The 121,152-nt window shown below is 42.5% G+C and overlaps 3 protein-coding genes and 1 long non-coding RNA gene across 12 annotated transcripts; 2 read left to right on the top strand and 2 right to left on the bottom strand.

Annotated features, from left to right (window-relative positions):
• The first annotated feature begins 21,429 nt into the window (after positions 1-21,429).
• On the top strand, positions 21,430-62,087 carry LOC120034926 (phospholipid-transporting ATPase ABCA1-like). 6 transcript variants are annotated; one of them, XM_038981621.1, is made up of 48 exons: positions 21,430-21,552; positions 23,769-23,938; positions 25,240-25,333; positions 28,069-28,210; positions 28,448-28,566; positions 32,975-33,096; positions 34,054-34,245; positions 35,795-35,884; positions 39,183-39,429; positions 39,750-39,889; positions 40,240-40,356; positions 41,772-41,966; positions 42,800-43,008; positions 43,261-43,437; positions 43,710-43,932; positions 44,058-44,279; positions 44,489-44,693; positions 44,916-45,023; positions 45,160-45,334; positions 45,717-45,848; positions 46,081-46,220; positions 46,351-46,488; positions 47,178-47,449; positions 47,753-47,825; positions 48,057-48,259; positions 48,416-48,473; positions 48,593-48,709; positions 49,110-49,258; positions 49,546-49,670; positions 50,039-50,125; positions 50,279-50,468; positions 50,592-50,686; positions 50,803-50,835; positions 50,973-51,078; positions 51,401-51,475; positions 52,044-52,213; positions 52,647-52,824; positions 53,592-53,707; positions 54,391-54,535; positions 54,808-54,931; positions 55,099-55,228; positions 55,408-55,591; positions 55,973-56,079; positions 57,788-57,929; positions 58,314-58,448; positions 58,796-58,992; positions 59,129-59,372; positions 59,626-62,087. In XM_038981621.1, exons 2-48 carry the CDS (start codon positions 23,873-23,875, stop codon positions 59,767-59,769), a joined length of 6,852 nt encoding a protein of 2,283 aa, XP_038837549.1. In that variant the 5' UTR covers positions 21,430-21,552; positions 23,769-23,872; the 3' UTR covers positions 59,770-62,087. The 6 variants fall into 6 exon arrangements, with proteins under 6 accessions (XP_038837549.1, XP_038837550.1, XP_038837555.1 ...); XM_038981622.1 differs by having other exon boundaries at positions 21,433-21,552; positions 23,833-23,938; XM_038981623.1 differs by lacking the exon at positions 21,430-21,552 and having other exon boundaries at positions 23,753-23,794; positions 23,859-23,938.
• Positions 62,088-63,551: 1,464 nt separating this feature from the next.
• LOC120034976 (beta-1,4-galactosyltransferase 1-like) lies at positions 63,552-73,441 on the bottom strand. The gene is made up of 6 exons (XM_038981701.1): positions 72,887-73,441; positions 70,899-71,134; positions 66,578-66,765; positions 66,249-66,371; positions 65,772-65,876; positions 63,552-65,525 (listed from the first exon to the last, which is right to left on the bottom strand). Exons 1-6 carry the CDS (start codon positions 73,239-73,241, stop codon positions 65,396-65,398), a joined length of 1,137 nt encoding a protein of 378 aa, XP_038837629.1. The 5' UTR covers positions 73,242-73,441; the 3' UTR covers positions 63,552-65,395.
• Positions 73,442-86,938: 13,497 nt separating this feature from the next.
• LOC120034680 lies at positions 86,939-97,860 on the bottom strand. 4 transcript variants are annotated; one of them, XR_005474074.1, is made up of 7 exons: positions 97,777-97,860; positions 89,589-89,669; positions 89,193-89,454; positions 88,640-88,801; positions 87,814-87,937; positions 87,396-87,500; positions 86,939-87,283 (listed from the first exon to the last, which is right to left on the bottom strand). It is a non-coding gene; the product is annotated as an uncharacterized LOC120034680 (long non-coding RNA). The 4 variants fall into 4 exon arrangements; XR_005474073.1 differs by having other exon boundaries at positions 97,612-97,855; XR_005474075.1 differs by lacking the exon at positions 97,777-97,860 and adding an exon at positions 97,061-97,263.
• A 73-nt stretch (positions 97,861-97,933) lies between these two features.
• On the top strand, positions 97,934-118,625 carry stra6l (STRA6-like). Its single transcript, XM_038981283.1, has 18 exons — positions 97,934-98,070; positions 98,234-98,306; positions 100,487-100,587; positions 103,152-103,282; positions 104,058-104,178; positions 105,503-105,548; positions 107,892-108,017; positions 109,819-109,892; positions 110,282-110,393; positions 110,521-110,674; positions 111,155-111,230; positions 111,373-111,454; positions 111,561-111,609; positions 112,937-113,054; positions 113,360-113,479; positions 116,283-116,446; positions 117,245-117,403; positions 117,973-118,625. Exons 1-18 carry the CDS (start codon positions 98,054-98,056, stop codon positions 118,221-118,223), a joined length of 1,974 nt encoding a protein of 657 aa, XP_038837211.1. The 5' UTR covers positions 97,934-98,053; the 3' UTR covers positions 118,224-118,625.
• Positions 118,626-121,152: the final 2,527 nt, after the last annotated feature.

Below are 121,152 nucleotides of genomic sequence, written 5' to 3'. Positions count from 1 at the left end.
ATGGAATAAACAAACATACAGTCAATAATACCGTAGAAAAAGTCTATATACAGTATGTGCAAATGAGGTAGGATAAGGGAGGTAAGGCAATAAATAGGCCATGGTGGCGAAGTAATTACAATATAGCAATTATACACTGGAATGGTAGATGTGCAGAAGATGAATGTGTAAGTAGAGATACTGGGGTGCAAAGGAGAAAGATAAATAAATAAATACAGTATGGGGATGAGGTAGTTGGATGGGCTATTTCCAGGTGGGCTATGCACAGGTGCAGTGATCTGTGAGTTGCTCTGACAGCTGGTGCTTAAAGCTAGTGAGGGAGATATGAGTCTCCAGCTTCAGTGATTTTTGCAGTTCGTTCCAGTCATTGGCAGCAGAGAACTGGAAGGAAAGGTGGCCAAAGGAAGAATTGGCTTTGGGGCTGACCAGTGAGATATACCTGCTGGAGCACGTGCTACGGGTGGGTGCTGCTATGGTGACCAGTGAGCTGAGATAAGGTGGGGCTTTACCTAGCAGAGACTTGTAGATGACCTGGAGCCAGTGGGTTTGTTGACGAATATGAAGCGAAGGCCAGCCAACGAGAGCATACAGGTCGCAGTGGTGGGTAGTATATGGGGCTTTGGTGACAAAACAGATGGCACTGTGATAGACTGCATCCAATTTGTTGAGTAGAGTGTTGGAGGCTATTTTGTAAATGACATCGCCGAAGTCGAGGATCAGTAGGATGGTCAGTTTTACGAGGGTATGTTTGGCAGCATGAGTGAAGGATGCTTTGTTGTGAAATAGGAAGCCGATTCTAGATTTAATTTTGGAATGGAGATGCTTAATGTGAGTCTGGAAGGAGAGTTTACAGTCTAACCAGACACCTAGGTATTTATAGTTGTCCACATATTCTAAGTCAGAACCGTCCAGAGTAGTGATGCTGGGCGGGCGGGCGGGCAGGCAGGTGCGGGCAGCGATCGGTTGAAGAGCATGCATTTAGTTTAACTTGCATTTAAGAGCAGTTGGAGGCCACGGAAGGAGAGTTGTATGGCATTGAAGCTCGTCTGGAGGTTAGTTAACACAGTGTCCAAAGAAGGGCCAGAGGTATACAGAATGGTGTCATCTGCGTAGAGGTGGATCAGAGAATCACCAGCAACAAGTGCGACATCATTGATGTATACAGAGAAGAGAGTCGGCCCAAAAATTGAACCCTGTGGCCCTCCGATTTGACACACTGAACTCTATCAGAGAAGTAGTTGGTGGGCGAGGCAATCATTTGAGAAACCAAGGCTTTTGAGTCTGCCGATAAGAATATGGTGATTGACAGAGTCAAAAGCCTTGACCAGGTCGATGAATACGGCTGCACAGTAATGTCTCTTATCGAAGGCGGTTATGATATCGTTTAGGACCTTGAGCGTGGATGAGGTGCACCCATGACCAGCTCTGAAACCAGATTGCATAGTGGAGAAGGTACGGTGGGATTCGAAATGGTCGGTAATCTGTTTCGAAGACCTTAGAAAGGCAAGGTAGATTTAGGTCTGTAGCAGTTTGGGTCTAGAGTGTCTCCCTCTTTGAAGAGGGGGATGACCGCGGCAGCTTTCCAATCTTTGGGAATCTCAGACGATATAAAAGAGAGGTTGAACAGGCTAGTAATATGGGTTGCAACAATTTCGGCAGATAATTTTATAAAGAGAGGGTCCAGATTGTCTAGCCCGGCTGATTTGTAGGGGTCCAGATTTTGCAGCTCTTTCAGAACATCAGCTATTTGGGTGAAGGAGAAGCTGGGGAGGCTTGGGCGAGTTGCTGTGGGGGGTGGAGGGCTGTTGATCAGGGTAGGGGTAGCCAGGTGGAAAGCATGGCCAGCCGTAGAAAAATGCTTATTGAAATTCTTAATTATAGTGGATTTATCGGTGGTGACAGTGTTTCCTAGCCTCAGTGCAGTGGGCAGCTGGGAGGAGGTGCTCTAATTCTTCATGGACTTTATAGTGTCCCAGAACTTTTTTGATTTTGTGCTACAGGATGGAAGAGCAGAATTAGGCATATACCCGCTAATGATCAAAATCCAGAAAGGAGCCGTTAAATTCTACAACCACCTGAAAGGAAGCGATTCCCAAACGTTCTATAACAAAGCCATCACCTACAGAGAAATTAACCTGGAGAAGAGCCCTCTAAGCAAGCTGGTCCTGGGGCTCTGTTCACAAACAGAGCCCCAGGACAGCAACACAATTAGACACAACCAAATCATGAGAAAACAAAAAAGTATTACTTGACACATTGGAAAGAATTTACAAAACAACAGAGCAAACTAGAATGCTATTTGGCCCTAAATAGAGAGTACACAGTGGCAGAATACCTGACCACTGTGACTGATATTGAGAAAGGTTGCCAAAGGCAGACCTGGCTCTTAAGAGAAGACCGGCTATGTGCACACTGCACAACAAAATGAGCTGCACTTCCTAATAACCTGCCAAATGTGTGACCATATTAGAGAAACATATTTCCCTCAGATTACACAGACCTACAAAGAATTGGAAAACAAATCCAATTTTGACAAACTCCCATATCTATTGGGTGAAATACCACAGTTTGCAATCACAGCAGCAAGATTTGTGACCTGTTGCCACGAGAGAGAGAGCACTCTCAAGCTCAGAGCAGGCTTGTTTGGAAAGAACCGTAATATAATTACTTTATTCCATCTACATCACCTTAGTAAGGAAAATATGAATCTGTCCTTTTATCTTGCCTAGGTTTACTGTCTCTCTAAAAACAAGTACTTACAAGCCTGTTTCAAATGACAAGTTAATAAGGGGTATGTGGTTAATTACCCCCCCCCCCCCCCTCACTAAACAGAAGTAAACAGGTTGTACACTCTGACCCAGTTTGTAGAGACCAAGTTGATAGAGGGGAGGATGGAACAATAGCTGATTAAGGACAACCCCCAACTACTACCCAGTGCCATGGGAGGGCTATAGGGGGAAGGGACACAGTAGGGGTTGTTTTTGGACCTCTTCCCCAATGAAAGCATGACCTCAAGGCCATGTTATCTCAGCAGAACTGGCTTTCCTCCAATGGTTGGTTTAGTTAACCCTTGTTTTAAATGTAGTCACAAACAATTCAGAGCAGAGGTCAAAGGCTTCCTTTCTGGGAATTCCATGTTTTCTGTTTTCCAGCCCACGTTCACAAGATGGGAGGAACACACACAGAGAAAAAACAAGACCCTAGTCACCTTTAGAGCCCCAGGCTACTTACGGTACGTTCTAGGATACGTGGCATCCTAAAATGGTCACTTCAACTTCAAATTTGTTGGGTTAAGTGAATCACTTGGCTTTTCTTATTTTCGGCCTAAGTCAATTTGTCTAATCATTGTTTGAAAATGTAAATTTTTTCCCTCAACATTATTTTACACTTTTTCTCCCCAATTGGTAGTTAGTCTTGTCCCATTACTATTACGGTCTTGTCCCATTGTTGTCCCAACTCACCTATGGACTCGGGAGAGGCGAAGGTCGAGAGCCATGCGTCCTCCGAAACACGACCCTGCCAAGTCACACTGCTTCTTGATACACTGCTCGCTTAACCCGGAAGCCAGCCGCACCAATACGTCGGAGGAAACACGGTCCAGCTGACGACCGAAGTCAGCTTGCAGGTGCCCAGCCCGCCACAAGGAGTCGCTAGACTGCAATGGGACAAGGAAATCCCGGCAGGCCAAACCCTCCCCTAACCCGGACGACGCTGGGCCAATTGTGCGCCGCCTCATGGGTCTCCCGGTCATGGCTGCCTGTGACACAGCCTGGGATCAAACCCAGGTCTGTAGTGATGCCTCAAGCACTGCGATGCAGCGCCACTCGGGAAGCCCTTTTCTCAATATTATAAAGTAATCCATCTGTACAGTGTATATTTATGTGAAAGTCGCATAAATAAAGATGTCTGTTTTTTTTATCTGTTTTATCTGATGTTTTAAATATCATATCATTATGCTAGTGCAAGCAAGCAACCTCTACTGTTGTGCACCATTTATCCCTATACTCCACTAGATGGTGCAATGGTCCAGGATTTTTATTTGTGTTCCTGTTGGGAAGCTAAATGAGTCACCGAAGATTCTAGAACATTACAACGTCTCGGAACGCTTACGCAATTCCATCCATAGACCAATGTCTTCTCAGGAGAGATGAAACGGACACGAGAGACCAAGACATTCAAATAAGGACAATGAATAAGAAAATCTTTTATCCAAACGTTCTCTTCCCACGAAGGTGACAGGGTCCAAATGAGAATCCTTTCCCCTCACAAGAGTATGGGCTAGGTGGCTACATGTAAACATACTCGTGCAGTGAAAAATATGTTGTAAAATGACGTGAAGAATCAAATTGATGATGAATGTTTCAGTTTAAGATCCCATACCACAGATGGTAGAAGGATCAGCTTGTGAGCTCTGGGGTTTTTCATAACAGAAACAGTTAAGAGGGACTTGACTTGAGCATGTTTTGGTCGTTGTTGCGTTGATGAACGGCCTGTCATTTGGCTGGTTGACAGTCAGTTATAGACACACTATGTACAGATATCGCTTCCTGTTTTGTGAGCCACACATCCTTCTTCCACATCCTTCTCTTTGTTTTCTTTAATTTGTTTTCATAATGACAACCTTTTCACATGCACCCACTGAAGCAGCTGACAAGGGCATGTGTTTCGTTGCTCTATTGAGGGGCCCAGCCAGAAGTGACACTAAGATTTTTACATTTATTAGGCACATTTGTTTTTGACAGATTTCGTTTTTACAGTATTGTATGTTAAGTACACTAGGCTACTATTATTAGGATCGTTTATATACCTACAGAATGCTTAATAATTGGTGTGCTGGATAACATTTAGTAAGAGTGATGTAAAAAGTTATCTTTTAGTTGAATGTCATCAACTACTTTATCTATGTATGTGTGTTGTGTTGACTTGCAAATGACTCTAGGTACATATGTTTATTTCAAATAAACAGCCTTATTTATTATTTTGGGATTAACAAATCCCAGATAAGCACCAGGGGGTGTTTGCCTAATTACCCACATTTCTCAACATTGTAATGAAACCAATAAATAGGCTTTTACTCTTTGTTTGAGATGGTACGATCCCTATATATATATATATATATATATATGTATATGTGTATATATATGTATATGTATATGTATATATATAGATGAGGGGGAGTATTAGCACACTGGCTCCCCCCTTCCTCTCCCTCGCGTGTCTGCAGTGAGCTGCGCGTGCTGCTACTGCTCTCCAGTGGGATTGATCCGGCAGCTGTGGGTTTTAATCGGTGCCTCGTCTCCTTCAAGTCATCATCGCCAAGGTCGAGGGGCTGAGCAATGCTATTCAGTAGTGTCACAGTCAGACACACACGCACAGTCTGTCACACTTACGCAAGCGGTGGAATTCAAGTTATCATTGAAGAATGAGATCACTCAAGTACGTGTCCTTGCCTGCCTGCCTGCCTGCCTGCCTGACATTGTTAGGTTGAATTGTCTCTTATGCCCATTTCTGACAGAAGATTTGGTATGTTCCCGGTAAAAAATACAAGGCAATATTTATATGAGCCCCTTTTCAAACAGCCCCCTATTTACCACTAATTTGCAGGTATAACCCTTTTATACATACAGTTGGATTATGAAGTTTACATACACTTAGGTTGGAGTCATTAAAACTTGTTTTTCATCCACTCCACAAATTTCTTGTTAACAAACTATAGTTTTGGCAAGTCGGTTAGGACATCTACTTTGTGCATGACACAAGTCATTTTTTCAACAATTGTTTACAGACAGATTATTTCACTTATACACAAGTTTACATACACTAAATTGACCGTGCCTTTAAACAGCTTGGAAAATTCCAGCAAATGATATCATGGCTTTAAAAGCTTCTGATTGACATCATTTGAGTCAATTGGATGTGTACCTGTGGATGTATTTCAAGGCCTACCTTCAAACTCAGTGTTTCTTTGCTTGACATCATAGGAAAATCAAAAGAAGTCAGCCAAGACTTCAGAAAAAAATTGTAGACTTCCACAAGGGAGGTCATAACGCTCAGGAAGGAGACTCATTCTGTCTCCTAGAGATAAACGTACTTTGGTGTGAAAAGTGCAAATCAATCCCAGAACAACAGCAAACGACCTTGTGAAGATGCTGGAGGCAACCAGTACAAAAGTATCTATATCCACAGGAAAACTAATCCTATATCGACATAACCTGAAAGGTCACTCAACAAGGAAGAAGCCACTGCTCCAAAACCACTATAAAAAAGCCAGACTACGGTTTGCAACTGCACTTGGGGACAAAGATCGTACTTTGTCCTCTGGTCTGATGAAACAAAAATACAACTGTTTGGCCATAATGACCATTGTTATGTTTGGGGGAGACCTACAAACCTGACTCTGTTACACCAGCTCTGTCAGGAGGAATGGGCCAAAATTCACCCAGCTTATTGTGGGAAGCTTGTGGCAGGCTACCCGAAACGTTTGACCCAAGTTAAACAATTTCCAGGCAATGCTACCAAATACTAATTGAGTGTATGTAAACTTCTGACCCACTGGGAATGTGATGAAAGAAATTAAAGCTGAAATAAATAATTCGCTCTACTATTATTCTGACATTTCACATTCTTAAAATAAAGTGGTGATCCTAACTGACCTAAAACAGGGAATTTTTACTAGGATTAAATGTCAGGAATTGTGAAAAACTGAGTTAAAATTTATTTGGCTGAGGTGTATGTAAACTTCCGACTTCAACTGTATCAGTGGGTAACTGGCAAATTGAAAGGTGTGGTGGGGGCTGTTTGCTGTTCAAATTGGGGTCGTGTTTAACAATGGGATTGTTAATGATTTACCCTGCAAAAAAAAGCTGAGAACCATTCACGCAGATGCGATACCTGTATTTTGGCTACAAGGTCTGTGAAAATGAAGACATCATGACTAGTTGTATAGGTGGCATTTATTTTGCCATGTTTTTTTTTTACCCCCTACAACTTTCAGATGTACAGTGCCTTCAGAAAGTATTTAGACCCTTTGACTTTTTCTACATTTTGTTACATTACAGCCTTATTCTAAAATGGATTAAATAAATACAAATCCTCAGCAATCTACACACAATACCCCACAATGACAAAGCGAAAACAGGTTTTTAGATTCTTTTGCAGATTTATAAAAATAAGAAAACAGAAATACCTTATTTACATAAGTATTCAGACCCTTCACTGTGAGACTCGAAATTGAGCTCAGGTGCATCGAAGGAATTGTCCGTAGAGGTCCGAGACAGGATTGTGTCGAGGCACAGATCTGGGGAAGGGTACGGACAATTCCTTCGACCTCGTGACTTGGTTTTTGCTCTGATATGCACTGTCAACTGTGGGATCTTTATGTAGACAGGTGTGTGCCTTTCCAAATCATGTCCAGTCAATTGAATTTACCACAGGTAGACTCCAGTCAAGTTGTATAAACATCTGAAGGATGATCAATGGAAGCAAGATGTACCTGAGCTCAATTTGGAGTCTCATAGCAAAGGGTCTGAATACTTATGTAAATAAGGTATTTGTTTTTGGCAAAAAAACAGATTTTGCTTTGTCATTATCAGTGGTGTAAAGTACTTAAGTAAAAATACTTTAAAGTACTACTTAAGTTGTTTTTTGGGGTATCTGTACTTCACTATTTATATTTTTGACAACTTTTACTGTATTTTCACTACATTCCTAAATACAATGAAGTACTTTTTACTCCGTACATTTTTCCCTGACACCCAAAAGTACTCGTTACATTTTGAATGCTTAGCAGGACCAAAAATAGTCCAGTTCGCACACTTATCAAGAGAACATCCCTGGTCATCCCTACTGCCTCCGATCTGGCAGACTCACTAAACACAAATGCATTGTTTTTAAATTATGTCTGAGTGTTGGAGTGTGACCCTGGCTATCCGTAAGTACAAATAATATTGTGCCATCTGTTTTGCTTAATATAAGGACTTTTAAATGATGTGTACTTTTACTTTTGATACTTAAGTACATTTTAGCAACTACATTTACTTTTGATACTTAAGTATATTTAAAACCAAATACTTTAAAACTTTTACTCAAGTAGTATTTTACTGGGTGACTTTTAATTGAGTCATTTTCTATTAAGGTATCTTTACTTTTACTCAAGTATGAACATTTAGTATTTTTCCACCACCAGTCATTATGGGGTATTGTATGTAGATTGATATTTTTTATTTAGAATAAAGCTGTATCGTAACAAAATGTGAAAAAGTTAAGGGGTCAGAATACTTTCCGAATGCACCTGAGATTTATATTCAACCTATATTGAGGCTTGGTTCATTGTCAGACTAATTTCATACTAGGGATTGAATTACATACATACATATTACATACATACGTAGCTTGGTGCTCTAAAAATAGGGCATAGTTTTTCAAGCATCTATAGGGATGCCCGTGTTAATATTACAGTGGGTGAAGAGGTGTCCATGGTGCCAACCAAGATACCCCCAGCAATCTTGTAATTGAAACCCTGTTTGTTACTAAAATAGGTCTTTCATACATCCATCGTCAGCCTCTGAATCTGACTACTTCAAAGGGCCTGCTTGACATAGACTGGGTGATCCCTTTGGGAACCGAATGAACGCTCAGTCTTTCAGTATAATTTTTACAGTGCATTTCATACCATCTTTTTATGCAATAAAATGTTAAACACATCTGCAAGGGACCAGGAGTTTTTCCTGAGCATGTGACCCAACCAGCAAAACTCTAGCCCCTATAGTACAGCCTTTAACTATGGCCTAGAGCTTTTCCTGATCAGGTCACGTAGTCAGAAAACCCCCTGGCCCTAACTATGGGAGAAGTGAGTACATTCCGACCAGAGACCTCAGTGGTTCATAACCGGTACTTTTTCATGTTCTCAGCACAAAGTTAGTGAAGTGAAACATGCAGTTATGCGCAGTCAGCAGAGCGGCGGCAGTGTTGGTCAGGGGCCCATGTTGGGACAGCGGTAACCTACCCTCCAACACACTGGGGCAGAAGAAACAACAACTGTCTGTTAGACAAAACATCAACTGAAAGAGAAACGTATTCAAGGCCAAGCAGATATAGAGTCATGAAAAACAGAAGGGGCAACCACCACTCTGACTATGAAAGAGATAAAGAGAGAGGGAACAGTGTTGTAGCCAGCTGTTGGGGTTGAATGGGCCTTTATGTGACAATGGGCTACAGATGGTTGGTTGGTCAGCAGGCACGAGACACAGACAGGCAGGCAGAACACACCGTTGAAGTCGGAAGTTTACATACACTTAGGTTGGAGTCATTAAAACTAGTTTTTCAACCACTCCACAAATTTCTTGTTAACAAACTATAGTTTTGGCAAGTCGGTTAGGACATCTATTTTGTGCATGACACAAGTAATTTTCCCAACAATTGTATAGAGACAGATTATTTCACTTATAATTCACTGTATCACAATTCCAGTGGGTCAGAAGTTTACATACACTAAGTTGACTGTGCCTTTAAACAACTTGGAAAATTCCAGAAAATGATGTCATGGCTTTAGAAGCTTTTGATAGGCTAATTGAAATAATTTGAGTCAATTGGAGGTGTACCTTTGGATGTATTTCAAGGCCTACCTTCAAACTCAGTGCCTCTTTGCTTGACATCATGGGAAAATCAAAAGAAATCAGCCAAGACCTCAGAAAAAAAAATTGTAGACAAGTCTGGTTCATCCTTGGGATACATTTCCAAACGCCTGAAGGTACCACGTTCATCTGTACAAACAATAGTACGCAAGTATAAACACCATGGGACCACACAGCCGTCATACCGCTCAGGAAGGCGATGCGTTCTGTCTCCTAGAGATGAATGTACTTTGGTGCAGAAAGTGCAAATCAATCCCAGAACAACAGCAAAGGACCTTGTGAAGATGCTGGAGGAAACAGGTACAAAAGTTTCTATATCCACAGGAAAACGAGTCCTGTATCGACATAACCTGAAAGTCCGCTCAGCAAGGAAGAAGCCACTGCTCCAAAACCTCCATAAAAAAGCCAGACTACGGTTTGCAACTGCACATGGGGACAAATATCGTACTTTTTGGAAAAATGCCTCTGGTCTGATGAAACAAAAATAGAACTGCTTGGCCATAATGACCATCGTTATGTTTGGAGGAAAAAGTGGGAGACTTGCAACCCGAAGAACACTATCCAAACCGTGAAGCACGGGGAGGCAGCATCATGTTGTAGGGCTGCTTTGCTGCAGGAGGGACTGGTGCACTTCACAAAATAGATGGCATCATGAGGCAGGAAAATTATGTGGATATATTGAAGCAACATCTCAAGACATCAATCAGGAAGTTAAAGCTTGGTCGCAAATGGGTCTTCCAAATGAACAATGACCCCAAGTATACTTCCAAAGTTGTGGCAAAATGGCTTATTGACAGCAATGTCAAGGTATTGGAGTGGCCATCACAAAGCCCTGACCTCAATCCCATAGATAATTTGTGCGCAGATCTGAAAAAGCGTATGCGAGCAAGGAGGTCTACAAACCTGACTCGGTTACACCAGCTCTGTCAGGAGGAATGGGCCAAAATTCACCCAACTTATTGTGGGAAGCTTGTGGAAGGCTACCTGAAACATTTGACCCAAGTTAAACAATTTAAAGGCAATGCTACCAAATGCTAATTGAGTGTATATAAACTTCTGACCCACTGGGAATGTGATGAAAGAAATGAAAGCTGAAATAAATCATTCTCTCTACTATTATTCTGACATTTCACATTCTAGGATTAAATGTCAGGAATTGTGGAAAAACTGAGTTTAAATGTATTTGTCTAAGGTGTATGTAAACTTCCGACTTCAACTGTATGTGGTAGGGTATCACATTCCAATGGGGAGGATAATGACATGTATGTTGCTGTCAATTGTTTTTGGCCTATTTGTGAAAATCCACATTCTCATACAAAATGCTCTTTTACTTTTACCGTTCTGTTTTCCAGAATTAAAGTAACTAATATAGTATCCTTCCATAAGCTTATATTTGATAAGGTATATTAATTTAAATTTAATTTAATTAATTTCTATTTCCTCTAATACCCCCTTGTAAATCATTGAATTCTACTGAGCGTTTAACCAAGAAGGATAAAAAAAAAAACATTTTTACACAGTAAGTATTAAACAGCTTCAATAAGAGATTTAAATGCAGCTCATAGCTCCTAATCTTTTTTTAGAATTGTCAACCACATCAATAGGAGGCTTGTAATGCCCTTTGTAAATAAGTCTTCTAGTGCAATGTAATGTACTACTTGGCGTAAACTATCAACATGTTGGACAACATAATAAATATAGGTTTCCAATTCCCAAACTGTACTAATGACAAACACCCCCTTAACAACTTTATCAACTTACAGCTTTCAACTTATCAACCTATCCTACCTACTTATCAACTTACAGTTAGTGCTAGGTGAGACAAACACATATCAGTCCTAGGAAGTACATTTTCACCCAATAAAGTAGCTATCAGTATGAATGTTGGTGCAAGAAGGTTGGGCAAGGGTTGTCACGTTCCTGACCTGTTTTCTGTTGTTTTGTATGTGTTTAGTTTGTTCAGGGCGTGAGTTGGGGTGGGCATTCTATGTGTTGTGTTTCTATGTTGGGGTTAATGTGTTGCCTGATATGGTTCTCAATTAGAGGCAGGTGTTTGACGTTTCCTCTGATTGAGAACCATATTAAGGTAGGCTGTTCTCACTGTTTGTTTGTGGGTGATTGTCTTCCGTGTCTGTGTATGTTGCACCACACGGGACTGTTTCGGTTTGTCGTTCGTGTATGTAGTCTGTTCCTGTTCGTGCGTTCTTCGTCATTTGTAAGTTCTCAAGTCCAGGTCTGTCTACATCGTTTATTTGTTTTGTAGTTTGTTGAAGTGTTTTCGTGTTTCGTCGTTAAGTTAATAAATATTCATTATGTATTCACAACCCGCTGCGCCTTGGTCCACTCATTCACCACAAGACGAGCGTTACAAGGGTACACGTTTTTTTTCCGGTGTGTGTGTGGGGGGGGGGGTGATGTGGGATTAATCAACAGATTCCTAACGAGTTTGAAAGTCTAACATTTTAACGCACCACCAACCAAATAACTTAGTGCTGATGGGACATAGTGAAGGTGCTTAGTAAATACTGAGTCATTGGTTCTATAGACGTCAGCTCTCATGACACAGACCACATAGCATGTGATGCTTCAGTCTACAGATGATTCATGTTCTTCTGCTGAGGTAGAGGTTTTCCCTAGTAGATCCGGTTTTCCCTAGTTGATCCGGTTTTCCCTAGTGGATCGATTTATTTTATTTACATATTTTTTTCTCCCTAGTAGACCTTATTTTTTCTCCCTTGAAGACCCTAGTTTTTCCCTAGGAGATCCAGTTAATTTTTCCATATAGAGTTTTTCTCTAGTACAGGAAGCTCACCTTCTAAAAAAAATGCTGGGTTGTTTGGTTGACCCAACTGCTGGGTTGCAGGTGTTGGGTCACTTAGTTGGGTTGTTTTCTTCAAAACCTTTGGGGTTATTGATGCTGGGTGATTTGAGATACCACCCAGCAGGTCAGCATAGAAGGCTAGATCCGTGGCTTAGTTGGGGCATGGCTTTCACATCGCTTTTTTGGGCCACCCATGAGAGGAAATGTCATTCCGATGAATCTGTTCTGTTGTATTGTTTTCACATGTTAGGGTCAAACACGGACACTTTTTGGGCTTTAAAGAGGCATACACACGTGTATGAGTTCCACAAGAGCCTATGTGTATCGCAGTGTTGGTATATGTAGATAATACACATCTCAACATTGTCTCTGGCTGGGTCTACTGGCTGGGTCTACTAGCTGGGTCAACTGGCTGGGTCTACTGGCTGGGTCTACTAGCTGGGTCAACTGGCTGGGTCCAAATAACCCAGTGTGTGTTCTGTCCAATATTTAGCCAGTGTTGTGTCACCAAAAAATCCAAATTGGGTTGTTTTTAACCCAGCATGTTTTAGTGTCTCTACATACCAGTGCCATATATCTTCATATAGATCCATATACTGTAGCTATCTATATATATTGCTCTGGCCTCAGTGATTTGACTAGCTCGGCATCTTCCAGATAATCTACTTCTACACGTACACCACCCTGTCCTGAAATATGAATGGTAATAGCTTAGTCATAAGGGCATCCATTTAATACCCTCAACCCTAAAATGCAATCTTCACTAGAAGGAAATGTTTTTCTTTCTTTTAACAAAAATATGTATTGGGAGGAACGTGGTTTATGTTATAGATCATCTGTATAATAATGTTATATTTTTTACCCCATTTTGATCCCCAATTTCGTGGTATCCAATTGGTAGTTACAGTCTTGTCCCATCGCTGCAACTCCCGTACAGGTGGTTGGTGCGGCTGGCTTCCGGGTTAAGCAGGCGTTGTGTCAAGAAGCAGTGCGGCTTGGCTGTGATGTGTTCCGTAAGGACGCACGGCTCTCGACCTTCGCCTCTCCCGAGTCCGTACGGGAGTTGCACGAAATTGTCTGAGGAAACACCGTACACCTGGCGACCGTGTCAGCGTGCACTGTGCCTGGCCCGCCACAGGAGTCGCTAGTGCGCGATGGGACAAGAACCTCCCTGCCGGCCAAACCCTCTCCTAACCCAGACGACGCTGGGCCAATTGTGTGCCACCACATGGGTCGCCCGGCTGCGACAGAGCACGGACTCGAACCAGGATCTCTAGTGGCACAGCTAGCACTGAGATGCAGTGCTTTAGACTACTGCGCCACTCGGGAGGCCAATAATATTATGTTTAAAGGTGCAATATGCACCTGGTCCGGTCCTCCAAAAAGTGACATTGCAGCATTAAGTGCAGTAAATCACATATGACCATGTTCTTAAAAATATTACCCTAAAACCAAGTAGCCATCATGGTATTCTGCTGTTTCGAGCCATAATATTCTCCTCCACAGCCCAATGACATCATTCCCCTTTCACCTAGTTTCACCTAGTTCCTGCCGGCTGCGAAGCGAGGTTACTATCGGTCAAAGCTGATTTTCATGCGGAGCGGAGAGAGCAGGGCGGATGTTTCTCTTCTGTAGCGTTTCTTTTCGATAAGATGCAATGATTTCGAACATTTTGTGTTTAGCTTCATTATGTTTTCGTCAACATTCTTACATTAATAGATTATATTTCTATGGTTATATTTATCTGATAAACGATGTGTGATGAAAAGGAATTGTTCTGATCATCGATGGCTGGTTTTGAATGAAAAATGTCAGACAGAGAGAAAGGAATGAGTGATGCATATTTTGAGACAAGAATGGACACTTTTACAGGTCCAGGAGGGCAATTAGTTTATTTCATAATTACAGGGCACGGTACACATATAAAAATGTACCATTATCAGTTCTATATATAGCCAACTATTTATTACCTTGTAACCCCCCCTTCTTTTCTCGCTCACTCCGAGGTTACTATCGGACAAACCATCCTCCTCCGCGAATCAACTGTGCTGCCTACATTGCATACTGGCAGGCAGGCAGGCGTGCCTTTGTTTTCAACACAGCTGTGTTTCTGTATTCTTTAACACGTACTTTTCGGATAATGGGGACGTGCAGGCAGTCTCTGTTCCCATTGTATCGTGGTCTTCTTGACGCACCGTTATTGAGGTTAGCTTGCTATAGGTAATGGCTTTTGAGAAGTTGCCTAGGCATTTAGGAAATTGAGGAAGCGCAATCTTGAGTTGAGCGGTGTTGCCAAATTATTAAACTCATTTCAGATTGAGGCAATGTCAATTGTGCAAAACACAAGTAGACGACCCAAGTTATTAATTTCAATGGTCAACATTTTCTGGGGCAAATTTAATTTGATGAGTGAATTTTCATCATTCAACATGATGGTCATTATGCTCTTGTTCATCATGTGTTTGATATTTTGAATAAGTCATTATCATATTCATAAGATCCTTTTGACTGCAGCTTTCTCTGAATCTGGTTCTCTGCTCTAGACCAAGTATCCCCCTCTATTGACCACCACATAACTGTTCGCTCTTAAAAGGGCAACGCCACTGTGTGCTCCCCCAATGAAATATGGACTTTAATTCAATCAACCCCACATTGCGGTAAATAGGCAGCATCTCTTCCTCCTACGACTAAATATGTTTTGGGCTTCTGTAATAATAGACTACTGTCGTGATGTAGTGGTAAAAAAAAACATTTGCTGGGTAAACTCTGATCACCGGTTGCGAAAAAAAACGAGTTAAACTCCAAATACATTCAATGCGTTTTTTCGCAAAATGAAGGTAAACTGTCGTGCAAAAAAACGTGTGTTAACTCCGTGTACTTGTTAACTACACCACTGGCTATTATAGCTTATATAAGAGTGTATGTGTGCACGCACACAAGCCATATTTTGTAAACAAATGGCCTACACTTTGCATAAGCATGCCCTTACAAAAATAACTGCAGTCAGAGTGCAGTATAACTGCAGTTAGAGTGCAGTATGCTGCAAATAATGCATCCAAAACAGCACCGTTTTTACTGCAGTAAGTTTACAGTGTAACTGCAGTTATAGTGCACTACAACTGCATTTCAACTACAGTTATTCAATTACTGTGTCCAAAATACCACAGTCAACTGCTGTTTCAATTGAATTCCAGCCTATGCCTAATTTTAAACAATGGAACAAACAATTAAGTCTATGGATCACTTGTATGAGCCAGAACTAAATAGTCAATGCTTTAACCTTGACAATGAAGTTTCACTGTCAGAAAACCTTATAGCATACTTCCTCTGTTTTGCTAATGCTTTGCATTCAAGTTGTTGCAGGTGTAGGTTTCTATAAGTAGCCTACTGCTGTTTAACAGAAAGACTAATCTCTCATGGACAGATGTATTGAGTCGCTGACGTAGTTACACGAGATTGTGGTTCTTGGTTGCAGAAATGTACAGAAAGACAACCAGATCTCACAGCAAGGTTCTGCTTTGAGACAGTTGAATGATCAGGCACTCGCAGATAGGCTTTTTACATCAAAAGAGGGTTAGCTAGCTATCCCAACTCATTCACTCATTCTCTTCCACCACTAGTCTAGCACCACACTGTGCTAGCCACAACAGCTATTGTGTCCCATGCACTGGAAAATTAAAAGCACTTGACAACTACTCACACTTTTTGCATCCCAAATGGCACCCTATTTACTTTATAGTAAATGTACAGTTTATGGTACACTACTTTTGTGTACCAGGGCCCATAGGAGGGGAAAGGATGCCATTGGGATGCACACACTCTCAACCGGTCAACCAGGACATGCTTTTCTCAACAGACTGTTTTAGGCCCATTCCACAATTTTAAAGTTATGAGGTTAGACAGTTGAACTAAAACCATGAGGCATTTATACGCAGAAAATTCTCCAGTGTTGAATCAACATCGACAGTGTTACATTTAGCAATCGGCCAGTGTGTATATGGGTCCACACTTTAAGTGTTAAATTAACACTGTGCTTAGTGCTGACGCCGTTACACTTTGTCAATGTGAGGGAATTAACACTTTTAGTTGTTATGCAATAACACCTCATATAGTATTTTTGACATGAGGAAGGGATCATCAACTAGAGTCAGCCGGGGGCCGATTATTATTACACTGTGCGGCAGATAGCCTAGTGGTTAGAGCGTTGGACTAGTTACCGAAAGGTTGCGAGATCGAATCCCCGAGCTGACAAGGTAAAAATCTCTCGTTCTGCCCCTGAACAAGGCAGTTAACCCACTGTTCCTAGGCCAACATTGAAAATAAGAATTTACCTTACCTTAAAGGAGACTACATAAACCATTTAAACTGGAACAACCATTTCAGTAACGGGTGCAATACATCTAACTGATTTGATTAGTTTAGAAAAATTATGTTGTGCATCTTTGTGTTGCATGTGATTAATCAATCAATAAATGTACATGCAAAAACAATCCCCCAAAAAACTACCTGCAGTAGAGCATGCTGGGAAATATGATAATGATGGGTGTGGTTTTGATGGAGATCTTTTACTCTCCACAGAGTAAAACTGACACAATAACATTCTCAAACACAACTCTGGTTATTAACACCAACACTGGGGTTATTTTACACTATTTGAGAGTTACATTAACTCTGTATGGGTTAAATGAACACCTGAATCAACACTAGAAATGTTACACTGGAAAATCAACACGAGATAACACTGGCCGATTTGCTGTGTAAGTGATATTCATCAAGAATCAATGGGTAGCATCAGTCATTTAAATGCATTTTTTTGTTTTTTTACAAATAACACAGAGTGGGCCTTTAATGTCATCAACTTGAACATCATCAAGTCAATTGAGCTTTGTGAGGATAAATATTGAGCCGTTTTCAATACAGTTGTCTCTCTTAATCAGGATCCTCCTTTATCCTTATTGTTTGAGCTAAATGAATCCTATTTCTTGATGGATTATGTGTCTAATCTCTCCTAACTGCTGTCTAATTGAAACGCACCCCCTACTGTGTGATAGTGTCCTACTACCCCTTTAGGAAAAAAGGAAGACTTTTTGTAAACTGTCTTCAAGGTACAGTAGATCAGTGGAGGCTGATGAGGGGAGTACGGCTTATAATAATGGCCGGAACGGAGCGAATGGAATGGCATGTGCTTGATGTATTTGATACCATTCCACTCCAGCCATTACCACAAGCCCGTCCTCCTCAATGAAGGTGCCACCAACCTCCTGTGCAGTAAATGAGTATAGAAACAGTAATCTACACTTAAAAATATATTTAGATATACATAAAGATACAGTAACGATTCACCCTCTTACAGTAAAGATTCACCAACATACAGTAAAAATTCACCATCTTACAGTAAAGTTACAGTATAGATTCACCATCTTACAGTAAAGATTCACCATATTACAGTAAAGATTCACCATATTACAGTAAAGGTACAGTAAAGCTACAAAGATAGGCTACTGTAAGGAACAGCCTTTGTGTTCCCCTCAAAAGGACTTAAGTCAACAAATGAAGACCTTAAGGGTTCATGAACTCTATGGTCCATATTGTATATTGGATGTGAATACGAGAGTATAAACTCAGCAAAAAAAGAAACGACCTCTCACTGTCAACTGCGTTTATTTTCAGCAAACTTCTTAACGTGTAAATATTTGTTTGAACGTAACAAGATTCAACAACTGAGCCATAAACTGAACAAGTTCCACAGACAGGTGACTAACAGAAATGGAATAATGTGTCTCTGAACAAAGGGGTGGGGTCAAAATCAAAAGTAACAGTCAGTTGCTGTGGCACCTGCAAGTTCTTGGACATTTCTGGGGGGAATGGCCCAAGCCCTCACCCTCCGATCCAACAGGCCTCAGACGTTCTCAATGGGATTGAGATCCGGGCTCTTCGCTGGCCATGGCAGAACACTGACATTCCTGTCTTGCAGGAAATCACACACAGAATGAGCAGTATGGCTGGTGGCATTGTCATGCTGCAGGGTCATGTCAGGATGAGCCTGCAGGAAGGGTACCACATGAGGGAGGAGGATGTCTTCCTTGTAACGCACAGCTTTGAGATTGCCTGCAATGACAACAAGCTCAGTCCGATGATGCTGTGACACACCGCCCCAGACTATGACGGACCCTTCACCTCCAAATCAATCCCGTTCCAGAGTACAGGCCTCGGTGTAACGCTCATTCCTTCGACGATAAACGCGAATCGGACCATCACCCCTGGTGAGACAAAACCGCGACACGTCAGTGAAGAGCACTTTTTGCCAGTCCTGTCTGGTCCAGCGACGGTGGGTTTGTGCCCAAAGGCGACGTTGTTGCCGGTGATGTCTGGTGAGGACCTGCCTTACAACAGGCCTACAAGCCCTCAGTCCAACATCTCAGTCTGAGCACTGATGGAGGGATTGTGCGTTCCTGGTGTAACCCGAGCAGTTGTTGTTGCCATCCTGTACCTGTCCCACAGGTGTGATGTTCGAGGGTGTACCAATCCTGTGCAGGTGTTGTTACACGTGATCTGCCACTGCGAGGACGATCAGCTGTCCGTCCTGTCTCCCTGAAGCGCTGTCTTAGGCATCTCACAGTACGGACATTGCAATTTATTGCCCTGAAAAACATCTGCAGTCCTCATGCCTCCTTGCAGCATGCCTAAGGCACGTTCATGCAGATGAGCAGGGACCATGGACATCTTTCTTTTGGTGTTTTTCAGAGTCAGTAGAAAGGCCTCTTTAGTGTCCTAAGTTTTCATAACTGTGAACTTAATTTCCTACTGTCTGTAAGCTGTTAGTGTCTTAACGACCGTTCCACAGGTGCATGTTCATTAATTGTTTATGGTTCATTGAACAAGCAGTGTTTAAACCCTTTACAATGAAAATCTGTGAAGTTATTTGTATTTTTTACGAATGATCTTTGAAAGACAGGGTCCTGAAAAAGGGCTGTTTCTTTTTTTGCTGAGTTTGTGTATGTAAGACTGTATTACAGTAAGACTAAACCTAAGAGACTAGACAAGCTATATAAAGATTGAACACCAGATGGTCGATCCCTTTGCAGAGAGATGCAACCATGTCCTTGCACCCATCCTCTAAAGACAAAGACACAAACCAATTAGGATTACTCTACTCAACAATCTGTGATACGTCTTCAACATTCAACTTGTGCCTAGCCTCCGAGTGTATTTTCTCCTGTAGCCTAGTTGATTTACATTTGATATTGGCCCTAGTCATCAAATCAAATGTGATTTGTCACATATACGTGATTAGCAGATGTTATTTGCGGTTGTAGCGAAATGCTTGTGCTTCTAGCTCCGACAGTGCAATGATATCGAACAAGTAATATCTATCAAATTACACAACATATACACACAAATCTAAGTAGGAATTGATTAAGACTATATACATATGGATGAGCGATGTCAGAGCGGAACGGACTAAGATACAGTAGAATGGTATAGAATACAGTATATACATATGAGATGAGTAATTCAAGATATGTAAACATTATTAAGTGAATGAGATACTGTAGAATAGTATAGAAAACAGTATATACATATGAGATGAGTAATGCCAGACATGTAAACATTAAGTGACTAAGATACAGTATATACATATGAGATGAGTAATGCAAGATATGTAAAATATTATTAAGTGACGAAGATACCGTAGAATAGTATAGAATACAGTATAGACATATGAGATGGGTAATGCCAGATATGTAAACATTAAAGTGACTAGTGTTACATTCCTTAAAGTGGCCAGTGATTTCTAGTCTATGCCTATAGGCAGCAGCCTCTAATGTGCTAGTGATGGCTGTTTAACAGTCTGATGGCCTTGAAATAGAAGCTGTTTTTCAGTCTCTCGGTCCCAGCTTTGATGCACCTGTACTGACCTCGCCTTCTGGATGATAGCGGGGTGAACAGGCAGTGGCTCGGGTGATGTCCTTGATGATCTTTTTGGCCTTCCTGTGACATCGGGTGCTGTAGGTGTCCTGGAGGGTGGGTAGTTTGCCCCCGGTAATGCGTTGGGCAGACCGCACCACACTCTGGAGAGCCTTGCGGTTGTGGGCGGTGCAGTTGCCATACCAGGCGGTGATACAGCCCGACAGGATGCTTTCAATTGTGCATCTGTAAAAGTTTGTGAGGGTTTTAGTTGACAAGCCAAATTTCTTTAGCCTCCTGTCTGCGTGGGTGGTCCATTTCAGTTTGTCTGTGATGTGTACGCCAAGGAACTTGAAGCTTTCCACCTTCTCCACTGCAGTCCCATCAATGTAGATATGGGGGTGCACCCTCTGCTGTTTCCTGAAGCCCTGAATGCAGCTCGTTGGACAGTATTCTGTAGTTAGTTAACCACTGAACCTGGTCATCACGCTTGTGTGTCTAGTTATTGTTTAGTCAAAGTCACTGAGGTGGAATGGTCTTTGGGCCAATAAATATCAATATGCTCTGACAGACTCTAAATGTACGTTAAATCTGAAGTTCAAACACTTATAGAATTCTATTTCAAAAGGATAAAACAGAATTCTATTTTTATAAAGTGTGTGAACTGATATGCCTTCAGATCGAACCTACATTTAGAGTCTGTCATAGAATGCTGGCATTTATTGGACTCGGTTATGTCCCCAATGGCCACTGACAAGTCTGAGCACTTGTTTTCAACCAAAAATGAGGCTATTATACAGATATGACAATTACACAATCATAAAATGATTGTATACATTGCATGGACGGATTCAATACCGAAATAAATATGTATAGGGCGCCGTAGCCCTCTTAAGAGCTGTTTTTTAACTCTACACGTGCGTCCCGTTTAAGGCGACAGCAACACAACCAGCCTTGGATCCTTTTGACCGCGAGTTACCTTTCCTCTTCTGAAAGCGGCTGCATTGGCTGCCCCTATAAAAGCTTGGAGGAGAAAAAAAGCAGTTCTGTTAGAACCAGATACAGAGCGGCGAAGACAATAACGGTCGTGAAAAGGCGAATACAAAAGCGTCCATTTGACCTTTTTCCAATTCAAGGAATTACATTTGATGAACATTGAAGAATTGGAATTTCGCAGCATTAGGGGAAAAGGTCGGTTGTTTTTCTTTATTCGTTTTTGTTGTTTCTTTGTTAAGTTGCTCTGTGGGTGATATGCATTGTGTCATGCAACATCCTAAAGGAACTTTATTATTTGATATGTACAGAACGGATGTATATGGTTGCGCATGTTTGATTCAGTCTGTAAATCTTTTCAAAACAAAAGCGCATCTTTGCCTCGGCGCCTGTATAGTACGCGGCATTGTTCACAACAATCAACACATGATTTACAGTGTTCATCCTTAATCAAATGTATTGAATAACGTGTGCATTTATGAGGTTTTGGTAGGATGGGTAAGATGACAAACTGTGGGTAGTGTATTTGATGTCCTTTATCGCAAATTACCGTATTGTGCTTGATGAACACAGTGTATGGGCTACAGCATCTGCTGCTGTTCATTGTATGGAATAGTCTGCGCTGCGCTGAATGACCGAAAGTAACCCCTTCCTCTTGAAACAATGAAACATCCAGCATGAAGTTCTGAAAGGATTTCGATAATTATATTGCACTGATACGGTTGACATTCCATTACAATGAAAGAATGTAACGTCTTAGATTGTGAAATTATGTTTTTATTGTGAAATTATGTTTGTATTGTTTTAATAAATGTTTGTTTCTGATTCATTGATGCAGGCATGAGGTTGTAGTTAAGGAAGGAGATGTTTACCAAGCTGATTTTGCAATTGTGTTTTTTTGTCGATCCATCGTTGACCATAGCGGTTGTCATATTGTTATTCATTCGTTGTTGGGGTTTTTTCATAGCCTGTTTCATCAAAGCATTGCTTAATTTTGTTCTTAGCCTTTGTAAGATGTTCATATTCTGAATGATTTTTGCTATGTTTTGAGGTAGTTGAAAAGATAACAGGCTAAGCTTCCATTGGATAAAGAAATATGATCATCATATGGATATGGCACGAGCGAATTTTTTTTGTAAACAAGTTAAAAAAAAAAAAAAAAGTTAATCACCACATTAAAACACTAGAGGCGCGCGCAGCAATTCTGCACCAGGCAACCGCATTGATTATTTTGCAGAGAGGCTGTTTACAACTTCTAGGACAAGTGTAGTGGTTTGTTATGGTATGCGTTGAAGCTGATGGAAAAACAACCTACAATGTAACCGATATGTTCATTTGAAAATCTGTTTTTATTATGCCGGGACCTGAGGTAGACTATCATACAAATACAGCCAAATTACATATTTTGAATGTGTTTCGTCCACCCAGGCTACTGGTGAAATGTTACCTGCGTAGCCTGCTTGTCCTTCATTCGTCTCGGCTTGAGAATAGACATTCCAATTGTTTGAGAGCTTGTTTGCATCGCCATCATTTTTTCATTTAACTAGGCAAGTCAGTTAAGAACAAATTCTTATTTTCAATGACGGCCTAGAACGACTGATTTTTTTACCTTGTCAGCTCGGGGATTCGATCTTGCAACCTTTTGGTTACTATTCCAACGCTCTAGCCACTAGGCTACCAGCCTCCCCAAAATTGTTTGAATGGCAAGTGCATTTATCAGACGAAAAGGACTACATTTCAGTAGACACTCTCATCCTGAGCGACTTACAGTAGTGAGTGCAAACTTTTTCCATTGCATTCTGGTCCCCCATGGGAATCAAACCCACAACCTTGGCGTTGTATGCACCACACTCTACCAACAGAGCCTCACAGGGACCCATTCATGTCATAAAAACTCTGTTGCATCTGAAAGTATTTAATAATACAGCTGGCTATATAATTAGATAAATAGTAACTGCAATCGCCTCGTGCAATTTTAGTGATTGTTCATTTCTGTATTGCAATTGCTGGATTGAATTGAAATGTCATGTTATGAGGACATCTGGTAGTTTAGATATTAGTCTTTTTTTGTGCAATTGTGTGGGTGGCACACCTTCATTTGCCAAGTACCCAGTGACTGTTTGTAGATCCAAAAGTCCTTGTGTGTTTTTTTTTGTAACAGACACTGAATCTCTCAATCCTGGAAATGCCACCAGTGCACTAGTAAAACTGCCCCGATTGGTTAATACAGTCTAGTATCAATTGGAGATCTGATGGTTATATTTGGTTGGACTTTGACCTATGAGTGGCGAGGTGTCCAGTGGACTCAAACAGCCTGCTTCTCTGGTCTCACTGTGCTGTGTGTCTGCAGTTGGGAGCTCAAAAGCAGTAGGAAAGGTCCCCGAGTCTCACTGTGTTGTCACTGTGCTCTGCAGTTGGGAGCTGGACGGCTGTAGGATAGGTCCCCGAGTCTCACTGTGTTGTCACTGTGCTCTGCAGTTGGGAGCTGGACGGCTGTAGGATAGGTCCCTGAGGCGAGATGGCCATCTCTACTCAACTGGGCTTACTGCTGTGGAAGAACTTCACCTACAGAAGGAGACAGACAGTAAGTAGCTACTATATTTAAAAAAAAAAGTCTATCAACCCCACATAGATTCTGTGAGATAAGGGGAGCATGTCAATGAAAGTTGCTGGGGAAAAGTGGAATAATAAGCTTTAGTGGTTACAAGGTTTAGTAGAAATACAATGTGTTACTATTGTCGTTTGTGTGGTCAATTCACACAAAGAATAGCATTTTCTATTTATTGGTAAAAGGAATGAGATTGTGAAACACCACTTGAATGGACTTTATTTATCCTTTGACTCATTGAGGATGTTTAGACCATCGATGACATCAACGTAGCAGGGCGTCAATGTGGAGATGGTGACGCGTAGCATGGGGGAGTTTTTTAAGTGCTCTCTCAAGTACACATTTCCGCAAAAAGGGTTTGGATTGTGGAACATTTTAAATAACACCATCGTCTTATCATGCCATCAAACGGTTAATCCTCAAAATCTCTCAAGAGATTCTTAGAACCAGATACATTTATAGAACAGATCCCCAGCCTCCATTTGACCAATGCTCTGTGAGGATGGTGCTGGGAGGACAGCAGCTGTTGTGGACATATGTCCACCCAACCAACCCTTCTCCCTTCCCACTCCTAGTCTTAGCTAGGATAAAGATTATAATATATTTGCCAACAGCTGATAAACCCCTTAATGGCTGCCTGACACCCCCATAATGGTTTGTGGAATGACCCACTTCCATTGTAGAGCTGGATCAGTCCATTTTAAAGGGGATCCTAGATTTGAATTGTAATTGAGGAAATGTCTCATTTAGAATCAAAATGACCCATCCAACATAGTCAAGAAATTGGTAACCTGGATTGTAGACTAAAGTACACAAAGAAAGCTTAGAGGTGGGTTGTCTACTCTAGGACAGTGGTTCCCAACCTTTTTCGGTTATTGTATCACCAAGTGCATTTTGCTCTACCCTGAGTACCCCTGAACTACCCCCTCATGTGAATTTTACCAGTAAGCCTATGGTTTCATGAGTCTTCTTAAGTACCCCTGGTTGGGGAACCACTGCTCCAGGACACTGAAACATTAAATGCATTTTTTTTTTGTCAAATTTTTGTTACGTCCATGGCCACCCTACTTTGCAAACAATTTCAGGTTCAAAGATTCCTCCTTATCTGTCGTTTTGCCCCAAATAAACAACACATGATTGTATGATAGAAATCTCCAAATGGGTTGTTCTGTAGGGAGACCAGACATCCTGACTATTGCATTGGTTTCACTGTTTGAATGCTGTTTGTCCTGATGAGTTTATCAGTCGCTCATCGACCTTCTGAACTTCCCTTTCAGCTCCAGCTAATTATCGAGATAATATGGCCGCTCTTCATCTTCTTCATCCTCATATCTGTGAGGATGCATTATCCGCCCTACGAGCAACATGAGTGTAAGTAGCCCACACATACACAGAGTGCCTGAAATCACAATGTATTAGCCTGTGAAAGACGATTTTCTGTCTTATGTAAATTTGAAGGACAATAAAGCTTTTAGAAATTGAATTGAGTTGAAATGGACTCAAATCTAGCCTTGTTTATGGTGATTTATTCACTCAGTTATAATGAGGCAATTCAAGAAAAATGTTAGTGTCTCGACTGGGTAAGTAGTGACGTACTAGAGGCCTCGTGACATTTGGTCCAAATGCTGTTTCCTGTCATCATTTGTTCCCGTTTCTCATTCTTTGTAGTTAGATGAGTCAGATCACAAGATGGAGGACAACAGGATGCCAGACAGTTGTCCTTTACATCATCGGCCACTAGTGTTTATTGAGTCCAAGACTCTTTGGAAAGCAAAGCAATACAGACAAAAGATACTTCAGGGAAAGAGAGAGCTCATCATTTTTAATGGACATTACTGTTAGTATCAAAGACAGATAGTCATAACAGAACAGTGGAAGGCAGGAGATTCCCACAAGAAATGTGTCCCAATGGATTTAGTTGTTCTAGAACAATGGATAAGGGAAAACAAATAGTGGGCTGTGTGAACATATGTGGAAATGTTCCATAGACCTACTGGAAAGGAAGAAAAAATGTTTTATTGTCCAAGAAATGTCAATGCAGAGAAGAGTACATTAATGTCCTTACCTGCCATTACTCATCCCAAGCCAAGGTCTTCCTTCTATACAGTTTTCTTAAAAACATCCCACTCAGTAGGTCAATATTTGATATATTGACCCGCTGGCCTTTAAAATTCCTGTAGTACACAATAACAGCTCTGGGAACAGTTTGTTACTTACACAGATAATATATTCTCAACTTTGAGTTAGAAGCTAGAGTTAGAAGCTAAAATGGAATTGTTTATCTCGGTAAAATCAGAGAGCGAAATGAAATTGAATTGTTGCAAAATTCACCCGAAAACAATAATAAATGAATCTCCATTAAATTAACTTCCTGAATTTAAATGTATACCAGTAAGACTCAAACAACACTGGACTGTGTTGTATGTTTGTTCACATCAATACAGTAGAAGGATAGCTACTATACTTTCTATTGCCCTCCTTATCTCTATCTTGTCAATACAGGTCTCCAGTAAAGATCTTGGTTTCATCCCAATTGGCATCCTATTCCCTTTATGGTGCAGTACTTTTGACTAGGGCCCATAGGGAATAGGGTGCTGTTTGGGACGTACATACTGTATTTCACCAGGTCAGAAGGCTATACCTTTGCCCTCCTGTATAATACAGATATACACTGAGTGTACAAAACATTAGGAACAGCTGCCTAATATTGAGTTGCACCCCCTTTAAATGAATTGGGCATGGACCCTGCAAGGTGTCGAAAGCGTTCCACAGGGATCCTGGCCCAAGTCGACTCCAATGCTTCCCACAGTTGTGTCAAGTTGGCTGGATATCCTTTTGGTGGTGGACCATTCTTGATACACGTTCTTGTTGAACATGGAAATCCCAGCAGCGTTGCAGTTCTTGACACACTCAAACCAGTGCGCCTGGTACCTACCATACCCCGTTCAAAGGCACTTACATATTTTGTCTTTCCCATTCACCCTCTAAATGGCACACACACAATCCATGTCTTAATTGTCTCAAGGCTTAAAAATCATTCTATGACCTGTCTCCTCCCCTTCATATACACAGTGATTTTTAAATGAATTTAACAAGTGATATCAATAAGGGATCATAGCTTTCACCTGGATTCACCTGGGCAGTCTATGTCATGGACAAAGCAGGTGTTCAAAATGTTTTGCACACCCAGTGTAGGTTGGATAGCAGGCCAGTAGGCTAGGCTATTAAACTCAGTGTATGATACCGTAACTGTGGAATGTGAAAGAACTATTCAAGTGTTACTACAAAGGCTTGTCAGATACACACACACATTGACAAAAAGGAAAATGGGAATACTTCTGTAACATCTTGTTTAGCAGAATGGGCACGTCACCATTTTGTTGACGGTCAAACCTGTCAACTCTAGTCAACTCGGCCGTAGATAGTAATACTTGATTTCACCCATTGAACTCAACAGTTTTGACCTCAGGACTGGGTCACGCTATATACTCCTACTCTATTTGATTGCTTCACAATCTGCTGGGCTTAATAACTAACTACTGTACAGTAGCAGATAACGGTTTGCTTATAACCTCTTATGGCTCGTCACTGAAAGTGAATGTTGATCCAAAGGTTATATGAGTCATGTGGTTCACTGAGGCAATTATTCACCAAATACCCCCCCCCCCCCCCCCCCCCCCATCTCTCTTGGTCTCCGACCCAGATGCCACCCTGTTTCCCTAAATAGTGCAGTACTTTTGGCCAGAGCACTTGCGGAATAGGGTGCCATTTGGGACGCAACCTTGGCCTCTCTGTTAGACAACACAGTTCCTCAAGAGTACACAAGGAATCCGTGCCCACGCGGTGTCCCCCGTTGTACTGTGCTCTTGCTAAACCAAGATGTCCGCCTGGCTGTTATTTCGATCTTCTGAATTGAGCCAAGCTGAAATGGAGTTTCACTCAGTTCTCCTTGCTCTGCCATTGTGAAATGTTGGGTGACTGACTAAAGTACCACAATTACCCAACATAATCATTTGACTCCAGTGGCCATCTGGGCAGCTACATAGGGAGATATTGTGACATAGAGCGGTGTCGATCATTGACCTTCCCTATTTGTCCCCCTCCAGGCCATTTCCCTAACAAGGCCATGCCCTCGGCGGGCACCTTGCCCTGGGTACAAGGGATCATCTGTAACGCCAACAACCCCTGCTTCCGCCACCCCACACCAGGAGAGACCCCAGGGCTGGTGGGCAACTTCAACGATTCTATGTGAGTTCATCCCGGGAAAATTGTCCATTTAACATTTGATAGAATGATTTGATTAGTCATGTCTATGACAAACAACCAAGTAAACAATGTAAGCTAAGACATTAAAACATTGAAATAAGGGACCATGCCACAAGGAGCATTGTTCCTCTTTTCAGACCCTCAACCCCAGAGGATCAGCATGTGTGTTTTACCACCGTTGTTCCTCACATCGTCTAATCGTCTCTCTATGAAACACAGAATCTCCCGTCTGTTCATCGATGCCAAGAAGATCCTCCTCTACAGCCAGAATGACAAGAGCTTCGAGGGCTACAAAGTTCTGGTGCGGGCTCTGGGCAAACTACAGAGCAACACGGCAGGTAGGACAGGTCACAGTACATAGACCCTGAGCTACAGACTTCAAGATGCATCCCACTGGGCAACCAACTGGTTGAATCAATGTTGTTTCCACGTCATTTCAACAAAGAAATGCAATGTGAGGATGTTGAATCCACGTGGGAAACTGATTGGATTTGCAAAAAGTCATCAACGTACGGGAATTTTGTCTTTTGTCACGCAACTTTTAACTTAAATTCAACGACATGGTGACATTTTTTGTTGTTGATTTCATGTTGAGTTCACGTTAGTTGACAACTCAACCAAATGAAAACTAGGTGTTGAAATTCCATCTGTGCCCAGTGGGATGTACATGGATAACCCTTTTATTGATGCACTGTCCATAAATTTACACTGATTTATATATTTGTACGTATTGTTTAAAGTACTGTATGACATCACATTTTATGTATGTTTCTGCATGTGATGTTACTGAATCTGATCCTAAGCCTGTGCCCACCTGCGTACATAGGCCCTGAGCCATAGACGCATAGCACGCATACTGATCTGAGTTTGATTAGCCTAGTTTTTCAGTAGGTAGGTATGATCACCTATCTGTACATGCCTTATCGCTATAGATGTAGGGCACACGCTGTCGACTTGAAGCACATAGTACTGAACTTGAGACTTGTTTGATGGGGAAGTCCTCGTTTTCCTGGGGCCGTACGGTGCAGAGAGTTCAGAGCAAATGGCATGCTTAGATTTTAATGGCCTCCATGAAACCCCAAATTCCTAATGCGAAGAAAAGCAGATTACTGGCGACCGTACAGCTCCTAATCAAAGTGGGGCCGTTTGGCTCGTAATGGAGGGCAATGGGTGCAGGTTGGCAGCATAGAAATAGAGTTACTAGAATGGACGTTCTCATTCCAGTGATTGTTCTACGATTCATGAGTGAGCCAATCAAAAACGCGGTGGTCTGAGGGGCTTTGTTAGCCTGGTCCCAGATCTGCTGGGAGTTGGCTAGACGGCAAAAACAAATATGGGACCAGGCTTTGTCCCTTCTAGTAATTCGATTTCTATGGGTGGCATAGCATTGGTGTAATCAGTCCATGCCAGTCCTGGGGTGGGGAGGTTGCTGCTGGGCCAAGCAGGGGGCAGTGCCCCTGTCCTGTTCTAACTCTTTTTAAGTAGCAGGAAGACCTCCCTGGGCCCACCCATCACAACAGGATACAGATTTAAACTAACTGGCCCATCAATGTTCTGACTGCTATCTCTGTGTCTGAACTGGACCAACCCCGGGCTTGGAATGTGTCTGCATCCTGTTTGAGGATCATTATGTGCTCCGGTCTCGCCTCACGTGACTGTCCATCTCATTTTAGATGGTGAATAAGTAATCGTATTTCCAGCAGGAAAAAACAGAATACCATTGAAAATAAACTTCTGCACACTGCTCCACAGATTTAATGGATACTGTAATGTTAGATTTTGGCTCTTGCTGAGCGGCCATTTTCAGAGTGGAAAGTACATGGGGCTGTCATGACTTTGGACCAGGAAGAGGGGGAAAGATCTTTGAGGAAATCAGGTTGATGATAGTATCTTTCCCTTGCATGAGTCCTGAGGTGTCCCAGTCCCCACACCCCTACGTACATATCTGCCATACATATTACCTACCCACTGGGCAAAACGCGTTGAATTAACATTATACCAATGTCATATTTCAACGTACAACTGACATTGACCATTAATTGACTTTTTTTGGTTGAATTTCCTAACAAGGTAACATCAGCTGCTGGATGAGCCTCATGGCGCCTCATCAAGGCTAACGCTAACACCACTGTTAAACCATCAAGGCTAACGCTAACACCACTGTTAAACCATCAAGGCTAACGCTAACACCACTGTTAAACCATCAAGCTGACACATTTTAAAGATAGCAAATGAAGTCATTCATTATTACATAAAGGAGCATAAATGAACTGTGTCTGTGGTAACCATACTATCACGATTCTATATCTAACCAAAGAGTAGTTCAGAGACTAACATAGGCCTACCACTAAAAGATGAATCGCTTCAAAACAGTAGTCTTTCACATTCCCCCTCCAACTTGCATTTATCGTCTATCTACTCCTGCAGCATAACCTCTCACCTATGCTTCCTTCCAGAGGACTAGAGCCTAGTTAAAATATTACCTGAGATATTCAGGTCATGGAGACTGTGTCAAAAGCTATTGCGTAATAGCTCATTCCAGCATAATTATGTTGTATGCAAATAAAACGAGTCACGTGAACAATCTGGGCAAACGTGGAGAAATGTATCCGTGTTATAAATACCAGTTTGAATATCAGGACTTAAAAGCAACCAGTGTTAAAATTGGTTACTTCAGTGTTTAAAAGGAGTCTAGGAGCAGATCACAGCTCTGTATCGACCCGCTCTAAAATCCTTCCGCTATATAAAGCCTTACAGTGAAGTGCCGTTATGTCAAAAGGGAGAAAGTTCATGTTGGTGCTAGAATTAGTGCCTCATGTCACGAGAGAAGCACTTTAATCTTATTCATGAAATATATCCAATTTTCTCTTCTCTCACTTGGCTGTATGTTTTATATGCTAGACATCGATATGCTGCTGCTTGCATTTGTCTTTTCGGGTTTGTAACCCAGACTAGTTTTAATGTAGTGGGTTGATGTGTCAGCCAGACTGACTGACTGAAAGGTTTCCTAGGTGGGTCGTTTGTTCTTTCGAAGGTCTCTAAACTCCTCTCGGTTCTCTTCCCACTGACGCACGGGTGCACGCACGCACAATTCTCCTTCTCAAAGAGTTCTGGCTTGCCTAGTGTCCCACATTCTTTGTCCTTTTCCCCCCTGTCGGTTGGTCAAGTTCCAAATCAGTCCGACTCTCATTTCCCATTTTTGTTCTGTTGAATAACACCACAGGCAGCTTCCTTCTCTCAGGTTATTAGACTCAGTCAGTCAGGACAATCATCTTCTGTGTCCCTATATAGTGCACTACTTTTGATCAGATCCCTATGGGAAACAGGGTGGGTCGTTCGGGCCTTAGGTGACCACGACCCTCTCAGTCAGTACGTTTGTTCCACTTCTTCTATCAACCTGAAATGATCTGTAGCTAACTGTCATTTGTCACGCTTGGCAAAGGCGGCCATTTTGTTTGTCTGATTGTAGGTTGTTTGTTGAGTCAGAGAAGTTTGGGAACACGTTAAACATATGTCTCCTCATGTCTATAAAGTATTTTTCACCAGAAGGCAGAGCAAGTAGTGACAAGCCTGGATGGCAGTCTGATTCATATTGTTGTAGCCTACTTGTTATTGTTTTGGTAGGTCAAAGACACAGCATAGTAACCACCTAAGCCAAGTGCAGATAGACGGTACCTTTTGGGGCTATCCCTCTTTCTTGTATGGCTGTACTCTCACTCAGTGCTGTTGTTTGGGCACATCAGTCTCTTGTTTCCTGAAGTCAGGATGATTAGAGTTCATTACCACTCCCTGGTTATTTGCTCTGGGGTCGTCTCTATGCTCTGGGATCGTCTCTATGCTCTGGGGATGTCTCTGCAACACACACCACGTCCCCCTTGACCTGCTCCCAGGAGCCTCTGGGGCAGATGTGTTTCCTGTCTAGATCGTGTAACCAGTTGAGTTTTACCTGGAACCCAAAAGGGTTCTCCTACAGGGACAGACAGAGTTCTAGGTATAACTTGTTTCTAAGAGTATAGGGTTAGGGTTCTGATCAGGAAAAACTCCTTGGCCCTAGTTATGGGTAACACTCCCTTCTAGTAGTCCCCCCCCACCCCCCAAGGGGTAATGTGGTAATCTTAATGATTAATGAGATTAATGGTAAGATTAATGGTAATCTTTACCATGTATCCGGCAGCTACTCTTGTCACTGTGCTATCTAACGTTTAAGTAACGATATTTCCAATTCAAGCTGGGCAGGAAGGGACGGGACAGAGTGAAAAGGGGAGGAGCCCAGTACTCTAGCCCAGTATTTGGGCCAAAGTGGAACGCCCTAGAGTAACCCCAGCTGCGGAGTGCCAAGCAGCAGAGTGCTGAGCTGACTTCAACTGTTTTTTAAGCGGAGATGACTTCTCTGGAATGTTCTGACCCAGTGAACACAATAGTCCCCTGAGCAGGGTAGACTGTGTCCATGATATGTCTCCCCCTCACTGTATCACTCCATTCTGTCCATGCCAGTATATTAGTATAATATGTCTATTATACCATATTATTGAGGACTTTACAGTTTTCACCCAAGTAACCAAGTATTTGGAGTTTCCCCAGATAATAGACTATAATTTCTCTATTCAAGATGATGAGTTTCGACGCTAAATCACAATTCTATCCATTAAAACATATTTCTGTCTTTTTAAATAGATCTGTTTCTAATCATGCAGCACAGTGTTCCTAGGCAGTCTGTTGAATGTGCATTGCATCATCCCATACCAGGTTTCAAGCTGAAGGACTTTCTCCGTGATAAGGAGACCTTATCGTCGTTCCTGCATCGCAACGCCTCCCTATCCCATCATGCCGTCCAGCAGATTGTAGAGGCTGACCTCAACCTAGAGAAGGTAAACATATTGACTGTGTGTGAAGAGGAAAGAGAAGGCCTATCTTTCTGTTTGTCACCACATCGAGTACCTTTTAAAAGGCAGTCATACATGCCATGACCTTGGTTTGCTGGTATCTGACGCACCGTAACTATATATACCGCGAGACGGCTAAACTCGTAACACCGTGTAATGAAAGGGGGATGGTGTTGGGGAGAGAACCAAGTCTGTGGCGCATGTCATCCTCTTTCTCAGGGAAAATAATTAAGCTCAGTTTCATCACTGTCTGTATTTGGAGGGCAGTATTCACATGATTTTGCTCACCCCTCCATCTCTCCTCCATCTTCTGTCTGCCTCACAGTGAGCATGTGCGGAGAGGGGCTCTAACGCATGCGGTGGATCTATTAACCGTATCCCACCCCCACTGTAGCTGTTTTATTACCCATCAGCCCCCTCTCTCTCTGCCCTTTTTCCACAGACAGTCTCCCCATGCATGACTGAAAAGCTGCACAGTGCAAATTTTTCATATGTTTTGTTGTTGACCATGTTGTGCGATAGCTATGGCCATGTGGACATGTAGAATAATGAAATTTGATTTTATTTATGGGTCATTCCGCAAGCAAATATCTTCCTGGAATAGAATTTAAAAATATTGGGTTTCCAGAGTGTTTCTGATAGGTTAGAAATAACGTTCCCCAAACATCTTTGTTTGAGTCATAGGAACATTCTAGAACAGTTTGGTAATGCCTCTAGAGGCAGTAAAACTACGAGCAGTGACATGACAACAGCTTTCCTGTGATGATATAGGATTCAAAACATATTTGCAAAATCATTCCTGACTTGGCATTCATTGTGAAAGTTGTTACAGTTAAAACATGAAATCACAATTCTCCCCGACATCCTCGCAACACATTTTTGTTGTTGTTTCTCGACTGCGAGAACTTGATCCCTGAAATATAATTGCATGTTATCTACCAGGTCCTGATTGGAGGTTTCGGCGTCCATCTTAGAGATATGTGTAACACCACTTCCCTGGAGGAGTTTGTGACCATCTCCGACAAGAATGTGTCACGGCTCACTCAAGACATCATCTGCAAGGCCTCCCCTGATTGGCTGAACAAGGCCCAGGACCACTTCCTGTCCAACCTGGACTTCCTGAAACCCATACGGGTAAGAAACACTTAAAATACTAACACTTTTTAAAACTTAATACTGAACACTTTAACACCGGGGGCTTTAACACTGAACACTTTAACACTGGGGGCTTTAACAGTGTACGCCTAATAACACAATGCTATAGACCTAGCTAATCTTAGTTTGTTCAATGAATGTATTATTAAATGATTGATCAGTCAGACAAACTGAATAGGCTATTCCCTTTGCACTCACTTTCACACACACTTTATGACGGGGTGATGTAGCCTGCTGACACCAAACCTTCTTTCTTCTGATAAAGAGAACATCATGTTCCCTGATATGATTACCGTTTAGTGGCAGGACTTATCAATCCCTATTTCTGTACAAGATTTCTGTTCTTATCTCATAAGAACAGAAATCCCGTTCCTGTCACAAAACATTAGCTTGACAATGAATGCGTCCCTTGTCTCTTTGTCGTAATGGGGGTTGGAGAGGCTGTGAACCCTGTTGTGGCAGGTGTCTGAATATAGACTTTTGGCACTGACACACACACACACACTTACACACACACTTACACACACACTTACACACACACACACACACACACACACACACACACACACACACACACACACACACACACACACACACACACACACACACACACACACACACACACACACACACACACACACACACACACACACAGAGAGAGAGAGAGAAAATACAGTTAGTTCATTTTCAACAATACAGTGAATAGAATCACTCTACACTTCAGATGACCGTCACACTTGGAAACAGATGAAAGAGTGATCCATTTTAGCTGACCCAGTTTTGTTAGCTTAGTCAGAACTCTCAGTCCGGTGTTGGGACAAGCTTCTGGAAGGTGCCCAAGTGTACAGAACAGTCTGCCAATGCAAACGCTGTCGCAATGGTCAACTAACATGGGAGGAAATGTCATAAATAGTTGTTGAAATATTGTACAGCTGAATCAGCTGTAATTTCAAACGGGTGTAAAAGCAATACTATTTGTTCTGAAAAAGACCAATAGGTTTCCCTCCGTAACAAAACAGATCAGGGATATTAGACTATGTTTTGAATAAATAACCCCTGTTCTGAATACAGTATAAAGTAACCGACTGCTCTTGCGTACTGATATAGGCCCTGATCCAATATCCACATCATACCACTATACATCAAATTAAGCCTTGCATTAGGCTTGCATTCTAAGTGGTACACTAATATGGACAATGGAACACAGCAATATTGAACCTATAAGGAAAGCTGACCCCAGATTTGTACTTAGTGGCTAAGGTGCGCTGAAATGGTACACTTTTCCCTATGTAATGCACTGTATAAGGAATCAGGTTCCATTTCAGAACCACCTTAGCAACTAAGTACAAGTCTTGGGTCAGCTGTGTGTGCAGCAGCTCACATTTCAGCAGCCCTCTTGTGACAGTCAATAACAGATGAGGTTGAACAGGGACTCCTCTCTGAAGTGTCCCTAGAGAGTGTTTGTTCTCATGTCTTTTATCCCCCCTGCCCCCTCCCTTTTCTCCCTCATCCTCCTCCCCCACAACAGAAGGACGTGAAGTCCGACCCTGAGGTCGTCCAGAAGGTATCCGCGGCAACCGACGGTCTGCTAGAGAGCTTGGGAGCGCTGGCTGTAGAGGTAGGTGCTGTCTGTCAGGCACACACACACACACACACACACACACACACACACACACACACACACACACACACACACACACACACACACACACACACACACACACACACACACACACAAACTTACATGTATGTTTCGACGTACATTTCACAAAATGACCGCCTCAAATGGCTATAACCTTGTCATTTTGTACACAAGGGAAGTCTTTCACAACAAATAGACTGTTTAGTGTCAGCAGTCCAGTTGGTACCAGTCCAGGTCAGGACATGGCCGGGCGCATGCACGCTGACACGGTCGCCAGTTGTACGGCGTTTCCTCCGACACATTGGTGCGGCTGGCTTCCGGGTTAAGCGAGCAGTGTGTCAAGAGGCAGTGCGGCTTGGCAGGGTCGTGTTTTGGAGGACGCATGGCTCTTGAATCTCGCCTCTCCCGAATCCGTACGGGAGTTGCAGCGGTGGTACAAGACTGTAACTACCAATTGGATATCACGAAATTGGGGAGAAAAGGGGGTAAAATTACCCCCAAAGAATCAAAGGGGAAAAAATCAAAGGAATGTCCACAAAAGTACATGGCTGGGAAACGCTAAGAGACTTAGCGGGATGTGCTAGGGGAACAAACAACAATAGATCACCTAGTCATGAGACTCTCTGCCCCCCTGCCCCCTCTTCTCAATCTCTCTCCCTTCCACCTCCCCTCTCTCCAGCCACAGTACTGCTGAGTTGGCGGAACATAAGGAAGCCGTCAGCTGTGGGAAAGAGAGGTCGTTCCCACTGATGTGATTAGCACACACACTCTGGCAGAACTGTATGTCGCTGTATATCCATCTGGCATACTGTATGTCAGAGGAAATCCATGGACAGAGACAAAGAAATGTCCCTTAAACTAATGATTGAATGATCTCCCTACTCAACAAGTCAAACAAGCAGCAATGTTACAAGACAAGAGAAGCTATCGGTATGAATGTCTCAAAAACTGAAAAATACACCTTTTCCCACCCTTATTTTACCTCAACCACAGCTTTTTGCCGTTAGCTGCTTATGTTCCCTGGTGTGAGAGGGAAGACGCGTAGTTAGCCTTGTAGCGGGCTAGCGGTGAGCTGCCTCGGCTCTGAGACATAACCTCTAGTAACCTCTCTTCAGGCTGGAGGTGCGGGGGGGTTGCAACAGAACGCTGCCTTCCTCAAATGACTCGGCCTGTTTGCATGCTATATGTCTGGCCCGCGGGCGTGAGGCAGAGAGACAGGCACAGACAGAAAGAGAAAGAGCGAGGCCTTTCCTCTGCCAAGGTTCTCACTGTATACGGAGAGCTCTACTTGAGGTGGAGAGGAGAGAAATCATCCCTCCCTCCCATCTCCTCCCACTGGCTGCACTGTTCTTTCTTTCTTTGTGTGTTTTTGGACGGCGCTGAGGAAGCATGTGACTTGCTGAGGTGGCTCCCGGATCTCAGAGTTCGCTGAAATGTCTTTGTTATGAGAAACTTGACTGTCAATGATCACGACATTCTAAGTGATTACACCGTTCTAAACAATTACAAACATTCTAAGTGATTACACCGTTCTAAACGATTACAAACATTCTACGTGATTACACCGTTCTAAACAATTACAAACATTCTAAGTGATTACACCGTTCTAAACGATTACACCATTCTACGTGATTACACCGTTCTAAATGATTACACCATTCTAAGTGATTACACCGTTCTAAACGATTACACCATTCTAAGTGATTACACCGTTCTATACGATTACACCATTCTACGTGATTACACCGTTCTAAACGATTACACCATTCTAAGTGATTACACCATTCTAAACGATTACACCGTTTTAAACTATTACAAACATTCTAAGTGATTACACCGTTCTAAACGATTACAAACATTCTAAATGATAAGAATGTATTGTCATCTTTGTCAAAAAGGACATCTCTAGAAAACTAGAGTTGTTAATTAAAGGATCAGTGTCAATAAAGATATGTTAAGTGTCGGAGGGTCTCAAGTCGTCTCCTTGTGGCAGGAAACTACTAGAACTGTGCAACAATATCCAGTCTGTTTCATTTCATCACGTATCACATGATATTATCGAACAGGGTTGGATAATAAAACCAATATATATTTATAGTTCCAGAAAGATGCCGAGTTATAATTACTGACCTACCTATTCTCAGTCTCAAATGACAAAAGACCTTGTCATGCATAGGTGCGTTAGTTTTAGCTCCGTCCACCGTCCTCAACGTGTTTTTCTAAGATAACCAGCCGCTTGTGCGGTGAGTCCACTGTGGCTCCTTTTATTAGAAAAATGACAGAGTAACCTTTCTCGCCATTGTGCAAACACTGATACACGCACCCATGCACAGAGCCGGTCTCACTCTCAAGCACACAGGTCAGCCTGGTTTTCCCAACATCACTTTCACACCTAAAGACCCAGATTAGCTAAATACTCAATCACAAGGGGACCATGGCGCTCTCCCGGAAGTTTGGTTAGTGCGCATAACCTGGGAATTCAGATAAGCAAAAAGGTCCGCACTGAAAAAAAGTTGAACTCTCATAGAAGTTGTTAAGTTTTTTTTTAGAGGCTTAAATGTTTGTGGATTGTCAGCATTTCTGACCTAGAGTGCACAGTGAACCCATTGTTATTCTAATTTATTACCGGACACAGAATTCTCACAAGTAGTGTTGACTTGAGGAGAATAAGGATTTGAGTATTTAAAATGTTTTTAAAAAATCCTTTATTGAAAATATGGGAGGGGGATTGCACAATAGACCACACAAGCCACATGTTTTCAACGTTTTCAGGCTACCATGAGTGTATTGAGTGTATGTGACAAGAACAGTTGCTATATATGTCCCAGGCTGTTAGGCAGGCAGTTAGGACAAGTGTTTTTAACCTTATGTCTAACAAAGTCTGTTTCCCAAATGGCACCCTATTTCCTAATAGTGCACTACTTTTGACCAGGGCCCGTTGCAGCCAAAGGCTCCTATCTGGAATAGCTTTCATTAACTCTCTGTACTCACACCAACTGAGTGTTGTTGTAAACATGTCTCAACATGTCTTCGGCACATGTTGTAATCATGTGTTGACATGACACATATTACTGTACTCTGAAAATACTTTAATTTACGCGTACACAAAACACAGTAGAACACAATACACAAATACAAGAGTAAACATTCTAATAAATAGGTACTAGACAAATGCATCAAATAACAAAATCCTGAATAATATGATTCAGAAGATTCAATAGATTCAATATTCAATAGTTTCTTAAACGTACATATTCCTCTCCTCTTCCCCTAGCTGGCCAGTATGAAGAGTTGGAAGGAGATGCGTAACGAGATCCTTTACCTGACAGCCAACGCCACAGGCTCCCCCAGCCACATGTACCAGGCCGTGTCCCGTATCGTCTGTGGCCACCCCGAGGGCGGCGGACTGAAGATCAAGTCGCTCAACTGGTACGAGGACAACAACTACAAGGCCCTGTTCGGTAACCATGGCGGCAACGGCAGCGACGACGAACCCGTGTCCGCCTACGACAACACCTCAAGTCAGTCCTTGGTCAACTCCTTGCTCTAAAATTCATTAATAGTTTTTACTTATATCAAATGTGGATCAATTTGTTTATAATTTTATAGTAAAAAAGGAATCTCCACACACTTCAATGATGCAATTTCAGTTTGTAATTTTTGGTAAAGCTTTTAACAGTTTTGGGGGGGGGGATACAGGCTGTATGGACACCAGTGTATTCCTCCCTGGTGTTATAACAGAGATAGCTACCATAACCCTCTTCAAAGTGTATAGGCTACTGAATACTCTGCCTACGGTGGTGTGATACTAACCTGTGTCCATCTGTCCTCCACCCCTCAGCTCCGTACTGTAACAGCATGATGAGGAGTCTGGAAGCTAGCCCCATCTCCAGGATGATCTGGAGGGCCCTGAAGCCTCTCCTCATGGGAAAGATCCTGTACACCCCCGACACTCCCGCCACACAGAGGATCATACACGAGGTGAGAGACTCTAACTGAAGGAACACCAAAGAAGCCTGCGTGAAAAGGAACCTACACAAGTGTTTCTCCACTAACTCGGCATTCAAGTTTATTTTATTTTATTTTTTATTTTTATTTTTATCAAGTTTTGATGCCAGGCAGCCATTCTAACCATCTCCCTCCCTTCTATCTCTCTCTTTCTCTCTCTCTCTCTCTCTCTCTCTCTCTCTCTCTCTCTCTCTCTCTCTCTCTCTCTCTCTCTCTCTCTCTCTCTCTCTCTCTCTCTCTCTCTCTCTCTCTCTCTCTCTCTCTCTCTCTCCGATAACGCTCTCTCCTATCTCTCTCTCTCTTTCTCCCCACCCCCCGCCCAGATGAACAAGACGTTCCAGGAGCTGGGTATCCTGAGGGACCTGGGTGGGATGTGGGAGGAGATGAGGCCTAAAGTCTGGACCTTCATGGAGAGCAGTGAGGAGATGAACCTGGTTCGGGTGAGTTTCTACTCTCTCACCTGATCTCATGGTATTTACAGTTGTACCTACAGTATACAGTAGCTACAGATCGGTTGTCATGATACCAACAGCATCGGGCACTGTAGAAGAACACGTCAAACTGAAAATAAGGTTCCGCGTATAGGTTTAGTGTCGATAGGGTTTGAGTCTGCTAAGGTTATCATGGTTCCTATTAGCCTAAAAGAATGCTAAGATCTTTTAGATTTACCCAGAGCGACTTAGTTAGTGCGTTGATCTTAAGATGGCTAGGTGGGACGACCACATATCACAGTCATGGTAGTAGCTATCAGCAAAGTAGCTATCAGCAAAGTCAGAGCTATGAAGGGGGGGAAATATTTGAAGTGAAAGCACTTTGAAGCGAAAGAATCCCCAGACAGTCCAAGCAATACATCATTTGCTGTGTGGTTTAGTATTATTTATTGACAAGATGTTGTTAAAGATTTCCATCATCGTAACTAACGTGGTCTACGGTGTCCCTTACGGAAAAAAATATTACAGTCAGAGTGCAGTATAACTGCAGTATGCTGCAAATACTACGTCCAAAATAAACTGCAGTAATTTTGCTGTGTAACTGCAGTTAGAGTGCAGTATATTCTACAATTGCTGTGTTCAAAATACCACAGCAACTGCAGTTACTGCACTTTTACTGCAGTTTCAGAACTTTCCTATTTTTAAGCAACAGGTTAGAAAAGAGGGGACAGTGTTTTCGGTGTACACACATTAGGTTGATCGTTTTGAGAATCAGACATGCAGTTGGAAGGGAAAAACAACGACGATATTACATTATCTGAGTCATGTTAATTTAAGGTAACTGTAGGAGACAGGATCTTTCCGTTTCTTACGAGGTAGCTACCTAACATGGCTCCTCCTCATGCTGTTAGAAAAGCCATGTTCCTACCGGCAATGTATATCACCGGTCCCATAGTGCCTCACAGTGGTCGAAAATATATGACAAAAATGAACTCCCAGAGGCGTTTTCTCCATAGCAATTCATCTTGTGGTATTTTTAGTGGCTTCCAGTTAATGTGGCCATTAACCACAAAGGCTTGAAATTGACTTATCATTACATAGTACTTTGTGGTGGGAGTGGTATTGATGGGAGACCTCTGATAATAGATACAGGCTAATGGATAGGATGGATGAAGGACATGAAGGGAACAGAAAACAAACAGTCTAAATTTACAGTTTAGACCATACATTGTCTTTGTATTATTCTCTTTATATGTATTTCCATATATATATATATCTATATATATATATATTATTAGTCTTTAAAAAAAATTAACTGGTGGAAATGCTTATGAGAGAGCTCCACACTACACAAATAATTATAGGCAACCAATACGGCATCTATATCGGAATCTATATCTATCTGTTACCTCATTCCTGTTTAGACACTGCTTCAGAACAACGCCAGCGCCCGCTTCTTTAACGACCGTCTGGCTGGCACAGAGTGGAAGGTGGAGGACGTGTCCCGCTTCCTGACCAAGGCCGCGGAGGACAAACGTCCCGCCGGCTCGGCCTACACCTGGAGAGAGGTGTTCAACGAGACCGACGACGCTATCAAGACCATCTCCCGCTTTATGGAGGTGCGTGTGTTGAGCTGTTCTCAAAGACCGTTATACACTTAGATGACACGAATAAGAAAATTGCATACCGTAGGTGGAATTGGCCAACATTCTATAGTCTACACTCCTATCTAATTCTGTCAGCTCAGTTCAAGGTAAAGGGACATAAGATGATAAATAAGCCCCTGGTTAGTTTCTGTTAACGCTGAACTCCCAATAGATTGCGTGGTCATTCTAAGCCTTCGGTTCCCTGGGAACATCACAGTTACCATGCCTTTGTAAATCGGATCAATTTAACACAGTTTAGACTTTGGGCCAGTTTGTCAGTGTCTTACGTAACCCTGCTTTCTGTAGCTAAATGCTGATCGATTTTATTGGCTTCAATGAAAGGGTAAATGTTGTTGCCATGCCAGGTTAAACGCAATTAGACAAGCTAATTATTTTCCATTCCAGATAATTATAGTTGACACATACTGGCTGAAAATAGTTACGGGGGTCCAAATAGGTCTTGGCTGGGTGACGCTGGTCCCTTCAAAGTATGGGAGTCTTGAAAAGCTGGAGGCCTTCAACAGTCATGCTGGCTTATGCGTTTTGCATGGTATTTGTGTCTCCTATAACACAATCATTATGCGGTATTAGTGCTGCTTCTCACTTAAACACATTTCTACCTTGCCAATGGCCATTTAAATAAGCTTTTCAATGTGCATTTGTCAAAATGAGAAACAAATTCAAAATTGTCATTTATTTGTACAAGTCAATGGAAATCAAGCGAGTAGTTATTAGCCTGACAACCCTTCTTGTATCCCTCCGCAGTGTGTCAAAAGCCTGACAACCCTTCTTGTATCCCTCCGCAGTGTGTGAACCTGGATAAACTAGAGCCAGTGGCCAATGAGGAAAGACTGGTCAACAAATCCATGGGTCTCCTAGACAACCAGAAGTTCTGGGCTGGGATAGTGTTTCCGGACATCGCCCGTAGCAACAGTTCTGACCTGCCGGGTAACGTCAACTACAAGATCCGCATGGACATCGACAACGTGGAGCGCACCAACAAGATCAAGGACGGGTAAGATACATGACATAACAAAAATGTTCCTACGAAAACTCTGGCTGGCCAAATCAAATTGGCTTGCAGGTTGTATTTGGCCCGTGGGCCGCCGGTTACCAACCCCTGCTGTGGGCTGTAATATATGTTATCCTTTTACTTATTCTAGTTATTGAAAGAGTCCAGTATGTTGTAATAATGTATTAGACGCGAATCCTGAATATAGAGTATATGAACATGTCTTCCTTACTTTCTACCCTTGTCTCTCTGTAGTTACTGGGACCCTGGTCCCCGGGCGGATCCCTTTGAGGACCTGCGCTACATCTGGGGTGGTTTCTCCTACCTGCAGGACGTTATTGAACAGGGCATCATCAGGGCAGTGACGGGCAGTAAAGAGAAGACTGGAGTTTACATCCAACAGATGCCTTACCCCTGCTACGTAGACGATATGTAAGTAGCGTTGTGGAGACTTGGAGAGGCACTGTTTTGTTTCGCCAGGATGAAATATTGTAGTGTATATGTGTATAACACAATATAAAATCATGCCGTAGCACAGCATTGCACAGCACAGCAGAGCAGAGCACAGGATAAGACAGCAGAGCATAGGACGGCAGAGCAGAGGCAACAAGCTCCGATTAGTTGTTAACACTGCCTGCAAAAGTACGGTGTATCTTTAATCATTTTCATGATTTCCTGACTTCTCCGTGCTCCCTCCTCTCCAGGTTCCTGCGGGTGATGAGTCGCTCCATGCCTCTCTTCATGACCCTGGCTTGGATGTACTCTGTGGCCCTCATCATCAAGGGCGTGGTCTATGAGAAGGAGGCACGGCTCAAAGAGACCATGAGGATCATGGGATTGGACAACGGCATTCTGTGGCTCAGCTGGTTCATCAGCAGCCTCATCCCCCTGCTCATCTCCGCCTCGCTGCTGGTGGTCATACTCAAGGTGTGTGTGGAAGCGGACACACACACACACACGCATGCACAGAACGCACAGAACCCTTACGCAATCACATACACACACAATTCACCGTGTTTCATAATCTCATCCGTCTCCTCTCGTCCAATCAGATGGGGAACCTGCTTCCCTACAGCGACCCTTGCGTGGTCTTCCTGTTCCTGGCTTCCTTTGCTGTGGTAACCATCATGCAGTGCTTCCTCATCAGTACCATCTTCTCCCGTGCCAACCTGGCGGCGGCCTGCGGGGGAATCATCTACTTCACCCTCTATCTGCCCTACGTCCTCTGTGTGGCCTGGCAGGACTACGTGGGTTTCGGGGCTAAAGTCATTGTGGTGAGTTCAGATCGCTAATACACTCTTTTGTTGTCGTGGTAATGTTGGAATGGGGATTGTAATGGAGGTGGGTTTGTGAAACCCTCTCACGTGATGACGAGCTACCTTGCCCGAGACCTGAAGACTGTTCAAATCAATTTTTGTTTGTTCTTTGTCATGAACATAGTCCTCTTTTCTAACTTGTGTTCTATTCTCCCGTCTTTCTCCAGAGCCTGTTGTCCCCGGTGGCGTTTGGGTTCGGCTGTGAGTACTTTGCCCTGTTTGAGGAGCAGGGAGTGGGTATCCAGTGGTCCAACCTGTTGTCCAGCCCCTTGGAAGAGGACAGCTACTCCCTCACCACCTCCATCTGTCTCATGCTGTTTGACTCCTTCCTCTACGGGGTCATGACCTGGTACATCGAGGCTGTCTTCCCTGGTAAGCAGCAGCCAGAGGAAGTCATGTCATTTGATGAACCTGTATTGTTTTTGAATGTGTTCCCAAGCATACCTACACACATTTTCTTATGTCTACCAACAGTATTAGGCAAATAAAATAGACCAGACAATAAATGTCATATTATGAAACGTCATATTATATTGTACATAAAGGAGTGTGTATTTGTACTCATCGTGTATGATGCCTGGTATGCCCCTCTAGGCCAGTATGGGATCCCCAGACCCTGGTACTTTCCCTTCACCAAGTCCTACTGGTGTGGAGAGAAACAAGGGAAGAATATACAAGAAAGAAAGGAAGGAAATTCAGAAGGTAGATTTAAAAAAGAAAACGGCTTACCGCTTTATTGATGGATTTAACACTTAAAAAATAAAACAAATTTCTAAATGATTGGGTGATTTTGATTTGAGATATTTCAGATGCTAATTTTGCCTTGTTTCGTCCTCAGCTGTGTGCATCGAAGAGGAGCCGTCTCACATCGAGCCTGGTGTTTACATCAAGAACCTAGTGAAGGTGTATAGCCATGGCAACAAGCTGGCTGTAGACGGGTTGACCCTGGGTTTCTACGAGGGGCAGATCACCTCTTTCCTGGGGCACAACGGAGCCGGCAAGACCACCACCATGTAAGGCCTAGGATCAAAGACCTTAATCTTGAGGGGCGTTTCTTTAAAACCCGCATCCAATCCCCTCGATCCCTTACATAACTAGACCAATCATATGCTTCGATCCCGACAGCTCCTGTCACATAGCTGTGGCAGGACAGCTTATGGGGTTTATACACCTTTTATCAATCTAGAAATTTTAAACAACTTAAATGAATTTGTGTGTAAGGGCAATCTTTTGTTTGGATCGTAATTAGTGTTGGGACAGATACAATTAAAACACGTTGAAAATACAGCAGTCCGATGCAATATGAGTACATGGGAAATGTGTGAAACTAAACCGTGTTGAGTTAAATTGTGTTAATTGACAGGTATGGTTGTGTGTTCTCCCTGGCTCTGATAGGTCCATCCTGACGGGTCTGTTCCCGCCCACCTCTGGCACCGCCTACATCCTGGGCAAGGACATCCGCTCGGAGCTCAGCGCCATCCGACAGAACCTGGGTGTCTGCCCGCAACACAACGTTCTCTTCAGCATGTAAGTCATTACTACTGTACTATGACTGTAATATATACTCACTGGGGTTGCCAGTTTTAGTACTTTACTAGTTCAAGTAAAACAAAATGACTAGTAGTTCTAACTCAAGTTTTCAAGTTAATTCGCATAATACGATTGCAGCTGTTTGTTTATGACTGGCTGTATCTGTTTTTTTCTTCCCTCGTATCTTCCTCCTTTTCCTCCTCTTCCTCCTCCTCCTCCTCTGTCCCAGGCTGACGGTGGAGGAGCACATCTGGTTCTATGCCCGTCTGAAGGGTCTGTCTGAGGAGAAGGTGAAGGCTGAGATGGAGCAGATCATCAACGACATCGGCCTGCCTCACAAACGCCAGTGTCGTAGCAACACGCTGTCCGGTAAGTGGCTCTCCTTCCTGTCGATATAACAACTATATCAGCTATTGTTAAAAATAGTAGTATTGCTGAGAATAATTTACATTTTGACCCTGATTTCTTGAGTTGACCTTGACGTTTGTTTTTGTCTCAGGGGGCATGCAGAGGAAACTGTCAGTGGCGCTGGCTTTCGTTGGAGGGTCAAAGGTCGTGATCCTGGATGAACCCACTGCTGGAGTCGACCCCTACGCACGCCGGGGAATTTGGGACCTGCTTCTGAAGTATCGTGCCGGTAACGAACTCTACATATAATTTTTACTATTTCTCCTATGCTGGAGGAGTGAGACTGTCATTATGCAAACAATTGCTCTGAAATTGTTTGCATAATGGAAACCAGGCAAATGATTGTGTAAATAGGCTAACGGCTAGCTTTATATCCAATCTAATGTCCTCTTGGTTCTAACACCCTCTCCTCTCTCTCTCCCTCTCCCTCTCCCTCACCCCCTCTCGCTCTCCCTCTCTCTCTCTCTCTCTCTCTCTATCTCTCTCTCTCCCTCTCTCCCTCACCCCCTCTCGCTCTCCCTCTCCCTCCCTCTCTATCTCTCTCTCTCTCGCTCTCCCTCTCGCTCTCGCTCTCCCTCTCTCTCTCGCTCTCCCTCTCTCTCTCTCTCTCTCTCTCTCTCTCTCTCTCTCTCTCTCTCTCTCTATCTCTCTCTCTCCCTCTCTCCCTCACCCCCTCTCGCTCTCCCTCTCCCTCTCTCCCTCTCTCTCTCTCTCTATCTCTCTCTCTCCCTCTCTCCCTCTCTCCCTCTCTCTCTCTCTCTCTCTATCTCTCGCTCTCTCTATCTCGCTCTCGCTCTCGCTCTCGCTCTCCCTCTATCTCTATCTCTATCTCTCTCTCCCTCTCCCTCTCTCCCTCACCCCCTCTCGCTCTCGCTCTCCCTCTCCCTCCCTCTCTATCTCTCTCTCGCTCCCCCTCAGGCCGCACCATCATCCTCTCAACTCACCACATGGACGAGGCGGACATCTTGGGCGACCGCATCGCCATCATCTCCCACGGCAAGCTGTGCTGCGTGGGCTCCTCCCTGTTCCTGAAGACCCAGCTGGGGACGGGCTACTACCTGACCCTGGTGAAGAGAGACTTCGACCTGACCCTCAGCTCCTGTAGGAACTCCTCCAGCAGCAGCTCTGTCTCCTACAGCAAGAAGGTGGGCCTCCCTCAGCCGCAACCTCAGGCCCTCACAGTCCTAAAGGTAGATTGAAATGCATCCGGGATGAAGGGACGAAAATCCCCCAGATCCCGACACCTCCCGACACATATAAACTACGGTACTCACTTTTAAAGGTAGATTTAAAGACATCACAGTTGTGAGAAATGGCAGAAATTGAAATCTACTCACAGCTAGACTGTGCTCTGATCTTTTATTCACATAATAACCAAGTTAATCGCCCTGTGCCAGACCAATATATAAATGCACCTTTTGGGCCTTAACCGGTATCTTTTGCTAAAGATATTTAGTCTGTTAGACTAACGTGTGTTGCTTTTCTCTCTGCAGGAGGACAGTGTTTCTGAGAGCAGCTCTGACGCTGGACTGGGTAGTGAACCTGAGAGTGAAGCCACCACTATTGGTAAGTCAGAAAAAGGCCTTATGAGCACACCTTCGCCCCTATAAGAGGGTCGTTTTATTTGACCCTTTTCAAGTTGATCCCAAACAATGAATGATGAATTAAACCCTTTGGTACTTACCTTTTTGAAGAACAATATAATGATGGTGACGATAGTGATGCTGACGATAATGATGCTGACGATAATGATGCTGACGATAATCCTTTTGATCCTTATCCTCCTCTCCCTCGTAGACGTAACCATGATCTCCAATGTGATCTTCAAGCACGTCCCCGCTGCCAGGCTGGTTGAGGACCTGGGCCATGAACTCACCTACGTTCTGCCCTACAAGGCGGCCAAAGGCGGAGCCTTCGTGGAACTCTTCCACGAGATCGACGACCGCCTGTCTGACCTCGGCATTTCCAGCTACGGCATCTCAGACACCACCCTGGAAGAGGTACGGCAAATAAACCAAGCAGTTGGATTTGACTAGTTTTTCAGATATTTATATTCTATATTCTTATAAGTGAGTTATTGTGGCAGTTGATTATTTGATGAATGTACGTTGACTATGGTTCTTTTATTTTAAAAAATGTATTCTATTTTTTTGTAGATTTTCCTGAAAGTAGCAGAGGACAGTGGAGTGGACGTTGCTGAACTTCCCAAATCTGGTGAGACATTATCATACTACCCCATTGAAACCCCTTTATAGCAAATACTTAATTGATTAGTGTTCCATTGCTCATTATTATCCCGTGACTCAACCTCCTCTATGTCGTCTTTCATTCAGATGGCACCATCCCGGCTCGTAGGCACCGCAGACATGCGTTCGGAGACCACCAGAGCTGTCTGAAACCCTTCAACGAGGACGACGCTTTCGACTTCAACGACTCAGAAGGTGACCCAGGTACCATTTATTACCCATGAACCATCACTGCTCTCCTCTCACGTTCCATTGGAACGATGCACTCTTCGTTCCGACCGTTCATTCGCAAAAAAGGATCTCATCTCATTTTAAAGCATCATATTTGTGTATTTTGCCCTTGAACACTGTCGTCACTAGTTACCACAGCCACAAAGTCTTAAACCCTGACTATTTCTACAATTTCTCTTCTTAAAATGTGAATTTAAACCTAACCCTAACCTTAATCACACAAACAAGCCTTATGCCTAACCCTAAACTTAAATGAAAAATTCTTTTTTTACGATATAGCGGCTTTTACCATATTTTGACTTTGTGGCTGTGGTAACTAGTGGAAACCCTCGAACACATGAGGCTCATTCCGTTTCTCCTCTTCCTGCCCCAGAATCTCGTGAGACGGACTGGCTGGGAGGCTCGGATGGTAAAGGCTCGTACCAGGTCAAAGGCTGGCGTCTGATTAGACAGCAGTTTGTGGCTTTGATATGGAAACGCTTCCTGTATGCCCGGCGCTCCAGGAAAGGCTTCTTCGCTCAGGTAAACTGGACCTCAGAATTATTTCTTTAGGGCATTACAAATAAAATCAAAGTTGATCAAAGTTGTTAAGTGTTACATTGTAATTCATCATCATTACATGATCTAGCAATAGCGCAGCAGGTACATTTTTACCTCTGCATCTATTGTACTGCGCAAGTTTACGGCGTATTTTTACTGGCATTGTGGGTAATTGCCGTGTTGACCTTGGAACCTCTTCGTTTGGTAGTGAGGTAGATCTTGGATCTTGTTCCGGTTGTAAACGGAGACTTGTCCTGTGTTGGTTTCAGATCGTGCTTCCTGCTGTGTTTGTGTGCATCGCCCTCGTCTTCAGTCTCATCGTCCCTCCGTTTGGAAAGTATCCCAGCCTGGAGCTGGAGCCTGGCATGTATGAAGAACAGTTCACCTTCATCAGGTACGACCAACACTAACTGCATGGAGCGATATTTGTGGCAGCCAAATTTTTATTTGTATTCATACGTCTTTGAATTTGTAGATGCTTCTCGTGTTCACTCAGTTACTTGAACCGGGTCAGAAAGCCTGGAAATCAAAGTTCCATGTTCTGTATAGTGTTTTTTACATAGAGGAATGATAGCGACACTAACCTCAAACCTTTCATGAAGTAAACGTAGCTTTTGAGAAACACGAATGTGAATAGAATATTGTGGTTGTTACACAAGATGTTATATAAACATTTACAATGAAGGTCGGTCAGTCATTGGGTTGTAAGAAGTAGTGACGTGTCCGTTTCCTTGACCATGGTACGATATTATCTCCTCGCAGCAACGACGCCCCTGAGGATGCAGACACTAACAAGCTGTTGGGTGCCCTGACAAGCTACGATGGCTTTGGTTCACGCTGTGACTCACTGTAAGTGTGACCCCCCCCGTACTAACCAAATACAACGAGGCTTAAACTACAGTATCGATATTCACTGGTTGTAAAAGAGTTGATAGTTAAGTACTTGTTGCTTTGAAGAATGATTATAACTCTCTCTCTATCTCGGTCTCTCTCGCTTAACAGTCATGCTCCTTGCAACACGTTGGATGATGAGTGGGTTGTTCCTGAGGTACTGGAGAGTGTGAGGGACATCTTCATGAATGGCAACTGGAGTATGGAAAACCCCTCTCCTCTGTGTGAGTGCAGCTGTGAAGGACGCAAGAAGATGCTACCTGAATGCCCAGCGGGAGCTGGTGGTCTTCCTCCTCCACAGGTACACACCCATGAGAAAACACACACACACACACACACACACACACACACACACACACGCACACAGAAATGCAGATAATGTAGTATCCACAAAAGTTGAACCTCGTTCTTTCTTTCTCTTCAGGTGAAAATCAGTGACCAAGGTACCCTGCAAAATCTGACTGGCAGAAATATCTCAGATTACCTGGTCAAAACCTATGCTCAGATTATCGGGAAAAGGTATAATTTATTGTTTTGTTTTATTTAAAATGTTAATATTTTTTTATGCTCCATTTTATATAAATGAAAGGAGGTGGAACATTTATTTTAATTCTGTACATGTTGTCTTTTCACAGTTTGAAGAACAAAATCTCGGTCAATGAATTCAGGTAAACTGGCAGGTGTCAATCTCTCAATGCTAAATACACTGTAGGTCTTTAGAACGCGCCATAGGCATCAGTAGTGGTCTGAGAACGTTCTGTACCACGTTATTCAATAATATGACAATTTATATATTTTTATGCAGATATGGTGGATTCTCATTGGGCGCTAGGAACACACAGCTCCTCCCACCAGGTGATGATATTGATCAGGCCATCTCTGAGATCAGACGACGCTTCCACCTGGAAAGAGTAAGCCTTACCATTTACATACTCAACATCCCATATACTTACCCTGGAACAATGCCACTGTAACGTACTGTACAGTATTACCAACATAGAAATAGAATGGCTAGAATGGAAGTCCAGGTTCTGTTATGCAGGGACCGGAGGCCATATGGAGTGTACTCATGAGTGTTCCACTCAAATGATCATGGTCTGCGGGGCTTTGTCCCTTCTAACAATTATATTTCAATGATTACCAATGCTTGCTATTTGTTTAAATGTTGGCATTTAATGTTGTTAGGGTTTAGCTTGCGTGCTAAACTGGGTTTTGTGGTCTTTCTCTGTATAGGGGACTGCTGCTGACCGTTTCCTCGCCAGCTTATCCAGTTTTATCCAGGGACTGGACACTAAGAACAACGTCAAGGTTAGTTTACTGCTTTGGTGCACATTTTCCACACTCGTATAAATGTACGTTTGGGACAGTAAATGTCACAATACACTTTTCACCTCATTCCACTTTTGTTGCACAATTTTGTTGCACAATTCATTTAATCACAAGTTGAGCGTCGTGCCCCTGTGGGAACATTGTTTCAGACACAGTAGATTTCCATGCTTACACAGCAGAAAGGGTTTTAAAATATCTACGACAGCACGTTGACCTTAATAAGCAGGTTCAGACCAACGGAAATGCCATGACTAGGAAATGAGACTTGGGGAACAAAGGGGAAATGCTCACATTGTTTTTCAGGGAACTTGAACGGTGTTGATTATATTCAGACCAAAGACCTTTTGTTCTAGAACCTAAAGTCACTTATCCTCACTTCCGTTATTCTACCAAGAACCGGAAGATGAGGCCTTTAGGTGTGTGCTTAGTCAGTTTTCGCATTTATTGCTTCCGCCATTTTAAGACCTTACAAACACACTTCATTCTTCCTCTGTTTTAATAGCTCCTCCCTCCTAACCTCTGTCCTGTAACCTTTGACCCCATCCAGATCTGGTTCAACAACAAGGGGTGGCACAGCATCGGGTCTTTCCTGAACGTGATGAACAACGGAATCCTCCGTGCCAGCCTGCCCGCCGGCCAGGACCCCAGCAAGTATGGCATCCATGCCTTCAACCACCCACTCAACCTCACCAAGGAGCAACTGTCCCAGGTCGCACTGTAAGTACCTAGCCGACAACTCAAATTCTTCCATGAAATAATTTTCTCATCTATCAATGACATGGATTGGAAGAAATATACAGTATTACAATGCACCTCCTTATAGTAGTTGAAAGGTCGCTAGTTCGAATCCCCGAGCCGACAAGGTGAAACATCTGTTGAGCAAGGCACGTAAATCCTAATTGCTCAATGGGGGGTGAATCAGAGGGAGTTGGGATACGCAAAAAAAAAACATTTCCAAATCACACATGCATCTAATACACACTTGTACATGTGTATGAAATAGAACAAGTGTAAGTACCAACGTAATGACTATTTATTTCTTATAAAAAAAGCATGGCAACACTTTACTTAAAGCATCCAGGCATAATGCTTTCCAACTTGTTCTATGTATGACTCAGAACCATCTTTTCCCTCTGCATGCTCCCTCCAGGATGACCACCTCTGTGGACGTGCTGGTGTCCATCTGCGTGATCTTCGCCATGTCTTTCGTCCCGGCCAGCTTCGTAGTCTTCCTCATCCAGGAGAGAGTCAACAAGGCCAAACACATGCAGTTCATCAGTGGGGTGCAGCCCTTCCTCTATTGGGTGTCCAACTTCATCTGGGACATGGTAAGGCTTCTCATCTCATCCTGCACTCTTAGGAGAAAAAAAATCTAGAACCTTTAAGGGTTCTTCGGCTGTCGCCATAGGAAAACCATTTGAAGAACCCTTTTTGGTTCCATGTAGAACCCTTTTTGGGTTCCATGTAGAACCCTTTCCACAGAGGGTTGTACATGGAACCCAAAATGTTTCTACCTAGAACAGTGGAGTCTGCTGTGTGGATTACGGCTCATAATTAATGGCTGGAAGGGAGTCAATGGAATGGTATCAAACACATCAAAGACGTTGTTTCCATGTGTTTGATACCTTTCCAGACATTATTATGAGCCATCCTCCTCTCAGAAGCCTCCACTGACCTAGAACCAAAAAGGGTTCTACCTGGAACCAAAAAGGCTTCTCCTATGGGGACAGCCGGAGAACCTTTTTTTCTACGAGTGTAGAGAGGTCAGTGTGGATATACAGTATACCATATATATTAGTCTTACAGTGACCAGTGAACACACACACCTTTTTAGATGTAATTTGAAGGCAGCATAATGTGAAGACCGTACAAGTGACGTGTAGACTTTCACTAACTGTATATTAGAATTTTATAAAAATACAAATGCCTTGAGACACCATGGAAACGTCACAAACACAAAATGTTCTGTTGTTTTAAGTCGACCCATTGGAGTAGCTCTGTATCTGGACTGTACGCAGCAGGTTCTTCACCTTGAAATGGTATGTGACTGTATGAGAAAGTCCTGAATGTCCTGGCCTCTTCCTGTCTGTTCCAGTGTAACTACATCGTCCCTGCTACTCTGGTCATTATCATCTTCATCTGTTTCCAACAAGACGCCTACGTCTCCTCCACCAACCTGCCTGTACTGGCCCTGCTGCTGCTGTTCTATGGGTGAGGGGACACACACAGAGACACACACACACACAGAAAACACGTTGTGGCAGACCAGGGTGGTGGGTCAAAACGTTCACACAGATCAGACACGGACAGAGTAGGATTAGCTCAGTTTCAAAGGTGTTTATTTAAATAATAGTTCAAAAGAAAAGAATAAGTCTCCCCCAAGAGACCCTCTCCGGGATACCGTCTTCTGGGCTTCGGGTCTTGCTGTATCCTGTGGGGATCAAAAACTGACCTCACTCCTGTTAACTCTGCAACTGTCCACAACCATATAGGAATCCTTTCTTCCCCCCACTCTCCCTGTGTGCTGCCCTTCTGGCAGCTTTATGGGACTTGTACAACTGGTGAGCAATCAGCCCTTGATTACTCACCAACTCCCAATCAGCCCCAATTAGTCCTGGCCAGAGAGCCCGTCGAGACCGGGCACGTCCAGCAGATAGAGCCATCGCCTCGTGATGTATACTCCGTCTGTCACCAGGCCTCGACGAGTCTCCCCCTGGTGGCTGACCTGCTGTACGCCACAACGTGCATGCATACACACACTGCCTTCGACGCACACAATATGTCGCACACAAACTACCTCACTCACACACCATATGTCCTAGCGTTGCAAGGCTACGTCTATATAAGATTGGGAGTTGTACATGTTCTAACTTCCTGTTGACGTCTGTTCCTAGGTGGTCCATCACGCCCCTGATGTACCCCGCGTCCTTCTTCTTTAAGATCCCCAGCACGGCCTACGTGGTGCTCACCTCCGTCAACATCCTCATCGGCATCAACGGCAGCGTCTCCACCTTTGTCCTCGAGCTCTTCGGCAGCAACGTGCGTACAACAAGACTTCGTAGGGCTTCATTAGACTTCATAGGGACTTAATAGGGCTTAATGAGACTTCATAGAACTTGTGAAAGTCATTAGGTGGACGAATACTGCAGAAATGAAAGATCCCTGTAGAAATGCTTTTTTTATCAGTGTGACATACTGTTACAATTCAGCCCTTATTTTATTACAACATTTAAAGTGAATTGAATTAAATTGGGACTTTAATAAATGTAATAGTTTGACTGATTGTGTGTTGTTCTACTATGTGACAACAGGAGATCGGAGGGATCAACGACATCCTGAAGAACGTGTTCCTGATCTTCCCTCACTTCTGTCTGGGCCGAGGCCTCATCGACATGGTGAAGAACCAGGCCATGTCCGACGCTCTGGAGAGGTTTGGTAAGTAGGCTCAGGTCATAGGTCATAGGTCGTTATTACTTTAGGACAAAATAAGTCATGTCAATGAATGAAGTTTGTGATTTAATATATATTTTTTTATTATTGTAAATTTGTCAGTGCTGTGCTTCTGTTTCTTGACAATCATCTGTTCCTTGCATTGGTTCTAGGTGAGAACCGGTTCCGTTCCCCTCTGGCGTGGGACATGGTGGGCAAGAACCTGTTCGCCATGGCTGTGCAGGGTGTGGTCTTCTTCACTATCACCGTGCTCATCCAATACCGCTTCTGTATCAAGGCCAGGTAGGCGTGGCCTCACATTTCATTGGACAGATTCATCAGATTAGACTCTTTTGTTGTGTCCTTTATCCACTTTCTATTTAAAAATGTATACATATCAAAATAGTCAAGTCAGTAAAATATTTTGTATTCATAACGATCTGCTGTAAATATTCTCCTTGATCTCTAATTGGTTGTCTCAGATCTATGAGCACCGACCAGAAACCTATTGGTGAAGAGGATGAAGACGTGGCCAGAGAGAGGCAAAGGATTCTCGGAGGAGGGGGACAGTCTGACATTCTGGAACTCAAGCAGCTGACCAAGGTGTACAATAGAAAACAGAAACCAGCAGTGGATCGTCTTTGTGTGGGAATTCCTCCAGGAGAGGTGAGCTGGCTCTGCTACCACTGTACAGCATAGATAGGGACGGTTGTTTTTCCCGGCCACATGACCTCACCTGCTCATTAGCCTCCATTAGATTAGTTTTCCTGGTCACATGACCAATAGACTCCACTAGATTAGTTTTCCTGGTCACATGACCATTAGACTCCACTAGATTAGTTTTCCTGGTCACATGACCATTAGACTTCACGAGACTAGTTTTCCTGGTCACATGACCTCACCTGATCATTAGTCTACAATAGACTTGCTTTACTGGTCAGGTCAGATGGTCAGGAGAAGTTGCTGGCCCTACCCATAGATTCTCCCCTTTCCATATCCTGTTGGTGGTTCAGTCCAGTGAAACTCTTCTCTCCTCTCTCTCTCCAGTGTTTTGGTCTTCTTGGAGTCAATGGAGCAGGAAAGACGAGCACCTTCAAGATGCTGACTGGAGACTCCATAGTCACGAGTGGTGAAGCTTACCTGGCAGGAAAGAGGTGAGAGGGATAGTAAATATCATTAACCTGTCTAGGACGGAACCCCTCGCCAACAGCCAATGAAATTGCAGGGCGCCAAATTCAATCAACAGAAATCTCATAATTCAAATTTCTCAAACATACAAGTATTAGACAGCAATTTATAGATAAAATTCTCGTTAATCCAACCACAGTGTCCGATTTCCAAAAAGCTTTTCGGTGAAAGCAGAACATATCATTATGTTAGGTCAGCAACTAGTCACAGAAAGCATACAGCGATTTTCCAACCAAAGAGGAGTCACAAAAAGCAGAAATAGAGATAAAATGAATCACTAACCTTTGATATTCTTCATCAGATGACACTCCCGGGACAACATGTTACACAATACATGTATGTTTTGTTCGATCAAGTTAATATTTATATCCAAAAACCTCAGTTTACATTTGGCTTTGCCTCCAAAACATCCCGTGAATTTGTACAGAGCCACATCAATTTACAGAAATACTCATAATAAACATTGATAAAAGATATAAGTGTTATTCACAGATTTAAAGATATACTTCTCCTTAATGCAACCACTGTGTCAGATTTCAAAAAAACTTTACGGAAAAAGCTAACCATGCAATAATCTGAGTACGGCGCTCAGAGACCAACAGAACCCAAAAAGATATCCACCATGTTGGAGTCAACATAAGTCAGAAATAGCATTATAAATATTCACTTACCTTTGATCTTCATCAGAATGCACTCCCAGGAATCCCAGTTCCACAATAAATGTTTGATTTGTTCCATAAAGTCCATCATTTATGTCCAAATAACTCCTTTTGGTTCGCGCATTCAGTACACAATCTAAACTCACGACGCGCGGGCAGGTCCAGGCAAAAGTTCAGACGAAAAGTCATATTACAGTTCGTAGAAACATGTTAAACGAAGTATAGAATCAATCTTTAGGATGTTTTTAAACATAAATCTTCAATAATGTTCCAACCAGAGAATTCCTTTGTCTTCAGAAATGCAATGGAAAGCAGGTCGCTCTCACGTGAGCGCGCATGGTCAGCTCATGGCTCTCTGGGAGAGACCTTACTCAATCCCCTCTCATTCCCCCCTCCTTCACAGTAGAAGCATCAACCAAGGTTATAAAGACTGTTGACATCTAGTGGAAGCCCTAGGAAGTGCAAAATTACCCCATAGACACTGTGTATTCGATAGGCCAAGAGTTGAAAAACTACAAACCTCAGATTTCCCACTTCCTGGTTGGATTTTTCTCAGGTTTTCGCCTGCCATATGAGTTATGTTATACTCACAGACATCATTCAAACAGTTTTAGAAACTTCAGAGTGTTTTCTATCAAAATCTACTAATAATATGCATATATTAGCAACTGGGCCTGAGTAGCAGGCAGTTTACTCTGGGCACGCTTTTCATCCAAACGTGAAAATGCTGCCCCCTAGCTCAAACAGGTTAAACAAGCTGAACAAATTGTTATTCCGGGATTTATACAGTATACATGTACCGTATTTTACAGTATATCTTAATGGTTAAATGCATTATTGATTACAGCCTCTAAGACCTCATTCACACTGAAGCTTCCATAACCGCTGTATATCGCAATAGTCTTGAAATAGCCTTACAACGGTCTTGAAATGCGTACTGTGAACGGAGTCTTAAATAGCTTGGAGGTGTGTGCTGTTGTGACTGACAGTGTGCGTTCTCTGTGTGGTCTGTCAGTGTGTTGACGGAGATAAACGAGGTGCACCAGAACATGGGCTACTGCCCTCAGTTTGATGCCATCAACGACCTGCTGACTGGCAGGGAGCACCTTGAGTTCTACGCCATCCTGAGGGGGGTTCCCGAGAAGGAAGTGTGTGAGGTGAGTGTGTGTCCATGTGTTATCCTCTTGACAAAAAAAGAAGAAGACATTCTTACAACCGTGACATTTTGTGCCCTGTTATAGGACAGGCAACTATGTCATGCTCCTTATTTGGAGACTTTGTCTCTGCCTTTTTGTTGGTCCATTTTAAGGGCAGGTAATTGTTTTAAGGACATGTTTTTGTTTTATGGACAATTTGTTGTTTTAAGGACGGGTTGTTGTTTTAAGAACGGGTTGTTGTTTTAAGGACAGGTTGTTTCGGTTTACTTCCTGAATTGACTGAAGTGAGATGGAATTGACCCCAGCCCTGGTGGGCTATAGCATGTGATCTTGTTATCTTGCTTGTCTAATCATGTCTTTGGCACCTATCTCTCTCTGGTCCAGGTGGCAGAGTGGGGCATCCGTAAACTAGGCCTGATCAAGTATGTGGACAAGGCAGCAGGGAGCTACAGTGGAGGGAACATGAGGAAACTCTCCACGGCCATGGCACTGATCGGTGGTCCACCAGTGGTCTTCCTGGTGAGTAGGCCTACTTTATGAGCCTTTTATCTAACTAATCATTTGTTCATATACCCAAACGTTATGTTATTCAGTCATGCTACATTACAGTATATCAATGTGTGTGAACGGGACCAACCTTTCATTCAAGTTCAATACCTATTACAGTATCTAGGACCCAGAGTTTTTCCTGATCACATCATGGTCAGGGGGAAAAACTCCCAGCACAACCTATAACCTAGAAACCAGTCTCCCCATTGAGGATGTCAACAATAGACTAGGCACTAGAGGGTGTTGTTTCCTACACCAACTTGTTCCTGGGCCTAGTCTGACCAGGCTCTGGTGGTGTTCTTCTTTGTGGCTGACAGGACGAGCCCACCACTGGTATGGACCCCAAGGCCAGACGGGCTCTGTGGAACTGCATTCTCAGTATCGTCAAGGAGGGACGATCGGTGGTTCTCACCTCGCACAGTATGGAGGAGTGTGAGGCCCTGTGTACGCGGATGGCCATCATGGTCAATGGGAGGTTCCGCTGCCTGGGCAGCGTACAGCACCTAAAGAACAGGTAAGAACAGAGAGAGGGAGAGATGGGAGTTACCTACTGTACAGTAGTGAATCACTACATTGGTGAAAAAGCACGGTGGCCATTTTGGATCAACATTGAGCTAACGCTAATCATCGCTATGCGTTTCTTCATTCAGATTTGGGGATGGCTACACCATCATCCTCCGGGTGGCAGGACCTGACCCGGACCTGAGGCCGGTGATGGAGTTCATTGAGAAGGAGCTTCCAGGCAGCACTCTGAAGGAGAAGCACAGGAACATGCTGCAGTATCAGCTGTCCTCCTCCAAAACCTCCCTGGCACGCATCTTCAGCATCCTGGCCAAGAACAAGGAGTGGCTGCACATTGAGGACTACTCCGTTTCCCAGACAACACTAGACCAAGTAAGAGCTGGGCTGGTTGAAAATGTTGTTGTCGGCCATTTTGATTATCATAGCAATTCTTCTTCTTTTTTTTTTTAATAATGTTGTTTTAACGAGGGGGTCTTGTATAGGTTTATATGAAATGAGTGTTTCGTTTGCCAGTACAAAATAGAACGATAAAAAGAAAAACGCTTAAACCAAAATGCAAATTAAACAAACGTTGCTTGCATAGCACACTGATTCATCTGGTCTGTGTGTGTTCTCTTAACTTCAGGTATTTGTCAATTTCGCCAAGGACCAAAGTGACGAGGACCACTTAAAAGACATTTCGATGCACAAGAGAGACGCGGTGGCAGTGGACATTACTCAGCTCAAGTCTTTCCTCACAGACGAGAAGGCCAGGGAGAGCTGTGTGTGAATCCAAGGCTGCACATGAAATGGAACTCTGTTCCCTACATAGTGCTCTACTTTCGACCAGTGCCCTGGTCAAAAAAATGCCCTATGTAATGTATAGGGTGCCATTTTGGACGAACCCTGTGTCTGTTCCTCTCCCAGATTAACTGCTGAGGCCCCTGTAGACGGGTCATTCCGGAGAGGAGGGTTTTCTACTTTATTGTAGCGTTTTTTAATTTTTATTCTTTCTCGGTGGACTGCCCAGCGTTAGCGTTCTTTGTAGGGTGACGCGAGAACGAGCGGCAGAAGTTCAACACTGAAAGTCAATGCAAATCAATGCAAAGAAATAAAGATGATAAAATCCCATGAAGTGTTCTACGAGGAACAGCCTTGTGCCCCTCGCTAGCTAGATTGAAAAGACTGAAAGACTTGAATATATTTCAAAGTTGTACCCCAGGCAGAGCATGAAGAGTACACAGTTTCTGTGTGCTCACTCGACCAGGATCAGCGACACGCTCGACAATGTATAAAGAAGAAGTTCCAAACAACTCGCTCATTGCCAACCGACAGTCATTTTGATTCAGGGTCTATTTTATCTCCCGCTCTTTGTTACCATTTTTTTTATGAACTGGAAGAATAAGAATTCATTTCAACGATAGTCCAATCTCAAATGAAAGACATTTTAAATACAGTATATTGATCCATTTAGTTTTGCATCTTAAAAAATGGAACCTAATGGAGTTTGTTGTATTTTTAAAAAATATTAATGTTTTGTTGTTGTCATGACGTCCAGCACAGTGCCTGCCAATCATGTTGGAGATAATGTTAACACTCCAAAAGAGAGGCCATGGAATGTTCTGGAATGACAAAGCACAAAGACCGAAGCTTCTTTAGAACCCTGAAGGGATTTCAGAGAGACCTTATTGTCAGATTACTGCTTTAAATGTACTGTACTTTGCCATAGGTAATGTGGGGTCAACTTCTGTACTTCTGTACGTGAATGTGCAGTCTAATAACGACAAAGGTCATTTATTAGCTAACAATCATCCTTTTGACATTTGTGACAGGTTTTCTGAAGTGTGAGGATGGAACTAAATGTCATGCTTTTTAATGGACCACATAGTGTAGATATACCGTACAGGTCCTGTGTGCCAAAGCATGAACCCTCTAAGACAGGTATAATGGACTAAAGAGATGGGCTGTTGCTGTTGGATAACCTACTGGGGTTTTCCCCCGGCAGGCCTCAAGATTCTGGGGTAAAAAACACGGTATTACTAACGTGACCACGAGAGAAATGTGACTGGGTATACCATTTTATTCATTTATTTATGTATTGTGAAGTCACAGGTAGCAGTGACAGGAGAGCAGACGATGATGATATATATATATATTCTACATTGAAGATATATCTGGATATGTGTCGTTCAGTAAACAGTCACCAGTGCCAAAACATTGAGTCAACGTTGTGTTGAGGTTGAGTCAGGGGGCGGGGCGGCTTATTTGTACACTTTTACTTGTCTTTTTCCTTGAACAGCTGACTTCCTGTAGTTCAGCCGCCATCTTTGGAGTTTTCCGCTTGAGAAGTAAAGGACACGTGCTGAAAGTGAAGGATGCAACGGCTAGAATGTATAGAACACGTGGCTACACATGGAGGCTGGGTCTCACATGGTGCTCACAAACAATCCAACCATCATTGTACTTTCTGGGCCGTTGCCAAGGTCCTTTTTGTGCGTGTCTATTGTGCGTTATTATTACTGACCATAACCCCAAATGTACACCCCCCCTCTTCTCTAACTCGTGGTATTGTATTTACTGACACACAACACGTCCGCCATTGTTACACCAGCAGTCTGCCATATTAACATGCAAACTTAGGGCCAAACAAACACGATAAAAGGCAACAGTCGAATTGAGAGGGACCAGACCAATAAAATGCCACTGTTTTGGTTACATTACGATGAGTGTTACGATGAGTACTACGTTCATTCGTACAGAATTGCTGATCATACAAAGAACCCTATCTGCTCATTGGTCATGATGGGGAGGGATGTGGACACCTAGCACTTTATTGAAGTTTTCTATGTAATCGACACAGTACAGGACTTACATTGGAATAGCCCCAGATTTCAGAAGATACACCTGAAACTACAATGCATTTAGTTTGTTCCATGACAAAAAAAGAAGAAACAATTTGGAAGGAAAAGTGTCCTGCAGTACCATGGTAGTTATTTTCTTGTGTTGAATATTATTTGTTTACATTTGAAGTATTAAAAAGGCTGGTTGTGTCTGTTATTTGTTGTGTACAGTACTTATTTACAGGAATAAAAATTGATACATTTTCAAGACAGTGGTTTGTCTGCTTTCTTCAAATCTAGCACTATTATCTTGCCTTCATCATTATCAATTCCAGATAACTTTAAGGTAAACTGTTTTCCAAACCCTTTCTAAAATACATCACTTATAGTTGCCCTTATTTCTACAATAATTCAAGTCAAACAACTTCATGTCAACCTTTACCTGAGATTACCGGAAAATTACTGCTACCAAAGATTATGGATATACTGACAAGATACATGTCTCACCCTAAAGGCACAACAGCAGGCTGTCAAGCTGCCGCCTATCCTTTCTTTGTATTGGTGGATACATCTCATTATTGTAATATTTTCTGAACCTTGTTTGAAGTCAGTAGGTCACATGACCAAGGAACTATCGAAATGTTAAATTTGGAAAATTTCATGTAAAAACGTGAGAGATGAAAATGGACAAACTAAAGGGTATGCAATGTGTAGGCCCACTGAGTGGACATTCTGAACCTTGTTTGGTGACATGTTCAGTATATGTATTGACCAGCAAACCCACTGCAGCCTACCTTACTAGCTCACTCTCCATCCCTGCTTTGGACAATTCATAACATGTGTGGTAAACCGTGGGGTGTTGGGTTGAGCGTGCAGAGATTGACACAGAGACAGGGAGGTTTTAGTGCGCAAAAACAACTTTACTAAGACAGAAAATTACTTAGGTTTGGCTCGGTCCTACTTCTCTACTGTGGCTTGGTGTCGGTCTCTCCCCGTTCCCTCTCGCCGTGTGCCACCGTGCTCCTTTTATTTGGCCTCCACGGCTGGTTGGCACTTTCCTCTAATTACCTCTACTTAGAGCTGTCCGTGTCGGGGTGCCCAGCTCCCGTATTCCCAGCAGAGGGAGCCAACGTCGCCTACCTCCCCTCTATTACCATCCCCCGGGGTAAACCTCCTGGGATACAACACTTGACTCTCGTACTTTGCCCTTTTCCTTTATGGTTGATATTAACCATGAAAGGAGATATTATCTGTCTCTCTCCTCTTGTGTACCTATGTTAAATACTGTGGAAAATAAAATAAAAACTGGGAAAATAAGTCCTTAGAACTACCAATTATTATAGATCAATATTAAAGAAAAGGGTAAACACAACACTGGACTGAACCCCCTAATTGTCAAACTAATATTAAGTACAACAATATAGAAGATACATGACTGGAGGTTATGCAATATGGGTGTATATCCACTGCACGCTTCTTAGGTGTGTAATTGACATGACAAACAAGAGTGTGCAATATAGAAGGGTAGTCAGTGTACATTCTGCACCTTGTTTGAAGTCAGTAGGTCACATGACCAAGGAGCTGTTGACATTTTACATTTTGAAAAATGTATGTAAAAACATGTGAGATGAAAATGGACAAACGAAAGGTTGTGCAATATAGAAGGGTAGTCAGTGGACATTCTGAACCTTGTTGAAGTCAGTAGGTCATATGACCAATGAGCTATTGAAATTCAAAAATGTAAATAAATAATTGAAAATAGTGCGAAATGTAAATCAACAAAAAAAAATTGTGTGCAATGTGTCTATGCCATCGGGTTAGCTACAACCCGTTTTGAAAGTTTTAGGAGTTATGGTTAAAGAGCTATTGAAATGTGAAAAATTTGATTTGTCACTATGTTGACGGTCCCTAACTGCTGTTGGTGGACGTAATGAAAAGTACAGGCGAATATTCGTGGAATATCCAACCTGAAACTGTCTTTACCTCGGTGAGAGGTCTATCTGTGATAACGCACTGCTCTGCTTTCTTGACAACACAATCAACTTAACAAGTCTTACAAGACCTACTTTTATCACACCTGAACTATTGCCCAGTTATATGGTCAAGTTCCAATTTGTGAGGTGACGGGGGAAAAGGAAATGATTAACTTCTAAATTAATAATACTCTAGTCTCCCTTGGCACACGGGTTGCCTCCCACAATGTGAACAATGTTGCCCTAGGTCTGGGATTTCCCAAGACTGATTCACTAGTATTTCTTCAAATTATTTGACTAACCACAAATTAATCCGTTACTGATTTCCTTGTAACAGGACGGAAATCAAAAACAGAGCTAGGTCTGTAGTCACTTTTTGGAGTCCCCAATTGGAGACTTGAAATTAAATAAATTCAATTAAACATGTATTCCAATAATTTTAACTATTATAAATGAATATATTCAATAGCCCAACAGGACAAATAAAGTAAAATGTATTCAATAAAAATAGATTTTGAATATTTCAAATGTAAACATTTGATTTATTCAATAACTTCTCCCTGTTCTATTCCTATGACTGAAAACCAGGCAGTAGGCTTTTGCTTCCAGTCACATGAAATAAAGTGACAGGTTGGGTCCACAGTGTTCTGCTCACCAAACCAGTATTTCTACACATTAAAGATAAGCCAAATGGGCGGGGACTGAGACTGACCATACAGACATATTGTGATGGTCAGTCGTATGTTTGTTCCCGACTGATTTGTACGCTGCAGAAACAAGGAATTGATCATTCATGTAACAGGTACTGAATAGGTTTTGAATGTAAAGAAGCATGGAAGTGATCATTCATACAGGTACTGAATAGGTTTTGAATGTAAAGAAGCATGGAAGTGATCATTCATACAGGTACTGAATAGGGTTTGAATGTAAAGAAGCATGGAAGTGATCATTCATACAGGTACTGAATAGGGTTTGAATGTAAAGAAGCATGGAAGTGATCATGTCACAGGTAGTGAATGTACAGAATCACAGCAAACAAGTGGGTATCGACTGATGTTTTTAGAAACATATATAAGTAACCAAACCAATCGTTGCTTTTAGATTGTGATTAAGACCTTTCACACAGTTTCAAATATGGGAAACATTTCCGCAAAAAATATATTAAACCGCAATCATCTCAAATATCTTAGCCGAAAATGAAAGAAGAAACAATATATAAAATATGTATTAACTATATGCATATTTATACAACTTATATACACATTTAAACCAAGTAGTTCTCCCTTACAGAATTACACAAAGACAACTCATTACAAATGATATATAAAATAACTTCTTTGTCCCACGCACCTTCCCTTTTGTACTGCCATTAAAAGTCAAACATGTTGATCAAACATTTTGATCCACTCTGATATTTATGAGGTCTTGCTGTGCCATCCTATTTATCCAAGTGCTCTCCATTTGTTTCCACAATAAATACACGTGTTCCCGGAGAATTCAGAGCATTCTCAGTACTGCATTCCATGGTTCCGCTGTGCTTTCTCTGCCCACCACCTTGTGATAAGTGATGTGCAAAATAACTACTAACATTCATCCACTTTCACTAAGGTTTCCCCACATCTACTGTGATATTCGTGAACAGAGCATCCTTTTCCACTTTGATGACTTCGTACTTGAGAGAGCTGATCCCATCGGTATTTATCGTCAGTCTCGTGCGTTGTATTCTGTCAAACCTGCGATGCAAAGGAAACGACTTATCAGTCTACTATCCTCCTATGAAGATATTCGGGATGCACTGATATGTCAATCCTGTGGCCATACAATAGCCAATATTTTCTTGGCTGCGATGGCTGAGTGACAATGCTGATGCTATCATGAAGAAATAAAAAACTTTCCCCTTAAAATCTAAATGTTATTTTTTAAAGACACAACATTGTGGGGAACCTGTTGAATGTGGTTGTTCTAATCTAAAGCTTTACCTCTGAGGATTTGGGTCGTTCAGTTTGTCTCTCTCGTGGCGGATCATCCGGCATTTTCCGACCTCGCCATCTGGACGAGAGATGGACATTCCTCTGGAGCTCAACCTGTGGAAATCAGAGTTGATTATTATAATGGACTTTGCAGACAAGTTGGAAATACTGTGGAATTCAGGGTTGGGGTCAATTGTAGTTCAATTCAGGAAGTGATTTAAGTAAAAAATGTGACAACTTTTTAAGTAAATAGCTTCTTCTTTTCAGTTTATTAAAAAAAATATTGAAAAAGAAACTGCCATTTCAGTTTAGTTCCTGAATTGACTGACCCTAACACCCTGGTGAATATATTGTGTTTTGCATGAACATTATACAATGCATCGGTAACATTAGAAAGTGATGATGTCCCCTTGCCAAGTCTGACTTTAGTATACGCTCGTCTGTAATGCTTTAGAAGTCTGTTTGGATTGGAATGCACTGTCTTGCCTGTTGAAAATGTCGTCATCTTCACCACCCCAGCCCCAGTAGTTGTTGGGAAAGCCGTTGATTTTCAGGAACTGCTCCTTACTTAACGCTGAGACACCGCCAAAGTACTGGTTATAGGGCAACCTATGGATGAGACAAAGACAAAATATTTCTCATCTGGCCCATACAAAGAGCCAAGTAATGAAAAGTGTAGGCTAAGCGTAAGTAGATATACTTGTTTACTACTCTTCTAGCTATGTACTCATTGTATGAATTGAGGAAGAGTCCCAATTAATCAAAATGATGATGATGCATTAGAAAGAAGTTGTCGGTTGAGTTTTGTGCCGTACTTGAAGCCAAACTTGTCCATGGAGACAGACAGGTGTCTGGGCTGGCTGAAGCATTTGTAGGGGTTGCGGTCATCCATGGGGATGATGTCCACGTCACTGAACACAAAGCAGTCGTAGTCATACTCTTTCAGGGCCTCAGCATAGCCAATGTTCATCAGCTTGGCCCTGTTGAATGTGTTGTCTCCATCCTAATGAAGAAATGACAGTAATTTTCAAAACATGGGTACGCAAAATTATTTGCCAAATATTCACTTATAATTGAATAAAGTTTGTCCCTAGAAAAGGTTTAATTCATCAAAAAGTGTATTTAAAAAAAGTTCCGGTATATGCAAATTGATTTCAAGTTGGTGTACTCTTACATTTTACATTTGAGTCATTTAGCAGACGCTCTTATCCAGAGCGACTTACTGTTAGCTAGGTGGGACAACCACATCACAGGCATAGAAAGTATTTTTTTTCTTCTTAGCTCTCACAGATCTTCCATTGTTGGGTAAACTATTTAAAGATTTACTGAGAAGGGGCTCCCGAGTGGCGCAGTCATTACAGACCCTGGTTTGATTCCAGGCTGTATCACAACTGGCTGTGATTGGGAGTCCCATAGGGCGGTGCGCAATTGTCCCAGCGTTGTCTGGTTTAGGATTTGGCCAGGTTAGGCCGCCGTTGTAAATAAGACTGTGTTCTTAACTGACTTCCCTAGTTAAATAAATAAATAAAAGCAAGCAGACCAGTTTTCTAAGTCACTGACAACCTGAAGATCTACTGAGCTGCAACATTACATTCCAGCCAGTTCTCTTTCCCAACACCCAGCTAACTTCACATTAGCATATGAGCAAAGCACTAGAAAAAAAGGAAGGTCCGCACTCACTACTTTTTTCTTTTACAGATTACTTCAGGTCAACGCACCACCTTCTAAAAGACAGTCACTAGGGGCCCGCTTCTTGGACACAGATTAAGCCTAGTCCTGGTCTAAAAATTTAGTCCTTTGACTATGCTTAATGTGTGTCTGCGAAACCGCCCCTAGGAGCCCCCCAGACAGGTTTAGTCCTTATCTCATATGAGGAAAGTAAACAATATTTGCAAAACCATCATGCAATACACTAACTAGAAAAACCAAGGGACTTCCCCTTAAGGAATGTCAGAAAATAAGCAGCAGCGTGTTAGAGAACCGCGGAGTATACATACAGTAGCTCTTAGTTACCTCAGAAGAAAGCAGAAGGAGAAAAAAAAGCCACCGAGCATTGGAAGAACCCAACCATACTTTAGCTGAGATGTGATTGGTTGCAGACATGCAGTGCTAGGAGAGTGGAAAACAGAGTTAGTAGTAGTTATTAGTATGTCAGAGTGAGAAACAGAGAGAGGGAAAGAGAAAGAGAGAGAGAGAGAGACATACAGAGAGAGAGAGTGAGAAGAGGAGGGGAGAAAGAGAGAGAAAGAGAGATATGTAGAGAGAAAAGTTATCTGCGATTTTGGTTTCAAGAACAGGAAGCACCTGTAGAAGTCATGTAAGGACACAGTTCTTTCCTCTACACTGTCAATGTCATCTTCATAGGAGTAGGCTACTGTTCACTATCAATGTGTGGTAGTCATCAGCTGACAGTTAGGGCCGAAGTGGTGATTTTGTCATCCAAATACACCACAAAAATGAAATAATGAATTTGATTATTTAAACAAAAAAATATATAAAGTCACAATTCTACAACAGGTTGGTCAAAACAAGCTCTGTGATTGGTTGAGACGCGGTCTCAGCCATACTAAATAACCAGTTTAGTACGGGTAAGCCTATAATACAAAAATTGCCATCTTGCTTTCTGTTCCATCAGAGAAATCACTGCGCATCCACTGTCCCATCAGCCCAGACAGGCCATTCATTAACTTGATTTCCACTATAAAAAGCGTCTAGACATGATCTCCCGTGCTTCTAGCCTAACGCCTCAATCAGACCGACAGCGTCATTACATCAATGCTGTGTAATAAATTCTGCAGTCAAACTTTTCCCATTATGTAATCCAAAATTGTTACTCTTTTGTGTGCAATAAAAGTTCAACATTCACCTTTTGCTACTATTTCTGTCAGGTCTGTGCATACAAGTTGATGCATACGTTGGAAATCCAACGTATGCACCACACAGAACACAGGGCGCAAGGCAAACGCAGCGTTCCATTGGAAATGAATGTACTTCTGGTGTGCCAAAACGCAATGACGATGTCGGTCTGATCGAGGCATTACATTTGGATTGCAACGACGGGGGTTTGTACAAACGTTGCTGTCTTTCTCTCTGACATTTGTTGAAATTCTATCTCTCACTGTCCCAATGAGGATTATCGTGTCAGGACGAGACAAACATCTTTTCTCAGCCCGTCCAAATCATGAATCAAACAAAATTAAATGCAGCTAGTTTGCGGTCTTTCCTGCTTCCGTTTGAAGTGACTGTGTTGCTGTGTAGTTGGCTAGCACCTCTGAACAGTGTCCTGACGGGAGAGCAAATATTCTATGTCAGGGAAAATCGTGCATCATCAGCTCATTGTTATCCAAATAAATGTCAATAGAAAACAGCTTAAACAAACGCAAATACAGCTACTTTGCTGTTATTCTGGCTACACTGTTTGACGTGACAGAGTTAGCCGTAGATGGCTAGCTAGCAAGTAAGGGATAAGAGCGTTGCCATAAACATTTAGGCCGAACGACTGGGTCGCGTCCATTGATATGGAACAAAAAGACTTCACGACTGGGTCACGGCTCTGGCAACCTAACCGATAGAATGAACGACCAGCCAGCTTGGCTAGCAACCAAGATTTGTGTCAGGACTAGGCCTATATTGTCATTGAGGGATGAAATAGTGGCCTATGAATACATATCAAAATCAAGTGTTTTATCTAATTGGTAACCCGTTGTAGAAAAGCAATTGTTCACTCGAGGTGCTGAACAACCTTTTTATCACGGCTCCGCTGATCTACGGCACTCGGATCCACCTCGTACCTGTGAATCTACGGCACTCGGATCCGCCTCGTACCTGTGAATCTACGGCACTCGGATCCGCCTCGTACCTGTGAATCTACGGCACTCGGATCCGCCTCGTACCTGTGAATCTACGGCACTCGGATCCGCCTCGTACCTGTGAATCTACGGCACTCGGATCCGCCTCGTACCTGTGAATCTACGGCACTCGGATCCGCCTCGTACCTGTGAATCTACGGCACTCGGATCCGCCTCGTACCTGTGAATCTACGGCACTTGGATCCGCCTCGTACCTGTGAATCTACGGCACTCGGATCCACCTCGTACTTGTGAATCTACGGCACTCGGATCCGCCTCGTACTTGTGAATCTACGGCACTCGGATCCGCCTCGTACCTGTGAATCTACGGCACTCGGATCCGCCTCGTACCTGTGAATCTACGGCACTCGGATCCGCCTCGTACCTGTGAATCTACGGCACTCGGATCCGCCTCGTACCTGTGATCACAGCACAGCCGTGCTGAAAAAGCACGCCCTCTCACCTACAATTGCTTTAATCAGTTGCCTTGGTTTGATCTTCATAATTCGAGATACCTGCTATATCCTGAAAACTACTATACCTGACCATTTTCGTGCTTTAAAAGGGGCAATCTGCAGTTGCTACATCCAATTTTGAACTTATAAATGAATGATAGATTGATTCTTGAAGAATATAACGTATACATGCCTTTGAGCTTAGTTTAACTTTCGTACCCCATCAGAACCCAAAATATAAGCTGGTTTTACTCCAATGTTTGTAAACATTGTAAATGCATAGCCTGAAAATATGCTTAAAACTATAATGTTGATATCTCGGATGATCAGTCTTTGCATCAATAGCCCCATCTATGATTTAAGAGTCGTTACAAGTTAGGAAAGGCAGAGAGTCCATTGAGGCGATGGATGTGTTGGAAAGGAGGAAAGGTGTGGAGGAAAGAGGGAAGGTGTGGAGGAAAGAGGGAAGGTGTGGAGGAAAGAGGGAAGAATAAAAAGACAGAGAGAAGCTGTCCGCGGTATGCAGTCGAACAGCTTTGCCGTTCTATAGCGAGCCATTGACTCTTTTCTCTTCCAGTAGTGTAGGATGGACGCTCATACTGCCATATCTGGCTTCTAATCGGTTTACAAGACAATAACGACACACGTTAACATTCTTCCTGTTATCTACAATGAAGGGTGGGAGGTTACTTGTGTGGAAACCTCTAGGCATGAATAAACAAATGTATGACAACTGAGCGGCTTTCTTTGTTCAGACAGACTCTGAAAGGCTAGTTCAGTGAATAGATGAAACCAGTCATGCACGTAGATTAGACTGGTTTCTCTGGCTTTACCTGATTGATGACGTAGACACCATAGTCCAGCTGTTGGCGCTGAAGGATGGGATGGAGGTAGTAGAGCCAGAACTTGAGGTGCTCGTCACGATGGCGGAAGGGGATGATTAGAGCAACCTTTTGGAGGGCGACGCAGTCATGTGGTTTGTAGCGACCTCCTTCCTGCAGACCTGGGTTCTCCTTCCTCACTGTGTCCAAGCTGACAGGCGTAGAGAACTCCACCCTGAGAGGCCCAACTGCAGGTCAGGAGAAACAGATCTCTTGGGTCATAAACTCTCACACACCTCTTCCTGTTCCTTAACCACATTCACTTCCTTTTCACTTTCTGCCTTCACGCCTCCATCACTCCCTGCTCTATCTCTCTCTTTGTTCAAAGTTTTCAGCCTTTGACCTCCTGTAAAAAAAAATAGAGCACACACACAAACGCGCACGCATGCACACTCACAAACACACGTGCACGCATGCACACACACACGGACGCATCCCTTATTGATGTCACAAGCATTTCACTACACACAAGCATTTCGCTACACTCGCAATAAAGGGAAAGGGGGATACCTAGTCAGTTGTACAACTGAATCCCTTCAACTGAAATGTGTCTTCCGCATTTAACCCAACCCCTCTGAAATAACATCTAATAACCATGTGTACGTGACTAATACAATTTTGATTTGACTCACAGATACAACCAGACCCACAGGAAATGGTGCGGATTTAACAGATATCTCATGCTTGTCTCTTTGCAACAGGCAGTTCAGGGGTTAAGAGGAAATATGTGTTATCTCATCCCCCCCAAAAAGTATGGTCTATGCTGCTGAAAGTATTTGCCCCGAGCCATGATTGTGCTGAACACAGAACATATAGTTATTTTCAGCAACAGAGAGCAAACTTCACAATGCAGCTCGGCTTAACATGAAATAAATCGAGAGATCTTTCCTCGTATCGACTTATAGTTAAAGCCAGGAAATATAGGCCTAATATGAGATACACAACGACATAATACATTTATAATTACATAATACAATGTTTGATGCAACTGTGCCAGTATACAAAACATTAAGAACACCTGCTCTTTCCATGACATAGACTGAAAAGGTGAATCCAGGTGAAAGCTTTGATCCCTTATCGATGTCACTTATGTGAAGGAGAGGAGACAGGTTAAAGCCTTGAGACAACTGAGACATGGATTGTGTATTACATTTACATTTACATTTAAGTCATTTAGCAGACGCTCTTATCCAGAGCGACTTACAAGTACATACATTCATACTTTTTTGTACTGGCCCCCCGTGTATGTGTGCCATTCAGAGGGTGAATGGACATGACAACATTTTTTAGTGTCGAACGGGGTATGGTAGTAGGTGCCAGGCGCAAGAACTGCAACACTGCTGGGATTTTCATGCTCAACAGTTTCCTGTGTGTATGAAGAATCGCCCATCACCCAGAGGACATCCAGCCAACTTGACAAAACTGTGGGAAGCATTGGAGTCAGACACCTGTAGAGTTAATGCCCTGACGAATTGAGGCTGTTCTGAGGGAAAATGGGGCGAAGGGGTTGCAACTCAATATTAGGAAGGTGTTCCTAATGTTTGGTGTACTCAGTGTATGTTTGGAGAAGATCCCAGAGAATGATCCCATGAATGTTATGGCTGATAATTACATATATTTCAAGGATATGCAGCATGCTCATTTCCTTGTTATTTTTGGCCAAACAGTTCGATTAAATATCAAAAGTTTTAATGTATTTCCTTGGAACTATCTGGAATCAGGTTCCATGCTTGATTGGGGAAACAAATACAGTCCATATGTGCATGACAGAATTGGAGAAAAAAATCAGCATGGAAATAGCCTGCTAATGTGTTATAAAGAGTCCTCTTACATTTTTATAACAATTACATGTATAATGCAATATAATGTAATGTTTCTGCTGTGCATGTTTGATTAAATACCAGCCCTTGAATTAATTGATCAAATCATAGCCTACTTACCCAGATGTGGAGACGGATCAGGACATTTTTCAAACTTATTCCACAAAGTTGTTGTAGTGTTAGTCGTTGTTGTAGTGGTTGTAGTAGTTGTATTGGGTATATCCTGAAACTTCGGAGTTCGCAATATTACAACTCTGTTATTAAGGTCGTGTTGTCCATTATCTTGCGGTGGAAGTGTCACGGTAATAAAAGCTGTTTCAATTCGCGTCTGTGTCTTTATTAGTTTGTTTGCTGACGACCCATTCGAGTAACCCATTAAATAAAATAAAGCCACTAAGAGATTAATAACACCTAAAACTACAACCACGGTGCAGCCTCTCTTCCGCAGCCTAAAGTTGAGAGACGAGTCGAGCATAATGCGGCTGTCATATGCCGAACTGTAGTGACAAATGCATATCCGTTTACGCACCGACCGTATTAAAAAAAGCAATTTTAAAATACTCTATTTATTTTTTTGCCCAAATCAGTATAGTTTCAAGCAAAAAGACAAGGTAAGATCATTTTTTCTCCAACATCCTCTACTGTGTGGCTGTGACCATCAGTTATCGTAGGCTCCCGAGAGTGAATTAACTTTGTGTACTACACTTTATGGCAGTAACATGACAGTTAGTGGACCTGTGGCTTCCTCTATAATAAAAGCCCACAACGAGGAAATCATAGCCTACTAGGCAACTGCACTAGCAAACTATTCAATAAAATGCCCAAAACATAGTCATTATGTAGTACTTGCCTAGTAGTCTTTATTCATTTGCAAGTCCCTAGGCTGTGATTTGTTTGAATTTGAATTTACTTCAGGAGAACGAACAGATAGATGCCTGTGAGGTAGGCTATTTTTTTTCCTTATAAAACGTTTTAGCCTATAGGGCTATTCTAATTGTTCTCTGACGCTATCGGCCTACATTTGAAAATAATTGGATTTAATAAAACTTTAAATTCAATACCAGCATAAGCGACGTATACACTCCTTTATGTGTAAACCTTGATAATGTTTTATGAGAAGGGTTTATATATCAAATAAAATAAAATGTGTAGACCTTATCATGGAAGGCTTACTTACAAGCCTTTAAACCAACAACGCAGTTGAAGAAATAGAGTTAATAAAATATTTACTAAATAAACTAAAGTTAAAAAAAAATCTAATCAGTCAAAAAGTAACACTAGAAATGTACATAACAATAATGAGGCTATAAAGGGTACCGAGTCAATGTGCGGGGTACAGGTTAGTCGAGGTAATTTGTAAAGTGACTATGCATAGATTAACAGGGAGTAGCAGCAGTGTAAAAACAAGGGGGGGGGGGGGGGGGGGGGGGGGTTAATATAAATAGTCTGGGTGGCTATTTGATTTGATGTTCAGCAGTATTATGGCTTGTGGGTAGAAGCTGTTAAGGAGCCTTTTGGTCATAGACTTGGCGCTCCGGTACTGCTTGCTGTGCAGGAGCAGAGAGAACAGTCTATAACTTGGTTGACTGGAGTCTTTGACAATTTTTGTGGGCCTTCCTCTGACACCGCCTAATATATACGTCCTGGATGTCAGGAAACTTGGCCCCAGTGATGTACTGGGCTGTACGCACTACCCTCTGTAGTGCCTTATGGTCAGATGCCAAGCAGTTGCCATACCAGGCTGTGATGCAACCGGTCAGGATGTTGTCAATGGTGCAGCTGTAGAACTTTTTGAGGATCTAGGGACCCATGCCAAATCTTTTCAGTCTCCTGAGGGGGAATAGGTGTTGTCGTGCCCTCTTCACAACTGTCTTGGTGTGTTTGGACCATGATAGTTTGTTGGTGATGTGGACACCAAGGAACTTGAAACTCTCGACCCGCTCCACTTCAGTCCCGTCGATGTTAATGGGGGCCTGTTCGGCCCTCCTTTTCCTATAGTCCATGATCAGCTCCTTTGTCTTGCTCACATTGAGAGAAAGGTTGTTGTCCTGGTGTCTCTAACCTCCTCCCTATAGGCTGTTTATTCGATTTACAGTCTAACCAGACACCTAGTTATTTGTAGTTGTCCACGTATTCTAAGTCAGAGCCGTCCAGAGTAGTGATGCTGGACGGGCGAGCAGGTGCGGGCAGTGATCGGTTGAATAGCATGCATTTAGTTTTACTTGCGTTTACGAGCAGTTGGAGGCCACGGAAGGAGAGTTGTATGGCATTGAAGCTCGTCTGGAGGTTAGTTAACACAGTGTCCAAAGAAGGGCCAGATGTATACAGAATGGTGTCATCTGCGTAGAGGTGGATCAGAGAATCACCAGCAGCAAGAGCGACATCATTGATGTATACAGAGAAGAGTCGGCCCAAGAATTGAACCCTGTGGCACCCCCATAGAGACTGCCAGAGATCCGGACAACAGGCCCTCCGATTTGACACACTGAACTCTATCAGAGAAGTAGTTGGTAAACCAGGCGAGGCAGTCATTTGAGAAACCCAGGCTGTCGAGTCTGCCAATTAGAATGTGGTGATTGACAGAGTCGAAAGCCTTGGCCAGGTCGATGAATACGGCTGCACAGTAATGTCTCTTGTCGATGGCGGTTAGGATGTCGTTTAGGACCTTGAGCGTGGCTGAGGTGCACCCATGACCAGCTCTGAAACCAGATTGCATAGCGGAGAAGGTATGGTGGGATTCGAAATGATCGGTAATCTGTTTGTTAACTTGGCTTTCGAAAACCTTAGAAAGACAGGGTAGGATAGATATAGGTCTATAGCAGTTTGGGTCGAGAGTGTCACCCCCTTTGAAGAGGGGGATGACCGCGGCAGCTTTCCAATCTTTGGGAATCTCAGACGATACGAAAGAGAGGTTGAACAGGCTAGTAATAGGGGTTGCAACAATTTCGGCAGATCATTTTAGAAAGAGAGGGTCCAGATTGTCTAGCCCGGCTGATTTGTAGGGGTCCAGATTTTGCAGCTCTTTCAGAACATCAGCTATCTGGATTTGGGTGAAGGAGAAATGGTGGGGGCTTTGGCGGGTTGCTGTGGAGGGTGCCGTGCAGTTGACCGGGGTAGGGGTATCCAGGTGGAAAGCATGACCAGCCGTAGAGAAATGCTTATTGAAATTCTCAATTATAGTGGATTTATTGGTGGTGACAGTGTTTCCTAGCCTCAGAGCAGTGGGCAGCTGGGAGGAGGTGCTCTTATTCTCCATGGACTTTACAGTGTCCCAGAACTTTTTTGAGTTAGTACTACAGGATGCAAATTTCTGTTTGAAAAAGCTAGCCTTAGCTTTCCTAACTGCCTGTGTATATTTGTTCCTAACTTCTCTGAAAAGTTGCATATCACGTGGGCTATTCGATTCCAATGCAGAACGCAACAGGATGTTTTTGTGCTGGTCAAGGGCAGACAGGTCAGGAGTGAACCAAGGACCATATCTATTCCTAGTTCTACATTTTTTGAATGGGGCATGCTTATTTAAAATGGTGAGGAAGGCACTTTTAAAGAATAGCCATGCATCATCTACTGACGGGATGAGGTCAATGTCATTCCAGGATACCCCGGCCAGGTCGATTAGAAAGGCCTGCTCGCAGAAGTGTTTTAGGGAGCGTTTGACAGTGATGAGGGGTGGTCGTTTGGTCGCAGACCCATTACGGATGCAGGCAATGAGGCAGTGATCGCTGAGATCTTGATTGAAAACAGCAGAGGTGTATTTGGAGGGCGAGTTAGTTACGATGACATCTATGAGGGTGCCCGTGTTTACGGATTTGGAGTTGTACCTGGTAGGTTCATTGATAATTTGAGTGAGATTGGGGGCATCAAGCTTAGATTGTAGGATGGCCGGGGTGTTAAGCATGTCCCAGTTTAGGTCACCTAGTAGCACGAGCTCAGAAGATAGATGGGGGGCAATCAATTCACATATGGTATCGAGGGCACAGCTGTGGGCAAAAGGAGATCTATAGCAAGCGGCAACAGTGAGAGACTTTTTCTGGAAAGGTGAATTTTTAGAAATAGAAGCTCAAATTGTTTGGGTACAGACTTGGATAGTAATACAGAACTCTGCAGGCTATCTTTGCAGTAGATTGCAACACCGCCACCTTTGGCAGTTCTATCTTGGCGGAAAATGTTATAGTTAGCGATGGAGATTTCTGGGTTTTTGGTGGTTTTCCTAAGCCAGGATTCAGACATGGCTAAGACATCCGGGTTGGCAGAGTGTGCTAAAGCAGTGAGTAAAACAAACTTAGGGAGTATGTTTCTAATGTTAACATGCATGAAACCAAGGCTTTTACGGTTACAGAAGTCAACAAATGAGAGCACCTGGGGAGTGGGAGTGGAGCTAGGCACTGCAGGACCTGGATTAACCTCTACATCACCAGAGGAACAGAGGAGAAGTAGGATAAGGGTACGGCTAAATGCTACATGAACTGGCCGTCTAGCACGTTCGGAACAGAGAGTAAAAGGAGCAGGTTTCTGGGCACGATAGCATAGATTCAAGGCATAGTGTACAGACGAAGGTAAGGTAGGATGTGAGTACATTGGAGGTAAACCTAGGCATTGAGTAATGATGAGAGAGATATGGTCTCTAGAGACGTTTAAACCAGGTGATGTCATCGCATATGTAGGAGGTGGAACAACATGGTTGGTTAAGGCATATTGAGCAGGGCTAGAGGCTCTACAGTGAAATAAGCGTTGCATGAGATCTTCAGTTTCTTGGCAATTTCTCGCATGGAATAGCCTCCATTTCTCATAACAAGAATAGACTGACGAGTTTCAGAAGAAATTTGTTTGTTTCTGGCCCTTTTGAGCCTGTAATCGAACCCACAAATGCTGATGCTCCAGATACTCAACTAGTCTAAAAAAGGCCAGTTTTAATCAGGACCGCAGTTTTCAGCTGTGCGAACATAATTGCAAAAGGGTTTTCTAATGATCAATTAGCCTTTTAAAATGATAAACCTGGATTAGCAAACACAACGTGCCATTGGAACACAGGAGTGATGGTTGCTGATAATGGACCTCTGTACGCCTATGTAGATATTCCATAAAAATCTGCCGTTTCCAGCTCAATAGTCATTTACAACATAAACAATGTCTACACTATGTTTCTGATCAATTTTATGTTATTTTAATGGACAAAAAAATGTAATTTCTTTACAAAACAAGGACATTTCTAAGTGACCCCAAACTTTTGAACGGTAGTGTATGTATGTGCTGCTTCTTAAACCAAAACAGTCTGTGAATTCAGCTTGGGGTGATGTTTCCCCTATGTACAGATCTAAACTCTTAGAAAAAAGGCTTCCAAAAGGGTTCTTCGGCTGTCCCCATAGGAAAATCCTTTTTGGTTCCAGGTAGAACCCTTTTGGGTTCAATGTAGAATCCCTCTGTGGAAAGGGTTCTACATCGAACCCAAAAAGGTTTTACCTGAAAGCAAAAGGGTTTTACCTGGAACTAAAAAGGGTTCTTCAAAGGGTTTTCCTATGGGGACTGTTGAAGAACCCTTTAAGGTTCTAGATAGCACCTTTTATGAGAAGCATCCAGCTGCAGATTATGCACGCTGACGCCACCTGGTCTGCGAATCGCAAAGCGCATGGTATTTTAATGTCTCAGTTGGCGCACAACCTGAACTCTCAACATGTTCCAGGGAGTTAGTGTGCTACGCACATATACATCGGTAATCAGGCAAATTAAATAAATGTATTATGGATATTATGTATTTAACATGACTGGGAATACAGATATGCATCTGTTGGTCACAGATACCTTTGAAAAAAACACCATTTGCTTCATGCAGCGCGATACTTCGCAAATAGTTGATCAGGCTGTTGATTGTGGCCTGTGGAATGTTGCCCCACTCCTCTTCAATGGCTGTGCGAAGTTTCTGGATATTGGCGGGAACTGGAACACACTGTGATACACGTCGATCCAGAGAATCCGAAACAGGCTCAATAGGTGACATGTCTGGTGAGTATGCAGGCCATGGAAGAACTGGGAAATGTTCAGCTTCCAGGAATTGTTTACAGTTCCTTACGACATGGAGCCATGCATTATCATGTTGAAACATGAGGTGATGGCGGCAGATGAATGGAACGACAATGGGCCTCAGGGTTTCGTCACGATATCTCTGTGCATTCAAATTGCCATCAATAAAATGCAATTTTGTTCATTGTCCGTAGCTTATGCCTGCCCATACCATAACCCCACCACCACCATGGAGTACTTTAATATGCTTGATATGCTTCTTGATATGCCACACCTGTCAGGTGGATGGATTATCTTGGCATAGGAGAAATGCTCACTAAGAAGGATGGAAAAAATTTGTGCACCAGATTTTTGAGAAATAAGCTTTTGCACGTATGGAAAATGTCTGGGATCTTTTACTTCAGCTCATGAAACATGGGATCAACATTTTACGTGTTACGTTTATATTTTAGTTTTGGGATACTGTAATGATGTGCGCTGAGAGTCGGGAAGCAAGTTCAGGGAGTGAGTGTTTTAATAAATAAACACAACATAATACAAAAATAAGAAACATGAACAACGCACAGAACTGACACAGGAACAGAAACAATGACGCCTGGGGAAGGAACCAAGTCCGATGACACGCAGGTGCTCGTAACGATGGTGACAGGTGTGCGCCATAACGAGCAGCCTGGTGACCTAGAGGCCGAAAAGGGAGCACACGTGACGGATACAATGTTAATGCCAAAAATCACTACGACTAAGCAACCACTTTTGCTTGTGCTTTAGCTGTTACCTAGCTAGTGCTATCTAGCTAATGGATAGCTAGCAGCTAGCTAGTAAGTAGCGCTAGTTAATCAGCGTCTAGCTAGTAGCGCTAGCTAGCTAGTACTCCTAGCAAAGATACTGATAACTAACTCCTTTTGTCTAATGTTTGTACCCTGTTTTGTGCTGCTACCATGTTGTGCTGTTGGAATGTTGTGTTGCTACCATGTTGTTGTCATGTTGTGTTGCTACCATACCTGTGTTGTCATGTGTTGCTGCCATGCTGTGTTGTTGTCTCAGGTCTCTCTTTATGTTGTGTTGTGTTGTCTCTCTTGTCATGATGTGTTTTGTCCTATATTTTTATTTAATTTATTTTTAATCCCAGCCCCCGTCTCCGCAGGAGGCCGTTTGCCTTTTGGTAGGCCATCATTGTACATAAGAATTTGTTCTTAACATGCCTAGTTAAATAAAGGTTAAATAAAATAAATACAAATTGTGTGTGCTACTACTTACTCTAATTCAAAATGTAAAATATTAATGGTGTCTTTTTGTAGGTACTAACTCCGCCATGGTTGAAAAGTGGCGGAATTGCCCTTTAATCATTAGCGAGGAAAACACAAAACCCAATATCAGCGTTTAGAGGCAACAGGCAACTTCACCCTATTCTGTGAATTCAGTGGAAGGAAATATTCAGAATGTGGCAGCAGATAGAAATGCAATCAATAGAGCCTGACACAATCGACCCCTATTCTATATGACATGCAAAAATATCATACCTGTTGTACACAATGCATTTCTAACTGAGCATTATTTAACGTTACACCTCTCCTGACTGCCCATGTCCCTGGTCTTCTTTACCTTAAAGTCGTCAGGCAAGGGAGTAGCTAGGGGGGTCTGACATCGACACACAAATGACATCATCATCACATCAAGATAAAGCAAAGCAGTGCGACACAAACAACAACACAGAGTTACACATGGAATAAACAATCGTACAGTCAATAACACAATAGAAACATTATATATACAGTGTGTGCAAATGGCGTAAGGAGGTAAGGCAATAAATAGGCCATAGTAGCGAAGTAATTACAATTTAGCAAATTAACACTGGAGTGATGGATGTGCAGATGATGATATGCAAGTAGAAATACTGTTGTGCAAAAAAGCAAAAAAAGTAAATAAAACAATATGGGGATGAGTTAGGTAGTTGGATGGGCTATTTACAGATGGGCTGTGTACAGCTGCAGTTATTGAGGGAGATATAAGTCTCCAACTTCAGCGATTTTTGCAATTCGTTCCAGTCATTGGCAGCAGAGAACTGGAAGGAAAGGTGGACAAAGGAGGTGTTGGCTTTGGGGATGACCAGTGAGATATACCTGCTGGAGCGCGTACTACGGGTGGGTGTTGTTATGGTGACCAGTGAGCTGAGATAAGGCGTAGCTTTGACTTATAGATGACCTGGAGCCAGTGGGTCTGGCGACGAATATGAAGTGAGGGCCAGCCAACAAGAGCATACAGGTTGCAGTGGTGGGTGGTATATGGGGCTTTGGTGACAAAATAGATGGCACTGTGATAGACTGCATCCAGTTTGCTGAGTAGAGTGTTGGAGGCTATTTTGTAAATGACATCGCCGAAGTCGAGGATCGGTAGGATAGTCAGTTTTACGAGGGTATGTTTGGCAGTGTGAGTGAAGGATGCTTTGTTGCGTAATAGGAAGCCGATTCTAGATCTAATTTTGGATTGGAGATGTTTAATATGAGTCTGGACGGAAAGTTTACAGTCTAGCCAGATACCTAGGTATTTGTAGTTGTCCACATATTCTAAGAGTGATGATGCTAGTCGGGCGGGCAGGTGCGGGCAGCGATCGGTTGAAGAGCATGCATTTAGTTTTACTAGCATTTAAGAGCAGTTGGAGGCCACGGAAGGAGTGTTGTCTGGCATTGAAGCTCGTTTGGAGGTTAGTTAACACAGAGTCCAAAGAAGGGCCAGAAGTATACAGAATGGTGTCGTCTGCGTAGAGGTGGATCAAGGAATCACCCGCAGCAAGAGCGACATCGTTGATATATACAGAGAAGAGAGTCGGCCCGAGAAATTAACCCTGTGGCACCCCCATAGAGACTGCCAGACAACAGGCCCTCCGATTTGACACACTGAAATCTGTCTGAGAAGTAGTTGGTGAACCAGGCGAGGCAGTCATTTGAGAAACCAAGGCTGTTGAGACTGACGATAAGAATGCGGTGATTGACAGAGTCGAAAGCCTTGGCCAGGTCGATAAAGACGGCTGCACAGTATTGTCTTTTATCGATGGCAGTTATGATAGTTTAGTACCTTGAGCGTGGCTGAGGTGCACCCGTGACCAGCTCGGAAACCGGATTGCACAGCGGAGAAGGTACTGTGGGATTTGAAATGGTCAGTGATCTGTTTGTTAACTTGGCTTTCGAAGACTTTAGAAAGGCAGGGCAGGATGGATATAGGTCTGTAACAGTTTGGGTCTAGAGTGTCACCCCCTTTGAAGAGGGGGATGCCCACGGCAGCTTTCCAATCTTTAGGAATCTCGGACGATCCGAAAGAGAGGTTGAACAGACTGGTAATAGGGGTTGCAACAATGGAGGCGGATAATTTTAGAAAGAGACGGTCCAGATTGTCTAGCCCAGCTGATTTGTACGGGTCCAGGTTTTGCAGCTCTTTCAGAACGTCTGCTATCTGGATTTGGGTGAAGGAGAAGCTGGGGAGGCTTGGGCAAGTAGCTGCAGGGGGTAGGAGCTGTTGGCCGAGGTTGGAGTAGCCAGGAGGAAAGCATGGCCAGCCGTAGAGAAATGCTTATTGAAATTCTCGACTATCCCTTGGATTATAATAAATACCAGAGATCAAACCATCTGCCTCCTGTGTCTGCATCTGGGTCTCGCCTTGTGTCGTTATAGGGGTATGTTATCTAAACCTCCATGGTCTGACATTGTAATAACATTCTTGAGGTGATTTGAAAAACATTGTAACATACTATTTGTTTTCTTCAGGCGCGGAAGAAGAGAACTCTGGACTTTACAGAAAGGTAAGGCTGATCTTAACATGCTTAATGTTTTATGTAAATGCTGCTTCTTAAACTAAACCGAGTGTGAATTCAGCTTGGGTTGAAGTTTCCCCTAGGTACAGGGGAAACTGCTCCACCCGTCTCCCGGGTGGCGCAGTGCTAGCTGCGCCACCAGAGTCTCTGGGTTCACGCCCAGGCTCTGTCGCAGCCGGCCGCAACCGGGAGGTCCGTGGGGCGACGCACAATTGGCATAGCGTTGTCCGGGTTAGGGAGGGTTTGGCCGGTAGGGATATCCTTGTCTCAGTATGTAAAATGTAATAAAATGTATGCACTCTACTGTAAGTCGCTCTGGATAAGAGCGTCTGCTAAATGACTAAAATGTAAATGTAAATGTACAGATCTAGGATCAACTTCCCCTCCCCCAATAATAATCTTAACCATTAGCGGGAAAAATGCAAAACCCAAGATCAGCATATAGGGACAATTTCACCCTATTCTGTGAATTCAGTGTCATAAAACATTCAGAATGTGGCAGCAGATAGAAATGTAATCAATAGAGCTGACACAATCAATCCCTATTCTACACGACATGCAATCATATCAATCAGACTTGTTCTACACAATGCATTTCTAACTGAGCATTATGTAGCATTACACTCTCCTGACTGCCCATGCTCTTGGTCTTAACAGTAATGTGATATTGTTTTGCAGCCGTCTTGTGGTGATATGGGGGAGATCCTAGCTTGCCCTGTGAACTTGGCTCCTGTGTGTGGCACTGATGGCAACACCTACCCCAACGAGTGTGCACTCTGTGTCCAGAGAACAGTGAGTACTGTACAGACCTGGGTTAAAGGATTGTTTGAAATCATTTCAGATACTTAAACTGAGCTAGTCTAGTTCCAAAACCCTGCCCATCAGGCATTCCAGACAAGTTGAAACACACAAAAAGTATTTGAATGATGTCCCTGGTACACAGCTGCTCCTTTCTTACAGCCCTGTCCAACATTGTCACTATAAGGCTGAGAGAGTCAGTTTACAGAAACAACACTCAACACCTCCAGGTAAACACTGAAGTACAAGGAACTGAATTCAATCAAACCAGTATTTCAGGAAAGTCCACATTCTGTAGGCTCCTACAATGTAACGTTGTGCCCACTAAAGTGCTTCTGGAACCACGTTTCCATCCACAGTTTATGTGAGTAAAGTCAAACCATATAAAAAAAAAAATCATGACAGCTGTGATGGAAACAGGTAGTTTAGGTCAAATTTTATAAATGCAGACAGATAGGCCTAATTTGTTGGACATGGTGGGATCTTTTTGTGTCGGTATAATGAATTATGCGAGAAATGGTGGTGGAAACGTCTTTAAGCGTAAATATTGACATAATAACCATAATATCAAAGTAAACTTGAAGTCACGCAATGATATGGTGTGTGGTACTCCCACTACAACTCTGGAAAGTATGCAGATTTTTAGGCTACAGATTAAATAAATTATGATGAACATCACAGGATGGTGAAAGTGCAAGATGACCTTGATGCTCCTTTCCAATAACTATCGAGGGTCTTATTTTGGTGACATGATGATCAATGCTTGACTGCTGTTTGACAAATAAAATTATTCTTGCTCTTATCCATAATAATCTCATCATATAGACTAGCCTACCCATACAGCTGTCACGCCCTGACCATAGAGAGCCTTTTATTCTCTATGTTGGTTAGGTCGGGGTGTGACTAGGGTGGGTTATCTAGGTGATTATATATCTATGTTGGCCTGGTATGGTTCCCAATCAGCTGTTTATCGTTGTCTCTGATTGTGGATCATATTTAGGCAGCCATTTCCCCATTGTGCTTTGTTGGATCTTGTCTATGTATAGTTGCCTGCGAGAACTACATGAGCGTAACGTTTCGTGCTTTACTGTTTTCTTTGAGTTTCACTACCTAATAAAGAGGATGGAACCATACCACACTGCATCTTGGTCCACTCATTATAATGATCGTGACAACAGCCTACCCGCACTATATCTGCAAGCTGTTGTCTAGGCACATTTGCTATTTAATGCAATAGTTTTTGTGACAAAACTATCGGTAGAGTTGAAAATGCGATGTAAACACATTGAACTTTAGATTTTTATTCAGGACAAGAAAACTTAAACGAAAAGGTGCATTTTGTGTGCACTACATCATCACGTACTGAATTTGATCTGAAACAAGTCTGTTTGGTGGAAACACACCACTGGTGGGAAAACGTGCTTATTTTCTTTATGCAGATTTTAGAATATTTATTACCTGTCGCCAATTGGCTGGAAACCTAGATAATGACACACAGATACTACAGATGTAGGATCTTAATTTGAGCTAGTTTGCAACAGCAGGAAAAAAATTCCTGCAGCAACAGCAAATGTGAATTATTATGTGGATTATACTGAATGGACATTTTTGAAGGGGTTGGCACATTTTTGAAATTACAAACTTTAGAAGCCTTTTTAAAACTCAAAGTTTGCATTTCCTGGAAAATTCTCAGCAACAAAATATTGATCAAATTAAGATCCTAAATCTGTCCCCCCCCCCATTCCTTTCTCTACAGGGAGACCAGAATGGGCCTCTTGGTCATGAAGGAGGAGAGCTGCTAGGGGGGTCTGACATCATCAAACAAATGACATCATCATGACCAGATATTAAATTAATTGGCAAATGTATTTATTTTGAAATGTTGAACATTTTCTAATTGTTTGTTGGAGTTTCCCATGGCTCACACAGTAGCCACACTATAATAGCCCATTAACAACAACAAAAATCTAAATTAAAGTTCTGATTTTCACAGAGAAATTAACTTAAAGGAGGAAAGGCAACACATTCGATCAACAACAATATCAAAAAGCATCTCTGAAACCTTGACATTCCATAGCCCTTGCTTGATGTACACTAGTGTAGAGCAAAAATACAGTATTTGTAAACCAAAAGTAAAGCTGCCTTCAAATGCTCCTTGAAAAGGTGAAAGATCAGAGCTGAAACGTCACAACTCGTAAACTTGGGTATCAAAATCATCTCAGACTTTCCCATTTGTAATTGGAACTTGGAGAGGGGTTATTTCAGAGTTGGAACCTTGTATTTCTGAATTACGGCGAAAGCAGTTGAAGACAGCACTACACAAAGCTCTGCCAATTGGGCAGCTTGAGAGGGACAAACGTGCCAATTGGTAGGTGGACATCATGACACCTCCTCAAAGATTCATACTAAGTCAGTCAGTAGATGTTACGTTTCTACAGTGTTGCATTATAACTGCTGCAGCCTCTGCAATAGGTTATTGGTTAATGCAATAGATAGATTGTGCGCTGCCCTCTTTACTCAGCACCTCTCGTACTGTATGCACAGGTGACAACAGACATTTACATACACTTTTGACACAGGCCTCCCCTTGACGTCACTTACTTGACTAATTTCTTTCAGCTCCTAGTGGAGCAAAGGGCCTCAACGGTGCATCTCCTGTTCTGTTCTGGGCAGTTTTCTTGACCTCATTCCAGGTGGTTCCTGCCTTCATCACAGGGCCGGATTTACGAACGGGCACGCAGGGCATGTGCCCCGGGGACCCCAACCCCCAGGGGGCCCACTGGAGGTTGGCGGCCCCCCAGACACCATATTAATATGTCATAAGCCATGGACAAATATGTAGAATTGCCGGAAAATAGCTTTAAATCTGAAACATTTTCTCTCAGCATCATAGCAAAACGTTAAATCTGAAACATTTTCTCTCAGTATCATGGCAAAATGTGTAGAATAGCATGATCAAACTGCACATTCAAATCAAATCAAAGTTTATTTGTCACGTGCGCCGAATACAACAGGTGTTGTACCTTACAGTGAAATGCTTACTTACAGGCTCTAACCAATAGTGCAAAATAGGTATTAGGTGAACAATAGGTAAGTAAAGAAATAAAAACAACAGTAAAAAGACAGTGAAAAACAGTAGCGAGGCTATAAAAGTAGTGAGGCTACATACAGACACCGATTAGTCAGGTCTGTTCAGAGAACAGTCTATGACTGGGGTGGCTGGGGTCTTTGACAATTTTTAGGGCCTTTCTCTGACACCGACTGGTGTAGAGGTCCTGGATGGCAGGCATCTTAGCCCCAGTGATGTACTGGGCCGTACGCACTACCCTCTGTAGTGCCTTGCGGTCGGAGGCCGAGCAATTGCCGTACCAGGCAGTGATGCAGCCAGTCAGGATGCTCTCGATGTTGCAGCTATAGAACCTTTTGAGGATCTCAGGACCCATGCCAAATCTTTTCAGTATCCTGAGGGGGAATAGGTTTTGTCGTGCCCTCTTCACGACTGTCTTGGTGTGTTTGGACCATGATAGTTTGTTGGTGATGTGGACACCGAGGAACTTGAAGCTCTCAACCTGCTCCACTACAGCCCCGTCGATGAGAATGGGGCGTACTCGGTCCTCCTTTTCCTGTAGTCCACAATCATCTCCTGTTCTCTGTGTGAATAGTGTTTAATTTCAGGAAATTCGCTGTTTTGCCCCGGGGCCCAAAATCCGGCCCTGCTAGTTAATCTCTTCCTCATTCATCCTTTGTCCATGTCTTCTTTATCTTTGGGTGGCATCCCCACATCTACTGTAATCTTTGTGAACAGGTCATGCTTTTCAAATGCGACAACTTCGTACTCGAGAGAGTTGAGGCCATCGGTATCCATCGTCTTTAACATATGAGCTATTCTCTTGAACCTGCAGGGCAAAATAATCGACTGTCATCAACATTTGGAGTATAGTTGGGGGACAGGTGGTAGTTCAAAACTTGAGGGAGAACTTAGTGAATGCGGTTGTTCTAAAGCTTTACCTCTGAGGATTGTCGTTGTTATTTTTGTCTCTTTCGTGATGGATCATCCGGCATTTTCCGACTACGCCGTCCAGACGAGAGATGGACATTCCTCTGTTATTCACCCTATGGAAATAAGACCAGTGAAAGGAATTTGATGAAATTAATTTTAAAGGGGGGGGGGGGATCACCCTTTTTTTTTACAAAACGCATCCTCTCCAGCACCACCGCAATGTCAACATAATGAGACAGCGGCAGGTTTCTATGTTTTGTAGTTGAAAAGATAAGTGTTAGGTGAAAGATGTGTTTCCGATGACATCATCCGGAGATACTGATGACATCATCCAGTGTGCATCATGTGATTTTATGAGCAGGCAAAAGTTAGTAAGATCAAGAGTTACGATGTGGTACATGTTTATGAGGTTAAACATTTTCTGACCTGTTGAAAATGTAATCATCTTCACCACCCCAGCTCCAGTAGCTGCTCGGAAAGCCGTTGATTTTCACGATGCAGCTCTTTACTCATCGATGGGACACCGCCAAAGTACTGATTATAGGGTAAACTATGGATGAGACGAAGACAATCAAAAAATCTATATGCTCAATCAGATATACAGATATGCTAGATATACTAGCAGCTGTGATAGCCAAGTGGTTGAGTCGTTGGACTTGATGCGCTCTCCCTTGGTGGTCCACTGCAGCTCAGTGAGTAGATCATGGAGCTTGCAATGTCAGAATAGTGGGTTGGATTCCCGGGGCCAACAAAATCTATGCATGCATGACAAAGTCACTTTGGATAAAAGTGTTTGCTAAATGTCCAATATTATGATATATTATAGTTTCCTGTTCTGTCGTGCTGTGCCTCCGAAGGTATGACTTGAAGAAGTGTTAGGGATGTATTCAATCCGTAGCGCTAAAGTTCTGCGTTGTAGCCAGAATTACATTTAAAAGCAATGTTCCTGTGTTAGTGGAGACTGCATTCACGGTAAACGCTGCATATGTCGGCTCAATCAGAAAATACCTTTACATTTAAATCGCGCAATCTCTAATGCTTCAGCGATACAGATTGAATCGAGCCCTAAGAGTCCTTTTCCCCTGGGTAATACAGTAGGTATGAGGAAACATTAACAACCACTCGGGCATTTACCATAATCAAAGCAATGAGTCAGAATTGAATCATTTAAAGTGATAGTTCACTCCAAAATAAAGGTTAGCAGTTGAGGTCTACATCGTACTGTGGCACTGCAATAGGACATCACACGTACTTGAAGTCATACATACAGACAGGTGTCTGGGCTGGCTGAAGCATTTGTAGGGGTTGCGGTCATCCATGGGGATGATGTCCACGTCACTGAACACAAAGCAGTCGTAGTCATACTCTTTCAGGGCCCTTTCAGCTTGGCCCTGTTGAACATGTTCTCTCCATCCTAATAAAGGTAAAAGGCATCCTCAAGATGAAGATTAAACATCTTACTGTAAACCAATCAAATGTATTTATAAAGCCCTTTTTAATTCAGTAGATGTCACAAAGTGCTATACAGAAACTCAAACAGCAAGCAATGCAGATGTAGAAGCACGGTGGCTAGGAAAAGTTCTCTAAAATAGCAGGAACCTAGAGAGGAACCAGGCTCTACGTCATTTAAGGGCCATATTTCTGGAAACACATTAGGCCTAATTCTGGTCTTAATAGCATGCTGAATGGATTATCTTCATTGTAATAGCTATTTAGTGCAGGACTAGGCTTAATCTGTTTCCTGGAAACAGGCCCTAAGTGTTTCATTCAAGTGTTTAAATGTAAGTGTTAAATTTAAGTTTTACATTTCCAAATGTGTGTTGTACTGTGCTTGATTGATAACATAGACACCATAGTCCAGCTGTTGGCGCTGTAAGACAGGATGGAGGTAGTGGAGCCAGAACTTGAGGTGCTCTTCACGATGGCGGAAGGGGATGTTGAGAGCAACCTTCTGGAGGGCGACGCAGTCATGTGGTTTGTAGCGACCTCCTTCCTGCAGACCTGGGTTCTCCTTCCTCACTGTGTCCAAGCTGACAGGCGTAGAGAACTCAACCCTTAGAGGCCCAACTGCAGGCCAGGAGAAAAGTGACGTTAAATTAACTTAATCTATTCATGTGGCAACTTGATGCCTTTAGACATTGTATCAGTACTATTGGTATTGATAGAGAATTGTATTTATTGTTTTCCATGTTACCATGTACCAAGAAGTGGAGAGTGACCTGGGCATTTCGTGAATTCCTCGGTCACAAGGGGGGTCTAGTTGTTTTTGGTCTCTGTAGTTCCTGAAAAATAAAATGATAAATTGGTTCAGGTGCTGGACAAAAGAAAATATGAATAAAATAATGACTTGCAAAAGTATTATTTGGACCCCTGGGATTTCTTCAAATGTTATTGTGTTACAAAGTGAGATTAAAATGGATTTAATTGACATTTGTTGTCAAATGTACACAAAATACTCTGTAATGTCAAAGCAGAATTATTATGAATTTGCTGAACATAAATGTAATAATGTTTGTGTATGGTTCATGATTGTTGGAGAATGTAGTTCTTATCGACTTACACAAATCCACAAGGAGTCAGAAGATACTTTATTTATTTACGCAAGTCAGCCATATTAGGTGTAGCTGTGGGAAGGATTCACGCCATGTTGCTAAAAGGAAAGCTCTGCTGTTGGGACAGCTTTATGTAGACCCTAACAGTTCATGGGCACTCTGTCACCGTTATAGTGCAATTAATGTATAGTTTAGTGTTGTGTTGTGTAGTGGCTTTGCTAGCATGCGTTTTTAAAAAAAGGCTGAGTTTGCCCCACCAACTGGTCAGACTCAGAAGGCGAGCACACCATCCACAGCTTCCGAGCATATTACTCGCCAATGTCCAATCTCTAGATACAAGGTGGACGAAATTAGGGCACAAGTTGCCTTCCAGAGAGACATCAGAGATTGTAACATTCTCTGTTTCACGGAAACATGGCTCACTTGGGATACGTTGTCAGAGTCGGTACAGCCACCCGGTTTCTTCACGCATCGTGCCGACAGAAACAAACATCTCTCTGTAAGAAGAAGGGCGGGGGTGTATGCCTTATGATTAACGATTCATGGTGTAATCACAACAACATACAAGAACTCAAGTCCTTTTGTTCACCTGATCTAGAATTCCTTACAATCAAATCCCGACCGCATTATCTTCCAAGAGAATTCTCTTCGATTATAGTCACAGCGGTGTATATCCCCCCCAAGCAGATACCTCGTCGGCCCTGAAAGAACTTCACTGGAATCTATGTAAACTGGAAACCATACATCCTGAGGCTGCATTTATTGTAGCTGGGGATTTTAACAAAGCTAACCTAAGATCAATACATATCAGCATATTGAATGCGTGACATGAGCTGGCAGAATTCTGGATCATTGCTACTCGAACTTCTGCGATGCATACAAAGCCCTCCCGCGCCCTGCCTTTGGCAAATCTGACCATGAATCCATTTTGATGCTCCCAGCCTATAGACAGAAACTAAAACAGGAAACACCCGTGCTCAGGTCAATACAAAGCTGGTCTGACCAATCAGATTCCACGCTTCAAGATTGCTTCGATCACGTGGACTGGGATATGTTCCGGATAGCCTCAGACAACAACATTGATGTATACGCTGACTCGGTGAGCGAGTTTATTAGCAAGTGCATCGGAGATGTCGTACCCGCTGTGACTATTAAAACCTTCCTTAACCAGAAACCGTGGATTAATGGCAGCATTCGCGCAAAACTGAAAGCGCAAACCACCGCTTTTAATCATGGCAAGGCGACCGGAAACATGACCGAATACAAACAGTGCAGCTATTCCCTCCGCAAGGCAATCAAACAAGCAAAGCGTCAGTATAGAGACAAAGTAGAGTCGCAATTCAACGGCTAAAACACAAGATGTATGTGGCAGGGTCTACAGTCAATCACGGATTACAAAAAGAAGACCAGCCCCGTCGCGGACATTGACGTCTTGCTTCCAGACAAATTAAACGACTTCTTTGCTCGCTTTGAGGACAATACAATGCCACTGACACGGCCCGCTACCAAAGCCTGTGGGCTCTCCTTCTCCGTGGCCAACGTGAGTAAAACATTTAAACGTGTTAACCCTCGCAAGGCTGCCGGCCCAGACGGCATCCCTAGCCGCGTCCTCAGAGCATGCGCAGACCAGCTGGCTGGTGTGTTTACGGACATATTCAACCAATCCCTATCCCAGTCTGTTGTCCCCACATGCTTCAAGATGGCCACCATTGTTCCTGTTCCAAAGAAAGCTAAGGTAACTGAAATAAATGACTAACGCCCCATTGCATTCACTTCTGTCATCATGACGTGCGTTGAGAGACTAGTCAAGGATCATATCACCTCCACCCTACCTGATACCCTAGACCCACTCCAATTTGCTTACCGCCCCATAGGTCCGCTGACAATGCAATCACATTCACACGGCCCTATCCCATCTGGACAAGAGGAATACCTATGTTAGAATGATGTTCATTGACTACAGCTCAGCATTTAACACCATAGTACCCTCCAAACTCGTCATTAAGCTCGAGACCCTGGGTCTCGACCCCACCCTGTGGAACTGGGTCCTGGACTTTGACGGCCGCCCCCAGGTGGTGAAGGTAGGAAACAACATCTCCCCCACCGCTGAGCCTCAACACTGGAGCCCCACAAGGGTGCGTTCTCAGCCCTCTCCTGTACTCCCTGTTCACCCATGACTGCATGGCCATGCATGCTTCCAACTCAATCATCAAGTTTGCAGACGACACTACAGTGGTAGGCCTCATTACCAACATCGACCAGACGGCCTACAGGGAGGAGGTGAGGGCCCTCGGAGTGTGGTGTCAGGAAAATAACCTCTCACTGGACTACAGGAAACAGCAGAGGGAGCAACCCCCATCCACAGGACAGTAGTGGAGAAGGTGGAAAGTTTTAAGTTCCTCGGCGTACACATCACAGACAAATTGAAATAGTCCACCCACACAGACAGCGTGGTGAAGAAGGCTCAACAGTGCCTCTTCAAACTCAGGAGGCTGAAGAAATTTGGCTTGTCATCTAAAACACTCACAAACTTTTACAGATGCACAATTGAGAGCATCCTGTCGGGTTGTATCACTGCCTGGTACGGCAATTGCACCGCCCTCAACTGCAAGGCTCTCCAGAGGGTAGCGCGGTCTGCACAATGCATCACCAGGGGCAAACTACCTGCCCTCCAGGATACCTACAGCACCCGATGTCACAGGAAGGCCAAAAAGATCATCAAGGAGAACAACCACCCGAGCCACTGCCTGTTCACCACGCTATCATCCGAAGGCGAGGTCAGTACAGGTGCATCAAAACGAGGACAGAGAGACTGAAAAACAGCTTCTATCTCAAGGCCATCGGACTGTTAAACAGCCATCACTAACAGAGAGGCTGCTGCCAACATACAGACTCACATCTCTGATCACTTAAATAAATGGACTTAATAAAGGTATCACTAGTCACTTTAAATAACGCCACTTTAATAATGTTACATATCCTACATTACTCATCTCATATGTATATACTGTACTCTATACCATCTACTGCATCTTGCTTATGCCACACACCATCGCTCATCCATATATTTAAATGTACATATTCTATTCATCCCTTTACATTTGTGTATATTTGTGTGTATAAGGTAGTTGTTGTGAATTTGTTAGATTACTTGTTAGATATTACTGCATAGTCGGAACAAGAAGCACAAGCACTTCGCTACACTCGCATTAACATCTGCTAACCATGTGTATGTGACCAATAAAATTAGATTTTGATTTGAAGATTTACATGCTAAAATCGCCACTGCGTATGTGTACATTTTGAAGTGATAGTCTGATGGCCTGATGGTCATCTATCATCTGAAGCAGAGAATAGCTACAGTGCATTCGGAAAGTATTCAGACCCGTTGACTTCTTCCACACTTTGTTACGTTACAGCCTCATTCTAAAATGGATTAAATTGTCCCCCCCCCCTCATCAATCTACACACAGTACCCCATAATGACAAAGCAAAAACAGGTTTTTAGAAATCTTTGCAAAATGTATTAAAAAAACAACAGAAATAACACATTTGCATCAGTATTCAGACCCTTTACTCAGTACTTTGTTGAAGCATCTTTGGCAGCGATTACAGCCTCGAGTCTTCTTGGGCACAGCTATTTCCAGGTCTCTCCAGAGATGTTTGATCTGGTTCAAATCCGGGCTTTGGCTGGGCAACTCAAGGACATTCAGAGACTTTCCCCGTGGCCACTCCTGCATTGTCTTGGTTGTTTGATGAGGGTCGTTGTCCTGTTGGAAGGTGAACTTTTGCCACAACCTGGGGTCCTGAGCACTCTGGAGTAGGTTTCCATCAAGGATCTATCTGTACTTTGCTCCATTCATCTTTCCCTCAATCCTGACTAGTCTCCCAGTCCCTGTCGCTGAAATACATCCCCATAGCAGGATGCTGCCACCACCATGCTTCACCGTAGGGATGGTGCCAGGTTTCCTCCAGACGTGGCGCTTGGCATTCAGCCCAAAGAGTTCAATCTTGGTTTCATCAGACCAGAGAATCTTGTTTCTCAAGGTCTGAGAGTCCTTTAGGTGCCTTTTGGCAAACTACAAGCGGGCTGTCATGCGTCTTTTACTGAGGAGTGGATTCCGTCTGGCCACTCTACCATAAAGGCCTGATTGGTGGAGTGCTGCAGAGATGGTTGTCCTTCTGGAAGGTTTTCCCATCTCCACATAGGAACTCTGGAGCTTTGTCAGAATTACCATCGGGATCTTGGTCACCTCCCTGACTAAGGTCCTTCTCCCCCGATTTCTCAGTTTGGCCGGGCTGGGAGCTCTAGGAAGAGTCTTGGTGGTTCCAAACTTCTTCCATTTAAGAATGATATAGGCTATGTGTTCTTGGGGACCTTCAATGCTGCAGACGTTTTTTGGTACCCTTCATCAGATGTGGCTCGATACAATCCTGTCTCGGAGCTCTACGGACAATACCTTCGACCTCATGGCTTGTTTTTTTTTTCTCTGACATGCACAGTCAACTGTGGGACCTTATATAGACAGGTGTGTGCATTTCCAAATCATGTCCAATCAATTGAATTTACCACAGGTGGACTCCAATCAAGTCGTAGAAACATGTCAAGAATGATCAATGGAAACAGGATGCACCTGAGCTCAATTTTGACTCTCATGTCTGAATACTTATGTAAATAAGGTATTTCAGTTTTTATTTTTAATACATTTGCAAAAATGTTTTTAAAAAACTTTTCGCTTTGTCATTAGGGGGTATGTAACTGACAATTAACCTGTAAGTCTATGTCGTTGTTTTTTGTTTGAATTGTTTACGTGTTCGCTATGCGGGGGAAATGATAAGACAAGCGGAACTACGTGGCTAATAACTGTTGTAACGGGGATCATTATCGTAGCAACACACCTTTGGAGTGAAGGCAATCCCGCGCTGTTTTAGCTACGTTTTCATGTCTTCGGGTGTAGTTCGTAAAGGTTGAAGTGTGTATGTTAGGATGGTAACGTTATAATAATTAAGGATGAAGCGTGAATTCATGCCAGGAATAATAAGTGTGAAGTTTTGATTTCCTCCCTTCTGTAATAAGCAGCCAATGAGGTATTTTTCCTTTATTCGTGTGTTTAATCTGATAACGTTACTGCTATAGCTCCGGCTAAACTGTTTATGTATGTAAGCACTTCAGAGTTATACCAAGCTTATAAGTCACTCGTACGACAAGAAGGTTGTAAGAGTGTGCTTAACTGTATTTTCATTTACTTTATAGTTCTCACAGAAGGTGATAATTCTGACTAAAACTACAGAATAAAGCCGACAGTTAAAATCAATCAACGGTTGTGCTCGTGGTTACTGGAGGGAGCTACAGGGTATTGTATGTAGATTGATGAGGAATTTTTTTTTTCATACATTTTAGGTATAAGGCTGTAACGTAACAAAATGTGGAAAAATGAAAGTGTGAATACTTTCCGTATGCGCGGTACATCTTGTTCCTGCCCTCTCAAGGGACGCCACATAACACACAGCACCCCTTCTACGGGCATATGGGGAGGGTTCTTAAAATGTAGCATCCAATCAAAATCTTGTCAGCGGACCATTCAAACCGTTTTTACAATACAAAATTCTCCAGACCTCCAAGGGAGGCGTGACAACAAAGTGATTTTGGAGGTATGGTAACGTGAAATGTACACATGGGTAACCTGAGAATCATGATGTTACATCATTCATACCTGTTAGTCATACCAAATTCACTATGTATGTCTTTAATGTACTTCTACTATGTGAGTTAAGAAATATAACGCTATATGAAAGCTATGATCAAATAATTTCATCAACAATAGCCTTTTAGCTTACAATGCCATACACGTGCCATGAAATGACATCATTAAAAACATCGTTAGCTTATTGTCAAATGTCTTCAGTCTTCAGGGACCTGATTTTGAAAAACATAATCATAGTAGTGTCAGAATATCCATATATTTACATATATTTATAAGTTATACAGCACATTACTTACTATTTTCTTTCATTATTTGTTCTTTCCGGAAGTCTGACTGCAAGCGCATAACTCTATAATAGACTCCTGATTTTTTAAATCCATCTTCACTTTGGTTATCCTTCAAACTGGACAGCAAAGCATTCATACTCGATTCAGTAACATTTGAGTACCAGAAATACACTGAGAAATATAAGAGACCTAAAAGCAAAAGCCTGCAGAATAGTTTTTTCACCATCTCACCGGTGTGTGCCTTGAATCACAGGCTACAACACAAAAGTTTACTGGTAACAAGCTTCCCCACCACACTCATTGATACGCTCGACCTGCCAGGCCAGTTTTCTGCCAACATTTGACGTCAGACTACAAAACAACAATTGACCAACCTTATGTCTTTTGTGAGGCACTTTAACGTCACATAAAAACCAACCTGTTAACAAGCCTCTGAACAAACCTGACAGTATCGGTATCTTGCCTTCTTAGTTTCTAGCGGCACCAGCCACCACTGGGCTATGGTTGAGAGAAACTATTATTTTCCTGTATTTGATTTACTGTGGATATTGAATAAACATGATTGTATGTGCCGGAAGACGCAGACAGATGCATTCCCTTTACGGGAAGGGAACAGGTGTTAACCAGAAGTAACATATTTAATTCAGTTATTGTCACGTGTTAGTCTATAATTATCTGTTGTAACTACAGTGCCTTTAGAAAGTATTCACACCCCTTGAATTCTTAAAAAAAAAAATGTGTTACAGCCTGAATTTAAAATGGATTAAATTGAGATTTTGTGTCACTGGCCTACTAACAATACCCCATAATGTCAAAGTGAAATTATGTTATTAGACATTTTTACAAATTAATTAAAAATGAAAAGCTGAAATGCCTTGAGTCAATAAGTATTCAAACCATTTAATAATGGCAAGCCTAAATAAGTTCAGGAGTAAAACTGTGCTTAACAAGTCACATAATACGTTGCATGGACTTACTCTCTGTGTAACAATAGTGTTTAACATGATTTTTAAATTACTTTGTCACGCCTGCTCCCGCTCCTCCTCTCTGGCGCTCGAGGGCTCCAGGCTTCCCTTCATTACGCACACCTGCCACCATCATTACGTGCATCAGTACTCATTGGACTCACCTGGACTCCATTACCTTGTTGATTGCCCCTCCTATATCTGTCTGTTCCTCGGTTAGATTCTTGTGTCAGTATTATTGTCGTTTTGTTTTCCTCTGTCCCAGACACTGTCCGTATTCTGTTCCTCTCCGTGTTTCATTAAATGTTCACTCCCTGTACTTGGTTCTCGTACATGATTCCATATGTGTTATTTCATAGTTTTGATGTCTTCACTATTATTCTACAATGTAGAAAATAGTACAAATAAAGAACCCCTTCAATGAGTAGGTGTGTCCTAACTTTTGACTGGTACTGTATGTTACTTTTTTTAAAGACACTGATTATCTCTTTGAGCATGATGACGTTATTAATTACACATTGGATGGTGTATCAATACACCCAGTCACTACAAAGATACAGGCGTCCTTCCTAACTCAGTTGCCTGAGAGGGAAACTGCTCAGTGGTTTCACCTTGACTCCTATGGTGACATTAAAATAGTTACAAAGTTTAATGGCTGTGATAGGAGAAAAATGAGGATGGATCAACAACATTGGATTTACTCCACAATACTAACCTAAATGACAGAGTATATCGAAAGCACTCAACCGTCAAAGCACTGCTTCCTCAAAATAAAACCTTTTGTTTCTTACTGTTCCTCAAAGCACTGTTGAAAAAAAGCCCATACAATAATTAATTTTACAGTGAAGACGAGTGACGAGCTTGGTAATGATAAACTCACAGGAAAATAACTATCCTTTGGAGGGAGAAAACCTGAATGGAATCGATGCCATGGTTATCTGTTACTGGGCTTTCTGTTGACCATGCTATCGCACGGTAACATATCAGTCAGTAAGGGAGGACAAGGTGCCACTTGTGAAGTTTGGGGTCAAAGGTACGTCACATGACCGCAACTAGGAAACGGGGCTTTGAGAGCTATCAGTAGAGAGTACTTTCTGTTGTCGCTTTTAAGAACTATCTTTTATGTTACTCCCTTGCTCGTTGAAAGTAGTTTCATCATGATAAGAGGCAACATGTGAGTGCAACTCAAATTTTGTCTAACTACTGTATCAGTTCTAAAGGGATGCTTGATAACTGTAAATATGTACATCTTACTAATTTGTTCATGGCGGAAATGTATTATTCAGTCTGAAAGTCCACTTCCCTTTTTTAATTGTTTATTAATTTTTGTCTTGAAGGGGCTCTCCTAACCAGACCTGTGACAGTGGTGTATCCATGGACCTCTTCTTGCACTATTCTCTCATTCCATCGGTAAGGGGTCTCTGTGTCCCCATACAGTACATTAACATCCAGGTAACACTTTACTTGACACCTAGCGTCATAACACGTTATGATACAGTTATAAACATGTCATTATATGTTATAACCGCTGCCATAACTTGCCATAACCTGTCATAATATGATCATAACACTGTCATGACCCATATATTTACACCTGTTGTGACATATATTGCGTTATTTTATGGCTGATTGTGACACCTACACATGAGTGTCAAAACCCACATTTATTCAAATGTGTTTTTTCCCTGCCAAGAAGTTTCCTTTTGAAAGTTTGTTTCTTAAATCCTTTGTTGTTGTAATGAATTCTTTAAAGTCATGTTTTCACACTTTATGACACTGTCAAGAAGCATTATGACCATCCTGTGTCACTTTACTTGGACTAAGAAAATACACTTTATGACACTGTCAAGAAGCATTATGACCAGTATGATCATAATGATGTAAGCCAGATAGGTCTGTCACGTACATGCCCTTATGTCAGTCATCAGTCAAAAAGAGGGGGTCTTTTCCTGCTCCTGAAATCTGCTCCTGCATTCATCCCAGTCAACAGAGCATTGGGGTAGGTGCATGTCTGACATCAATGTGTGCACAATTACAATGATAATTCAGTATGGTCAATTTCAGAAAATGTTATATTACATATAAATACTTTTGACAAGTAGGCTATGGTGTAATGGAATGTTTTGCGTTGTGTGGTAAGTTTTGTTGGTTTTCACAATCTTTTGTAGGTGTCATAACCAGCCATAAAATAACGCAATCTATGTCACATCAGGTCTACATATATGTGTTGTGTGTTATGACCATATTATGACAGGTTATGTCAGCTATTATGACATTATGACATGGTTATGGCCGTATCATAACGTGTTATGACACTAGGTGTCAAGTAAAGTGTTACCAACATCCACTGATGCCAGTAACACTACATTCGACTGTCCCCATAGGAGAACCCTGTTTGGTTCCAGGGAGAACCTTTTTTGGTTCCACGTAGAACCCTTTTGGGTTCCATGTAGAACCCTCTGTGGAAAGGGTCCTACATGGAACCCTAAAGGGGTCATCCTGGAATCAAAAAGAGTTCTTCAAAGGTTTCTCCTATGGGGACAGCTGAAGAACCCTTTTAGGTTCTAGATAGCTTCTTTAGGTTCTAGATAGTGTAGTACATCAACATAAGATATATTCTGTTCAACAGTGTTTTTTTGCTACAGACATACTTATGTAATAAGACAATACTATTTTTCTGACAAATTATCATGTATTCAACAGTGCCTTCAGAAAGTATTCACACCCCTTGACTTTTTCCATATTTTGCTGTGTTACAGCCTGAATTTAAAATGGATTAAATTGAGGTTTTGTGTCACTGGCCTACACACAATACACCATAATGTCAAAGCGAATGATGTTTTTAGAATTTTTTACAAATTAAAGTGTTCAATCCCTTTGTTATGGCAAGCCTAAATAAGTTTAGGAGTAAAAATGTGCTTAACAAGTCACATAATAAGTTGCATGGATTCGCTCTGTGCGCAATAATAGTGTTTAACATGATTTTTGAATGGGGTACAGAGATGAGGTAGTCAAACATACATCTATCTGTAAGATCCCTCAGTCGAGCAGTGAATATCAAACACAGATTATTTTTTCCAATTTTTTCCAAGGGCACCTATTGGTAGAAAAAATGCAGACATTGAATATCCCTTTGAGCATGGTGAAGTTATTAATTACACTTTGGATGGTGTATCAATAAACCCAGTCACTACAAAGATACAGATGTCCTTCTCAACTCAGTTGCCTGAAAGGAAGGAAACCGCTCAGGGATTTCACCATGAGGCCAATGGTGACTTTAAAATAGTTACAGAGGTTAATGGCTGTGATAGGAGAAAACTGAGGATGGATAAACAGCATTGTAGTTAGTCCACGATACTAACCTAAATGACAGAGTGAGAAGAAGGAAGCCTGTACAGAACAAAAGCCCTCAAAGGAAATATAAATTATATTTAAATAATAAATTCCTTGGTTTCCCAGAAATCCTGCTTATTCCCTTCTGATTCCGGGAATCCTCCAACCAGGATTTCGGGAAAAAACCAGTGAATTTATTGAAAGTTTCTGGAATTTTGCAACCCTAGTCTTTGCTCTCTTTTGTATATTCTACATAGTTCGTCATCGTGGTTGTGCTGTCGGCCCTGCAGAGGAGATCCAGACACCTGCCCATTGATGAGAAGCTCCCCTTTCTCAACAACCGCTTTGGCATTGTTGTGTGAGTCACACTGTAACCCCTGACCCTTTACCAGTCAACCCATACTGACCCTTAAAGATAGAGACAGACACACACTGGTTTTCATCTCAAATCACATCCTATTTCCAATATACAAATGTAGGATCTTAATTTGAGCCAGTTTGCTACAGCAGACAAATAATCCTGCAGCAACAGGAAATGTGAATTATTATGCTTTTGTCGGGGTTGATCCATTTTTCATTAGGGCAAATTAAGTCTGACATTTTAAAGTGGAAATGACCAACTTAAGAAGCCTTTTTAAACTTTGAAAACTCTACAAGTTTGCATTTCCTGCTGTGCAGGAACATTCTCAGCAACAAAAGGGTGATCAAATTAGGATCCTACATCTTTAATGCTTTCTATATAGTGCATTTAACTAGGCAAGCCAGTTAAGAACAAATTCTTATTTACAATGATGGCTTACCAAAAAGGCAAAAGGCCTCCGGCGGGGATGGGGGCTGGGATTAAAAATACAAATAAATTAAATAAATAAAAATATAGGACAAAACACACATCACGACAAGAGAGACAACACAGCACTCATAAAGCGAGACCTAAGACAACAACACAGCATGGCAGCAACACATGACAACACAGCATAGTAGCAACACAACATGGCAGCAGCACAACATGGTAGCAGCACAAAACAGGGTACAAACATTGTTGGGCACAGACAACAGCGCAAAGGGCAAGAAGGTAGAGACAGCAATACATCACGCAAAGCAGCCACAACTGTCAGTAAGAGTGTCCATGATTGAGTCTTTGAATGAAGAGATTGAGATAAAACTCCAGTTTGAGTATTTGTTGCAGCTCGTTCCAGCCGCTAGCTGCAGCGAACTGAAAAGACGAGCGACCCAGGGATGTGTGTGCTTTGTGGACCTTTAACAGAATGTGACTGGCAGAACGGGTGTTATATGTGGAGGATGAGGTCTGCAGTAGATATCTCAGATAGGAGGGAATGAGGCCTAAGAGGGTTTTATAAATAAGCATCAACCAGTGGGTCTTGTGACAGGTATACAGAGATAACCAGTATACAGAGGAGTATAGAGTGCAGTGATGTGTCCTATAAGGAGCTTTGGTGGCTAATCTGATGGCCGAATGGTAAAGAACATCTAGCTGCTCGAGAGCACCCTTTCCTGCCGATCTATAAATTACGTCTCCATAATCTAGCATGGGTAGGATGGTCAACTGAATCAGGGTTAGTTGTGCAGCTGGGGTGAAAGAGGAGCGATTACGATAGAGGAAACCAAGTCTAGATTTAACTTTAGCCTGCAGCTTTGATATGTGCTGAGAGAAGGACAGTGTACCATCTAGCCATACTCACAAGGACTTGTATGAGGTAACTACCTCAAGCTCTAAATCCCCAGAGGTAGTAATCACACCTGTGAGGAGAGAGGTATTCATTCTTCTTACTAAACCACATTACTTTTGTTTTGGAGGTGTTCAGAACAAGGTGAAGGGCAGAGAAAGCTCATTGGACACTAAGAAAGCTTTCCAGATATCAACAGTAATACAATCAAGGCACGGCAGAGGACAGGGAGAGCTCTAAAGTGTTGATTTATGACATTTGAATGTGCATCAGATGGCAACAGGATCATATTATACAGCAATTTCATCAGGGAACATGAAACAAAACAGGCGAGAGGTGGTTAGAATAGGATGGGGGGCCAAAAGTCTGTGTAACCAATAGAGTCAGAGTCCGAATGTGGGAGCAAACATAGTCTGTCCCACGGTACGGTAAACAAGAAAGTTCATAGTCAACAAAGCATGCAGGAGTCATGAGGCAAATAGCAAAATGCACAAGAAAAAAAAAAAAACTACTTGGGGCTAGCCATTGTAAGTTCAGAGTCACTTGCCCAACAGTGCGTGAGTGTTGGAGGCGAGCGAAAGCTCGGTAGAGAGGGGGGAGTGTGGTGGGGGTACCTGTACCAGACAGGGGGAGACAAGCCAGGGCAGATGGTGAACAGATCGCCAGGTGGAATCCAAGCAGCAGTGCAGCAGGCAGCTGGAGTAGGTGTCACACCCACTTGGTAGAAGCTTTATTTCTGGAGGCAGGTTTCTTGTAGAAAATGCCAGTTGATGGTCTCTGAATAGCAGGAGGGTGCTTCAAGGCCTCTGGATTTGGGAGGGGTAGCCTGTGAGTCTCCTGCCATGTGTTGGGCTCAGAGGCGTCGACACCTTTCACTTCACGCCTCAGTGCTAATTGAAGTTGTATCTGGTCTGTCCAAAATTAGGTTGTAGGCTTGGAGTTTTGATCTGGAGTAAAGGTTATGCTGTGGAGGGTAGCGAAAAATCCAAGTTTCTCTAACTCCCAAACTATGTTATTGTAAAAAAACATGTTAAAAAAATGTGAGAGCTCACATGCAAAAATGCACCCTACATGGGGTAGGGTATGTGCTCTGATCAAAAGTACTACACTTTATGGGGAGTAGGATGTGTGGCTCTGGCCCTAAATACTGCACTACATGAGGGATAGGGTGTGAAAGAAGATTTGAACACTCTTCATAGATACAAACATACTCCTATTACTACCCCCTCCCTCTCAGGCCTCTGGACCTCATGGAGAACCTCAGTAACAGATGGTCCTATGGGTTTGCCTTCGGAGCTGTATCCTCCAGTGTCTTGCTTCTTTTCTCAGAGAATTACATGACCTTCAACGTTCCACCCTGGGCCAAAGGTAATTCAAAATGTTTCTGAGTGAATGGAATACTGAACAGGGTGTGTCAGAATGTTGTTTAGTGAGTGTAACACCAGTGTAGCAGGAGTGTCAGGCAACATTAGAGCCTCCGAGGGATCTCAGTACCTGCTGGGTTTCTCATTTCCCTAGTATCAAATCAAATGTATTTATAAAGCCCTTTTTACATCAGCAGATGTCACAAAGTGCTTATACAGAAAACCAGCCTAAAACCCCAAACAGCAAGCAATGCAGATGTAAGAGCACGGTTGTCACGTCGGTATAAAGGATCGGGAGACAGGCGCAGGAATGCGTAATAGGGTTGTTATTGACCCAAACTACAGCGTGCCATGTAAATGCACGGGGATGAAGACCAAACAAACACGTATACAAAACACAGGGTTGAAACCCAAACAAAAAAGCGAGGAGTACCTTGATTAAATACACAAGCGCACAATGATACTACACGGGTCGAGACCCGTAATCATCTGCACAATGCAAGCGGCACGAAAGCCAAAACAACACAGCACAGGTCCTCACACGACCAACAGACATTGGAACAAGGATCCGTGACAACGGTGGCTGGGAAAAACTCCTTAGAAAGGCAGGAACCTAGGAAGAGTAGTTGATTGATTCATGAATGCCACTGTTTGCTGTATTGTGCACTGTAGCATTGATAATGGTTAGGGCTGGGAGTTTTTCCTGACCACATAGCCCTAGTGACAATGATATGTGCACTGCTCTCAAAACAAGCAAAACTTTGCCTTTGTCTTTGCAGCTTTTGTGTACCTTATGGGTGCTCTCGAGGTGGGCCTGGCCTATTTCCCTTTCTTTGCGTGTCTGTCAACCCCTTGCCGAGAGTTTGGGGCTGTTCTGGGAATTCTCTACTCTTTGACATGGTGAGTGCACGTTTGATGTGATGTCATGACGTAGGGTCAGGAGTTTTTACCGACCCTGAGACCTGACCGGTTGAAGTCAGGGTCAGGGTTTTTTCTGGTCAGGCAGGGCACATGGTCAGGACGAATATCTCCTGGCTCTATAGGGACTTACAGTGCTGTGAAAAGTATTTGCCCCCTTTCTGGTTTTCTATATTTTTGCATATTTTTTATGCTGCATGTAATTAGATATTCAACCAAAACCACATTTTAGATAAAGGGAACTACCACCACCATGCTTGACCATTGGTATAAGGTTCTTACTGTGGAATGCAGTGTATGGTTTTGCCAGACATAATGGGACCCATCTCATCCAAAAAGTTTACTGAAGTTTACCAAAAAGCGCCTGTAAGCACCTGGATGATCATCAAGATTCTGGGAAGAATGTTCTATGGACAAATGTATAACAAAAGTATAACTTGTTGGACGACATGGGTCCCATTATGCCTGGTGAAAACCAAACACTGCATTCCACAGTAAGAACCTTATACCAACGGTCCAGCATGGTGGTGGTAGTTCCCTTTATCTACAATTTGGTTTGGGGATGCTTTGCTGCCTCAGGACCTGAATGACTTACCTTAATAGAAGGAACCATGAATTCTGCTCTGTATCAGAGAATTCTACAGGAGAATGTCAGGCTATCTGTCTGTGAGCTGAAGCTGAAGTGCAGCTGGGTCATGCAGCAAGACAATGATCCAAAATACACAATCAAGTCCACATGAAAATGGTAAAAAAGCAACAAATTTGAAGTTTTGGAATGGCCTATTCAAAGTCCAGAAAGTCAAAGTCAATTGAGATGTTGTGGCAGGACTTGAAACGAGCAGTTCGTGCTTTAAAACCCACAAATGTCGCTGAAAAAAACAGTTTTGGGAAAAAAAAGCCGTTTTGAAGTAGGCCAAAATTCCTCCACAGCAGTGTGAGACTGATCAACAACTACAGGAAGCATTTGGTTGCAGTCATTGCAGCTAAAGGTGGCACAACCAGTTATTGAGTGTAAGGGGGCAATTACTTTTTACACAGGGGCATTGGATGTTGCATAACTTTGTTATTTATATAAATAAAAGAAGTATTTATTTTTTTGTTATTTGGTTCCCTTTTATCTAATGTTAGGTTTTGGTTGAAAAAAATATGCAATAACAGGGAAAATCCAAAAGGGGGCAAATACTTTTTCACAGCACTGTACCCGTAGACAGCTTGATTTAGTCATTACAGGAATTGCCCAGCTTACTGAATAAGTAGCATTGATCTAAGGACTCCCTATAACAGCCTGGTTGGTTTTTATTTGCAGGATAATCATCACGCTGTGGGATACAGTGATGTGTCCCACTGGTAAGGTAGGTGAGTACTCAACAAGCCAACACATAGTCGTTTACCCTCGCCATTCAGAATACTTCAAACAATGTGGTATAACAGGCTGGTATAGCAATGAGGTTTAGCAACATATACTGCTTGCAAGCAAGAGTACTGTAGCTAGTGGGGATTTTAGCATGTAAATCTTTGTGGGGCAAAGAAAAAAAAAGTGGGATGCATGCCAGCAAAGCCACTACACAACACAACACTAAACAAGACATTAGTTGCACTATAACGGTGACAAATGGTGCCCACAAACTGTTAGGGCCTACATACAGTACAGCAGTCCCAACACCTTACCACTGCTACACCTGGCTATCAGCGGAGCCTTGTCTGGCAGCGAAACAGTTTATTCAGCCTCCTTTACTGCCTTTAAAAAAAACATTGCTGATATGGCTGACTTACTTAAACAAATGTGGTTTCTAATGACAATTGAAATGTACAAGCTATGGCATAAGGGGACGACAAGCGGATAAAAGGCCATCCGTAATTTCGATTAAGACATTAATGAGCGAACTAGGACGGACGTAGTCGTTATAACTACTTGTTTAGCACTTTGAAATGTACAGCGACAGAATTCAGAACATGGGCCGTTCTTACAGTGTTCTCCCTGTACACCAAGTTATAACCGTAGGATAAATAAAGTGGGCATATAAGCAGACAATGAAAGCTCTTACAATATTCAATGATTACATTTCTCTAAAACAGGTTATAGGCTACAGTAGAACAGTCAGAACAGTAGACAAAATTAAGAGGGGTAAATATACCAAATTTTTAGGGTGAGGCACATGGACTACTACCATCTTACTACACAACATACACTTAGTATTACTTTTTTAGCTACAGTATACATATCTCCCTGGCATATTACATAATTTATGAAGCAGCATACAATACATTTTTAGACTCACATTGTTGCGCTCGGCTCACTTGAACAGGAAGGTGGCGCGGCGGTCCTCCGAGTTAACAGTTGTTTTGAATGCGGCACAAATCATGCTTCATTGACAGCATGGCCAATGTTGAATGTTTATAATTTTAAAATTGGAAATGAGCCCCTTAATCCCAGATTTGGGACCACACAGCCACTGTCACTGATTCCTTCCAAACCACTCATTGAATTTGCGATTTCCAACTTGTTGTGTAATGTTCAATGGCCGATGAGCACCGATACGTTTTATCTATAATTTCTCTTCATATGACAAGGATTAAAAAGGATTTGCCAGTAGATTGTCAACTTGATTCATGATGATGACTACTAGCTAAGATTGTGAAAGTATGATGTTGACATGATCAGTCCAATCAAAGCTACGGTAGATATAACGTGATTTGACGTCATTTTATCTGTGGCCAAGGACCTTGAGCCTTCTTGGATGGGCACTTCTATGGCAGCAGCCGAAAGGCTAGAATTGTCAATGTCTCCTCTTACTCTTGGCAGTGACGTAAAGTCACCCATGAGTGATAGAACACTGAGCCAATCACTGCGCAACGCTCCGTATTTTCTGCTGGCTTGCCCCACCACAGAAAGCACTGAGCTAGGCTGAAACACCTCCATTTTGGAGCTGCCTTACTCAAGACAACAAAAAAGAGACCATGTTTGTATGCACCTTTATTAACTCAGTGATATAGATTTTTTACATTGCTTGCAAACTGATATGTGACACGTATTAATGCCAAAATAACATGCCAAACAGGCAAGCCCCCCCCCCAAAAAGAAATAAATTGTAATAAAACAACAAAAAATCTGGGGCTCAAAACCCCACCTGCCTTGAATGACGGGTCGCCTCTGACTGTAGCACTTATCAAGGTGAAAATAAAAATGGATATGCACTCTTCTGGGAAGGGGTGACAAACTACCAATATGATGATTGTGTGATAGAATGTGTTGAATCCATTTTGTGTTACCGACATCCTGGCATGATAGCACAGAAAAACAGAAAAGCCTGTTTGAATAGCAGACAAAATATGTCTTATCCTAACTTTATTGGCATTGAATACCTGTCGTTGATGCTAATACCACTCACAAAGCAGGTTTACATCCGTTTATTAGCATTGTCATTACGTTCAAATGCTTATACACTGTATAACCTTTAGCATATTTCCCAAGCCATTCATCTCACATATAGTTCCCAGTACAGTATGTGATGTTATTGCATTCAATAATATATCTTTTTCACACATGCTAAATGAGTTATTCCTCTCACTTACTACATTCAAATGCTATATCCCTGACCATATTTTCCAAGTCATTCATCACTCTTTACAGTAGCTGTGGCCTATGTATTTCTGTGTCTATGACTGCCATGTGAATTTGAACTTGTACTCTGTAGATACTGGGTAGTCACCAGAAGCTAGTCTACCAGTGGCCGACCATTTTGTCTCTCGTCTTCCTCCTGGGGCGGTTCACGTACATGCTGGTCAAAGCTGTTCGGATTCGACTCCAGCTTGAAACTGAGGTGAGAATTTCAGTTGGAGAAATAGTTGTTACCACATCCGTTTGAGGATTTGTGTCAGTGAAATGGGGAAATGAATCTCAATAGCACATATCAGATATGATGAAATACATACTTGTGTTATTTACGACTCATATTCAAATGAGATTTACAGTTGAAGTCGGAAGTTTACATACACCTTAGCCAAATACATTTAAAATGAGGTTTTCACAATTGCTGACATTTAATCCTAGTAAAAATGCCCTGTTTTAGGTCAGTTAGGATCACCACTTTATTTTAAGAATGTGAAATGCCTTCCACAAGCTTCCCACAATAAGTTGGGTGAATTATGGCCCATTCCTCCTGACAGAGCTGGTGTAACTGAGTCAGGTTTGTAGGCCTTGCTCGCACACGCCTTTTCAGTTCTGCCAACAAATTTTCTATAGGATTGAGGTCAGGGCTTTGTGATGGCCACTCCAATACCTTGACTTTGTTGTCCTTAAGCCATTTTGCCACAACTTTGGACGTATACTTGGGGTCATTGTCCATTTGGAAGACCCATTTGCGACCAAGCTTTAACTTCCTGACTGATGTCTTGAGATGTTGCTTCAATATATCCACATAATTTTCCTGCCTCATGATGCCAACTATTTTGTGAAGTGCACCAGTCCCTCCTGCAGCAAAGCACGCCCACAACATGATGCTGCCACCCCGTGCTCCACGGTTGGGATGGTGTTCTTCGGCTTGCAAGTCTCCCTCTTTTTCCTCCAAACATAATGATGGTCATTATGGCCAAACAGTTCTGTTTTTGTTTCATCAGACCAGAGGACATTTCTCCAAAAAGTACGATCTTTGTCCCCATGTGCAGTTGCAAACCGTAGTCTATCTTTTTTATGGCGTTTTGGAGCAGTGGCTTCTTCCTTGTTGAGCGACCTTTCAGGTTATGTTGATATAGGACTCGTTTTACTGTGGATATAGATACTTTTGTACCTGTTTCCTCCAGCATCTTCACAAGGTCCTTTGCTGTTGTTCTGGGATTGATTTGCACTTTTTGCATCAAAGTACGTTCATCTCTAGGAGACAGAACGCGTCTCCTTCCTGAGCGGTATGACGTCTGCGTGGTCCCATGGTGTTTATACTTGCGTACTATTGTCTGTACAGATGAACGTGGTACCTTCAGACATTTAGAAATTGCTCCCTAGGATGAACCAGACTTGTGGAGGTCTACAATTATTTTTCTGAGGTCTTGGCTGATTTATTTTCATTTTTCCATGATTTCAAGCAAAGAGGAACTGAGTTTGAAGGTTGGCCTTGAAATACATCCACAGGTACACCTCCAATTGACTCAAATGATGTCAATTAGCCTATCAGAAGCTTTTAACGCCATGACATCATTTTCTGGAATTTTCCAAGCTATTTAAAGGCACAGTCATCTTAGTGTATGTAAACTTCTGACCCACTGGAATTGTGATACAGTGAAATAATCTGTCCGTAAACAATTGTTGGAAAAATTACTTATGTCATGCACAAAGAAGATGTCCTAACTGACTAGCCAAAACTATAGTTTGTTAACAAGAAATGTGTGGAGTGGTTGAAAAATGAGTTTTAATGACTCCAACCTAAGTGTATGTAGACTTCCGACTTCTATCATATATAAAATGAACTTCAGATCATGCCAAAAAAAATTGCCGACACTACAAGGGGAGAGGTCTAGGTTAGCATTACTGGTCTTTAGCATTCCAAAAGGTCTTTAGACATGCCCAACTTTGAGGAGCAACCATCCAATGAATGATGAGTTTGTCTGTTGACAATAATCTTCTTTCAGGACCAAGAGCAGCTAATCCAGTGTCACCAGGCCAAGCATGTACAGAGGTTGTTGAGGAGGAGCCCTATTGACCGGTAGGACAACAGTAGGAGAAACACTGGCTCATCATTAGCCCTACATACAGTAGGGCATTAGCCCTTCATTCATTAACGGCATCCTATGTAGGGCTAGTTCATAATTTCAGTTATTACCATCACAGGTTACAGCCATAGCCATACATATAAATATTATATATTCTGTGGTTATATAAAAGTAAATCATTGGTAACAGCCTGTCACACCATTGATAAATACACCACCATTGGCCTGGTTTCAAAATTAGGCCAACTATGTTCAACACGTGACAATCATTCACATTTCATTGTTGGTCATGCAAGCATTCAGCATGAACTGGTTGTGTGTCTTAAAGATTTTTCATGGAGTGTTAAGAATGGTTTCGTTAAATTCCGGAATCGTTTTGATAGGAAACTGGAGACCAGTTGGTTCCAGAGGAGGGTATATGACTGGGACCCCCACTTCAAGTTCCCTAACAGAATGATCGGCACATCCATCATATCCCTGATTGGCTTATACACGGTTAGCCTTGTTATATGGGAGGGATTAGGTTTTTCATGTGTTATTTTACACTTATTTTATGTATTTTAGTTGACATATTGTTGTGTGCTTCTGACTGTGTGCTTTGGGTGCGTCTGTCCTTCCACAGATGACTTTGGCTGACTATAGTCTCAGTGACTATGCGTTTGATAGATTGGATGTTCTGAAAGACCAACTGAAGAAGCTGGCTTTTTCCTGCAATGAGACAGAGATATTTGTAGCCATGATCCCCCAATTTGAGGAATTCACTAACGTTGCCAGAAGTAAGGAGCATGGTTTACACTATTGTGTGTGTGCATCCTTGCCGCACCCACACTCTTAGGAAAAAAGGTGCTATCTAGAACCTAAAACGGTTCTCCGGCTGTCCAAATAGGAGAACCCTTTGAAGAACCCTTTTGGGTTCCATGTAGAATTCTCTGGTTCTACATGGTTCCAGAGGGTTCTATCTGGTTCTACATGGTTCCAGGGGGTTCTACATGGAACCCAAATTGTTCTACCTGGAACCATAGGGGACAGCTCCCTATGGGGACAGCTCCCTATGGGGACAGCTCCCTATGGGGACAGCTCCATAGGGGACAGCTCCATAGGGAACAGCTCCATAAGGGACAGCCGAAGAACCCTTTCGGAACCCTTTTGGAACTCTTTTTTCAAAGAGTGCAGAGTTTGCCCGAATATCTGTACCATTATCATTCACCAGTCTGCATAGTTCACGTATTAGCTTGTTTGTTTGATTGATTTTCCAGAGTCCTGGCTAGCCACAACCATCTTTGCCAGCCTAACGTCTGTGTCATACACATTCCATGTGTTAGCATGTTACCGGTATGTCCTGTTTGATGCAGTTATTCCAAAATATTCCATATACTGTATATACACAGTATAGATTATGTAAATGATGTATGATCTGTTAGTATTATTAACAGTATCTGTTAGTATTGCTGTTATAATTTTCGCCCTGTCACAGGAAACATCTGAAGAGATTGTGGGCTGGGGAGAAGGGCTTTCTTCCTGAGAAGTTCCATAATCCCAATTCTGCAGTCAGTGTGGTGAGTAGCAGCGCATTCCAATTCCAGAATGTTCCACAGAATGATTGGGAATGTCATTTGTAGTGTCCAAATATTTAAGAGTCATATGTTGTAACATTACATACAGGCTGCCATCACAAGATACTCCGGATGGCAAATAGCATTTACTTTGTGGGGTAAGACAACTTTCCTCTTCCTTTCAGCCCATACAATACATACTTATAAAGGGATATATAGGATGAGACATAAACAGTCACCTCCAAAATGATTGCCACTCTTGATAAAGATGAGCAAAAAATACTGTAGCAAAGAAGTAATAAAAATGCAGAGATATATTATATGATAAACAAAATACTAATTTATGCTAATACAATTGCTCAGAGAAAAACATTTTGGTTAAGTAATCAAATTAAATCTCAAAAAGATATCTGTGAAAATGATTTACACTCCTGTTTTCAACGCTTTGTGCGCCCTCTCCTAGCAAGGATAACAGCACTAAGTCTTTCTCCTATAATGCTTAATGAGATTGAAAAATACATTGGTAGGGATCTTAGACCATTCCTCCGTACAGACTCTTTACTTCCTTGATATCCTTTGGTCTGCGCTTATGGACTGCCCTCTTCAATTCAAACCTCAGGTTTTCAATGGGTTTCAAGTCCGGAGACTGTGATGGCCATTGCACCCGGTTCCAATCCAAGTGCCAATGCCGTTTAGCAAACTCCAGGAGTTTACATTTGCTGTTTGCTCTCAATAAAATAGCCTATTGGCATGGAGTTGGCGTCTAACTTTTGAGTTGGAGGCTTGGTGACCCCAAGATTTGTTGATGCCATCCGAACCATCTTCCTCACTGTGTGTGGGGACAAGATACACTTGGGTCCTCTACCAGGCAAGTTTACCACAGTTCCAGTGGTTTTAAACTTTGTAATATGTTGCCCTAATAGTGGTAAGTGGTATATTTGGTTTTTCAGGGTTTTTTTGGCACCCATTGCCTAATTTATGAAAGTCAACAACCAGTTGTCTCTTTTCATTTGTGAGTTATTTGCCTTTCCGCATGGTGATGGATGACAAAGGGATTTTGCACGTGTGTTACCTCATTTTTATACCCCAGTGAAACAGCAAGCCATGGAAGGCCATAATACAGTTCCTTAAACTGAGATACATTTTTAAAAAGTAGAATGTTAATGCAGATTTTATTTAGTTTGATTTTATTTATAATAATCTTCAAGGTTGCCAATAATATTGACAGGTGTCTTTTTTAGATAAAAAAAACAACTTCTTAAGCTTAATCTCTTTCTCCGAGCAATTGTATTAGTATAAAAGTATGTAATTGTCACTTTTTGGGGGGGATACAGTATAGCGCAGTATTTGTATTATTTACAGTCTTTTTTGTTCATCTTTATCAAGGGTGCCAATCATTTTGGAGGTGACCGTGAATAATTATTTATTGGATTGGTAAAAGATAAATAAATGCATTCTATATGAAAGTTCTCCAATTTCTTCCAGGTTTTCTAATTGTTCACTTTGTCCAGTTCGTCTTTGCGTTGCTCTTTACCTACGGAGTTGTCCTCCCCATCCAAAATGGACGAGTGTTGGAAATGTTGACCAACATGGGAACCATTCTGTAAGTGTACCCTATGGGACAGTTTCCCAGACCCAGATTAACAGAGAATCTCCATTGAAAGTGTTTTTGAGTCCAGGATTAGCATTAATCTGGATTTGGGAAACCGGCCCTTTCACTGCTTTAAACTCTAACTATTCAGAAATAAAACATTTTCAAGGAGCCGCTCAGTTCATATGAAAAAATGTCCCTGATCGCTGGTATTTCTTTACCCATTGAGCGTCGACGTAACATATTTCCTGGTATGTATGCATATCCAAGCAGTGTGAGTTTTCTTATCCTGTATGAAGTAACGTTCTCTCTATCAGTTTGACCATAGGTATCGTTATAGGATTGGTTATACTACAGGTGGTGCTGGTCCAAGTGTTTTTCCTTCAGGACAAGATCTCACCGTCAGACAGGAAGAAACCTCTGGCACTCAACAACAGGTGCGGTATTATGTAATACAGGCCATACCTCTTGACCTAACGTTCACCTTAGCCTACTGGTCACCTGTCATTCACCCATCACAACTCTACCCAGTTACAATCTATGGTTAGTGCGCTTCTTTGGAACGTTCACACAAAGAAAGAGGAATGCTTAACAGTTCCTTAATTAAAGGATTTCAAGGGAGGACATGGTGCATGATAAAACACATTTTACCACATTTACAGTACCAGTCAAAAGTTTGGACACACCTACTCTTTCAAGGGTTTTTCTTTAATTTGACTATTTTCTACATTGTAGAATAATAGTGAAGACACAAAACTATGAAATAACATGTATGAAATCATGTATTAACCGAAAGTGTTAAACAAATCAAAACATATTTTAGATTTGAGATTCTTCAAAGTAGCCACCCTCTGCCTTGATGACAGCTTTGCACACTCTTGGCATTCTCTCAACCAGCTTCACCTGGAATGCTTTTCCAACAGTCTTGGACTCTGCGGTCCAACTCATCCCAAACCATCTCAATTGGGTTGAGGTTGGGGGATTGTGGAGGCCAGGTCATCTGATGCAGCACTCCATCACTCTCCTCCTTGGTCAAATAGCCCTTACACAGCCTGGAGGTGTGTTGGATCATTGTCCTGTTGAAAAACAAATGATATTCCTACTAACCGCAAACCAGATGGGATGGTGTATCACTGCAAAATGCTGTGGTAGCCATGCTGGTTAAGTCTGCCTTGAATTCTAAATAAATCACCAACAGTGTCACCAGCAAAGCACCCCCACACCATCAAACCTCACACGGCGGTTGTAACCAAAAATCTCAAATTTGGACTCGTTAGACCAAAGGACAGATTTTCACCGGTTTAATGTCCAATGCTCGTGTTTCTTTGCCCAAGCAAGTCTCTTCTTACTTTTGGTGTCCTTTAGTAGTGGTTTCTTTGCAGCAATTCGACCATGAAAGCCTGATTCACGCAGTCTCCTCTGAACAGTTGATGTTGAGATGTGTCTGTTACTTGAACTCTGTGAAGCATTTATTTGGGCTGCAATCTGAGGTGCAGTTAACTCTAATGAACTAATCCTCTTCAGCAGAGGTAACTATGAGCTTCCATTCTTGTGGCGGTCCTCATGAGAGCCAGTTTTATCATAGCGCTTGATGGTTTTTGTGACTGCACTTGAAGAAACTTTCAAAGTTCTTGAAATTTTCCACATTGACTGACCTTCATGTCTTAAAGTAATGATGGACTGTCATTTCTCTTTGCTTATTTGAGCTGTTATTACCATAATATGGCTCAAACGCATTAAGAAGTAAAGAAATTCCACAAATTAACTTAACAAGGCACACCTGTTAATTGAAATAAGTTCCAGGTGACTACCTGAGAGATTGCCAAGAGTGTGCAAAGCTGTCATCAAGGCAAAGGGTGGCTACTTTGAAGAATCTCAAATATAACATATATTTTGATTTGTTTTGGTTACTACATGATTCCATGTGTGTAATTTCATAGTTTTGATGTCTTCAGTATTATTCTACAATGTAGAACATAGTAAAAATAAAGAAAAACCCTTGAATGAGTAGGTGTCCAAACTTTTAACTGGTACTGTACGTGTGTACTGTACCACAAGAGGTAATGACTGGAGCGGAATAAGTGGAATGGTATCAAACACATGTTTTCTATGTGTTTGATGCCATTCCATTAGCTCAGTTCCAGACATTATTATGAGCCATCCTCCCCTCAGCAGCTTCCATTGTACTGTACATATCATACTGCACAGGTCAACATTGGGACAAATATTGGATTTCCTGGTTTACATCATAAGATCTTTTCACAAGTATTTTTCTTTACCCAGAGCAATTTATTTTAGTTTACCTTAGTTACGCAAGCTTTTCTTAACCCAGGGTTAACGCTGGGGATTAATAATAGTGGTTCTCACCTGAACGCTAATGCCCACAAGCTAATGTGAAGCGTTAAACACAACCAGTATTTACAAGTTAATCTTACATGCCTCTGGTCACAGACTGGAGGAGATTTTATGGGTTGACACACAGCATTTCACCCAAACCAGGGCTAGCTGAGCTTCATAACGCATAAATGTGTGGCAAAGACAATGTGCAGTCAAGCTGTTTGCACACACACGCAAGAACACACGCAAGAACACGCAAGAATACACACAAACACACACACAGACACACACACATGCCGTGACCCCACTTTGACAGTGCATGTTCTGCATACATATCAGGAAATACATACACTGAGTATACAAAATATTAAGAACACCTGCTCTTTCCATGACATAGACTGGCCAGGTGAATCCATGTGAAAGCTATGATCCCTTATTGATGTCACTTGTTAAATCCACTTCAATCAGTGTAGATGAAGGGGAGGAGACAGGTTAAAAAAATATTTTAAGCCTTGAGACATGGATTGTGTATGTGTGCCATTCAGAGGGTGAATGGGCAAGACAAAAGATTTAAGTGCCTTTGAATGGGATATGATAGTAGGTGCCAGGCGCACCGGTTTGTGTCAAGAACTGCAACGCTGCTGTGTTATTCACGCTCAACAGTTTCCTGTGTGTATTAAGAATGGTCCAACACCCAAAGGACATCCAGCCAACTTGACACAACTGTGGGAAGCATTGGAGTCAACATGGGCCAGCATCCCTGTGGAACACTTTCGACACCTTGTAGAGTCCATGCCCAACGAATTGAAGTTGTTCTGAGGGCGAAATATCGGGAAGGTGTTCCTAATGTTTGGTATACTCAGTGTACGTTGACATGGCACTCTATGGTATCTCCCCTTTTAGGAAGGCGTTCCACAACTTCAACTACTTCTTCTTCTTCTACAACGTTGTGATGGGCCTGAGTAACTGCATCCTGCGTCTGCTGACCAGCTGTGTGGTGGGCACCTGGCTGGTGTCACGCATCGACCGTACCATCATGCCGAGGGGATACGAGTCCATGGACCCTGGTCAGTTTAGTGACCTAGTTAGGGCCCAGAGAGTTTTCCCTGACCACCTGACCAAGAAAAACTCTAATTAAAGGCTCTAACTAAAGCCCATAGTTTTTCCGTTGAAAACTCATACAGGTGCAGCTATACACAAACAGGTGATTCAATGACTGTAATATAAGTGCGTAGCCAGCCAGAACGACTCATAGGAGCAGGAGCCTATCTCTCCTTTCTGTAGAGCAGGGGTAGGCAACCCTGTTCCTGGAATGTCTTCAGTCCTGCAGGATTCTGTTCCAACTAGGCACCACACCTGACCAACTGAGCTAATTGATCAGTTCAGTGATTGCCTAAATTCAACACACCTGGTCTTCCAGGTCGGTTAAATCCAAATCATGAAGTGCCTGTAGCACTCCAGGACCAGGGTTGCCTACCACTGCTGTAGAGTGTGGCAGCTTGATGTGTACAAGTACACCCCTTGGACAGGACGCTAGTCCCAAACTCGGTCCTCCCCCCCCCCACACCACCTCTGAGTTCACCTTTAGTTTTTTACCCTAACACTACACAGCTGATTCAAATAATCAAAGCATGATGATGAGTTGGATATTTGAATCAGCTGTGTAGTGCTAGGGCAAAAACCAAAACGTGCATCCAGGGGAGTGGCCCCAGGACCAAGGTTGGGAAACACTGGTCTAGTCTATCGCAGGGCCTGTAATATATGATGTATACAGAAGGTGGCAGCATTTCACAGGATTTGTAGGACAAAGATTGTGTGGAAAGTACATGTCATATAGAATGTAACTCGTTGACTGTCTATTTTAGGTTACAGCACTTGGATCGGGATGATTTTTGCAGACCACTACCACAACAACCCTGTCATGGTGTGTTTCTGCCATCTTCTCCTGTCCAACACCATGGCGAAACAACAGAGGACCACAGAGGCAGCATCCTACTCCACGTTCAACAACACACCTTCGCCAGGTCAGTTAACATCAAGATGTCATGAACACAGCTGCAGATCAAATAATGGGCTGTTTAAAATATAATTTACTCTAGGTTGAAGTTTCTCATCATGTGAGTGTGTATTAGACTAAATAGCGATTAGAAGGTTCTGAGAGCACAAATCATACTAACCTCCAGTGGTGTAAAGTACTTCAATAAAAATACTTTAAAGTACTACTTAAGTCGTTTTTTGGGATATCTGTACTTTACTTGACTATTTATATTTTAGCAATTACATTTACTTTTGATACTTAAGTATATTTAAAACCAAATACTTTTAGACTTTATCTCAAGTAGTATTTTACTGGGTGACTTTCACTTTTACTTTAGTAATTTTCTACTAAGGTATCTTTACAATGATGTACTTTTTCCGCCACTGCAAACCTCAGTAGCCCAACACAGACTTGATCAAAAGAGGCAAATTAGCAGATCCTGGACACCCCACAACTCACACAAGTGACATTAGAGACCTGAAATAGGAACACTAGGACACGTAATAAATATTTTGTAGATAATGTCAGTCTCTCTCTAATACCACTGTGTTGTAGATTCAGCCCGTGGAAGCCGGGCCAGGCGGAGATGGATGCTCCTCTACACCCTGATGAAGAACCCACGACTGATCCTCCTGAGGAAGAACAGGACCTCCTCTAGTCCCACTGACCACCAGGATACTGTGGTCCAAGCCTGGCTGCTGGCCTCTCAGATCGAACAGATGGGACAGGCACCAGAGATGACGGCCACAGCCGCTACAGTTACATCAGATCAGACGATGACCAATGGGCAGGCATTAACTGACTGATTCTGCTCAGGGTTTATACACACGCAGCCTGAAATAGTGTAGTACAATACTATGATATAACATTTAGTAGACCTACACACATTTCGAGGACACGTTTTGGCTCATGAGTGCTACATTTGATACTACAGGCCAATTCGTCTGTAGGCCAAGCTCTTACAATGTATTGTATTGTATGTGATGAATAATATGATTAATGTATTGTAAATTCGGGAAATACCTACATAATTACTCCTACTGTGAAAGATGACAGGACAAATGGACACAGTTATGCTTTTTACCTCATAATGGTCTGTTTGTTTTTAGTAGGCCACATAGCCGCGGGAAGTAGAGGTGCTGAGGGTGCTGCAGCACTCCCTGAAAAATCATAATAAAAAAATATACAGTACCAGTCATAGGTTTGGACACACCTACTCATTCAAGAGTTTTTCTTTATTTTTACTATTTTCTACATTGTAGAATAGTAGTGAAGACATCAAAACTATGAAATAACACATATGGAATCATGTATTAACCAAAAAAGTGTTAAACAAATCAAAATATATTTTAGATGTGAGATTCTTCAAAGTAGCCACCGTTTGCCTTGATGACAGCTTTGCACACTCTTGGCACCCAATGGATATATTTCAAGGCCTACCTTCAAACTCAGTGCCTCTTTGCTTGAAATCATAGGAAAATCAAAAGAAATCAGCCAAGACATCAGAAAGAAAATGGTAGACCTCCACAAGTCTGGTTCATCCTTGGGAGCAATTTCCAAACACCTGAAGGTACCACGTTCATCTGTACAAACAATAGTACCAACTATAAACACCATGGGACCACGCAGCCGTCATACCGCTTAGGAAGGAGACACGTTCTGTTTGGTGCAAGAAGTGCAAATCAATCCCAGAATAACAGCAAAGGACCTTGTGAAGATGCTGGAGGAAACAGGTACAAAAGTATCTATATTCACAGTAAAACGAGTCCTATATCGACATAACCTGAAAGGCCGCTCAACAAGGAAGAAGCCACTGCTCCAAAACCGCCATAAAAAAGTCAGACTATGGTTTGCAACTGCACACGGGGACAAAGATCATACTTTTTGGAGAAATGTCCTCTGGTCTGATGAAAAAAAAATAGAACTGTTTGGCCATAATGACCATCATTATGTTCGGAGGAAAAAGAGGGAGGCTTGCAAGCCGAAGAACACCATCCCAACCGTGAAGCACGGGGGTGGCAGCATCATGTTGTGGTGATGCTTTGCTGCAGGAGGGACTGGTGCACTTCACAAAATAGATGGCATCACGAGGAAGAAAAATGATGTGGATATATTGAAGCAACATCTCAAGACATCAGTCAGGAAGTTAAAGCTTGGTTGCAAATGGGTCTTCTAAATTCACAATGACCCCAAGCATACTTCCAAAGTTGTGGCAAAATGGCTTAAGGACAACAAAGTCAAGGTATTGGCGTGACCACCACAAAGCCCTGACCTCAATCCTATAGAAAATGTGTGGGCAGAACTGAAAAAGCGTGTGCGAGCAAGGCCTACAAACCTGACTCTGTTACACCAGCTCTGTCAGGTGGAATGGGCCAAAACTCACCCAACTTATTGTGGGAAGCTTGTGGAAGGCTACCCAAAATGTTTGGCCCGAGTTAAACAATTTAAAGGCAATGCTACCAAATACTAATTGAGTGTATGTAAACTTCTGACCCACTGGGAATGTGACGAAAGAAATGAAAGCTGAAATAAATAATTCTCTCAACTATTATTCTGACATTTCACATTCTTAAAATAAAGTGGTGATCCTAACTGACCTAAGACAGGGAATTTTTACTAGGATTAAATGTCAGGAATTGTGAAAAACTGAGTTTAAATGTATTTGGCTAAGGTGTATGTAAACTTCCGACTTCAACTGTATATAGTGAAAACAATAGTGGTCCTAAAACGGAACCTTGAGGAACACTGAAATGTACAGTTGATTTGTCAGAAGACAAGCCATCCACAGAGACAAACTGATATCTTTCCGACAGATAAGATCTAAACCAGGCCAGAACTTGTCCGTGTAGACCAATTTGGGTTTCCAATCTTTCCGAAAGAATGTGGTAATCGATGGTATCAAAAGCACCACTAAGGTCTAGGAGCACGAGGACAGATGCAGAGCCTTGGTTTGACGCCATTAAAAGGTAATTTACCACCTTCACGAGTGCAGTCTCAGTGCTATGATGGGGTCTAAAACCAGACTGAAGTGTTTTGTATACATTGTTTGTCTTCAGGAAGGCAGTGAGTTGCTACACAACAGCTTTTTCAAAACTTTTTTGAGAACAATGGGAGATTCGATATAGGCCGATAGTTTTTAATATTTTCTGGGTCAAGGTTTGGCTTTTTCAAGAGAGTCTTTATTACTGCCACTTTTGGTACACATCCGGTGGATAGGGAACCGTTTATTATATTCAACATAGGAGGGCCAAGCACAGGAAGCAGCTCTTTCAGTAGTTTAGTTGGAATAGGGATAGTGTGCAGCTTGAAGGTTTAGAGGCCAAGACTATTTTCATCAATGTGTCAGGATATATAGTATTAAAAAACTTGAGTGTCTCTGAGCTTTGGAGAAATATGCGGAGTCCGTAAGAGGAGTCCGTAATTTGCTTTCTTAAGATCATGATCTTTTCGTCAAAGAAGGTCATGAATTTATCACTGCTGAAGTGAAAGTCATCCTCTCTTGGGGAATGCTGAATTTTTGCAACAGTATCAAAAATACATTTTTCATTGTTCTTATTCTCCTCAATTAAGTTGGAAAAATAGGATGATCGAGCAGCAGTGAGGGCTCTTCGATACTGCACGGTACTGTCTTTCCAAGTTAGTCGGAAGACTTCCAGTTTGGTGTAGCGCAATTTCCGTTCCAATTTTCTGCAAGCTTGCTTCAGGGCTCGGGTATTTTCTGTATACCAGGGAGCT

Source organism: Salvelinus namaycush, chromosome 42, assembly GCF_016432855.1.
Source record: "Salvelinus namaycush isolate Seneca chromosome 42, SaNama_1.0, whole genome shotgun sequence".
In the NCBI taxonomy this organism is placed as follows: Eukaryota; Metazoa; Chordata; class Actinopteri; order Salmoniformes; family Salmonidae; genus Salvelinus; species Salvelinus namaycush.
Note: the sequence above shows the minus strand (reverse complement) of the source record. Positions and strands in the feature narration are given on the sequence as shown.

Coding starts and splice junctions, on each gene's coding strand:
- LOC120034926 (XM_038981621.1), top strand. CDS start 23,873: ATGGCCATCTCTACTCAACTGGGCTTACTGCTGTGGAAGAACTTCACC. Junction 35,885..39,182: donor TGGGAGCGCTGGCTGTAGAG/GTAGGTGCTGTC, acceptor CTCTTCCCCTAG/CTGGCCAGTATGAAGAGTTG. Junction 54,536..54,807: donor TCGAGCTCTTCGGCAGCAAC/GTGCGTACAACA, acceptor ATGTGACAACAG/GAGATCGGAGGGATCAACGA.
- LOC120034976 (XM_038981701.1), bottom strand. CDS start 73,241: ATGCTCGACTCGTCTCTCAACTTTAGGCTGCGGAAGAGAGGCTGCACC. Junction 66,372..66,577: donor ATGGACAAGTTTGGCTTCAA/GTACGGCACAAA, acceptor TCTCATCCATAG/GTTGCCCTATAACCAGTACT. Junction 65,526..65,771: donor AACGACCCAAATCCTCAGAG/GTAAAGCTTTAG, acceptor TTTGCATCGCAG/GTTTGACAGAATACAACGCA.
- stra6l (XM_038981283.1), top strand. Junction 104,179..105,502: donor ATTCTCTACTCTTTGACATG/GTGAGTGCACGT, acceptor TTTTATTTGCAG/GATAATCATCACGCTGTGGG. Junction 111,231..111,372: donor CATGTGTTAGCATGTTACCG/GTATGTCCTGTT, acceptor GCCCTGTCACAG/GAAACATCTGAAGAGATTGT.